Source organism: Salvia hispanica, chromosome 4, assembly GCF_029641045.1.
Source record: "Salvia hispanica isolate PSC_SH4W2 chromosome 4, Shi_PSC_v1, whole genome shotgun sequence".
In the NCBI taxonomy this organism is placed as follows: Eukaryota; Viridiplantae; Streptophyta; class Magnoliopsida; order Lamiales; family Lamiaceae; genus Salvia; species Salvia hispanica.
Window position 1 is genome coordinate 39,955,449 of NC_142695.1, and position 144,179 is coordinate 40,099,627.

Here is a 144,179-nt window from a genome sequence, read left to right on the forward strand (position 1 = left end):
TCTAGAGACACATAGTTTTTGGTTTTCATTAGTTAAACTAGACAGAAAATAAATAAACAAATAACAAAAAGCATAAAAACAATGATACAAAGCAGGCGTAAGAAAGTAGAATTTTAGGATTCAAAACACAATTGACTTCCTTGAATTACGGTCTCTAGAGTTATTAAGTCGGTCACTTAACTAGATTAAACCCCCTCCCGAGGTGAAAAATCCGTAGATTAGGTGTAATAATTGAAGTCCCCTTCTAATTCTTAGACCTAACTCCTAAAAGATCGTTAAGACCAATGACCTCACGTGAAACCTCAACTCTCCCGAGTTCTATTGAATTAAAGTGTGAATTATCCCTCGTCCAAGTCAACTATTTCGTCTCCCGAGTACTCTAATAAACTCTAACATGTATTCAAAAGGTAGCTAATCAATTGAATATAGAAGACACAAGGATAAATCAAATAACTGCAAGAGCTACCAAGGAAAACCAATTGAATATTTCACCAAAAATTCCACAATTGATGTTCTACTCATAGACAAGTAAAAACTACAAATAAAGTACGAGACATGAAAGAAATAGATAAAACCCAATGTTGAATCTTCAATCTTCAGTCTTCTCTTGCCTGGATCTGCAGAGCTCCGCTCCAATGGAAGATGGATGATTATGTGTGGTATATGAGATGGATGAATGTGTAGAGAGGGAGAAGGATTGGAGGCTCTGAGATGGAGAATGATGAATTAGGTTAAGAGGTATTTATAGGTAGAAAAAAAACTTAGACATGGTAAAAATTCTCCTCCAAGTAATAGAAAATATAATAATTTCGATTCCCCAATTAATTGGAGATATTTGGGCAATAATTTCTTCATTCCTTGATTTTCCGCCAGCTTTGACTGCACTGCGCAATGTTCGTAAAATGATCATAACTTTCTCCATAGAACTCCGATTGAGACGTAAAAGATATCCACGCGAAGCTCTTTCGAAGACGAAGAGAATGGCATGTAGTAAGCACTGATTGGACTTTCAAACATGCTGGCAGAATGGGCTCGAACAGAGGCTGCTGCACCTTGACCTTTTTGCACCTTTTTTCAATCTTTTTCTATCATTTACCAACAAACACATCAAAAATACCAAATGTATAACATATGCAATTTAAGAATATAATTTGCATGATTGACATTTAAAATGAGTCAAATTTAGCCCTTAAAAACATGCAAAATCTGTGTTTGTCAGTAATATAGACAAAGAATGATGTGAGATCTATCATATAGTTATAAATAATGACTTTTATCGCACATTGAAAGAAAGAGTAACACATCCAAGAATGTGTAACTATAAAAAAGAATAATCCAATACACTCTCTTCGAATTGAAGTATTGATATTTTAAAAATCAAAAGGTTTAACTTTAAGTATGAGCAATTTATTTTATTTTATTTTTGTCTTTTTTAGTCTTTATTATGTATACAATAAAATTTGCATAAATAAAATTCAAACAATAAGGTGAAAATTGCAATTTTATTGATAATAAATTTTAACAAGACTAAAAGTTACAACTTATAATGATTATAATTTACTTATTTATTTGTAAAAATTGTTTTTTTATATATAAAAATCAATTTATATATATAAAATTTTTTTAATTGAACTACCGATTTAACCATTGAACCGGCGGTTCCGGTTTCACATGAACCTGAACCGGCCCGCTAGAACCGCCTACCGGTTTGAACGGCCGCTGCTGATTCCGGTTCCGAACCGCCGGTTAATCAACAGTTCGATTTGGTTTGTGCATGCCTAGAACCAGACAAGAAACTTGGATCCGGAGGGAGAGAATGTACCAGCAAAAATGCTCAACAATAAATAAAAGAACTATAAAAATACAAAACATAAGACATCAAAACATAAAACATAAACATTACAAAATCATTTCCCGTAAGACTTAAGTAAAGCTCGAAGGTGTAGTGTTTTCTCTATAAATTTACGAGATGAAATGAAGTGTAGCACGCAAGTGGCGTGAGAAAGTTGTTACTTCATTTTCTATTTAATAATTTTACTTTTATTGTACTCTCTCTGTCCTCCAAAATTTAATCCAATTTACTATTTTTATCGATCCCACAAAATTTGCTTCAGTTGAAATTTTACTAAAAATAGACATTAAATACATTCTAAATTTCATCAATATGGGACCCTTTTCACTGCACGAAGTTTGCTTCAGTTGAAATTTTACCAACAACATTAAATACATTCTCAATTTCATCAATACGGAATATTTATTTCACTACACACTTTTAGTTAATATAAAATAAAGAGTGATGCTAAATGGCCATAATGTGGCTGGCCATGAAACTTAAAATATTAGTAAATATAGTACATTAAATGCTAATTTACTTGAAATTAATTCATCTTAAAAGTATCAATTTTTTCCGAGACTAATATACCCCTGTGCACAAATAACAAATTAAGTCATTAAATATCTTGGAGAAATTGAACTTTGAATGCTCCATGTAATTCCTTTTCGTTTCTTTTATGTTTGCTTTCTTTTTCTATTTTTTTTATACTTTTGTTTATTATTTTAATTGCTTAGTATGTATAGATACGTTTCAAATCAATATATAAATACATTTCTTTTATGTTTGCTTTCTTTTTTATTTTTCTTTTTTTATAGTTATTTGTTTTCTAATATATATTATTATTTAATTATTAAATATGTTAATTTACTTTTTGAAATCAGAATATAAAAATCTTCTTGATATTAAATAAGACCATTCGTATATACTGATTAGTATATACATCACGGATCATGTTAAAATACATATAGTATCTAATCCACAACTAAGACCAATTGCATTTTAGTTATAGACAGATTCCACAAATTCCCGGTGTCACAAAAGTATACTTCAAAGGAACATCAATTGAATCTTCAATAAAATTTAAGTTTGATTGAATATTTACTTGTTCAGTTCATTAATTGTATAGAATGATAGAAGATGAAGTGAATCCAAATTAAATTTTATAAATTTTTAAATTATTCAAGTGAATCAAATATCTATTGAATCTAAAATCAATTGAGAACTTTCGATATTAGATCAGTTATTAGTTATTTAATAATAATAATAAATTGCTACACCACATAACATAACTAGTACTATAGTTTAGCTAAAACCTATAATTATCGGATAATTGCGACAATAACAATAATAACTCACAATATTACATGGCTCCATGTTGTAATAATATATTAGCAACTATATACAAATATGAAGTTGCATTTATAATTTTTAATATTTGATATTATTATTAGTATTGTCAATATAACCTATAGTATGTTCTTGTAACTAAATTTTAAATGGTATCATAATCTATATAATAATGATATAAAGCTACTAATATACCATTACGGCCAAATTCCTATAAGTAGTTTAGTACAATGACCTTTAAATGCATTTTGTATTTAAAATTTATCCATGTTATCTATATAAGTCAATATTATTACTATTATATGTTATTATTAGTATTATTAGCAAGTTTAGTTATTGGTGTGTAAGTTGTATTATGTCATATAATAGTTATTTTTGCAATAATATGATAATTATATAATATAGTTATTTTTGCAATGTAACTAATTAAATTATTTGTACATAATACAGTAGTATCTAAAATACGCAATAAGCATAATATTAATATGTAACTTATATTTACAGTTTATAAGACATGATACAGTTCTAATACACTACATAAGTACACTTTATATGATATGCAATACAATTAACTATTATATTTAAGATTAGTTGATCTTATTATACTTGATCATAAAATATATTAACTATATGCAAGTATACATACTAGTTATTACCACAATTTATTTATGATATATTGTGATGTCTCTTAGTCGATAGGTATTATATGATTATTTCCAATACAACATACATCTAATTTAAATTTAACGTAAATTGTGCATAAATTATTTCATAAATTGTGCATAAATTATTATGGAGAGAGAATATTGTAAATTTAAATTTGAAGTAAAAAATTGAGAAAAGGATAGTTAAGTAAAATTATCTTAGCACTAATTATTGCTATTAATTTATTGCATTAACTTTTATAATTATTTACAAAAATGCTATTGTGTGGCTGACCACGTTATGACCGCATAGCATTACTCTAAAGTAAAATAATTTCATAAAAGTGAGACGAACTTTGAGTGTTGGAGGGAGCGGTAACTAAATGGAAAATCGTACTCCCCGTTAAAATCTGTGGCAGAGTGAAGAGTGAAGACGCAGTGTTTTAAACAGACGGAGGAAGTTAAAAAATTAATTGATCTCACTCGTTTGCTTGATACACGTGGAAGATAGAGTGGACTGTAATGTGGGGATAGGAGAATAATTGGTTTTTAATATAAAACCTTAATTTAATTAGCAATTAGTAATTAAGTTGGGCGGTGCCGTGCAAATTCAACCAATATTATCCCAAATCTTTATCAAAACAAGTTAATAACACACTAGTCAATGATATGATTATTCTAACAAATCACCTTGTAAATAACAATTCCTAATTTCCTCCAAATACTTATCTAGAAAAAAAGTAGTCTTGGAAATCAAGAAATGGAAGACGATGATCGCGTAAAAGAACTAAAAGCCTTCGAGGCCACAAACGCCGGCGTGAAGGGCCTCACCGACGCCGGCATCGAGAAAGTTCCGAGAATCTTCATCCGGCCCGCCGACGAGCTGGTGGAGGAGCTCAACTACGGCCAATCTTCCGTGCAAGTCCCGGTGATAGAGCTGGGCGATGATCACGAGAAGGTCGTGAGGGAGCTGGGAAGGGCGTCGAGGGAGCTCGGAATATTCCAGATCGTGAATCACGGGGTGGATGCGGAGGTCATGGATGCTATGCTTGATGGTGTGAGGAGGTTTCACGAGCAAGATGCTGAGCTGAAGAAGCAGTTTCACTCGCGCGATGCGATGCAGAAGGTCAAGTATGCCAGCAACGTCGATCTGTATCGCTCACGCGCCGCCAATTGGAGGGACTCCTTGACTATCTCTCTCATGGGCTCTCCTCGTCTTGACCCCGATGATTTGCCCCTCATTTGCAGGTTCATTTCTTTCTCATCTTGCTTTTCTATTTTATTTTATTTTTCAGTTTTTGACACCTTAATTAAACTTTGGAAACAAATACTTCTTTCTTATAATCTTAATTACCATTATTGATTATTACTAATTGCAGCTATTTTTTTAAGGGATTGAATTTATATGCCTTTCGTTGTCAATCAGTATTACTAGGGCTTGCTCTGCCTTTACAATGACACGATTTGATTGTAGTGTTTCGAGTACTAATTAATTATCGATCCCATCTTCATTTTCATTCATATGATTAGTTTAATCCTAGATAAATCCTATTGTAACTTATCACATATTATTTTATCTAACGAATCGAACACCACCTTAAGGATTGAGTTTATCTTTTGTTACCAATTAGAAATAGATTTTTTGTTGCCTATATACACCCTGTTAGTTTTAAATGACATATTTAATAAACGTATTGAAAGCTTAAAGTTTCTTTTCTTTTCACTCACATGTTTAGTCATTCTTGAGAGCAATTCAGTATCATCAAGTGTTAAATTACTGATTCACATGTACATTTGCTACTTGTTAGGGACTCAACAATCAAGTATGTTGAACAAGTAACTAGTCTGGGAGAAAATCTATTCGAGCTGCTCTCGGAAGCTCTTGGCCTAAAAAAAGATCACCTAGGAGCATTGAAATGTGGGCTCAGTCGCACTTTCATCGGCCACTACTATCCACCGTGCCCTGAGCCAGAGCTCACAATGGGCACCAGCAACCACACTGATCCCTCCTTCCTAACAATTCTTCTACAGGATCAAATTGGAGGCCTCCAAGCTTTGCACAACAATCAGTACATAAATGTGGACCCTCTGCCTGGTAGCTTGGTTGTCAATATTGGAGATATGTTGCAGGTCTATTTCTATTTCATCAAATAACTAGTATTCCCTCCGTCCACGAATAGGAGTCCAGTTCACTTTTTTACACTTATTTCGTAAAAATGATACTCCCTCCGTCCCACAAAAGATGACACACTTTCCTTTTTAGTTTGTCCCACAAAAGATGTCACATTTCCCTTTTTGGAAAAAGTTCTCTCTCACATGAATATAAAAATTATATTTTCTCTCTCCATTTAACACACAAAACAAAACCTCCTAAAATCCCGTGCCATTTTCAAAGTATGCCAACTTCTCTGGGACGGAGGGAGTAGTAAATAGTTAAAGTGGAGAAATGATAAAGTAAGATAGAGAATAATGTAGATAAGAGTCTTGTCTACATTATTCTCTCTTACTTCATCATTTCTCCACTTAAACTATTTATTACTCCCTCCGTCCCAAGGTATTAGACCAACTTTCCTTTTTGGGATGTCCCAACATATTAGACTCGTTTCCTTTTTTAGCAAAAAGCATCTATCTTATTTTATTCTCCACCTACTTTTTTCTCTCTTCTCTCCTCTACTTTTCACTCTCTCATACTTTACTCTCTCCACTTTAACTATTTAAATATTAATTCCTTAAATCATGTGCCCAAAAGAAGTGAGTCTAATACTCCGGGACGGAGGGAGTATCATTTTTACGAAACAAATGCAAAAAAGTGAACGAGACTCCTATTCGTGGACGGAGGGAGTAATTCACTATTCTTTATTAATGAGATGGTATATATAAATGTTTTGTAGATTGTGACAAATGATGAGTTCATAAGCCCGGATCACAGAGTTGTAGCCAACCAGGCTGGGCCAAGAATCTCGGTTGCGGGTTTCTTCACCGGTGATGGTATTTCTGGGACGGTATACAGCCCAATCGTATCAGAAAACAACCGCGCTCGATACAAGGACTTCACAGTTAGAGACTACATTTCCAAGTTTTTTGCGCGCCCAATTGATAAATCTGGTCTTGATGAATTCAGGTTACAAGATGAAGACAATCCTCAAATTTTATCTCTTTGTTATGACACTGTGTGATTTATTCTTAGTTTCACTTGGATTAAATCAATAATGATAATGTAATAATGACTTGCGTGAAAAAGTTTCAGTTTAGTGGAGGAACTGGTCTCCCATGTCACTCAATTCAAACTCATCTCTAGCTTGAAATGCTGTCAAAATTACTCCCTCTTTTACTTCTTACGTGTCTTATACCCACACACAGTATTCACTCTGTCCAAATTTAAGAGTCCTAATTAGTTAGGACAAGTTTTAAGAAATATAAAAAAATGAGTTGAATAAGTTAGTGGAATGTGAGTCTCACTTATATATATATATATTATTTTTATTTTTATAATAATATATATGAGTTAAATGAGTTGGTGAAATGTGAAGCCTACTTACCATTTATGGTAAAAGTGAAATATGACTCTTAAGTTGAAACAGAAGAAAATGACAAAACATGACTCTTAAGTTGGGACGGAGGGAGTATTAATTTAATACTCCCTCCATCATGTACTTGAGGCGTTTCTATTTAGCGCGTGATTTAAGAAAATTGTGTTTAGTAAGTTAAATAAAATAGATGAGATAATAAAGTAAGAGAAAGAAGAGAGAGTATAGTAAAAGAAATACTCCATCCGTCCCACTTTAGGAGTCTCATTTGGATTCGACACGGGTATTAAAAAATATAAGGAAAAGTTAGTGAAAAAAGATAGTGGAATCTATGTCCTACTTTTATATATTAGTTTTATAATAAAATGTGAGTAAAAAAAAATTAGTGAATTATGAGGCCTATTACCATTTATGGAATATTCCAACCAGGACTCCCAAAGTGGAACATCTAAAAAAGGTAAACCAGGACTATTAAAGTGGGACGGATGGAGTAATAAAGTAAGTGAAATTAGATGTTTTGTTTTCAGCCAAAAAAGGAAATGACTCAAGTAACTTGAGACAATTCAAATGGAATACGACTCAAGTAATGTGGAACGGATGGAGTATATCTCCTTTCAGTAGGTGTCGATGTTAACAAAATAAGAGGGAATCTAAATTTTTTAGAATATAATTGTGTAGAGAAATTAGTTTTAACTGATAAAGTATAAGTCGAGAGATATTGTGGGTCATAATTGGTCTATGGGGCAGTGATATAATGCAAACTCATATATTGTATAAACTCCAAACTATGATCTGGATTATTAAAAAATATCAACAAATGACAAAATAGTAGCAACAAAAAATTTCAACACAGTGTCAAACAACAAAAAATGTCAACACAGTGTCAACACAATATCAACACAGCATCAACCGTTGACATTGTGTTGACATTTTTTGTTGCTACTATTTTTCCATTTATTGACATTTTTTAATGATCTGGATCATAATTTGAAGTTTGTACAATATTTAGGATTTGCATTTGATCACATTCCTTTGTCTATGATTATTGAATTAGTCGCAGGTGATATAGAATAACTTAAGAGTGCCACAATACCGTATTGTAGATAGGTAGTTATATTGGGGTCATCAATTGTAACCCAACCTTTTATTGGTAACTATAATTAATTTAAATTATAAAATTTGTAGAGATTTAGTGTTTTATAAGTTGTCATGTGTATTTTTATTTTGGAAAATGTATTGGTGACATAATGTCTCCAAGCCATAATGCTTAAAATGGTAAGTATATATTATATTATATTTATAATTAAATTTATATTTTATATATGTACTTTATTACCCCTACATTAATTTATTTACTAAATACACCTATTTAAGGATATAAATTTTGATTATGCATAGATGATGCATGCATTTAATAACATGCTGCAATCATCTAATAGTTTAAAACATGATTGGATAACTTTTTTTATATATGCCCATTTTAATGCATTTACTTAAAGATATTTCTTTAAAATTTTAAATATTAATTTTATTAGCTTTATATATTTAGTGTACATTTTGTCTACAAATAAAATAAGATTTATTAGCAAACAAATAATTTCAGACTTCTTAATGAATTAGTCTTTATAAATGTGAATTTAAATAACTTTTAACAAATAATTAGTGCTATAAAATATAAATAATTAGTTATCTAATATTTTTGAACTGTAAATACTTAGAGTTACTATAACATGTGACAAAAAATAATTACTTTGTAATTATAATACTATACTCTTCAATATTGATAAACTTATTCTTTTAATCACTTTTTATTCACAATAATCTTTAAAAAATAATAAAGTTTTTAGCTCACTTTAATATAACACCCAACACATTAAAATTTGATAATACTATATTATATATTAATACTACTAATTAAGTGAGTATATGGTTTTGATTTTAAGAATTCTCTAGTTCTAATTTTTTATTTTTTTATTTTGATTTTTTTAAATTCTTAAATCTTGGACCATTACAGTTGAACCTCGATAAAATCATATGTTCTTATATCATTTATTTCATATTTTAAATATATTAAAATATTTAACTATAACATGCAATAAATTAAATTTGATACATGGTGTACGAATGCTAATTGAGTCTAGTGTTTATGATTTTAAGTTTAATTCTTTATTTTACAAAATTATAATTTCTTTAATTTATAATTTTTGAAAGATTATGTTTAACAGTGATCAATAAATAATCTCATACTAATAAGTCATAGCTCATCTAATTAATATTTTTAAAATATGTAATTAATATTAAAAATATGTCTGTATGAACCATTATCTTAGCTCAAATAACTGTAGCATGCTATAAATTAAAATTTAATATAGGATATAGTATTCATTAAGTTTACAGTTCTGATTTTAAGAAATTCATAATTTTAATTTTAATTTTTTATCCAAAATTTCAGTTTCTTAATTCTTAATTTTTGGAACGTTACGCATAATCTCAATTAAAAAAACTATATGTATGTTCTTAACTCAACTATATTTAATATTTAAATATATATAATTAATATTTTGTTTTTTATAGCTCGTTGCACAATTCTTTAATATTTTAATGTTATAGTTCATATTTTCTCTTTTTTTTAATAAAATATTAAAGTTTTTAACTAAATTCACTATATCATGAAACAAAGTAAAATTTTATCTATAACGTGTTAATACTAATTGAGTATGTGGTTTTGATTTTAAAATTTTCATAAGTTTGATAGTATAATTTTTTACGTTCCAAAATTTTATTTTTTTAAAAAAATATTACAATTCGATTAAAAATATAAACACATGTTCTTAACTTATATATTTAACATTTTAAAGCTACATATGTAATATTCCCTCTCTCTTTTTTTTGCAAATATTAGAATTCCTAACTCTAAACAAATAATACTCCGCACTATCTTATAATATTAGCAGAGTTTATGATTCTTATTACTTTTAATTATTAATCAATTAGTAGTAGTTGACATGTGGTATATTAAAATAATCTAAAATGAGAAAAGTAGATTCATCCAATTATTTTTGTATTAAATTAATAATTTCTTTGATTTTTAACATTTAAAACGATAGATTTGAATCTGAATAAAAATTAAAATTAATTGTATTTTCTTAACTCATCTATTTAATATTTTAAAACTATATAGTTATATTAAAATATTAGACGCCCTAGCTTAATTAAATAAAAATATTAAATTTAGTTAAAAGCAAAGAAAAATAACAAAAAAATTGAAAAGATAATGAAAAAATAGTATTTTATTTTATTATATAAACCAATCTGAATAAGATAAATGTTTAATTTTTTACATATTTTTTCATATACTATTAAATGAATGATTTCATTGTTACTACATTGACAAAATGTTTCAGAAAATTTAAGGAAAAAGATAAGTTATGAAAGAATAGCACAACGTAAAATCTATTTGAAAAAGCATATGATGCTATTTAAGTAATCAAATTATTTTACAATTAAATATAATAATTTAGTTATGTGGTGTGTTAATTAATACTGGTAATCTAAATTACTGATTTTTTAATTATTTGTTTTAAAAATTTACACGACAAGAATGGTTTTGATTGAAAATTTTTTAAATTCATTACTCTAGTTGCATGATTAAGTTTATCTCCAATTAACATATATGCATTTAGATAAGAATAATTAATTTGGTTAAATTTTCCTTAATTAGGTATATATCTATTTAATACTTTAATGTTAGGGTAAATTAGTCACAATGTTATTATGGCTTGGAGACATTATGTCTCTAAATCACTACTCTTTTACTTTATTATTATTTAAATTTAAGAAGATAAAAGAAGACTATCATGTTTAAAACTTTTAGTTCAAGGGGACAAATAGAATCTTTTCATCGTATGATTCAATGTAATATATCAATTTTTTTTATATCGATTGATTGAATATGTCAACACAATTTAGCATTGACATTATATATGTATTATATTGACATATTATGATACTACATTGATATTAAGCTACTTCTTAAAAAATACTATGAAAATTCAAGAATTTCAAAATTTGACATCAGATGATATTCAAATGAGATCTCGTTAGAATCCTTATAAAATTATCTTTAATTTGATATGTGTTGAGTAAAAAAATAATTTAAATTAAGATAGTTTTAACCATTTAAAGTTTTCACTTAATTTTTAAAAATTAGTTATAACTAACTTTTGGTCAATTGACATTAATACATCTAATTAACATTTTCTGTATTGATATTTATAGATGAAAGATCATGTGTCTTGATTTCATGATCCAATTTCTATTACTCCATTTAGTTGTAGTTAGAAATATAACACATCTTTAGTTATATTATTGTGTTTCTTATTTATTAAATTTTTATTTTAATAGAATACTTACTACTTTGTTGAATTGAACATCTTAAAAAGCAAATAAACTATTGAAACAAAATGAGATAATATGTACTAATATAATCATTTTTAGAGAAAATAGTTATTTAATTTATGAAGTATGATCAATGATTGTTTTATAAAATTTGAAAATAAAATAGTACTACAATAAATAAATAAGTTTCTAATTTTTACAATTGTCACATTGATGTACAAAATGACATTTTTAATTATAACCAAAACAATATTGTTTCATTAAGATGAAAAAGAAGAACGAAAAGGACTTAATGACACCCCAAAAGGGATAGAGGAAAAATTTGTACATATTAGATCATAACCTGAGTTCGACAAAATATATTAGAAGATTCTTGGTCAAGTTCTTCATCATCACGCGGAGAAGTTGCAAATAATTTTCAATTATTTGGAGAATCAGTTGGTAACTTCTAAACCATAGAATTCATGATTTAGATTTAATTTCTTGTGCATGAATTGTTTGCATTTTAATGTGCAATTATCTGTTTAGCATGTGAATTTGATCAACTGCATACTTCGTTTTGTTTTAATAATATTTTTTTTATTAAAACTGGCTAGATGATAAATAGATGGATGATTCGTCGCACGAACATAAGAATTTATTAAGACATAGTCAATAATAACAAATGATGTTTGGGAGTAAGTGTGAGAACCTTACGAGGTATAGGAGTTTTTAGGAGTTGTAAATTCTCATCACTTGTAATAGGGTCAAGAGTCAAGACTATAATCAATAAAAAAAATCTAACTGAGAGATAATGATTTATGATCGTTCTATCAATGTTAGCTGTTATAATTGATGTATTGAATTAATAATCCGAATTATATCAATATTAAAAAAATCTAACGAGTGATAATGATTTGCTTTAGTTTAACTAAAACCAACTCAAAACTATCTGGCCTAAATAATGTTTGAGGTTTTATTTCAGGAGTCAGAGTCTACATTTTAGTATAAGATGCACTATTTATATGTATATGTAGTTGTAATATAATTATATTGTACACTTGCGGTTGATTATTAGTTTTAAATAAATAAAGTGTGTATCAAATTTTTGGTATCGTTGTCGGCCCAGGGACTAATTGTCCTTTCATGTTGGCGAGACTAAATCTTATGATTAAATATGTATTATGTTTGGTTCATAAGATTGATCCCCTCAACTTAATCTTAGATGAATAGTCTCATGATAATTAGTCATAACCTCCCCCCTCCAATTAAAATAATACCACAACTTAATCCTAGATGGATATATAGTCTCATGATTATTAGTCATGACAACCGAACGCCACCTCAAAGTATTATTTTATTCTCTTATTTTTTTCCTTTCTTCACTAACTCTCTTAAATCTCGAATATAGAAAAAAATATTTTATTTATGACACGACAAAGAGAGTATTAATTAATATAAGCTGTGGTTATTTTTTGATATATCCTATGTATGTAACCACTCATGCATATAAAATTAAAATGACTAATTTTTCAACTTATCCGATCTGATCTGTCTCCCATATTTGCCGGTCTACAACTCATCGTCAGCTTAAATAAATCGAGATGTATAATTAAATTCAGTTTAGACACGTGATAAACTCCATATTTCCCAGAATCTTCAACAAAGTGTGATATAGTAAGATTTAAGAAAAAGTAAACCATGTAATTAATTAAATATAATCCCTGGCTGTCCCTACACCTCTCTATATACAATATGCAATTCGTAAAACTAAATAAGAAAAACCATAGATATCAGCAAAAAGCAAGAAAAAATGGCAGATTCATCAGCTATTGATGAGCGAATTGAAATGCTGAAAGCTTTCGACGACACAAAAGCGGGCGTGAAAGGCCTCAACGACGCAGGCCTCTTCAAACTTCCAGAAATCTTTGTGAGGCCACCGGAGGAGGTGGCTGCGGAGCTGAAACACGAAAAGGCTCAAGTTCAAGTTGAAGTTCCCGTGATCGATCTGAGCAGCGTGGACGATGCCGGAAGGCGAAAGCAGATCGTTGAACAAGTGAGAAGTGCTGCTGAGACATGGGGATTTTTCCAAGTGGTGAATCACGGGATCCCTCTCTCTGTTCTTGATGGAGTGATCGATGGCGTCCGCTCTTTCATCCATCAGGATGTCGACGAGAAGAAGAAGTATTATTCGCGCGATGTGACTAGAACCGTCCTATATAACAGCAGTTATGATCTGTTTGAGTCCAAAACTGCAAGCTGGAGGGATACGTTGAGCATTTCGGTTAATTCAGGCTCTCATCTTCTCCATCCTATGGACTTGCCCGCTGTTTGCAGGTATTGTTGTTTGTCTATGTAACTATGTAAGGGATTGTCGACTGTGCTCTTATATATTGTTTCCAACTTTCCTTGTTCTCCTATCCAATGTATATGTTTCATGATTTGTAGATATTCAACACTTGAATACTCCAAACATGTCGAAAAGTTGGGAAAGATTGTGTTGGGGATATTATCTGAGGCACTTGGACTACAAACTGACTTCTTGGAAAACATGGAATGTCTAAAAGGGCATCGTCTCCATTGCCACTACTATCCAGCATGCCCTGAGCCTGAGCTTGCGATCGGATTGACAAAACATTCAGATACTGGTTTCCTCACAATTCTTCTACAGAATCAACTTGTTAGCGGACTCCAGGTTCTGTATGACGGTCGGTGGATTGATATTCAACCAGTTGAAGGAGGTTTAGTCATAAACATTGGTGATCTTCTTCAGGTACATATATTTATAACTGATTTTAGAAAAGGATCTAAATGGGACTGATTTACATATTATGTTGGGATTAGTTGGCGTCAAATGGGAAATTCAGGAGCAGTGAGCACAGAGCGATAGCAAATCGCACCGGTCCAAGAATTTCTGTGGGGTGTTTTTTCTCTGGACCTGTAACTAACTCGAACAAGATCTATGGCCCTATCGACCAACTCATTACACAAGAAAACCCTGCAGTTTACAAAGAGATTGTGCTTTCTGAATATCTAAAGAAGTTCCTCTCTACTGGACTCGACAACTATTGTGCTCTTGATTATTACAAGCTCTGAGCATGCTTGCTAATGAATAAAGAAAGCATCAACCCCTCAACTTATATATATGTGGAGTACCTGTAAGATAGTACTATCATATTTTTAATATTTCAATAGTGTTGTCAATAAGAAATGAGGGTGCAATAGTGTAAAAAAGACGTTTAGTACTGTATTAATTCGGTGAATTTTCAGATTTTGAGCCATAAAGATGATGTAATTTTGTTTGATGAATAGATATTATAATGGAAATATAATAAACAGAGAAAACGAAATATGATAAAAACTATAACTACATAGAAGAATCTCACACTCAATAGAATAAACTTTATATACCCAACAGAAAATTTGTTAAATAGTCACGCACATATTGTTCCCTAGCAAAAATCTGAAAAAAGAGCATATCTCATTTCACCATAATATTCTTACATCACACCGAACAGGATGCCAACTGCAATATGCAACAAGAATCGAGACCCTTTTATTCTTCCCCCCCTCTTGGCTCTTGTTATATGTATGCTGCGTATGATACGATATGAGAAAATCTATTAGAGCTGCTCTCGGAAGCTCTTGGCCTAAAAAAGGATCACCTAGGAGCGTTGAAATGTGGGCTCGGTCGCACTTTCATCGGCCACTACTACCCACCGTGCCCTGAGCCAGAGCTCACAATGGGCACCAGCAACCACACTCATCCCTCCTTCCTAACAATTCTTCTACAAGATCAAATTGGAGGCCTCCAAGCTTTGCACAACAATTAGTACATAAATGTGGACCCTCTGCCTGGAAGCTTGGTTGTCAACATTGGAGATATGTTGCAGGTTTTGTATGTGAATGTTTTGTAGATTCTGACAAATGATGAGTTCATAAGCCCAGATCATAGAGTTGTAGCCAACCGGGCTGGGCCAAGAATCTCGGTTGCCGGTTTCTTCACCGGTGATGGTATTTCTGGGACGGTATACAGCCCAATCGTATCAGAAAACAACCGCGCTCGATACAAGGACTTCACAGTCAGGGACTACATTTCCAAGTTTTTTGCGCGCCCGATTGATAAATCTGGTCTTGATGAATTCAGGTTACAAGATGAAGACAATCCTCAAATTTTATCTCTTTGTAATGACACTGTGTGATTTATTCTTAGTTTCACATGGATTAAATCGATAATGATGATGTAATAATGACTTGCGTGGAAAAGTTTAACTTAAGCACTGGTTGGAACTCGATTTAAATTTAGGATTTATCTCTAATTAACTTCAAATCAACTATTCATGTGCTTCGCCTGTCCTCCTTATCTTATGGAATACTATACTCATGTTTCTCTTTATTTTTTACCGACACATGAGCATAAAATTCAATTTTATTAATTACTGTATCTCTTTTCAGTGGGTGTCGATATTAAGAAAATAAAAGGGAATCTAAATTTTAGTATGATTCTGTCGAAGTAGGTCAAAGATTGAAAATTTTGTTTTAATTAATAAAGTAGGAGCGGAGAGAAATCTATACAATCTATAAAAAGAAGAGTTTTGGGAGGTTTTGAATAATTATTTTATACTGAGGGATATAAATGCAATTAATATAAATTTCAAAAATTAATTCTAATAAATATTCTATAATCCTATGCTTCCCCGTTTCTTCTTATGAGTGAGTGGGAGGTTAGCAAAACTGTTTTTCACCACTAAACCACTATCTTGCTACCACTTTCATTCCATACTTAATCACCCCATCTTGAATTGCTTATGATGTTGCGGGATTTCATAGTTATTGCACTATGTCATGATGCTTTTGTTTGTAAGTGAAAAGTATAGTGAATAAGTAAAAAGTGTGGTTTCACTTTGGATTTTTGTAGGATAATGAGGAAGTAGGATTGGTTCAGGCAAGGTGGTCATTTGTGAACAGGGAAGAGAATCTGCTTACGCGGTTGCAGCTGATTAACTTGGCTTTTCACTTTGAGGTTGAGCAGCAGGTTAATGGGATTTTCTTGAATGTCTTCGGTTTCAATGGGACTGCTGGTATATGGAGGATAAAGGCGTTGGAGGAGTCGGGCAGGTGGTTGGAGAGGATCACTGTCGAGGATATGGATATTGTCGTTCGCGCTCATCTTCATGGATGGAAGTTCGTTTTCCTTAACAACGTTGAGGTAGTAGCTAATTCAATTGCTACGATGATGGTTTTAGGCCCTTTTCTTGCTTTCCTTATGTGTGTTAGTTATGTTGCTTTGTTGAATGTCCAGTGCCAGTGTGAACTGCCCGAGTCATACGAGGCTTACCGGAAGCAGCCAGCATAGGTGCCATTCCGGGCCAATGCAGCTCTTCTGAAGATTTTGCTATTGTGAATAGAGGTAATGATACCAAAAATCTCCATATTCCATACCAATATTATTCAAAAAACAAGAGCAACATTTTGCTACACATAAATTGCATTCAACATTTTGGCTAAGTTTATTCTTTTTAATTATGTTCTGATTCCTTTATTTTATTAATTACTCACTCCGTCCCCGATTAAAAGTCACACTTTTCCATTTCGGTCCGTCCCCAATTAAGAGTCACACTTCATTTTTACCATAAATAGTAGGTAGGTCTCACATTCCACTAACTTATTATAAAACCAATATAAAAAAATGGGTCCCACATTTCACTAATTTTTTCAACAACTTTTCTTTACATTTCTTAAAACTCGTGCCCGGTCAAAGTGTGACTCCTAATGGGGGACGGAGGGAGTATATTTTTCTTTTCTTAATATTTTCTTAATTATATTTCTTTATTTTCTTCATTCATTTTTATATATCAATTTTCATACAACATCGTATTTGTTTTTAATATTATATGACTTATTGGTACTTTTTTCTTTTCAGTTATATTTTTCATTTTTTTCCGTCCATTTTTATCCATTACTATGTTTTCTTTTTTAGATTGATGTTACCACCATTTTTTTTCTTTTTATTTTTAATATTTATAATTTTTTTTTTCAATAGTAATGATTAGATTTTTATTCCATCTATGTTAATGCAAGTGGTAATTACATAATTTATAATTCAATTGCATAAGTTCAAGAAAAAATTGATTTAACTGAATCTGCATCTACTCTGCTCAGATTATACTACCACTTTAACATCTTGCTAAATTTTCTCAAGATTTATTAAAATAATGGAAATGCTAATATTGCCCAACCATTTTACCGATTCACATGATCCTCGAACAAACCCAGCCAGATTCAAGATACATACATATCTAGAGATCCAATAATCATACTCCGTTTCCCATGCAAAAAAACATTAAATGAAAGATAAATCCAAAATAAAAAACATTAACTGTTTTTCACCCAGCCAGATTCAAGATACATACACTATCTTGCTCCCACGTTCTTGCTCCCACGTTCATCCCTTACTTAATCACCCCATACATTCCGATTCCAAAAAAATTCCATATTCCAAACCAATATTATCCAAAAAACAAGACTAACATTTTGCTACACATCAATGGCGTTCAACATTTTGGAAATGTTTTTTATTTTTACAGATATTGCAGGTCAATTTATCGCCATAAGAAGTTTCTTCTCTCTGTTTATTGTTGATCTAATGATCTCTTTTTGGTATATGTTGCAGCTGAATTCATCGGTATAAAAGATTCGCTTAATTTTCTGTTTATCTGTTTATTGTTGAAAGGTTGGCTTAATTTTCTTCTCTCTATAGTCTAAACCATTTTTCTGTTTATTGTTCATCTACTGTTCTTTTCTTTGTCATTATGCATTCATGAGCTTAACAGGTTAGTTTCCTTTCATGTTATTTTATGTTTTTAGTTTGATTATTATTTTTATTTACTTTTGCTTCTTAAGAATGATACTATATCGTATACTAACAATCTAATACTAACAATTTAATTGTATAATTATTCGTCATTTTTACAGGTAGTTTGTTCACATAGGGAATTATTTGGCATCATTCAGAAGAGCATCATCCACACAGTTGCCTTTTGAAAAGAAGAGAGGTGGAGAGAGATACTCTCAAAAAGACGTCGACGACCGGTTGAGACCTTCTGTTTCTAACGGAGCTTTGAATGATGGAAAAAGAGTTTTTTCTCTTTCACATAGTACTTTTTAAAATTAGGATATATGCCTTTGGCTAATAAAAGGAATATTGTGTTTTATTTTTCTTCAAGAGTGTCTTTTCCTTGATGTTGTAAATTTTTTATTGAAGTAGTTACATTTGTAATTTTAATTTATTGTACTTTAAGAGGAAATCTTAACTTTGTATTATGAAATCTATTACTAAAGTGATTTATAATTCATTATTGAAATATTTTATGTAGATAACAACCATTGATTGATATGTTGATGAAGTGTGATTTAAAATAAAGTTAGAGAGCAGAAATAAAACGAATTTATTTATTAAGAATTCTTTCTTAAAGTAAAGGAATTTATTAAAACAAGCAAACACATAAAAGCAATCACACATAGAACATTTAAATTTAAATTAATAGATAAACTTACTAAAATCGATATACTGTAGTATAGGAATACAATATTAAAGATCGTCGTTCGCGCAACGCGCATAGGTTGAACTAGTTGTGGATAATAGTTGGGGTATAATTATGGTGACATAGAATAACTTGAGTGCCACAATAACATATTGTAGATAGTAAGTTATTGTGCTTCTTATTTATTGAATTCTCATTTTAAATGAATTCTTTATTGAAATTGAACATCTTAGAAAGTAGACAGTCTATTTATTAAAATGAGAGAGGAGAAAATATGTAATGAATATAATTAGTTTTAAATACAATATCTGGACAGTTAGAAAATGTCAACAGATGATAAAATAATATTAACAGAAAATGTCAATACAGTTTTAACGGTTGATGCTGTGTTGACAATGTGTTATCATTTTCTGTTGATGATATTTTATCATATGTAGATATTTTATAATCAGATCATAATTTGGAGTTTGTACAGTATATAATATTTACATTTTATCACTACTCTAATAAAGTATGTATCAAATTTTTAGTATCATTGACCGGGACTAATTATCATTCCACTCTGATATGGCAACACAACTAAAAGTACCATTTTATTCTCTCTTCACTAACTTTCTAATCATTATTTTCTTAAATCTCATATTTAGGAAAAATATCTTTCTCATAGTGTGACGAAGAGGGTTATTTTTTTAATATATTCCGGTATATAGGGTTGTGATCAATTGAGATTTTTTAGCCTAATTGAGAATTGAGATGCATTAGCAGCCACTAATTTTTATTAAATGAGTGGTCCAGAATTTGCCACATGAAAAATATTTTTAGATTAATTAATTATGAAATGACAGAATGGTAATTTTATGGTACATTTTATTCAATAAATACTCTTTTTAAATTTTATTTTATTTTTATTTTTATTTTTTTAAATTTTTTTTTGCAACTACGTATAGTCATATACACTTCATATCAAATACACATATAATTCATATCAACTACACATATATAATGTCAACTACATATACAATTCATGTCAACTATACACATATAAATTATAATGTCAACTATAAGTTGTTGACATTGTGCATGCTATTGATGATAATACCCCCGAGTTAATATAATCTACTTGCGCGCAGTTGTCATTTTAAAAATGTGTGAATGAGTGGGTGAAAATACATCTCAATTCTCAATTAAGCTGAAAAATCTCGAACTTAACTAAAAACCCCAGCACATATATATATATATATATATATATATATAGAGGTGTATTCATATGCTTTTCCTATATTATATGCTTTTTGCTTTTTAATCCCAACTATTCATTCTTATCATCTAATGGACGAAATTAAGGCCTGATCATCTATTTTTTATTAATTAAATAAGTGGAAAAGGGTTTTTAAGGGAATGACAATGTTGGTGGTTATGGAAAGTCCAAGATTTTCTCCTCACACAATATTGCGTCGGTTTTTTAATTATTCTCCAGAATTTTTTCTTCTCATTCACCGTGAAAATAACCTCTCTTCTCTTTCATCTTTCAACGTTAGTTCTTCGTTACAAATCAAATCTTGCCTTGGTTGTAATTATCGTATATTTTTCGGAGTGTTCATGGAATATTATCGTTAATACAATGGAAGAAGGTGGTTCCTCAACAATGGACCAAGCTTATGATTCAAACATGACGAAGGTAATTAATTTCGAGAAGTCATCGTTTTTTGTATCTACGTTTCATTAATATCCAAATCACACATATTAGCGCAAACTTCTTTGACATTCTGTAGCTGTTAATTAAAGGGGATCGCCTAGGGTTTAGAATTGAGTTTGCATGGGCTAGGGTTTATGGACGGGCGGTTTGGATGTAAAGTTGTGAATAAATAATCCAACTATTAGTTTGTCTTGTTTATGGTTTAGAAACGTTGATTCATCTCGGGTGTTGTGGTACTAGCTACAAATAATGTAGATTTAGTACTATATAATTTACATTATTATATAGATAATACACGTTTTATGTTGTGTTAGACGCGTTAATTAAACTAGGGTGTTGTGTTATTAGATACATATAATGTAGATTTAGTTCTGGATAATGTACATTGGTAGATAGATAATGCAAGTTTTATGGTTCATAATGTTTGTGTTAGCTGAGTTTTGTTTTTTGTGATTCTGTGCAGTGGTTGTTGTACCTGAGTGTTCGAAAGAGTTGAAGCCTGTCTTTGGCCAGAAGTTCAAATCACTGGATTTTTGTTTTGCGTTCTACGATGTGTATGCCCGGGCTGTTGGTTTTGATACTCGCAAATCACAAACGAGAAAAACTGATGGTATAATTACTTGGTATAAGGTGGTATGCAACAGGGAAGGCAGCAAGAACTCGTGCGTGGATGACCAAGCAAATGCACGGTCTGGTTTTTCGTTGAAACGTCGACGTTTATCCAAGCGTTGTGGTTGTAAAGCCAGTATCTCATTCAAGTTCTTCTCCGACGGAGGAGTTTCAGGTTATACTGTCGAGGAGTTTAACGAAGTTCATAACCATTACATGGTTGGAACAGAGCATCAGCAGTTCATGTCAATCAATCGCAAGTTGGACGACGTACATCACCAATTTATCCTTGATTGTTCAAAGGCTAACATAGGTCCCACGCTCACGTTTAATGTGCTGAAGGAAATTCTAGGTGGTTTTCAGCTCGTTGGCTGCAATGTTGGGGATATAAGGAATGCTTCACGAGACATCAAAGCATACGCTCATGGTATTGACGTACAAATGGTTTTGGATGATATGGCTTAGGAAGAAAGAGATGTCCGAGGCATTCACATATGAGTACGAGGTTAATGCTAGCGACCAGCTGGTTGCTCTGTTCTGGTGTGATGGTTTGATGAAGAGGAATTACCACATGTTCGGTGATATTGTGGCTTTTGACACCACCTACAACACAAATAGGTATACCTGTCGTGCATTAAAACAGTTAATACCTACATTATTATATGCATTAATATATACTATATATGCATTATACATGTTCTTTGCTTGACTTATGCCGGCTTATGTTACACATGTATTGTATGATCTTCGCGCCCTTCACGGGAAAGGACAATCATGGGCGACCAGTAACTTTCGCTGCTGGTTTGGTAAGCAGCAAGAAGACCGGCGCTTTTGCATGGCTGTTTAGACATTTTGTCCAATGTATGGGTGTTGCTCCGAAGATGATTGTTACAGATCAAGATTTGGGGATGAGATCGGCTATTGAAGAGATTCTTGTTGGGACTCGCCACAGATGGTGTATGTGGCATATCATGCACAAGTTGGCCAATAAAGTTCCTGGTCGGTTGTTGCGGGACGAAGATTTCAAGAAAGAGTTCAATGCCTGCGTCTGGTCGGATCTGCTAGAACCCGATGAGTTCGAAGAAGAGTGGAATGGAATACTTGAACGTTATGACCTGGAAGACCATGGTTGGTTGAAGACATTGTACGACTACAGGCAATTATGGATACCTGCATACTTCAGAGATTTCCCAATGGGCTCGATGATTAGGACCACCTCTATTTCTGAGTCAGAGAATAGTTTCTATAAAAAATTTCTGAAGCCACGCAACAACATTGCCGAATTCTACTTGAATTTCAACCAAGCTGTGGATTTCCAGCGGAATAGTAGAACAAAGCTGGACTACCAAGACGCGACTGCCCTACCTATATTGGCCACTGCTCTTCCTTTCGAGAAACATGCTTCTACTCTGTACACAGATAGTATGTTCAAGAAAATACAAGAGGAGATTGTTGAGGGAAATGACAGATGCCGCGTTTTGGACTTCTTGTCTGCAGACATGGTGGACACCTACAAACTCGGAGACAGCCTTCGCAATTCGTACTTTGTGAGACATGATAAGAGTGACGAGTCATACTCATGCGATTGCAAACTTTTCGTTAGGCAGGGATATCTGTGCAGTCATATATTCTTTTTGTTTAGGAACAATGAAGTGAAAAAGATTTCGGATGACTACTGTGCAAGTAGATGGCTGAAGACCCCGCTAGCTAAGGCTGTCCATGGACATGTTGATGAGACTTTACCTACACAGTCCTTTGTTGATGAAAGGCAAAACGTTTCAAAGCAAGGGATCTCACTGTTCTATGGTTTTCTTCGTCGTTTTGAGACGGACATTGATGTGCTTCGTGCATTCGTAGGTGGACTAGAGGAACTGGGTAATTCACTTCAAGCTGGAACTCCTTTAACATCCGTTTCTGAGAAGAGGCGCATGATTGAACAGTTTTATGGAATGGAAAGGCCGGAAGTCGTCGAGGTCCACCCTCCGGATGTGGTAAAGACGAAGGGGCACGCGAGCAGCTCCGCTAGTCGTCTGATTTCCAAGAGAGAAAAGGCTATCAAGGATGCTACTAGGCCCCTTAGACGGTGTAAGGCGTGCGATGAGTTGTGCCATCATGACTCTAGAAATTGCCCAATGCTTAAAGAGCTTGAAATGGAGAATGAGCTGCGTAAGGGAAAGAGGAAATGTTGATTTATTATCATTCAAACAACAATATTTTTCTTTGTTTTGCGTTTTATGCGCAGTGTTTAAGTCTATTTCTTCCCACCTTGAACAAGGATTTTAAAATGATTGTTCATTATTAAAGTTTTTTTGTGCATTATTGTTATCTATTTTTTACATTATTTTAATTTACTACGTTCAACGTATTCTGATTTATTATAGGAGCCGGGTGTTTTGGAGTCATAGTATTTTGCATAATGTGAATCACCGTGCAATATATGGATATTTACAAACATTATCCATGCATAAGTATTACATTATTGTGTTATATGCAATGGTATGTAACCTCACAAAAATCACGGAAAAATGCATTACAAATCGAGTTATTTACATTATTTGTTTCCTTATATGCATTGTACTTTTCTAATACATTATTCCCTGAATTTTGTACATTATTAGGCAATAATTTGTAATTATTAAGTTTTAAGAAGCCATTACCAGTTTTGTGCAACAAGCATATAGTACCAACATTTCCAAAACATTCTAAATCACCTAGTTCAGGGGTATGCAAAACATTTAGTACCAACATAGCCAAAACAATCCACCATATCCAAAGCATTCGGACCCCTAACTTCAATGTTCACCCTTCCATCATAAAAAAAACATCTAGTTCATATCCAAATCAAAACCTATCTAGTTCACTCGATCCCATGATTCTCGACCCACCTTTCAAAGCTGAATTTAGCCGGCTTATCCATCCAATGCTTCGTGGCTTGTGTTTGGTTGGTCCCAGTCTTCGAGTTGTGTGGAGAAGTTAGCAGAGCAGTTGTAAACTTCATTCGCAACAACTCTAGGCTCTTCGTTCCTTTGCCAGTTAGACCACAGTCCCAATCCTTCTCCCTCTCTCCGAAGTACGTCTCCATATGCCTCATCACATACACCCCCGTGTCCATTGTGGCACTGTTGTTCCTCCACGGCATTGTCACAACATGTGCACTACATTTTCTGACCTGTGCCGCCATTTTTGAAACCTTGGACTTCGTAAGGGCTGCTGCAAAGAATTTTTTCTACACGGCAAAAAAAATAACAAATTAACACTGGAATATAATGTGCAATTTTGGATGTGTAATGCAGAAATTTTGTTGTATAATTCAAAAATGGAGAATGTGAAATTGGAATATAATGTGCAATTTTGGATGTGTAATGCAGAAATTGTGTTGTATAATTCAGAAATTATGTGGTGTAATCTATATTACCAGAAGAGAGGGTGTCTCCCCATATTTTTCTCCAAAGGTTCCGTGTGACTCCGCCAAGGTGTGATCAATGATGTTCATATTGGAATCTCAAAGATCAAAACAGACCACATACTGGTGGGATGCTCCCCAAACTGGGAAAAAGAACTGCACAACGGAAGGACCATTACAACACATTATTATCTCCATTACAGCTACGAAACAACTACATTATTTCACTATAACTCACCATTTCAAACTTGTCCCACTGATAGCTGCTCGTTCCAATTGTTTCCTCCAACACCCTGGTCCAGAACGTATCAAACTTGAATTCTTCGGTCCATTCGGGTAGTGCGTCCACCATTGACTGAATCTGTAGTTTGTTTGGGTTAGCCGTATCAAACTTGACAGAAACATGGAGAGAACGGTGTACACTCACGCATGGTTTTGTTGAGAAGAAAAGCCTGGAAACTGTCTCTGGTGCCTTGTTCCTTTCCATTGTATTCAGGTAAGAGCTCCATGTGTCGATAACATCGGGGCTCACTGGCTTGAATGGTGCTAATGACTGCATCTCGATCAGCACAGTACTCTTAAAGTTGTCGTAGTAGACAACTGAATCCCTATACATGTTTAGCCAGTTAAAACAAATTGACATGTCCCAAAAATGAGAATATCTAAAGTATAATTTTTACCTGTTCTTCTCCGCAGTGTTAAGAACCCAGTAGTAGATTTGCTTGTCCACTGTGTGTGGCTTTGCCGTCAGTCTAACCGCTCTCTCGTTGAATGGAGACCGGGCTGCCAGACTTGGCTTCTTCATTCGTCCTTTTCCCTTCTTGAAAAAAATAAAGACACATATAAAGCAATTAGTGGATCTATTACTTTAGTTTTTGAATTAACTACGCTATTTGATACCTCATCCGCATCCGACTCTTGTGCGATGTGTTTCCCTCTCGCTTTTTCTTGATCACCAACCTTTCGACCACCATGTTTAGGAACTACAGGTTGTAGTGGCTCATTTGTTCTCGCAACACCAATCTGTACGCCCTTAAGGGGTTCAGCAGTCTGTACCTGTAAACAAGAAAAAAGTGTTACAATTCAACAATGCATGACATCAACGTAATAATGCATAAAATTGTGTCTCCATTTAGATATTCAACCTCTTGCCGAATGTCCATCTGTTTGCCCTTTGCTGCCTTCGAAGTTCCCTCCCTAGCTGGCTGTTTTCTCTTGGCTGGCGGAACCTCAATGCGTCTCCCTTTGGTTGTCTGGGTTATTTGAAAAAATAGTTAAGCAAAATCAACTGATGAATGCAGTAATATATACATATAATGTACAGCTTGGGGCATATAATGAAAGTTTTTTATTACCCAATGCAAGTAATGCTCGGGGCATATATTTACCTTGACGGTGTCCTCCACGGCTGCACTCTTTGATTTGTCTTTATCTTTCCCGGCTTTACTCTTGGCCGCTGCATTCTCCCTATCCTTGCCATCATCTTCGACACTGCTTCTACGCACCTGCAAACAATGCAACACATATAAAAAATGTGTAATAATGATACTAACTAATAACACTTAATCATTTATTTTCTTGGAGCATACCTCAGTTGCTGCTCCTGACCTATGCAAGCGGGAAGGTTTCTCAACCCGTGCACCTCTAGCATCTTCTGCTGTGTTATCAGGGATATCACTGCCTATTTGATCTTGTATGGGCATGTCCCCTCCTTGGTCAGCAGCACCAACCGGGTCATCTTGGGCTGTATCATCATTGTTCGTTGTCCCTGAACCACCAGCCATGTCTGTCGGCTGTGTTTGCTGTGACGCAAACGGGTCAGGACATTCAAAACCCTCAAGCACAAAAGATGGCCTATCGAAGCCTCTTGCAATCTCCTTCTTCTTGTCATACGCCGACATCATTTTTTCCATCTCTTCAATCCACTCTGGACTGTACTCCTCTTCGTCTTGCCTTGCCTGAGTCAATTGCGTAACTATTTCTTCATCTTGAACTACAATCTCATCCTCTAATCCCAGCAACTTCTTCCCTATCTGACTCCCTACTCGGATGCCCTGATCCTCCAGCAGTTCAACGGGTATCATCTTGAAATCCTCTACCCACGTCGTGATGGCATGGCCCATCAGCACACTTGAAGCGATGAACTTATCTCGTATACGTTTAGCTCTGTTTGTGCTTGGTGCTGCACCATCTCCTCTGTTCACAGCCTGCAACCTCCTAGCTTCCTCATCCATCAAATACTTTTCCTTATCAACACAGTCCTCCAACCTTCCAGTACCGAACTGATCACGCTCGGCATCCTCTCTTTTTTTTTAAGTTTTCCATCGTCCAGCCTTTTAGTGTTGGCCAGGCCCGGCTGACTCGCCTCCGGATGTGAACCACGCGGTCCACATACGTCAACTGGTAAATACAGAGGTACTGAAGGTCAATAATCCATTTTCTGGTAAGCTTAATGCATGAACACACTATGTTTAATGCAAGAAATGACTGACAGTAATGCATAAGTAAAACAAAATATGAAATATGCTTCAATATGACCAAAATTCACTTTTCATGCTGAGAGGGTTTCACTTACCAATAAAAAGTGCATAGGCCCGGTGAAATATAGAGTGTCCCCTTTCTTCCATGTAGGATAAGTGGCCTCCAATACTGATAAGACGTAGCCGCACCAGTTGAGACTCCTAATCCCATCAACATCATCGATGAAGTGTAGAATCTTCGGCTTCAAGTTACCGTCCGCCGGTGTCTCAATTACTGCATTTTCTAGCATGAACATGAACATCCGTTTGAAATCAGGACCACCGTTCACCTCCTGCTTAATCACTTTCGCAACATCAGCCGCTGTCATTTTGTAACGACTCTTTCCACAACGTTCTGCAACGTAGTCGTTGAACTGGAATGCGGTTTGCTTATCAACTGGCCTTGAGATTGGTGTTGGCCCTTTTGGAAAACCTAACGTCAGATGGACATCGTCCTCATCGATCGTCAAGCCTCCACCGCCACATAACGGTATCTGGCAGCGTGTAAGATTCAATGAGTTGAGAACCCAGAAGGCGATGTACCCGGGGATCTCGCTGATGTTGTAGTGTAGCATGGCCCCGAATCCAAGTTCTTCCACTGCTTCCTTTTGCCGTGGGGTCAGCTCTTTCAAACAATTCACAAAGTCTGTGGTGCTCCTTGTGTATAAATGGTCAACCTTTTTCCCTCGAGTCTTCCTCTTGTCCGCATCTTCAGTTGAGGTACTAGCCTCTGCCATCTGCTGGTCCTTTAGTCTATCTCTAAACTTTTGTGCCACTGATAAAGGCAGTATATCATCCACAGCCTGATCTATATCCAATCTTGGGTGTTTGGAAGCTGCAAAAAGGAATAAGTGCACAATTACAATTGGATAAATGCATAATAATAACTAGTTAATGTTAATGAACCGTATCATAATGCATAAACTGTACTTAATAATGTAGCAACCACGATTACAATCAGCTATGGAATACAGTTGTAATGCAAAATAACATGACCACAATGCACAAAAAATGTTAAATAATGTTGAAATCTTGACTGCAATGCACCAAATAAGCACTAAAACTACAAATAATGCAGAAAAAGAACTGAATAATGTACAAAAAAAGGTAAACCACTTCTAGCAACATTAAAGCAGAGATGGAATACAGTTGTAATGCAAAAAAACAGGAACAAAATGCACCAAACACATTAAATCATGCAGTAAAATTTTCACTACCGACATTGTAGAGTAATAATGATGCAAACCAAACAAATAATTCAGAAAATTTAATGAATACTTTTTAAAAATTTGCAACCAACTTCTATAATGTTGATATCCAACCGAATAATGCATAAAAATAACTTGATAATGTACACAAAAGGTAAAGCACTTGTAGCAACATTATGTCTGCTATGGAATACAGTTTTACTGTAAAAAAACAGGACCAAAATGCACAAAAACTGTTCAATAATGTTGAAATATTGAGTGCAATGCACCAAATAAGCACTACAACTACACACCTTCATCAACAAAACTAACACAAACACAAAGAATGCAGGAAAAGAACTGAATAATGTAAAAAAAAGGTAAACCACTTCTACCAACATTAAAACAGAGCTGGAATACAGTTTTAATGCCAAAAAACAGGAATAAAATGCACCAAAATTTTTGAATAACGTATGAAACTTCTCCTTAGACGCACTGCAGAATAATAATGATGAAACCCAAACGAATAATTCAGAACATTCAAGGAATAATGTTTATAAATTTGAAATCACTAAGAAGAACAACTACCCAGCTATGTGAAAGAGTGGTAATGCAAACAAATAACCATAAAATGCACAACATTCTCACCTTCGGTCTGCGTGGGCTGGCTCTTGTAGGGGCGGCCTCTTTTCGACATCGCAAAACTAACACACACAACACCACCACCAGAAAGCGCGTTAGAAAATACACCAGAACCACAAAATTCGAACATTTAAATCAAGGTCGACAAGAATCCTCAAATTGAGGACGAATACATCCGAAAACCCTAAAATCAAACCAAATTCTACTCAGAAAACAACAAAAAACATCCAAATATTGATACCCCATTATCTAAGGCTCACTTTTTCACATTTTTCAAAGAAAATTTACTAAAAAGCGAGACTTAATACTCATACCTTACACGAGGAACGGAGATGTACACTTGACCGACGGCGCTCGCGCCCTAAACCCTGAACTTTGAGACCCTGAATCGTCGACCCAGTTGCTTTTCACTGTCAAATTCTGCTTCGAAGTCGCCGCCGGTTCAAAGCTATTTCAACGGCGGTGGCTAGGGTTCGGCTTGTTCTGAAAAATGAGAGAATTTTGGTTGATATAGTTCGATTTGATAGAATGAGAGAGAGAGAGAGTAAGAAGTTGGAAGGTGTATCAAAATCCCGCTTAATTATCGGAACTGCCGTTTTGAAACGTGCTCCAGACATTATGTTTTTACTATTATAACCTTATAATGCACAGAATGCTACTCATAATGCAACACGGGATTAATTTCATAAATCTAATCTTGACCGTCCACTACTATAATCTAATGGATGTGATTAAGAAGGAAATAGTACTCTAAGGGGTAAAAGTACCTTAATGCTCCCCTATATATATATATATATATATATATATAAAGGAATGATCAAAGTCTAACTAATTTTAAGTGTATAACTAGAGAATAAATCTCAACCACAATATATCAATCCAAAGGCTAAAAATAAAGGCAACAAACCTTTCCTATTTAATTATTAAAAATAGAATAAGGGTATTATTGGAAACCAAATTTTATGGTAGAATCGCTCAATCACACAGGAATTGCTCACACAAAATCAAACTCGGCGACACCCTCCTCCGCTCCGCCATCGCTCGCAGCACTAGTAGACCTCCATGCCCGTGCTCTCGCCTCCTCCTGCTCCACCTCCTGCAACTTCATATCCCTCTCATCCATCATCGCTAGCCACTAAGAGGTCTCCGACGCCGTCGACGTGGAGCGGCATCGCAACAACAGTAGAACCCCTCTCTTCCTCAACAAATTCCATCGCGTCAACAAGATGTAGCAACACTCATGCTGATTTGCTGCAATCTTCAACGTTACGCTCATGCTCAACAATCTCCATTGTTAATTGCAAAATCTTCATCACAAGAGCTGATTTCTCTATCTCACTTGTGGATTTCACGATCTACTATATCTGTATATCATCTCAAAAGATGATTTCTCCATCGTCAATTGTCGATTTCAGGATCTGCTTGTTCAATATTTCATTACAAGAGTTTAATTCACCATCTCATCAATTGAATTATGAGTTATTGAAGATGGTGCACTTTAAGATAAAATTAGTTCACTTTACTTCACTGAAAGATCAAACATTATATTTAATTCACTATAAATATTATATGCATCACTATATGCTCAATATACTTCACAGAAATATACATAATGTCTGGATGCTGCCTTGGAATATACTTCACTATAAGCCCTAAGCACAATATACTTCACTTTAAATCCAATATAATCCACTATGAACACAATACAGTTCACTATAAAGCAAATACACTTCACTGTAAACACATTATACCTCACTATGTATAGAACATATACAGTTCACTGTAAACATAATATACATCACTATAATCATATAAGCACTTCACTGTAATCATTTTATCACTATAGAGGTAAAATACTTCACTGTAAACATTAAATAGATCATTGTAACCACAATATACTTCACTATATGCTCAATATACTTCACTGTATGCTCAATATACTTCATTGAAATGAAAAAAACAGAACACTATAAGACATGCATTATATGTGTTTGTTTTACTGCTTACAAGTCTTTAGTTCACTTATTACATGTTTTGGTTTATTTATAGTGAATATATACTTACAATGAAATTTAAATACTTTATAGTGTAGGAACTCTTGTGTACAGTGATGTAAAACTGCTCTAAAGTGATAATTACGGTCCTCAAAAAAATATTGGTAAACATTTGAATATGCTCTATATAAAAGTAAATGTGTTTTATAGTGAAGTAAATATTGATTATAGTGTACTGTTTTCCATTTCAGTGAAGTATATTGAGCGTACTGTGATGTATATTGTGCATATAGTGAAGTATAATCTGCATGCCTATAGTTTATTGCATTTTCATTCCAGATGATTTCTTACATATATTTAGTTCACTTCTTACATGTATTTAGTTCACTTTCTAATGGTTTTAGTTCACTGTTAATAAGTTTTGTTTTGTTGAAATCTTTTTTTTTCGTTCAGCATACTTATTTCGTTACAAACTTATTTTTGAGTTCACTATAGGTGCGAATTATTTAACTGCTTTATATACCCCCTCCGTTTTATAGTAGTGAAGTCATTTTGCCATTTTTGTACGCTTCATAGTAGTGGAGTCATTTCCCTTTTTTGCAAAAGTCAACACATTTGTCGTTCTTACTTTTCCCTCTCTCTTACTTTATTATCTCTATTCTTTCATCTCTCCTACTTTATTATCTTTTTATTTAATACATTCCACACCTTTTTCTTAATCTCCGGGCTGAAAAGAAATGTCGTCCCGACTATGGAACAAAGGGAGTAGTTCATTTTGAACTGTATATTGTTTAAATACATAACAAGTATTTCATTTGTGAAAAATAGCTAGTAAAAATCATCTGAAACTAAATAGCAATGAACTAAATAGATAAAATGTTTATATAAAATATAAATGTTAGTTACAGACATACTACTGAATTTAAATGAACCGAATAGGGTTTACAATGAACTAAATGAAACATGTTATGAATATATCAAATTGGTATCATCTTCGCCTTCATAGACGCCAAGCTTCCAATTATCATCTTAGCATCTGCTTTCATTGCTCTAGATCTTTCTCTTCGTCTTTATTTAAGTATATCAACAGCTTTCAAAAGATTAACAATTGTCCTATCATTTATAGACACTATAAGCATGGATCACAGACACTTCACTCTAACCATGGAATACTTCACTCTAAACACGTTTTACTTCCCTGAAATGAAAAATTAGAGCAATATAAGCATGGATCACAAACACTTCACTCTAACCATGGAATACTTCACTCTAAGCATGTTTTACATCATTGAAATGAAAAAACAGAGCAATATAAGCATGGATCACAAACACTTCACTCTAACCATAGAATACTTCACTCTAAGCACTTTTCACTTCACTAAAATGAAAAAAAGAGCAGTATAAGCATGAATCACAAACACTTCACTCTAACCATAGAATACTTCACTTTAAGCACTTTTTACTTCACTGGGATAAAAAAAACAGAGCAATATAAGCATGGATCACAAACACTTCACTCTAAGCATGAAATACTTCACCCTAAGCACGTTTTACTTCACTGAAATGAAAAAAATTGAGCAGTATAAGCATGGATCACAAACACGTCACTCTAACCATATAATACTTCACTCTAAGCACTTTTTACTTCACTGAAATGAAAAAACATAGCAATATAAGCATGTATCACAAACACTTCACTCTAACCATGTAATACTTCACTCTAAGCACGTTTTACTTCACTGAAATGAAAAAATATTGCACTATAAGCATGGATCACAAACACTTCACTCTAACCATAGATTACTTCACTCTAAGCACTTTTTACTTCACTGAGATGGAAAAACATAGCAATATAAGCACAGATCACAAACACTTCACTCTAAGCATGCGATACTTCACTCTAAGCAAGTTTTACTTCACTGAAATGAAAAAATAGAGCAGTATAAGCATGGATCACAAACACTTCACTCTAACCATGGAATAATTCACTCTAAGCACGTTTTACTTCACTGAAATGAAAAAATAGTGGACTATAAGCATGGATCACAAACACTTCATTCTAAACAAAATATTCTATATGCATAATTTACATCACTCAACTGCAAAAACAATACACTAACGTGTGAATATCCTAGTTCACTATTAACATAATATACTTCACTCAAATCTCAAATAAGTACATTCGCATACTAATATACTAGTTCTATAACAGCCCGCCCTCCTAGGGTACAATAAATGCGGCGGCTGCTACCCGAAACCGACTCCCAAGAAGTAAACATAGGTTAGGGTTTCATTTAAAGAGTATTGACCAAAAGAATTGAAGGAGATATCAGAGTATTTAATGCAACAACTTAACCTAGAAGTTCAAAAGAAGATAGATATCATAAATGAGAATCAAAACCTTAAGAGAACGACAAGGTATCCAAGACAAAATCACAAGAAAAGACTAAGGCTTCAGACCGAAAGCAAGATGCAAATATTCCAAAAAGAAATTCTAAAGAGTATCAAAAATTTCAGCGGAAAACGACCAAGAGAAAGTATAGCTATGTATGAAGACACAACTACGCTTGAAGTTCAACATATCCTTTTTAATTTATTAATCTTCTCAACACCCGCCACCACTCGTCATCATTCAACCTGCACATAAAGAAAACACATGCAAGACTGAATATTTTGAAATACTCAGTGAGCTCGTTGCCAAAACATTTTATAAGTTATGCCACACTTACCAAGTGAACTCGAGTTTTCAGCAGTTATAAAAAAATATCACGAGTATCACAAAATTATATTTTCCATAGACTGGCCAGTCAAAATAACCTCCCATTTTCTCATAAATTAACAATCATTCCATGGTGCGACGAAAGTGTGGCCACACTTTTCGCCCACGAAACCGGCCGACTAGCAAGGACGACTCTCGATCCCATCGTGTACACAGCTTGGTAGGGCTTGCGGCCCATACTCAGACCCGAATTCGTATAAGCAGATCAGATATCACATTAAAACAAACATAGGTATGGCATAACAGTTAAACCACCCTTATATCTCCCAACAACATTTAGATAAAATAATAAAAGAGAGTTTTTAGAGTAAAGCCCACCTCGACTGCTTAGTTTTCAAGTAGTTTCGCTTTTCCGTTATCTGGCTTCGCAACCGAGGTTTCACCTTTAAATTCACATAGGCACATATTCACAAATTAGGTTCAATTATGACACTTAACTTATGCATGTCTCGTTACTTCCCTCTTTCCCATCGACTCATCCTAAACTTCATAACTTATATATTTCAAGTCACACTCATCATAATTTACTAATTTCAAGTCACGCTTATCATACGTACATATATTCCTTAGCATCTCAACCCTAGATCTATCATCATATGTCATGCAAAAGTATTTAGCCATCAAGCACACACTACACAACACACACTTCAATACACACACCCACACGCATAACACACACGCACGGCACACACACACCTCACACACTCTCGGCACACACACACACACACACACATGTTCCCATATCCCTTCTTATCCCTTTTTCACTCAATTAATATACATGAAGGTCCAAGAGTACCGATTAAATCGGTTGGAAGAAAAAGAAAAGAAGGGGTAGAAGAAGAATAAACATAACTCTTAAGCAAAAATACCTTTTTAGAGAAAATCAATCGGTAGAAACAAAGTAGAGACTTGGTTCTTCAATATCCTCGGATTAAACTTCGATTTCTTCTCAAAAGATGAAGGATTTATGGAGTAAAGTGGAAGAAAATTGAGAGAGTGTATGGGGAGGGAGTTTTCAAAAATATGGGGCTAGGGTTGGGGTTTTGGTTCTTATTTATAGAGTCCAATGAGATCTTTAGGTAATAAGAATAGAATATTTGGTAAGATCTCATTCTCCCAATTAAATAAATAAATGAAATAATATTGTGAAGTAGGGAAGAAGAATGAACAAAAATAGAAGATGGCAATATCTCCTAATTTTCGAAAATTAGGCTAGGTAATTAGCCATGGTTTTGTTTTTGGTATTTTTCCATATAGAATAAAATATCATGGAGCAAAATAAAAATAAGGAAAATCCTCCATGAAACAAGGTAGGGGCCGATTTCTATGCCCTTTAAATAAGGCATGGGTCTCTCGAATATTGACTAAAATAAAGTAAGGCAAGATCTCTTGAAGTATGGAAAGATTTGGTAGAATAATTAAATTCTAGGTATGGAAAGAAATCAAACAAGGGATTAACTAAAATAAAATAATTCTTTCCTTCCCATAATTAAGTGATTTTCGAAAATCACTAAGGTAACAAGGGGCTCGATTTTTCTCAAGAAGAATAAGGAATAATTGGGACTTGGATTTAATTGGATAAATATTCCAAGAATTAAATTAAATCCGAAAAAAAAATAGAATTCCCTCTTTACAAAACAAGGGGGTTCGAAAATATCAACAAGAATTAGGGTGACAAGTATTTATGGAAATTTTCTCCTAATAATCTCACTCACCCTTAGATAATTAATTTACCACATAATTTCACAAATAAATCACATGCTATATCATTAAATCAATAAGTTTGACTTTTCAAACTTTCAAGACAAAACCCTAGACTCAAATCAATCATATCACCTCGTGAAATAAAAACATTCTCGATTCCACGTCATCAACAATTAATTCTAGGGCTCAAAAATTAGGGTTCTAAAATCCGGGATGTTACAAGTTCACTATAAGTACAATATACATAACTCAAATGCCAAAATAGTACACACACATTTCAATATACAAATTCACTATAAACAAAATATACTTCACTACAAACGTGATATACATCGCTCAAATGAAAAAAAACAGTAAACTCACATAGCAATATACTAGTTCACCATACATACAATATATTCACTATAATGACAATATATATTACTCAAATTTCAATGCAAATAAAATATACAAAACCAAAAATAAATTTCACTGTAAATCCGTATAAGTTTACAGATATCTCACACAAATTCCTTGAATTGCAACATTTGCACACCTTTTTCTTCTTCTCCAATGTAAATCATGTTCCTGTTGGGACTACCGCAGCGGAAGACACGGAAACCAAACAGGTCCTAGAACGGATCTATTTAGGTGATTATGCATTCGACTCCAATTTCATGCAATATTCATAGATCTATAGATATAACATCAAATAAACACATAATCATGCAATTTGATGTAGATTCGATTGTTACCTCATTTTGATCCATCATAGGATCGAAGTTGCTAGCTGCACCACCCGGAGATCCTTGGTTTATCGACTGTGAATCTTCCAACCTATTCCCTAGTCCTTGGCTATTCATCCGTGTGGGCGGATCTTGAACAACCAAAATAGTCTTGATGAGATCTAGGAGGAACACTACACCAATCTATCTATCTCGATTCAATTCTATGGATTAGAATGAACAAGACAAGAACATACCAAAAACCCTAGCTCCCTATTACTTGGAGGCTCGAAAATCGAGCCAAATGAGGGAGAGAGAAGCCACGCTAGTGGCGGCTAGGGTTAGGGTTGAGAGGTGTGACTTGTGGTGTGCTAGAGTTTCCACATCTCATCACTATTTATAATGGACTTGTTGGGCTAGGTTGGGGATCCATGGAATGACTTAAGTGTTGGGCTCACCCATTAGATAAATTACTAATTAAATCAATTGACCCATGATTTAATATATTATCAATGGAATATTATTTTATTCCACTAAAGAATAATATTGCACTCCCACTTAAATCACCAAATTACAAATAACTTGGGTCCATTTTATTTTATAATATTTCCCGCGTTTAAGATTATCTTGATCCGTCAATTTAATTCTTTTGTCTGCTATGTAACTAGAATTAAATTAATTCTCCAAAGAGTTTTTCTAGTTTGAAACTTTATTTATTATTCGTGGAATAAATTCCAACTGTGCAGTTTTCTGAATAATAAATTCCTCTTTCAAACACCTCTTGGGGATCACCCCTTAGGGATCATACCACACCGGGCACGCGAATTCTATGAAATAATATTCCAATACCTTCATGTTATTCAATTACTACCACCCAAGATATCATGAACTTGAGTTACCTACAAACTCTCACATATTGATAAGTCGAAGTGGCGTTTGATTGAATAAACAATATTGATATTAATATCATAGACTAGAAAATACTAAACTTTCTTGAAATATATTCTTTCAGTAGATAGCAATAAAGAATACATTTTGGATTAGATCCTTTCAGTGCTTTACCACACCGGTGTTACTAATCTCATCTTAGGTAAGAGAGAATTATCACAAACACCGCAACCGTTCCAATAGGTAGCCAAAGCCTATCTAGGTTGTGAATACGTTTTTCTTCTTACTAGATCTGGCCAAGTCCCCTACTGGAAAACTCATGAGGAGATTCATCGAATTTCCCTACTTGACCTTCTTAGTAAGAAGCCTTAGACTTGTTTATTATATTTCAATAATAAACCATTTATATTATATTATTTATTCTCATAAATAGGTAAACAAGTGGATGTGGCGTTTCTCGTATACATGCACAAGCTGACTGTACAAAGGCATGTACGCTCGAAGCATATTTTAGTATACAAACCCCAACAATCTCCCACTTATACTCAAAGAATGCTTTCGAGTATACCAACCGCTTTATTGGCCTTGTTATACACATTCACACACATTTTCTCCCACTTATACTCAAAGCAGGCTTTGGCCACTATTTACTCAAAACTATAATTCTTTAAAAGAATCTACCAACATAGTTTTCTAGAGTACATAAAACGAAAATATACTTGTAATTTATAACCTTAATTCTTGCTAAGGAGCACGATTATTTGATCAAAATATTTCTAGGCCATTTGATCCAGTGGAATAATTTTATGTGCCTTTCTCAAGTGCACTTATACATATTCCTCTATCAAAATCCACTATTTTGATCCTTCTGAATTTCTACTAATTAAAGTAGATTACTTATAGCAAATATAAAGTTTTAATCATGTCGAATATGATTCCCAAAACTTTAATTATATAATAACAACCTAATTTGGTATTATCCTTGCTATATAATTTGTGATGTAAATTTATGCATGAACATAATTACCTCATCACAATGACTAATTGGAAATTAGTCCTTATGACAAAATAAAACCGAATGATTGCATTCTTTGTTTTATAGTCATAAATTCCAAGAGTTCATTTATTTAACCATTTGTTGTGATCTTTAGAAATACTTTCTTTGGAAATCCAAAAGCAATTCTAATTTTAATAGCTAACTTGGAAATGTCTTTTAATGTTATTAGAGTCTTAGAAAGTGTGCAATTCATCACTTCTTTCATTCTAGGGTGTGAACCCTTTTAACTCTATCAAACATTACCTTAATTCCATTTATGAATATTCTATGAGACAAAATTTAGCTCCCACTTTTAAAAGTAGAAAAATACTAGTCTCAATATTCTTTAAGGCTAATAAAACAATTTAAATAGTGCTTGAAGTTAAATTCATCCTAGTTTAATAAAATGAGCTATGAAGCTCTTATTAAACACTTAGAATTTAATCATTCATTTAAAAAAAGCTCCCACTATTTTAATTATCATTTTCACAACAAAATAAATAAATATCAACTATTTAAATAGTTAACTCTTGGCTTGGAACATTAAAATAATTTTAATGTGCACACTATGTTTACTATACAAGAATTTCTAGTATTTATAATAAATACTTATCTTGTTTCTAGTTGAATTTAATTTACTTGTCTTGTAATCAATTATTGTGATTATTTTTCTTACACCTTTATTTGAACAAACGTGATCATTAGATCATTTTATTTTGTATTGAATCCATGTCGAACATTAATGTTCTATTGACTCATCAACAAAATAATGGTTCAAAAGACTTAAGGATTAAAGAAACTTAATAATCAATATTTCTAGAAGAAAACTTCATAATAATTGAATCAACAAATTTAATCACAAGTAAACATTTTGATATGAACCATGTTACATTTGATGTCATAAATTATTGGATGATCAAAACTTCATTTATCTAATAATGCAAGCATTATAAAATGACATCGATAATCCAAAAACACAATTGATAAACTAGGAATAAATTTCCATATCAATAATCCATATGATATCAAAACCAAACAATATAAAAAACTCTTAGAATTCAACAATGTAAATAAAGCAAAATAAGACTTTCATTGTTCAAAAACATAAATGTCATGGCTAGATCAAGATCATGTCTTCCTCCTAATCACATTGGGTTGGCTCGAACTCTCTGCCATGTCAGACTTACGTCTTAGGTCAGTGGAGTTATTGACCATCCCACCCTCCATCTTCCTTATCTGGACTTGTGCCTCAATGAGCTTGCTTGAGAGTACTAGAAGAGATGTTGGCCAAAGCTTGTCCATTATCTCTTTCTTTACATTCTCATAGCTCTTTGGAAGTCCGTCGAGAATCATGAGTAGTTGGGTTTCTGGGCCTATTTTCCCACCCAACTCCTCGAGCCTATCAAAACCATCAACCATTTCCACGACATAGTCGTTAATGTTTTGGTTCTCCTTCAAGACCGTTCTCCTCAAAATGTTCACCACCGATCTCATGAGACACTTGGTGGACATTTCATCAAACCATTTAGGTTCTTCAATCAATGACCTGTCGGGCTTGTCAACCTTGCCAAGAGCATTGCCGACCGAGGCCAACAAAAACTTCTTGACATGACCGCTCGCGGTATCCCATCGATCACAAGCATCCTTTTCCTTGTTTGATATGTAATAAGCAGAGGGGCGATCCTTAGTGAAGACCAACCTCAAATCACTAGCCAATTGATCAATGTCAAGTCTCCTTTTCCAATCCAAATAAGAATCAGAATCACGTTCCTTCGATTTAAGGATCGCACTATAAACTTCCCAAGTAGTAAACATCTTTCGTTCAAGCTGAGAATAAAAACCAACAATATAAACATGTAAAATTTCAAGGAATTGCAAATAACCACAAAACAATTCATCAATTTTACATCCACAAAAATCAAGCACAAACGTTCTTCTACTAGGAAGCCGAGTCTTATTCATGCAAGAAATTCATTATTTTTACTGGCCACAATGTCGACAGATAGTCCAGAGACCATAAGAATGGCATGGCTGACTAACAATGCTAAAGCGTATAACCATAAAAATAAGCACTAAGGATTCTTTACTTGTGCGTGAACTCCTCTAAAGAAAGGTCGAACCGGACAAGCACCTCCTCCTATAGCTCCCTCTAAGCATTATTAAAATACAATCCTTATAATTTCGCAGCAATATTGCTCCGGTAAAGACCAGTCGCGATATTACTGAAAAACTAATTTTACGATTTTAATAACCTTTATCTAGAGAAGTCCAAACTTACGAACTGGTAATGTTCCTCCCGTAAAGACAGGCCGGTCACTACTTCTCACTAAGACCAATTTTATGGAGGCCATATACAAACGTGTTGTAATTATCGCTTCATATTTTCTTGTTGGTGGTTTTAATAGTTTAATTATCACTTAAGCAGATAAGGCAGGTATCCACATTCAAAGAATAATTAAACATGTGCTAGCTATGCATGCAAGGCAATAAGTACATAGCCGATGCACGAGTTAAACTAGATTTTAACAAATAAAATCATAACTCAAATTAAATATCCATCTTTCATCAATAAAACATGTAAACACATTTACAAAAGGTTCACATAAACATAATGACGAAACTTGATCATTTAATTAAGCATCTAAAATAAATAGATAGAATAAAATTCTATCTTCGCACAAACAAGATTATCTAGACATTAAGTCCAATCTTAAACAATCATACATTATTAGTTAAAATAACGTATCTTGATTATTAGAGTTACCTTTTAATACTATTAGGATTTACTTAGATAGAATTAATCCATCCTTATCCTAAAATTAATGTCTAGGTATATATCATAAAAGATTAGCTAAGTCTTAATTTAAAATGCCCACTTGGATATATAAATCCGCATTTATCCAATTAAGACTAAATCCATTTAAAACACACCAATTAAATTTGAGAACTAAATTTCTCATAGCTTTCATAAAATCACATGACAAGAAGAATCTTATTACATCTTTAATTCAAAATGATGTTTTCTAGATGAAATAAAAATTCACCTTCATAAAAATTAAAGACAAAATTCAACTTAAATAAATAATTAAGGATTTTAATAGCAAAATTAATGCTCTATGAATTTTCATACCTTTAAATCACATTTGATGTTATCTAGATGAAACAAATTCACCTTCATCAAAATTAAAGATAAAAATTCAAAATTTAAACTAGGAATTGAATTCCAATTAAAATCCAATTAATCATTTAAAACTTTAATAATTTAGGATTTAAGTAGCATGTTAATGCCAAATGAATCTTTCACTTCTTTAATTAAACCGATGTTATCTAGATGAAATAAAATTCACCTACATCATATTAAAGACAAAATTCAAACTAGGAATAAGATTCCAATTAAAATCCATCCAATTATTACTCATGTAATTTTTGAAATTTTCAAGGTTTAAAACAATTGAAAAACTCATGTCTTTTCTTTAGGTATATTTCTAGGAAATAATTCCATAACACACCAAATTTAAAATATAGACAATTTTTCAATTAAACCTTAAAATTAAAAACATGAAAGCATATTAAGAATATTTTCTTTAAAATTCTATCCAATTAAGGAAAAGCCAAAAAAATAGATCAAACAAATATTGAATTTCCTTATGTTAATTATCATGATATTATCTAGATGGAAATAATCCACCAAAATCAACTAATTAACAAATTTAATCAATTATTTGACTAATTAGCAATTTTAAAGAAGGTAAATATTCTCTTTTTAAATTAGAATCTTGATTTAATGACAAAATCATTCTAATTGACGCAAGATATTTTAATTATTCTAGGTTTAGGATTTTAAACCACAACTATAAATAACTTGTGCCTTACGAAACGAAAACACGAAAACGAAAAACAAAGACGAGACGACGATGCAACCCAAAACCCTAATTAGGGTTTGGGCCGCCACGGGCCTCGCAGCAGCCGCTGCTGCCGCGCCCGACCTCCGCCACCTCTCGCGGCTGCTCCCACTGCAGTAGCCGCCGCTGCCGCTGCCTGCCGCAGCCCGAAGGCGGCGCCGCTGCTGCTGCTGCCCGCCGGCGCCCGAAGACGACGCCGCTGCTGCTGCTGCCCCTTGGAGACGCCGCGACCAGCCACACGGCTGTGCAGCCGCTGTCCGGCTTGCTGCCGGAGCTCCTGTGACTGCAGCGTCGCTGCTGCCTGCCCGGAAAGCAAGCTGCCACTGTCCGAAGACCATGGCTGCTGCCCGGTGAAGACGGCGATGTCCCCAGCCACTCCGATCAGCCGTGACTGCCCAGAGACGACGTCTCTGCCGCTGACTTCCTGAAGACGTCGCTGCCATGGCTGGATCAACAAGGATCCATGGCTGCGGCCTTCGTCGGCGCCGCTGCTGCTGCCCGCCGCCGCCCGAAGACGACGCCGCTGCTGCCATGGTCGCCTGAAGACGACCTCTCGGCTGCTGACCTGGTGAAGACGCTGACCGTCGACGAGGCAGACCGCCATTGCCCCTTCTCACCGGATCTGGATCGGCGATCCCCGATGAAGGCAACCCGGTTATAGAACACATCTAGGGTTTAATCCCTTGCGTTTATTTATTCGTTTTCAATTAATTAACTTGATTCATCGCGGTCGCTACGCTTGACCGCGATCTTAAATCTCAATTAATTGTTTCTTAATTTGTAACAATCTTTTATGTTCATATCAAATATGCATATTTAAACATCTAGCTTTTTAGCAATTTAAATAGATCTAGCATATTAAGAACATAAAACTATAGATCTATGAACACTTGCTTAGATCTAGAATATTCTTGTGAAAAACTCAAATAAAATTCGAGATTCATAATATTCTTTCATCGATCCAAGTATTCAATCATGGACCACTTTATTTCTTGATTCAAAAACATATATTCACTTAAACACATACATATATGTAATTACAAACATATAATCTAGTATATATTACTTAGAATATATAGATCTAATGATGTTCATCATAGATCTAGAATATTTTTGTGAAAAACTTGAATAAAATTCAAGATTCATAATATTCTTTCATCGATCTAAAACATCATATCATAGATCCAAAAATAAAATCAAGAAAAAACATAGATCCAACACATATTGCATTATTTTCGAAAATCCAAAGTTTTAACACTATAATTTTTGAAAAATTCAATTAATCAAATACATAATCAGAGCCTAAAAATTGGCTCTGATACCAGTTGTTGGGACTACCGCAGCGGAAGACACGGAAACCAAACAGGTCCTAGAACGGATCTATTTAGGTGATTATGCATTCAACTCCAATTTCATGCAATATTCATAGATCTATAGATATAACATCAAATAAACACATAATCATGCAATTTGATGTAGATTCGATTGTTACCTCATTTTGATCCATCATAGGATCGAAGTTGCTAGCTGCACCACCCGGAGATCCTTGGTTTATCGACCGTGAATCTTCCAACCTATTCCCTAGTCCTTGGCTATTCATCCGTGTGGGCGGATCTTGAACAACCAAAATAGTCTTGATGAGATCTAGGAGGAACACTACACCAATCTATCTATCTCGATTCAATTCTATGGATTAGAATGAACAAGACAAGAACAAACCAAAAACCCTAGCTCCCTATTACTTGGAGGCTCGAAAATCGAGCCAAATGAGGGAGAGAGAAGCCACGCTAGTGGCGGCTAGGGTTAGGGTTGAGAGGTGTGACTTGTGGTGTGCTAGGGTTTCCACATCTCATCACTATTTATAATGGACTTGTTGGGCTAGGTTGGGGATCTATGGAATGACTTAAGTGTTGGGCTCACCTATTAGATAAATTACTAATTAAATCAATTGACCCATGATTTAATATATTATCAATGGAATGTTATTTTATTCCACTAAAGAATAATATTGCACTCCCACTTAAATCACCAAATTACAAATAACTTGGGTCCATTTTATTTTATAATATTTCCCGCGTTTAAGATTATCTTGATCCGTCAATTTAATTCTTTTGTCTGCTATGTGACTAGAATTAAATTAATTCTCCAAAGAGTTTTTCTAGTTTGAAACTTTATTTATTATTCGTGGAATAAATTCCAACTGCGCAGTTTTCTGAATAATAAATTCCTCTTTCAAACACCTCTTGGGGATCACCCCTTAGGGATTTAATCATACCACACTGGGCACGCGAATTCTATGAAATAATATTCCAATACCTTCATGTTATTCAATTACTATCACCCAAGATATCATGAACTTGAGTTACGTACAAACTCTCACATATTGATAAGTCAAAGTGGCGTTTGATTGAATAAACAATATTGATATTAATATCATAGACTAGAAAATACTAAACTTTCTTGAAATATATTCTTTCAGTAGATAGCAATAAAGAATACATTTCGGATTAGATCCTTTCAGTGCTTTACCACACCGGTGTTACTAATCTCATCTTAGGTAAGAGAGAATTATCACAAACACCGCAACCGTTCCAATAGGTAGCCAAAGCCTATCTAGGTTGTGAATACGTTTTTCTTCTTACTAGATCTGGCCAAGTTCCCTACTGGAAAACTCATGAGGAGATTCATCGAATTTCCCTACTTGACCTTCTTAGTAAGAAGCCTTAGACTTGTTTATTATATTTCAATAATAAACCATTTATATTATATTATTTATTCTCATAAATAGGTAAACAAGTGGATGTGGAGTTTCTCGTATACATGCACAAGCTGACTGTACAAAGGCATGTACGCTCGAAGCATCTTATAGTATACAAACCCCAACAGTTCCGACAACAAAATTCCGCATCTCCAACTTCATTTTCCCTCAGCCGTCGGATGGAGCAGCTGAGCGACGCGATCATCGCCTTTTCTCCTCTGTCGCTCTCCGCTTTCCTAGTTTGAAGCCATTGTCGGAGGAAACGAATGAAGAAAACACGGCGAGAAATGGAGGACGTAGCGCCAGAAATTGATGGAGGAAAGCACAGTGATGAGCCCTAACTATGCGACGACGAGGAATGGAGGAAATGGCAGCTGGAATGGAGGAAATATGACGAAGAATGGAGGTCACGGTGGCGGGACCCTATGTATTCGACGGAGAGAGAAGGAGATTTAGAGAAGAAATAGACGGAAATGTTCAAATGAGGGAAATAGAAGACCCACCTCATTTAAATTTAGCAAAATGACCACTATACCCCCGAGTGAACTAAATTATTCATATAGTGAATCAAAACCTAAATATAATGCTAGAATTCTAAAAGGAATCTTGGCCCTTAATGTCTTGATCTTGTGGCTGAGATATGTTCTCTGGTTATATACTTAAGAGGTACTTGTCCTATATCACTACTCTCTCTCTATATATATATATATATATATATATATAGAGTTGTAATCAATGTCGAACCCTTCTTAAAGACCGAACTAGAGAACAAATCTGAGCCATAAGATCTAGTTTTTTGATGAGATATGTTGCTGTGTAAATTTTTTTCGCTCTTCATTACAAGCCAATTTTACCTCATTATATAGGTTTATTACTTCATTCTGTACGTAATACATTGAAACTACAATATGTTTTTACTTGCTTCAAGTAGGATTTGAAATGATTCAACATATGTTTCGTTCGAATTCATTGACATGAGTTTTTACTTTATTCACATTAAAAAAATGCAATTTATTCAAGTGAATTTATTACTTCATTCAGAAACGTTATTACTTCATTGTATAAGGTTTTTACTTCATTCCATAGGACTTCAAATGCTTCTACACATACTTCATTCATATAATGTATAATATAATATTCCATGTGTTTATTACACCATATCAGCGTCGTAGCGGTGGTGATAGATATTGTAGAGAGAAAGAACGGCACGCGACGGTGAAACTTCATTTACGTACTAGAATGAAGTAATAATCCTATTAGAATGAAGTAAAAACCTACCGGAATGAAGTAATATATTCTGGAATGAAGTTAAATATTCGTAACGTGTTAGTATGACTTATTTACCTTCGGATGAATAAAAATTGACTGGTGATGAAGGAGAAAATAATTTATAAATTTGTGAATCTCATCCATAAAAAACTAGATCTAAAAACCCTAATTTGGTATGGTTCGGTGGTTCGGTCTTTAAGAGTGGGTTTGTGGATAATGGGACTCTCTCTCTCTATATATATATAGAGTTGTAATCAATGTCGAACCCTTCTTAAAGACCGAACTAGAGAACAAATCTGGGCCATAAGATCTAGTTTTTTGATGAGATATGTTGTTGTGTAAATTTTTTTCCCTCTTCATTACAAGTCAATTTTACTTCATTGTATAGGTTTATTACTTCATTCTGTACGTAATACATTGAAAAACATGTTTTTACTTGCTTCAAGTAGGTTTTAAAATGATTCATCATATGTTTCGTTCGAATTCATTGACATGAGTTTTTACTTTATTCACATTAAAAAATGCAATTTATTCAAGTGAATTTATTACTTCATTCAGAAACGTTATTACTTCATTAGATAAGGTTTTTACTTCATTCCAATAGGACTTCAAATGCTTCTACACATACTTCATTCATATAATTTATTATATTATTCCATGTGTTTATTACACCATATCAGCGTCGTAGCGGTGGTGATAGATATTGTAGAGAGAAAGAACGACACGCGACGGCGAAACTGCATTTACGTACTAGAATGAAGTAATAATCCTATTAGAATGAAGTAAAAACCTACCGGAATGAAGTAATATATTCTTGAATGAAGTTAAATATTCGTAACGTGTTAGTATGACTTATTTACCTTCGGATGAATAATAAAAGACTGGTGATGAAGGAGAAAATAATTTATAAATTTTTGAATCTCATCCATAAAAAACTAGATCTAAAAACCCTAATTTGGTATGGTTCGCTGGTTCGGTCTTTAAGAGTGGATTTGTGGATAATGGGACTCTATAGAAATATATATATATATATATATATATATATATATATATGTATGTATTCAGGTCAGAACGCTAAGTATAAGTAAAACTCAAAACACTTGCAGTCCATTGGATCATATGATCTAATGGTTAGATTAATGCCACGTGTCATCTAATAATGTAGAATTTTAGACTAATAATGTAGCTCGGATAATAATGTAGCATTTTAGTTTAATAATGTAGCATTTTAGTTTAGAAATGTACAGTTTTAGTCTTACAATGTACATTTCTAGTCTAATAATGTACCTCGCCTAATAATGTAGATTTTTAGTATCATAATGTAACAAATCACAGCCATCCAATCTAATGATCCAAGGGCTGTGATTTGTGCTGTGCTTTATGCTAAGATGCTGTAAGGACCCTAACACACCCCTATATATATATATATATATATATATATGGATCATAAGAAACTCATGCATCACTTTCATATAAAATTAAAAGGATAATATTTCAACTGATCTGATCCGATATGCCTCCCATAATCGCCGGTCAACAACTTATATTCAGCTTAAATAAATCGAGATGTATTATTAAATACAATTTAGACATGTGATAAACTCGTACTAGCCAAAATAAAAATATATATGCCAAGTTAGTTGTTGCATCAATTAAGTCCATATTTCCCTGAATCTTCAACCAAGTGTGATGTATCATATAAGATTTATGAAAAAGTAAACCATGTAATTAATTAAATATAATCCCTGGCTGTCCCCACACCTCAGGCCATCTTCTATTCTTCTATATTACTACTAGTACTTAAAACTAAATAGCAAAAAGCAAGAAAAAAATGGCAGATTCATCAGCTATAGATGAGCGAATTGAAATGCTGAAAGCTTTCGACGACACAAAAGCCGGCGTGAAAGGCCTCAACAATGCAGGCCTCTTCAAACTTCCAGAAATCTTTGTGAGGCCACCGGAGGAGGTGGCTGCGGAGCTGAAACACGAAAAGGCTCAAGTTCAAGTTGAAGTTCCCGTGATCGATCTGAGCAGCGTGGACGATGCCGGAAGGCGTAAGCAGATCGTTGAACAAGTAAGAAGTTCTGCTGAGACATGGGGATTTTTCCAAGTGGTGAATCACGGGATCCCTCTCCCTGTTCTTGATGGAATGATCGATGGCGTCCGCGCTTTCATCGATCAGGATGTCGACGAGAAGAAGAAGTACTATTCGCGGGATATAACCAGAAGCGTCCGATATAACAGCAACTATGATCTGTTTCAGTCCAAAACTGCAAGCTGGAGAGATACGTTGAGCATTTCGGTTAACTCTGCCTCTCATCTCCTCAATCCTATGGACTTGCCCCCTGTTTGTAGGTATCATTGTCGATCGGATATTAGTTTGATATTGTTTGCTTTGGGCCAAAACCACATGAATTTATTTTCGAGCCACAACACCACTTTTATACTCCTAGTATTGTATATTGCTTCCAGCTTTCCACTAGCCCAACAATATGTTTAAACATATTAAAACTGTGATATGTTTTATGATTTTGTAGATATTCAACAGTTGAATACTCAAAACATGTGGAAAAGTTGGGAAATATTGTGCTGGGGCTATTATCTGAGGCACTTGGACTAAAAACTGAATTCTTAGGAGACATGGAATGTTTAAAAGGGCATCGTCTCCATTGCCACTACTATCCAGCATGCCCTGAGCCTGAGCTTGCGATCGGATTGATGAAACATTCGGATAGTGGATTCCTCACAATTCTTCTACAAAATCAACTGGTTAGCGGACTCCAGGTTCTGTATGAAGGTCGGTGGATTGATATACAACCGGTTCAAGGAGCTTTAGTCATAAACATTGGTGATCTTCTTCAGGTATTTATATTAGTGGAGTAGTAATAACTTTTACATTGCAATTTTCACCCATTTATTTACTACTACTAAATTATGTTTGAATTAGTTGGTGTCGAATGGGAAATTCAGAAGCAATGAGCATAGAGCGATAGCAAATCGCACCGGTCCAAGAATTTCTGTGGGGTGTTTTTTCTCTGGACCTATAACTAACTCGAACAAGATCTATGGCCCTATCGACCAACTCATTACACAAGAAAATCCTGCACTTTACAAAGAGATTGTGCTTTCTGAATACCTAATGAAGTTCCTCTCTACTGGACTCGACAACTATCGTGCTCTTGATTATTACAAGCTCTGAACATGCTTGCTAATGGATAAAGAAAGCATCAACCCCTCAACTTATATATGTATATATGGAGTACCTGTAATATAGTACTCTGATCTTTTCAATATTTCAATAATGTTGTCAATAAGAAATGAGGGTGCAATAGTGTAAAAAAGACGTTTAATACTGTATTAATTCGCTCAATTTCAGATTTTGAGCCATAAATATGTTGTAATTTTGTTTGATGAATAGATATTATATGTTGTAATTTTGTTTAGTACTGTATTAATTCGCTCAATTTCAGATTTTGAGCCATAAATATGTTGTAATTTTGTTTGATGAATGGATATTATATGTTGTAATTTTGTTTAGTACTGTATTAATTCGCTCAATTTCAGATTTTGAGCCATAAATATGTTGTAATTTTGTTTGATGAATGGATATTATATGTTGTAATTTTGTTTAGTACTGTATTAATTCGCTCAATTTCAGATTTTGAGCCATAAATATGTTGTAATTTTGTTTGATGAATGAATATTATATGTTGTAATTTTGTTTAGTACTGTATTAATTCGCTCAATTTCAGATTTTGAGCCATAAATATGTTGTAATTTTATTTGATGAATAGATATTATATTGGAAATATAATAAACAGAGAAAACGAAATATGATAAAAACTATAATTACATAGAAGAATCCCACACTCAATTGAATAAACTTTATATACCCAACAGAAAATTTGTTAAATAGTCACGCACATATTGTTCCCTAGCAAAAATCTGAAAAAAAAGCATATCTCATTTCACCATAATATTCTTACATCACACGGAACAGGATGCCAACTGCAATATGCAACAAGAATCGAGACCCTTTTATTCTTTCCCCCTCTTGGCTCTTGTTATATGTATGCTGCGTATGATACGATATGAGGCAAGTAAAACACAAGACGAGCCATGGCCACCTTGGTCTCTTTCAAGCCTCACATGCTCATGGTTCTATCTCAGATAGGCTATACTGTGATGTATATCATCACTGAAGCTTCCTTCAACCATGGGATGGATCCCTCCGTCTATGTCACTTACAGGCACATCGTAGCCACTCTTGTTATGCTGCCTTTCGCCTATTTTATGGAGAGGTACGGAACTCTATTCATGCATTCGCAATTCTCAGATGGATGATATTTTTTTGGTTTTGTTGTGCAGAAAAACTAGGCCAAAGCTGACAAAGGCTATATTCGTTGAGATTTTCGTCCTTTCTCTACTCGGGTGAGGATCAAAATGTCTGATTAATCCATTCAAGAACATATAATAACCATAACTAAGTTGTTCGCCGTGGTTGCTGCAGGGTGAGTTTAACTCTAAACATGTATTTCACAAGTTTGAAGTACACATCTCCAACACTGCTGGCATGTATGGTTAATACCATAGCTTCCTTGACATTCGTACTAGCAATTATACTCAGGTAAATACTTTTAACATACTTATATACATGTGTAATTTAGAAATTAATATGGCCTAACGCGGATTGATTTATGGGCAGATTGGAGGTTGTAAATATCCGTAGCCCCCGTGGGATTGCAAAAATCCTAGGTACAGGGGTGTCGTTGGCAGGTGTGATGACGATGACATTGTATAAAGGAGGTTCACTCAGAAAAATAGGAGATGCACTCATTCATATAAATGGAAGCACATCAGTCGTTCACGAGAATTGGTTGAAAGGATCACTTCTTGTAGTTGCAAGCTGCATAACATGGTCCATTTGGTACATCATGCAGGTTACTATCTAAATATTTTGACAATTCATAAGCTAGAATGAATATTCTTATTCTGTGTAAGTTGGTTATGAATTATGATTGTGCTGTAGGCATATACTTTGAAACGGTATCCAGCGCAGTTGTCTCTAACAACATGGATGAATGCTGTTGGAGCAGCACAGTCTGCTGTATACACGGCGGTCGTACAACATGAACGATCTGCATGGACTATTGGCTTCAATATTGATATCTGGTCTACCTTATATGGTGTAAGGCTCTATTATTTTGCCAGTTATTCTCCGACGATTATAGTAAGTAACAGTTTCTAGTGTAATGGAGCAGGGAGTAGTCATTTCGGGTGTGGTGACCTATGTGCAGCTGTGGTGCATGGAAGCTAAGGGACCGGTCTTCGTCACTCTCTTTAATCCCCTTTCCACACTGCTAGTTGCGCTTCTCTCCTATTTTGTTCTTGGTGAAAACCTATATATTGGAAGGTCAGATCTCAAAATTTTAATCTAATCTTGTCTAGGTTTAAAACAAGGGAAAAAGTTATAGTAGTACTAAGTGATTAGCTCTGTTTTTGCAGCATAATCGGTGGTGGTGTTGTAGTAATTGGACTATATTTGCTTTTATGGGGTAAACAACATGATGAATCACAAAGGAAAGAGACTGAAGATTCCAAGGCACCAATCTTCTCCCAAGAGGAAAATAATTTCAAAGGAGAAGCATAGATGTGAGGTGGATCCAAAGAATACTTCAGCATCAAGATTGACACAAATTCTAATATCATATTGAAAAGTAGCATAGATGTTTTGCTAGGCATGTTACGCTTGTTTAATTCAAGGAAGTGTCTTAAGAATGAACTTCGAATAGTGTACATAATTTGTAAAATGAACCGGAATTATTAGTCACAGACATACTAATTAATACGGTAAATTGGGACTCCTAATAGCGGAAATATAAAATATCTTTTTTCTTGTTCTTTTGATTTTGTCAAGATTAAACAAATTACTTTTTTAACAACCGGTATCACAACCACATCGTAGGTTTCGGTTCGGCAGGATCGTGAACGGCTGATTTTAAATCGTGAACGAGCTATGTATGAAATCTACACCTTTATCAATATCTCTCTTGAGTTTTTTTATATCCTTATGCCTTAGAATTAGTATTGATTTTTTTGATCGAATTCCTCCATAACCAAAAATCATCAAAAATGCATATATGTTTTGTAGGACCAAAATATTTTTTGAGACAAATTTATAAGAGCATCCACAATGGCTCCTGGACTAGAACGGGACACCTCTTGCCACATTATCTTGACTAGAAATTGCCTACCATATTACTAGGACACCCAACTACACAACAGCGGACTAGGAACTGGACTAGCACTGGAACTAGCCACAATAAATAAAATTAAAACAAACTCATATTATAAAATACATTCAAGCAAATACGGAATTAAATTTACGACACAAATACGAAAAAATGCAATCATTTTATTTAATTAAATAAAATTCCGCTGGCCGGTGGCTTGCCGATTTCGAGCCTGCAACGGCGGCTAGCCGGCCGGCTAGCAGATCTACGAGCGAGCCACCATTGCGGATGCTCTAAGACTACTTTTGGAAACTCCACGAAGTCGTAAAAATAAAAAATATAAACCTTTAGCCCACCCTCTTTCCAAAGTACTTCTTCTTAAGCCGCTTCGTCTTCATCTTCCTCCTTGCAGCAAGTTGTTTTCTTCGTGGTAAGTTTTTCTTTTTCAATTCTTCTTGTTTCACTTTCTCAATTTCGAAATACAAAACAATTATGGCCTTCTGTGCAATTTTGAAAAGTTTTTGGGTTTGTGAAGAGTGCACATACCCAAAGGTGCGTTTGGTTTGTATTATTGAAAAAATGCAAAATGCGTTTTGCGTCATTTGAAGCTTCTATGAAATATCATGAATCTCATACCCCACTCTCATTCTTTGATGATTCCAACCTATATACCTCGTTTCCATTGTCTGTGTGTTAAATTCCCTTTCCTCGATTTCGCTGTAGACGCTTTAAACCCTCAAACCAGGGTTTAAACTTTCCATTTTAGCACACTATCTCTCCAGCACATGGCCGAATGGATTTGCAGGACGCTGCGAGACGGCGGCTTAGAAGGGGAGCATGCCCCCGCTCTCACCATCAACGACTCAATCACCTGCTCCTTAGGTTCCTTTGTCTTCGATCACATCCTCTCTCAGCTTTCCTCCTTCATTCACTCCCAAAAATCTCAATCAAGGTAACTCCAAACCTAAAAATGATCTCTTTGATTCATTGTTAATCCTATGTATATGCGTGTCATTTGCAATTTTTCCTCGTCCTGAGATTGTGCAATTGCTTGATTTCCTGTTTCGGCAGTGGCATTGTGTTGGTTGCATTTTCGCGGAGTCCTTTGTACTATGAACAATTGCTGAAGAGCAAAGGATACAATGTCTCTGCAAGTACATGGTTTGAAATTGGATACATTTTTCAATGTATTTATCTATAATTTGGTAATTAGATGAATTATTGATAAGGTTTTGCTGTCCTTGTTTGGAACTGTAATAGGTTTATGATTTTGGACTGTTATACGGATCCTTTGGGTTGGAAGAGTAAGCTCGCGAATAGTGGGAGAATTGCCAACGACTCTCTTGGATCTTCCGTGACAGTTAAATTGTGTAAAAATGTTAAGGACTTGGATGAGTTATTGTCATTGGTTCTAAATCGAGGAAAAGGTAATCATACTGCTCGACGATTTTTTTGCTGTTTCTGTAAGGTGTAATATAAGTAGTTGGTTCATGCTATAACACAATGTTGTTGGATTTGGTGTGGCAGAATTGTCGTTAGATGGGAAAGGAAGGTTCATGGTTGCCATAGATTCGGTAATATGGTTCTTTGTTCAATATTGTTATTGTTCAAAATTTGGGAAACAATTTGTAAATATGGATAATGGAATTGAATAGCTTTGTAATGCTGAAATTGCATGCATATACCACAACTTTTTGACATGTATCAGTGGACAGAAAAATGCAATATTTTGGTTCTTTAATGTATTGCAGCCATTATGTCAGAGTAACATTTTGAAATCAAATTCCTTTTCAACATTGAGATCTCTTACTCAACCAACTGTAAAAGAGTTTCACATATATAGTGGAGCATTTTCTTGATTTCATTCATTTGGAATTGTTTGCCTTAAGATGAGGTGCAGAAACAAGTTGGGTGGGAGCCCAGGAGGGTTTCCTCTCATGTAAATTTAAGAATATCAGTTAATCAACATGATATTGCCCGCTAAACTTATGCTTGAATTTTGGACTTGCTTGTGATTTTGTTATCAGGTTAGTGAGATGCTAAGACATGCATCAGTTTCGTCAGTTGCGTCACTCTTAAGCGAACTTAGGAGTCATGGTATGTAATTTTCTCCCTTGTAACCAGCTAGAACAATCAATTTGATCTACACTGATGTTTCTGTGTCCTACCTGAATCATTTGTATTTATAGCACACGTTAATTTAGTTTTCATGTTGGAGCAAATTTACAGTCATAAAGCATAGGTTCGAAAAAAACTTACTTTTGTATATGAGTTTAATCACATATCCATAAAATCTCTATAATAACCTTTGCTTGTGATTAGTAAACTTCATCTCAAGATCTTCTTTATTTGTTATTTTGTTTCACAAATTTCAGAATTTGTCTCTGTGAAATATGCTGAGCCGCATTATTGTCTCTATTCTATGATGCAATGGCAACTAAGACAGCAGGTTGCAAATGTGGTGATCAAACAAACCTAAAATACTATCAGTACTAATTCCATGCTAACTTATTTATACTTTAAACTTCTACACTATAACAGCATATTTGAACTATTAAATGTAACCCTGTAACTCCAGGAAAACCAAAATTCACTAGAATTAGAAGGCTTAATTTGTCAGGTGGGGGTTAGGTGAGTGTGTAAGGCAGTTGGTGGTGTGATGCAAGTGAAAGGTGGTCTTACCTCTATTTTGGAGTGCAAGTACTCACCCTACATGAGTTGTAACATCATCATTTGGTTGCATTGGCTCATAAATGCAAAGGTGATCCTTTGTGTTATTCATGATAGAATGATGGTATGTTGTAGTTTTGTTTTCACTAACAGATTCAGTGTGACAGCTAACAAGGGAGAAATGTGTTGGGGTTTTTTTTTTTGAGACAAGCTATTGGCACTTGGATAAATTGACTCCTGTGTTGCATGGCCTTATTTTCATTCTTTGTTGCTTGATCATAAATCCAACAAAAATACCTTCTAAATTTTTTATTTTTTATTAGAAGGCCAAGTTTCTAGCTTATTCTGGTTAATACATTCGGATCTTCATGAGACCCGGGCTACTGCTGCTCTTGAGTATATATCGTCTATGAAGGCTACTGTAGCGGTTCAACCAATGGATGGACTGAGGGGAAATTCTGCGAGCCTCTCCTTGATGGAAAATAACTTGAAAAGAGGAAAATTCAGTGTGCACGTTAAACGTCGAAATGGGCGTGTTAAAACTATGGTACCTCTCCCCCCCCCATCATGTATCAGCATGTGTTTTGTTTTAGATATTTGAGCACTTCCAATCTCCAATATCTATGGTACTTAAACTACAAAGAACTATTTTCTGTTAGGTTGAAGAGCTCTATGTTGAGAATTCAACTGTCAATTTTACACCCTTTTCTACAGAAGGCGAAGTAATTTCTCAAAGCCTTGTGCCTAAGGTAAGTCGATTTTTTTCGCTTAGAAATTATTATACAGTTCCCTAGGCACAATGTTCATGAAGTTGCCTTTACTAATTAGCTAGTAGGAGTACTTAATAAAGTACTCATACAGATTGAGATGACAAATGCAGGCCAGCATATAACTAAGGAATAATACAAGTGATTTGTAGATGTTCATATGAAAAATAAAGGGTTTCTCTTTTCAGGTCCAGTTCAATTTACAGTTGTCTGAAAAGGAGCGAAATGACCGAGCAAAAGTGGTCCTTCCATTTGAGCACCAAGGTACTGATTAATCTTGAATTTGTAAATGATTCGTAATGTCATTCCTATAGACTTAGCTTCATAAAACTAGGGGAAGGTGAATCTGTTAAGCCTTCAATTTATATTTATTTTTACAGTCACCATAATGTTTTGCTTCACAGGCGATGGCAAAAACATTCAAATATATGATGGTAGGAAATCTCTCAATGAGAGCAAAGGTGACAGTGAACAAACTTGTTTTGAGAAGGAAGATTCTGGCAGGGGGGAGATAATCTATTTTCGTGATTCAGACGACGAGATGCCTGATTCAGATGAGGACCCTGATGATGATTTGGATATATAATTCAGACTAGGATAACTAGAGCCTTAAATTCATGATTTGGATATATAATTCAGATTAGGATAAACTAGAGCCTTAAATTGTGTGTTTTCTTCTTATGGTGATATTTGAAATCGTACTGGTTGCAGATGCTGTATTAGTCTATCCACTCTTGACATTGAATAATACTCCTATATTTAAGATTCGAATGCTTCTCTGTTTCGAAAAATCCAATCTGGAAATAATATTATGTTTGTTCCATCTTTTTGTGAGTTGGAATTCCTATTTGTTTTATGCATTTTTTTGGTTTGTGAGTAGGTACTATCCCTATGTGAACTTAAAGTCAATCCTTCCCATACGACAGGGCAAAGTTGAAGACTTTCTTTGGGGATACAAGATTCTGACACTTTTGCCATGAAGGATCTGTCTCTCACTAAAGTCGGTATAAATTGCCATTGACTGTTGAAACTGAATCAGTGTTACTCCAATCTTGCCTTTGATGATTTTGCTGAAGTGTAGAATGAAAATGAAAGAGTGGTGGGGTTATGACTACTGGGGATATGTGTGGATGAATTTCCTTCCAATCTGATTTCATTTTAAAATTACTCATGTCGTGCCGTTGATTTAGCTGTTGAACATTTCCTTACATCCTCACCATCGCGAGCTCTGGATACCAGTTGATATGACTCAAATTTGAATGTAGAGGATTGGAAGGAAATTATATTGATATGAACGAATAGTAACCAATACAAGAAAAGAATATATACACACACACAATCAAGAAAAATAATGAAAAACGAAAAAGGAAGTCACACCCAAATGATTATGTATAGTGCAGATATATACATGATTTGGAATCATAACTTATATAAGTTCAAATGAGTGATACAATTATCAAATCAATTAGACAGCTAAGTGCAAAAAAACTTTTTTGCAAAAAATTTTCTAATCTAGTTTGGTAGCTGATTTATAGAGAGTGTTTTTTTTTCAACACCCAGTAGTTATTCTCCAGGCTGGAAAACCTTGAAATAAGTAAATGCATCCTTTAGTTTGTCTAGTTAGGTAATCTGTCATTTTTCCTCTACTCGATTTTGGGTAAGTAGGGGTCCTCTACAAACAGACTCAATCTCAAATAAACTAAATAATTTCATTAGTGTATGATAAATTTGTAATATAATATACTCACTTTCTTTAATTAAGAATGGACAACAGTCACTATAAAGAGTATGCTTCAAAATTGTGCAAATTTTTCTGATAAAAAGTCACTCATTTCTTATATTATAATTTCACATATCTCTATATTTACAATAAATTTTAACATAACCTTTCTTCCATTACAAAATACGCCCTTTATCCCATTTTGATATCTTTCTTCAATAATACTCCCTCCGTCCCACTTAAAATGCAACATTTGAAAATCGGCACGGGATTTTATGTAATGTTGTTTTGTGAGTAAATGAAGAGAGAGTAAAGTAAGAGAGATGAAAAAGTAGAGATAGAGTTGTTTCCATTTTAGGAAACATTTCATTTTTAATGGGACAACCAAAAAAGGAAAACGTTGCATTTTTAATGGGACAGAGGGAGTACAATATTTTAGATGAAATGAATGAGAAGAGAAAAGAGAAAATGTTTATTCTGAATACTTAATAGTACTACTACTACTATAACATCTTGATTGCAACAAATTGAAAAGGTAAAAATGCACATTTTTATTGTGACCGAGATAATATATACTTCACATTTTATAAAACAGTTTATCGAACAATCGAACAAAAACGTTTTAGTTAATAAAGTATCATCAAAATGCATTGAATTGCTTCTTATTGGAATTACAGTATCAGAATAAGTTTGATCCACAAACATTCTAAAAATATCCACCTGAGTTTCCTAACTAAAAATATTTTATCTAATACCGAGAAAGGAAAAATTAAATAGACAGATATGAGAATTTTAAATATTCAAAATAAAATAATAACAGCAGAACAAGAGCCCCTGATTCCAAATATATATGAATCATATAAAATCAACAGGATAAGAAATCCCAGTAGAGAAATTAATTGTCGCTCCATAGTACACAAGGTACGGGACCTACTCCTGAATTTTGAGTCTGTTATGGTCCGTTATGTGCACATAGAAGGTAATTTTGCACCTGATTTTTTGTCGCATTATGCATATAGCTTCTATAGAGGAGTTCATGTTTTAGAAAATCCACCGATGGATATTAGCAGTTGGTTGCTTCATGATAGATTATGTGTTTCTTATATTCGTTAGTTTCTCTTTTCGGCCGTTGCCCGCCGTTATGTACCCAAAAAAATAATGTATATAGTAGTACTCCATCAGATTAGACTTGACTAGTATTTAAATTTAAAAATAAAATCTTACTCCGTATTTAATTTGAATAGATAGTGATAGATTGTAATTTGTAAGAATGTCTAAATATAAAATACTCCTACTATTATAAATTTGATAATTAATAAAAATAAAATAAGTGGAAACAGCCGTTGTCATGGATATACAAATACCCCTAATAATATGTTTAGCTTAAGTAGTCTGGAAATTTGTTAATTATTTCTTTTTTTTCATTCCTAAAAATTTATCACTTTTCACTTTTATTATTTTTCATAGTGAATTTATATTCCACTAACTCATTCTCACTCACATTTATTATAAAATTAGGACACACGTGCCATTAATTTTTCAATCCAATTTCTACGACATTTCTTAAAATAACACAAATTATTAGAGACAACGGGTACATATTAACAATATTTTTGTCACAAATTGTTACTATTAGACATAATTGTTAAACATTGGAAACTCAAAACCGGAAGATTTAAGATTTAACAATGATGAAGCACAAAACAATTTTCATATTAGGAGGGACATTAAAATAGGAGATTTTCAAGGTGGGAAATTAAAATAGGAGGGACATCATTAAGTAATGAATCATCTCTATAATTGAAGATTAAAAAGGAAGAAAAGTGAGGGAAAGCAAAAGGGAACTTCATATAGCAATGATTATTACAATAATGGCTTAAAGTCAAAATTAGATATTGGTGGTCCATCCATCATCATTAAGCCATCCAATTTGTAATGCCACCAAATAATCCAAAATCGCAAAAGCCATCTCTTTCGTTCATCTATCTATGCAAATCTTGAATACTTTTTCACTGCTATATGACAACAACCATTCTGTACCTCCCTAAAATATCTAATTAATCTCTACACTTCTATTGCCTAAAATAACCATCAAACCAAAAAAAAAAAAAACACAAACTCAAATAATTAAAAAAAAAAGAACTAGCCTCTTGGCTCCAAGGTAACTGGCTGAACTGCACTTCTGGAGAATCTTCCCTGACCAAATGAAAAAAATGATTTTTTAAGTCTGGTGTTGCTGCAACCTTCATGTTGATTTATTTCATTACTAACGTGGCCGTGGCGTTGAATAATTTCTTGAACAGCTAAATAAAGCTGGCTGTCAGCTGCCGAATCCATTGAGAAAGACCGCCGCATCGGCTGCACCACCTCCCTCCGCCGCCTACTGTCGATACACTCATCTCCCATGCTCGATACATGGCTCATTTTCTTCACCTTTTTCCTTGGGCCAAGCTCGTCCGAGCTTGCCCTCTGGTGGGTCCCCGGCAGAGACGAGGATGTGCCTATCTCGATAACCACGTAATCCTCGTCTCTGCTGGTGAAGGGATCCGCGCTGATGCGAGGATCCTGGTCCGGCCCGAGAGGTCTTTCCATGGGGAGGAGAATCTCGGGCCGGGCCGAAATGCTAGTGCGGCAGAGCGGGCAGTTGGCGTTGTTTTGAAGCCAGATGTCGATGCAATCGATGTGGAACACGTGGCAGCAGTTGGGAATCTGACGCAGCTTCTCTCCTTGCTGAAATTCGTTCAAACAAACGGCGCACTCGTATGATTTGGCGTCGTTTTGGATGAAATTGAGGATCGGGATTGATCGGATGGCGGCGGCGTTGAGGCCGCGGTTGTCGGCGGGGGAGGAGAGGGCGAGGAGGGGATTGTCCTGGGAGGGGCGGCGGCGGGAGAAGGAGAAGCGGTGGAGGAGATCGATGCGGTGCCAGGTGAGGCAGCATTTGATGACGAATATGTAGTAGCTGACGAGGAGGATAGCGGTGGCGAGGATTCCAATGACGGCGACGGCGATGATGGGGAAGCTGGTGTGGGAGTGGGAGGAGGAGCCGAAGAGAGAGAGAGGTGGTGGTGGGCTCTTGGTGGGAGAGAGATCCATTCAGATGAGGAGCTGCTATTATATTTATATAAGTGGGATGGGTTTTGGTTCATCGGAAATAATATTGAACATGTTCATCGTAATCGGTCATAATTACTCCACTACAATACAAGTGCAATTAAGGCAGCCCCGCCGCTTGAATTTATGAAGATTTGGGGGTCGAAAGGGAAGGTTCGGTGAGAAAGAAAGAGACAGAGTTTGGAGAAGTAGGACCCAACTCGGAAAATTTAGGTTGGATTAAATGCTTGTATTATTGGAGAAGAAAGGAGAAAGATTTTGGATGTGAATGTCATACGCCTATTTAACTCTCCCCCTCTTTAAGGAAATAGATACAGATAATTAATACTATTTCAATTTTAAGTGTTTATTAAAAGCAATTACCATATTATTAGAATTTAAATTTTCTAATCATAGTTTGCCTTGTATATATCCACCCTATAATGACATGTATATCGATCTCCCTTTTTATAAAACATTATTTTATCGACCTATTTATCATGATATTAGAGTGAGTCATTGACCGTAGACTAAATTTAACAAATTCAACAGTATAAATAAGCTTTAAACTTAGAGCCGTTTGATAAATGATTGATCCAATCTGATGGAGTACAACAAAGCTCAATTACTCCGAGATTCAAAATTGAAAGATTTAAGGGAGAGTGTTTACAAATGAAACAAATATAAATACTACTTTATAATAATTAGTGTTAGCCCACGCGCTATGCGCGATATAAAATATTTTTGGTTTATTAATTAGACATGGTGAATAATTCAAATAAAAAAAATTAACATCATTACATAAAATTAAAAAATAAAATATACTTCCTCCGTCCTGGATAATTCGTCCCACTTTGACCGGACACATGTTTTAAGAAATGTAATGAAAAATTAGTTGAAAAAGATAGTGGAATGTGGGTCCTACTTTTATATATTAGTTCTATAATTAAATGTGAGTGATAATGAGTTAGTGGAATATGTGGTCTACTAAAAATGGTAAAAAGTGAAATGAGACAAATTATGTGGGACGGACTGAAACGGAAAAACGGAATAAATTATCCGGGACGGAGGGAGTAATATGTTATATTCACAATATGTATAAATATAAAATTAAATAAGTTTTAAATGAAATCAGCATGAAAATATTTGTTAATTACAACACTTATATCGGTCTTTACAATAAAGAAAATTACCATCCTTAACACATACACACTTTAATATTAAAATACTATCAGTATTCAATTGATATAAATATTTAATATACAACTAAAAAATATAATTAGGACAATGATATCGCTATAAAAAAATAAAATAATGAACAATAAAAAACACACATATATAAACATTAGAACAATAAAATAAAAGTTAGTAAGTCATGAAAAATAGAGAAGAGATATAGTGAAACACAAACCACATCTACCGCTGCCTTATTTTTCTCCTTAATCTCTAAATTGATGATCTATGTTTGTATGAATATGCACAAATACAAATGTGATATTTTATGGTTTTTGTCTTTTTTGCTTCCTATCGTCATTTCATTGACTTTAGGTGTTTTTCTTGCATGAAAATTATGAAAGCGACGAAGTTGACGACGAATGTGTAACGCTGTAGGTTCAAAATATTATAGATAGTCAACTACTTATGTGATTTCTTTATTTGTAAAAAACAAAATATTGTAGCCTAGACAGTAAAATAAAACAAATTAACATGAAGAAAAAATTTAGATATGAACTAATATCACTAGATTAGACAGATCCCTTAAAGACACAACTTTTAAATCATTTAACTAATTTCTTAATCTTACTATTGGTTGAAATATTTAACTTCGTTTGAGTAACATGAGTTTAGAGTTGAGATTTAGACATATTAGTCCAATATGGAAACTCAAAATTAAACAGGGCTTGTTAAAGCCTATTGTTTAAATTGCTCGTCCTTGTTTTCGTCAGATGTTTGCTAAGTAATCGAGCCACGAATTGGTAAAATGGAATTCGACTAATTGATTGTGCAGTTTGAAATTTCGATCATCTGGTCACAAATTTGGCATCAAGCGACAATAACTAGGTAATAGGTTTCAAAGTTCTCAATCAATTTGAATTTTGATATTAGAAAAGTTAGGATAGAAGTCTAAATCTTATGTCTACTAAAGGGCGATTTTTCAACAAACTATAGAATTAAAATGGATATAATTTCAAATCATAAATATGGAGCAACTTTTATTTTGTTTTGAGCTATTTTAAGAGTGACGATGTATCTCACTATTGGTTAGTTTGTCATGGAAGTATGTACATAGTGTATAGTGGCCAATTAAGTCCACCGCCCACTATATGGTTGATGTCAAGTCAACAGATATGGGCACAGATGAATGTGATTTATGTTTGTTGAAATTTCACATTATGGTCAAACTAAAAATATTAATCTTCTGTTTATATATAAAAAGGTGTTCCCTCCTAAGTTTTGATTAGGAAGTTATTCATCCATTACATGAACATAAACATATAAGGCCATTGGCAGAGGTGAATTCCTTAGCCAAAATGAGTTTAGGAGGCTCATAGCACCAACAAATTCAGATAAAATTGAATGTTAGGTGTCACGTGACAACACGAGGTTGAAAGTATATTTCAGTATAATTTGCTACCCTAAATAACATTATATGTTATTACGAAAGGATATTATACAAATTTTAATTAAGACATTAACAAATAACAATATCGAATATCTAAATACTACTTGGACATCGTCACACCCAAATATATTTTGTAAATGTATTTCGTTACATTATTTTCTTATGTATCAAAGAATTATTATAATAACATTTTCGCAAATATATCTAAAGTTAAATGATAAGACAATATGTGATTTTTTTGGCAAACAAATAAATGAAAAATGTATCTATATATGTATCAGCTCGGGATTCTACATAGCTTCAACTGTCTCCTTCCTCGCCTGGATAGGTTTGTCACTAGTTTCTGCCAACGGGTTTGATCCATTTCTCGATTCAGCTTGTACGAAAGGTTAAAATTTGCTAAAGGCTATATTTACGAAATAATTCGTATTCATCCTATTCCTCCATTTGCCACATGACAATTTAGTAAATTTTGCATTTGACACAGTGATGTTGCTTCAGTGCTGCTGTTTTCGAGGGATTCACAAGGGAATGGTCTCAGTTCACCCTTCGCCTCGTTGAAGGAGCTCATTTTTGGACCTTGATCGTCCTTGTTGTGACATCTACTGGGGGCCGTTGATGAGATAGTCAAACTACTTTCGCGACTTTCAGATACGCCAAGATTGAAAGTACACCCTCGACAAACAAAAGCTCCCGAGTATTTGATGGACCGACCAATTTTATGGATGAAATTTAGAAAGTAAATTATTAACCAAATCCTCCAAATTGCCCAGATTCAAAGGATCCAAATAGCAGAAATTAATAGAGAGCATTACAGATAACTTGAAACTGACTAAAACAAATTAGAAAGCTAAAACATGATTGAAATTGGCCTAAACATATCAGTTCTTCTTCTTCTCGTTCTTCTCCTTCTCGTACTTCTACTTCATCTCATTCTCTTTGGCTTCCTTTTCTTCGTAGTATAGTTGCTTCAATCTTTCTAAGACATGCTCTTTCGTCTGCTTCTCCTTCTTTGGACATGGGTCGAGGAAGTTGCATGGATCATCTCCATGCTTGTAGTTGCCACAGTAGTTGCAAAACTCCTTGTCGCTGTTGCTCTCGACGCCGCGAGTCTTCTTCCAGTGAGTTTTGATCGGCTGTGCACTATTGCATTTGAGTTTGAGTGGGCAATCCAGTTTTTTGCACTTGTATCTCCCTTGTTTGAACTTTTTCTCCATGGATCTCCTTGGCAGCAGTCACAGAGAAGGTGGAAGAAGGAAATTTTGCCGCTGAGGTACCTAGAGCATCCATTTCTCTCAATTCTGAAATTTGGAAATTTTGATTCTAATGAAATGTGGGGGTTGGCGGTGGGTGTATGTAAACACAATATTATGATAGTTGGCATGTTTCCCTCGGGAATGCCCAAGTCATGCTTGTATTTTACTTCATAAAAAAAAATTAAAAAGATTTATAAATTATATAGGGGCATGTTAGGGTGCCACCACTCCTTAAAATAACATCATACCACCATTCCTAGCCAATCATTTGTACACGTGGACGAATAATAAGCTGCCATGTGGCAAAAAAAAATATATATGAAAAAGACGGCCAGCAATTCGTTGTTCTTTATCCAGCAATTTTTCTTGTCCAGCAATATCCGACACACTATACAGATTGTTGTGTAGTATTTTTAATATTGCTGTGTAGTGTTTATAATATTAATGTATAAGTGGTGTCACGGTGTCATTTTAAGAGGGATTGCATTTTAACACAAACCTTATAGTACTATCTTAAATAAAAGAATAATTTTTAAAATGTGTATAAATATAGACAACAATATATTAGATGTTCTAATTAAAACCTAATTATGACATGATATAGCCTGACATATAGAACTCAATGAAAATTCTAACTAAATAAAAAAATACAATTCTATATTTTTATATGATTAAAAGACCAAATTCTAAAATTTAATAAACGCCCAAACTAAAATCTTAAAGTGACGCTTCCACAAATATAATCCAGCGCACTGAAGAAGAGAAAGTAACAAATTTGACTTAGAAAATGGCGGTTGCTTGTGTGTCCCTTCCACTTTTACACCTTGAACAAGGTACCCTATTGTGTGTCTCCCTTCTAGTTTTACGCCTTGAACAAGGTACCCTATTGTCATTTTCTATATAGTTTTGCTTTTTAATTCGATTCTATAATATGATTGTGCTTGTATATTTATATTACTAATATAATAGCATATCACCTAATGCAATACAACATGATAAGGAATTGGATTTAATAAGAATACAAATAGCTTCGATAGCTAGTATAGCCGCTGCTTATTGCAATACAAAATGATTAGGCAATACAACATGATTAGACATTAGCTGCTTATTGCCATTTTCTATTAGTTTTGCTTTTAATTGCCATGATTGTATATTTATGTTATAACATGATTAGACATTAGATTTAATAAGAATACAGATAGCTAGTATATAATTAACATTTATAAATTTATGTCAGGTGACATTAATTTTATATAATTACTTGTTTACTTGTGAAATATGACAAATATAAGCAAACATGATGTGAGTTACTAAATGCAAGTGAAGAGGCCCCCCTAATAAGAGAGTTAATTTTGATGGAACACATTTTCTAATCTTAAATCATAATACATTTTCTTATTTTAAATCTCACCATTTCATTACATGCTTTGTATCAGAAACATGTTAAGGGGAAGTATCGTTCCTACTATGCCACCAAGCCACACCCATGCATTCTTGATGTGCCGTCCACACCCATTATCAGTCTCCGCCAAGAAGAAGGCGGAGAAACCCCTTAAGCAAAAACTGTACCAAAAGAAACACATATGTAAACACAATATTATGATAGTTGGCATATTTCCTTCGGGAATGCCCAAGTCATGCTTGTATTTTACTTTATGTTTTTTTAAATTCCATTCATTGATTCATAATTTTTTTTTAAAAAGATTTATAAATTATAGTACTATCTTAAATAAAAGAATAATTTTAAAAATGTATATAAATATAGACAACAATATATTAGATGTCCTAATTAAAACCTAATTAAGACATGATATAGCCTGACTTATAAAACTCAATGAAAATTCTAACTAAATAAAAAGAAATACAATTCTATATTTCTATATGATTAACCTAGGTAGCGAAAATAACCTAGGTAGCGAATTATACCGAAATGTACTTCCAACCCCATGCTGTCACGTGACACGTAACATGCAATATTATAAACACAAACATACATTAGGTCATTTCGGTATAATTCACATGAAACGTTCACCCTGCAATCTGCATTTCATTTTCATTTGAATTTGAGAATATGAGAAGCAAATGAATGCTCTAGGGAGAAGAAGTATTTTAACGACTTCTCCTTGCCCTATATGGAAATCGAGAAGGCTCCATTTCCACCACCAACTTTAAGCAAACCTAAAAAAAAAGTAACCACAGTCAGTTGTTTAATTTTGTTAAAAGTAGACTTCATCTACTCAGAGAATTGATCATCTTCTTCTTCAATTTCAAGTTAGAAATAAAAAATAAAATGCAGAGAACACGTTTTATACTACACATAATAGTTATTACCTTACCCTAATATACATTGCGAATCAAAGAAATAACAAAAAAGAATATATGTTTCAAACATACTTTTTATTTTCTTTGATTCGCAATGTATATTTTGGGTAAGGTAATAACTATTGTGTGTAGTATAAAACATGTTCTATACATTTCATTTTTTTATTTCTAACTTGAATTGGAGAAGAAAATGATTAATTCATCTTTTTAAAACTTCATCTTTCGTCTCTTTCTTCTGCAGTGGACATGGATTCAGGAAATTGCAAGGATCGTCTGAATCCTTGTAATTTCCACAGTGCGGGCAAAAGTCAGAGTCGTTGTTGCTCATGACCCCATGAAATTTCTTCCAGTGGATTTTTATCGGACGGGCGCTGTGGCATCGGAGGTAGAGTGAACACTCCAAGTTCTTGCACTTGTATCTCCCATGGTTGATCTTTTTTTTCCATATGTTTCTCGTCGGCAGCCTTGACGGAGAAAGAGGAGGTGGAAGAAGAAGGAAGTCGTTTTTTATAAAAAAATTAAACAACTAACTATGGTTATTTTTTTTAGGTTTGCTTAAAGTTGGTGGTGGAAATGGAGATCCATTTCCATACAGGTCAAGGAGAAGCTATTGTAATGGATTCATCTGCTTCTCCTATTCTCAAGTTCAAATGAAAATGAAATCCAGATTGCAGGGTGAACGTTTTATAATACAGAATAGTTATTACCATTACCCCTAAATATTCATTTGCGAATTATACCGAAATGACCTAATGTATGTTTGTGTTTATAATATTGCATGTTACATATCACGTGGCAGCACGAGGTTGGAAGTATATTTCGGTATAATTCGTTACCTAGGTCATTTCGGTATAATTCCTCACCACTATCTTCGCCTTTGTTCAATACAGAAGAACTATAAAACATTGTCAAAATTTCCAAATGGTGTCATTTATTATCACATATTTATGTAAAGTATAGAACGTGTTCTCTGCATTTCATTTTTTATTTCTAACAAATTGGAGAAGAAGATGATCAATTCTCTAGGTAGAAGAAGTCCCTTCTTCTTTTTTTACAAAATTAAACAGCTAACTATGGTTACTTTTTTTTAAGGTTTGCTTAAAATCGGTGGTGGAAATTGAGCCTTCTCCATTTCCATACAGGCCAAAGAGAAGCCGTTGAAATACTTCTTCTACCCAGAGCATTCATTTGCTTCTCCTATTCTCAAGTTCAAATGAAAATATCCTTAGTTTGGAGAACTTAGTTATTTCTTTTAAATTCCTATTAATTTATCTGTAAAAAAAATCAAATTATTATAATAAAATCTCCTGTGGGTGTGTGTTTATATTTTTGTGAATTACTATAATTTTCATTTAAATTATAATTTTTGATTAATTTTAATAACTTTTGAATAATGCGAATTACTAGATCATAATTTTAGTACTACGTACAATTTACAATTATTCTGATGTGGGATAGGTTTGTACTCAATAATAACATACATTATTCTTAAGTATTACTCCACTAACAATTATCATAAATTTGTACTACGATGGTTTAATTTTGAATCAACTACTCCTTCTGTTCCTTGTTAATAAAAATATTTCTTTTCGGTATGAAGTTTAAGAATAATATTCCACATAAATGACTTGGCTACAGTAGAATAACACAAAAAGGAATACGATTCTGCTACATATGGACTGAGGGAATAATATTTTTTTAATAATAATTTTTCGTCTCTCTAGATGTGAACTCACAATTATATATTCTTAATCTTATCTGGCATCATAATAAGTTGGGTTTTATATGACCAGTATGAAATCTAGTAGGAATCGCATCATAAGAACTTGGGGTTTTATTAGACTAGTATGAAATCTAGGAAGAAGTGAAACCAATATCTATTAATAATGTGGGTTTGAATATTTTCTGTGCAGGCGCGTGTCATGAAATTGAAATTTGTTGAAATTGGTCGGTTATATAGTACTTCAATTCTTTGTTACTCCCTCCGTCTCAATTCTTATGCTTGTAAAAAATTGTTTTATTTTATTATTGTTTATCCTTTTTATTCCTTTTACTATTTTCTTTGTTACTATTTGTTGGTCTACTAGACTACTAGTGATTTCGGATACGGAAGAACTTGACTTGTGACAAACAAAATTAAAATAAAAACATAGGGGATCTATATTGAAGATCTATCTACTTTCGACCAGTATAATACTCCTAGATTGGTTAAAAATTACAAATCAAATTATTATTTTTATATAAATTGATTAATTTTAAACATGTTATCATTTTTTATTTTAAATATTCAATTCCTTTTATTAATCTACATTAAGGTTAAAAACTCAAATTAAATTTTCCTTGTACGTGTGATTTTTTCCTACCTACTGGAAATTGGGCAATCGCGAAAAGGAGTACTACTTTTCAACTTTCCAGTATAAAAGCAACCTTCAACTCATATCAGTCAAATCTTTTGAGTGACTAACTTATAGTATGATATCACTTAATTCATATCACGTTCATATAGGTCAAACTAAGTGTAGAAAGAATCCCAAAAGTTCAATAGCGATTACACGCACTGTCTCTCTCTCGAAACATTATGGGACTTGTATTCTTTAATAAAAAGAGAGTGAAGCTTCCTTTGAACATTTAAGGTCGACGATTTTTAAATGATATTCCAGACAGAAAACGTTTTTGTTAAGATTTTCATATTTAAGTTCGTCCTAAACTTAATACTCCTACATAGGAGTTGGTTGAAAATTTCTCATCCAACCCAAACTAATTCAACTTTTTAATAAAACACTAATTTTTTCTATCTCATCCATTACCATCAATATAATCTCAATCCAACTTACTAAAATATAAATGAACTTGTATTATTTTTACATACAAATGAATATAAATTTTAAAAGTCGTATCATGGTGGACTCAAACTCAAGACCTTTGGGCTCAAGCATTTACCATTTACCACTATGTCCACTCACACACACACTGTAAACAACCTTTTTGTTTGTCATATTGTCGTTTGAAACACATTCCACTCATTTGGATTCTACTCCGATCCTGTCGCGAACAACCATGACAAAAAAAATGTATTCATATTTATTTTTGGAGGAATTGTAGACTATATATGCTAACATGATAAGTTATGTTTCGCACGAACACATAAGTTTTTATTATCGGAAACGAACCTACTGTGCGTGAGCGTGTGAGTGTACGTTTACCAAAATAGGCCAAATATACTTTTATACGCTATAGGGTAAAATGAGAAGAGGGAATATTATTTCATAGTAGTGACTAAAGTTTGTATGTGTGAGGATTTAACATTTGCAATCGGATCCTTAACAGTATAGTAATCGGGCCTTTTGATGACCCAAGTAGGTTGCCAAGTTTAGTCTAAATGATTTTATTGGGCCGCCTTGTTGAGCACTAAATTCGGCCCACACGCAAATTTCACGATACACTTTAATGATTAAAATAATAATTGCACAATACGTAGCACATAATAGCACATTGAGCTTGCTCATGCAAATGTATGAAAGCTAAATCGATTTTTAAATGGTCTTCGTATTATTAAAATCCTCATTTTCTTAAATGAATTAAAACAAAGAAAAATTTATCTAAAAATGACGATTCTGCATATGATCATAATTCTCCAAATATAAAAAAATCTGAATTTAATTTTGTAATAACAGCCCTTAGTGAGGAAGCTTTGAAAGGCTGATGGTGTGAAAAAAGCCAATATTAATTATGGAAAAAAGTAAAGGCTCTGAAGTCGCCCATCATACTCCATCACGACTTAGAGAGTAACCAACTAAGAAAAACATGAATTTTGCGAATGAACCCCCTTTTACTCCTATAAATATTTCAAAATAACAATCCTACCTTCTGCAAAGAAAATGTCAGAATGAATCTAAACACCATATTTCCCCTATTCCTACTATACATCTTCCCTTTCATTCTACATCTTCAACCAACACAAGGAAAAAGCCTACTTCTTCAAACTCTTGAAAGAAACAATGCCATAAACTCATCATCCCCATGGCTTGCAAGACTGAATAACCCGCGGCCGCCGTCCGGGTGCTGGCGGCAGCCGTGGGTGTGCGGGCAGGGGCAGCCCCCGGGAGTCCGGGTTCTGTGCTGCCAGAACAGATGCGTGGACGTGACGTATGACATCAACAACTGCGGGCAATGCGGGAGACGGTGCCGTTTCACAAGTCAATGCTGCAGGGGACGATGCGTCAACACAAACAGAAACCGCAACCACTGTGGGAAGTGCGACAACAGATGCGGGTTTCGGAGGCGCTGCTTGTATGGAATGTGTGGTTATGCTCAGCCTGATCCTCCCCACCGGCCGCCTCGCCCTCGCCCTCCTCACCGGCCGCCTCGCCCTCGCCCTCCTCACCGGCCGCCTCGCCCTCATGACCCTCGTAGCGGTGGGAAGCATCGCCCTCCGTCTGCAGCCGCGGGTTGAAGATAAGCTTCTCGTTGCCTTTGAGAATTCGTCTGGTTTCAGTATCCATTCTGCTTGTTTGAATTTATGTTCATACTCAAAACTTAATGGTGTGCTTCTGTATTTTCTGCCTTTGCAATTTGGTGGTATCAAATTATGTTATTGAACTTAATGGTATTGTTGATTAGTAAATTAAATGTGTGGTAGCTCAAGTTGAGATGTTATCTGGGTAGTGATTAAAATGTTATTGCTGATAATATGTTGTATATTCTCTCCATCCCATAAAAATAGAGAATTATAGGATGATATGAGTTTTAATACGAAATTACTAGTATAGTATGAAAGAGAAAGATCAAAGAATTTAAGTTGCGTTAGTGGAAAGTAAGACCGATCTTATTAGTAGTATAATGTGTGATAAGAAAAAGTATTCAAAACAGAAAATTGACTAATTTTATGGGGCGGACTAAAATGACAAAATGAGACAAATTTTTGAGGACAAATGGATCGGAGTATTTGCGCGCAATAACATCTAAAAGTCTAACCAAATTAAGTCTTTTTCGTTTCCACAAGCCGTTGTTATATTAGACCAGACCACGCACATGCCAGTGATGCCACACCCCTAGCCCCTAAGTTGATCCATATGGTTCATATCCATAGACAACTCACTATCGCTTGAACCTTCAATAAGACTGTTTCATGTAGTAATTCTGATAAGTCGTTAATATTTTTAAAATTTAACTGAGAGTTGGAGAAGGATTCGCAATACCAAACTTATTGAAATATCACATTATAATTCAATCGATATGGGATGTCACTTTATGCTTGCGCAATTTTCATGCAGGCCGGCAGTATGTATGTACAATTACATAGTAACAAATTAAATGATCCTCAATCAATGCGTATCTGAAGGGTGTTAACACTTTTCTGATCACCCTTTAACATACACTTATTAGCCACCACACAACAATAAATTTTGATAGTAACACTTTCTCTCAGCCTTTTTAACAAAACAATACCCCCCACCTCTTACCTCTACTCATTGAAGGAGCTCTTCTAGCAAATTGTCGTCATAGTACTCGAACTCGATAACTTGTCTCCCACGATCATCTTTCCTCGTCGAATCCGAGGAGGAGGCGAAATGCGAGGAGCTGCTGGGCAAGTTATACTCATGGGGGAAATTGAGGATCGCCAAGTGACCTCTCATGGAATAGGCGGTGGTGTCGTAGGCTCTGGCAGCCTCCTCCGCGGTGTTGAATGTCCCTAGCCATACTCTGGCGCCTTGATTGGCAGAGTCTCGTATCTCGGCGGCGTACTTTCCTGACGGCCGCTTCCTAACGCCTCTATACTTGATTTCTTTGCTGTGACTGTCCATGATGGTTAGTTACGTTATATTTGGTCTGTGTTTGTGTGCACTAAACCTGAAGTGATGTGGCAATTTATATGTGTTGGAATGTTCTACTTGGACAATCGTGTGGCCGAGATGTAATGCCACGTGGATAGAAGCTTCCATTTTGGAACAATTGACTTGGTATGCAATGCATCTGGGCTGGTCATTGTGGTGGCTTTGGATAAATCAGACTTGACTCTTTTCTATGCCAAACAAAATTGTGAGATAGAGGCGCACGTGATGAATTATTCCAAAAAATGGTCCAAATTGGTGAGCAGTAAGTTTAGTGACGTCTTATTTTAATTGTGCCAAATTAATATTAGTGACACTAAGAGCATTCCCAATGGAGGTGGCGAATTCTCGGCGATAAATCGCCGGTTATCGCCGAATTATCGCCGGCCATTGTGGCGAAGTCGGCGATAATTCGGCGATAATGTTGCCGTTGCTTCGCCGAGTGGCGTTCTAACGCCGGATTATCGCCGAGCGATCGCCGGCCACTGTGGCGACGCTCGGCGATAATCGGCGATAATTAAAATTTTTTTTTTTTTTTTTTGAACCCAACGGCTATTTTACATTCCACCCCTATAAATATTTCCTCCACTTCCTCCATTCATCACCCACAATCTTCATTCTCTCCATTTTCAATCTCTTCTCCCAATCTTCAATTTTCATCAAAATTATGAGCTTTTGGAAGAAAAGTTCCCGATCGGGTAAGGATAAGGGTAAGGGGAAAGAGTCGAGTTCACAAATTCCCAACACGGATGAAGCAAACGAGCAGTGGATGCAGTCGTTGTTGGCGATGGGTTCTCCTCCCGGCCAACTTCCATACGGGGGTCCGTCTCCTTTGCAGACTCCTCCGGCGCGGAGACTTTCTCCGTACTTCAACTCTGCCGGCAGAATGCCCTTTCCAGCCGACGATGTGTATCGGCCCCAGTTCGACACCCCCGGATCAACCCCAGGCGACCAAGAATCTCAGGCCGCGACACTGAGCGCGGAGGACTTCGAGGTGGAAGAAACGCCCACCGAGCCGCCTTCTAGGAGCGGGAGGGGGAAGGCGCCGGCGTCGTCGGCTGCGACTGATACGGGTTCCGATGAGAGGCCGAAGCGGGTAAGGACTACTTACACTCTGCAAGAGTCCGAGCTGATAGCCGACTGCTGGGCGGACACGTCACAGGACGCGGAGCGCAGCAACTACCAGACTGAGATCATATTCTGGGAGCGGATTGCCGCGAAGTACAGGAGCCACAAGACTGCCTCAATGAAGGACCATGGCAGCGAGGCGATCCGTCGGCATTGGGAGCGCCTCATGAGGGACTGCGGGCACTTCAACGGTATTTATTCTAACTTGATGACTCACATGACGAGTGGCCAGAACGAGCACATGGTCCGAGATGAGGCCATCCGGATGTATAGTAGCCAGTACTTGTCGACGAAGGGCTTCAAGTATTGGAACATCTACGATAAGCTGAAGGATCTCCCCAAATTCCGGACGGGAATGCACGACGCGCTGCACGGGAAATCGGTGCGCTCGCGACTTAGCGTTTCGGAGAGCGAGGGGAGCGCGGCCCACATCGACTTGAGTGGGGATGGTCCGCACGAGCGCCCGGAGGGAGTGAAGAAGGCGAAGGGGAGGCGGAAGGGGAAGGGCGCAACGTCGGAAGTCGCGTCGGAATCCGTCATCGACTTAGAAAAAGCCACTTATTCGAGCAATGTCGCCAATCTGACCCAGATGTACACGCTGTACTTCACCGGCGGCGGGACCCCTGAAGAAAAGGCGGCCCTCTGGAAATGCATCCAACACCTGCAGAGTACGCTGGGGCTCGATCCCGACGCCCCTCCGGCCCCTCCGTCTTAGATTTTTTTTTTTTAAATCTTTGTTTATTTGCGTTTTTTATTTGTAGTTTTTTTTTTCTCGTTGTATTATATTTTCCAATGATTAATACAACGATGAATTGTTCATTATTAGTCTATTTATTAAATACATTTGTAGGGAAAATTAAATAATATAAAAAATAATGATGTAAAAATGAAATGTTGAGTTAGGGAGAAATAAGGGAGAAATAAGGGAGAAACCAATGTAGCACTTGGCTAAAAACTGGGGATAAATTTTGGTGCTGATGTGGCGCTGATGTGGCAGGAGTTAGGGAGAAATAAGGGAGTTTTTAGGGAACTCCATTGGGAGTGCTCTAAGTACTGAAACGAGGACTTGTCTTTTTAAAAAACTACTAGTATGAAACTATAATACCCTCTGTTAGACTGTTCTAGTTCTATAGTAATTTATAGGGCTAATATACAAAACTATAAGTTATTAAAAGTCTTTAACTTCAATTTTGAATGTGCTCAATACATGATTTTTTTGTATGTAGCCAATTTTCACCAAACTGAATTTTCATCGAATTGAATTCAAGGTGACATGTAGAAATCTCCAAAATGATATCATCTTAATTAATCTAAGTGACATGCCATAATATCATAATATAATTAATATCTAATAGTAATGGAGGCATAATAATGAAGACAAAACTTTTCGGCACGGAGATTAAGAAAAATTGTGTTAGGTGAGTTAAGTAAAGAGAGAATAAAGTGGAAAATTAAAAAGGTAGAGGGATGAAGATAGAAAAAAGTAAGAGAGAGTAAAGTAGGTGTGGAAAAATGTGTTGACTTTTACTAAAAAGGGAAATGACTCTATTACTATGGAACGAACGGAAATGGAAAAACACCTCTATTACTATGGAACGGAAGGAGTAGATCGAAATGATGTTGCTTCGTTATAGACATCTTATTCTCTCTTACTTTTACACATTATTTTTAAACTCTGTGCTGAAAAGTAATATTTTAGTTAAAAAAAATGGTGAAAATAGTTTTGAACTTGGGCCTACCTACTCTTTTTTTCAAAGAGTAGTCAAACTATTCAAAATACTATTGGTCAATTCGGGATCCATCTTTTGACCAAAGCCATGAGAATTGTGTTAGAGACTCCCAAATTGGCAAATTTAATCAGAAATTGGCAAATGAGCATTTTTCCTGATAAAAAACTTTTACAAGCAATTTTTTTCAAACCTGGGGTTTCTAATTTGAATTTGGTTATTGAAAACGGATGGTTGATTCTTGATTGTTGTCATGATAACCATAAAGACCCTATAAATTCCCTATAAATTTATTAATTATTACCTCTGTACTCAAAAAATAGAAACTTTTAAAACACGAGTTTTAATGCATAATTGGTAAAGTGAGAAAAAAATGATTGATAAAATAAGAGAGATGAAAAGAAAAAAAAGGTAATATAAGAGAGAAGAGGAGAAAAAATAATGAAAGTAGTGTCAGCAAATTGTTGAATCCACGTCCTAGAATAAAATTATTCTAGAGTTTCTATATTTTTGTGCGACGACTCAAAATGAAATAGTTTCTATTTTTAAGGACCGGAAGTAATACATACGGTATTGTTGTGATTGGAGCTGGCTTCGAATGTGAAACAAGATCACAGAGAAGAATTGGAGTGCGAAGAATCGAGAGAGATTTCTTATTGATTGAATCGGAGCTCAAAGAGAGAGATTACAAATTGGGGAAATTCTGTTTTCAACTAACTAAAATATCAACGGCTACTTGATCTAACGGCTCAGATTAAAACGCCAAACTAAAGAGCCTTGAATGGCGACATGCCAATGCTCACGTTGACGCTACAATTCATGGCGAGCTCTGCCCATGGCAAATAATCAAACCACTTTTTTGGCTGTTCGAATGTGAATGCTCTGAGGTACTGCTCGAGGGCGCGGTTGGTCACCTCCGTCTGCCCGTCCGTTTGCGGGTGATAAGCCGTTGTAAACTGCAGCTTAGTCCCACTCAGTGACAGCAGCTCCGTCCCAAAATCACTCATAAAAATGGCATCGCGATCCGAGAGCAACCTCTCCGGGAAGCCGTGTAACTTGACCACGGTATTGACGAACAACTTAGCTACCTTGGCAGCATCGAAACCTGGTCGTAAAGGCCCAAAGTGGGCATATTTGGAAAGACGGTCCACGACCACCATAATTGCGGTGTACCCATAAGATGAAGGCAAGCCCACAATAAAATCCATGGAGGCAGCCGACCACACCGTGTCGGGGATTGGAAGTGGTTGTAGAAGGCCGAACGGTTTATCTGTGATATATTTCGTCGCCTGGCAGACGGCGCAAGCCGCGACGAAGCGACGGACGTCAGCCCTCATCCCAGGCCAATAGAAAGAGGCGGCCACCCTCGCAAAGGTGCGTTTTTCTCCCGGGTGGACAGCGGTTTTCGCGCTGTGAGATTCCTCCAAAATATCGGTGCGGACGGATGAATCGCGACTGAGATAGAGTCGGTGCTTAAAAAATAGGATTCCATCCGCCACCGAGACATGTATAGGGGCTGTACCAGCAGTCACAGCTTGGTGCAGGCGCATCAGATCAGGAAGTTTTTCATTCTCGACCTTGATCGTTGCCATAATAGCAGGCAGTGGTCGTGCGTACATAGTGACCAACGCAGCCTCATCCGCTTGGGGATCGGGGTCACGGCAGGAGAGCGCGTCAGCGACCCGGTTGGATGCCCCTGATTTATATTCGATCTGAAACTTGAATCCCATGAGTTTCCAGATGTAAAATTGTTGGTCCGGTGTCTGCACAATCTGAGACAAAAGGTCCTTCAAACTTCGTTGATCGCTTCGGATAATGAACTCGCGCCCCAACAAATATTGGCGCCACTTTTGTACGGATTCCACGATCGCGACATTTGGAAACTACCTCTTTGTGGTAGGTTGACGCTATGCGACATTTGGGCCCCAATTTTTTGCTAAAGAAAGCCAATGGGTGACCGTGTTGGAGCAGCACCGCTCCGATGCCGAAGTCGGAAGCATCCGTTTCAATAGTAAATGGAGCTTCGAAGTCGGGTAGGCGCAACACTGGTGCCTCGGTCATGGCCCGCTTGAGGGCGGCGAAACTCTCCTCCGCTGCCGGAGTCTACTGAAAACCTTCCTTACGCAGCAAATCAGTGAGGGGGGCAGCGATGAGTGAATAGTGCTTGACGAAACGGCGGTAGTAGCCGGTCAAACCAAGGAACCCTCTCAACTGCTTGACCGTGGTGGGCGTTGGCCAAGCCGTCATTGCCTCAATCTTTGCTTGATCGGCCCTAAGTTCCCCTACTGATATGATATGACCGAGGTAGTCGATCGTTCCCACGCCGAATGCACATTTCGAGCCTTTGATGTAGAATGAATTGAGCTGCAAAATACCAAGGACCTGCTCCAAATGGGTAGCGTGCTCGACCATCGTGGAGCTATAGACGAGTATATCATCGAAGAATACGATCACGAATCGTCACAGAAAAGGCTTGAAAATACTGTTCATCGCAGCTTGGAAGGTTGACGGAGCATTCGTCAGCCCGAACGGCATGACGAGGAACTCGAAATGCCCGTCGTGTGTGCGGAACGCCGTCTTATGCACATCCGCCATATTCATACGGATTTAATGATATCCTGAGCGCAGGTCAAGTTTAGAAAATACCCGCGCCTTGTTGAGCTCGTCAAACAGCTCATCCGACTTCGGAATAGGGAAGCGGTCCGGGGTTGTAGCTGCATTTAATGCCCTATAGTCGACACAAAATCGGAAGGACCCATCCTTTTTTCGCACCAAGAGGACAGGTGAGGAAAACGGACTGGTACTCGGTTGGATGACGTCTTGAGAAAGCATCTCTTGCACCTGCTTTTCGATCTCTGTTTTCTGAAAATAAGGGTATCTGTACGGCTTCACATTGATTGGACGTGTACCCTCCGGTAAGTGAATTCTGTGATCCCACTGCCTCGGTAGGGGAAGAGTAGTCGGGATAGAAAAAACAGAGTCGAATGCGTCGAGGACAGCCGCAATACAGGGGTCAGGAGTGGGTTCCCCTTGAATGGCCTCAGAGGGCCTAGACGGAGTGGGCGCCGGGATGATTTCAAAGACCGCACAGTCAGGTTCCTGTCCAATGAGCGAAAATAGATTATTGTATGAGATCTGCCGTGGGGTTGTACTCTCTGCCTTCAAGAAGACCTGTTGGTTTCCCCATTCAAACTGCATGGTCAGATTGTGATAATTTTTGGTAACATCGCCCAATTCCTGCAGCCACTGGACGCCCAGGATGACGTCCGGCCCTTCCACCTGTAGTATAAATAGGTCGATGTCGAACGCATGACCTTGCAGTAAAATAGGAGTTCTTAGGCAGGCAAAATTACAGCGTAAAGACGCTCCATTACTAACAAAAACACGAAAAGGAGTTACAGGGTGGATAGGAAGACTTAGCTGTTCCGCGATGGTGGGCTTGATGAAGTTATGGGTACTGCCACCATCAATCAGTACAGACACTTGCGAATCATTGATATTGCCAAGGAGGCGAATAGACCGCGGTTTCAGTTTCGGCCCAATCACTTGAACACTGGAAACATCACCTGTAATCACCATGTTTTCTCCCTCCACGTCCGTCTCTGCTTCAGGATCTGACAGCGGGGTTTCATCCTCTTCATCTGCTCCTATCAGAGCGTAAAATTTCTTGCTGCAGACATGTTCCCGAGAGTACTTTTCTGGGCAATAATAGCACAACCCCTGTCGGGCGCGCTCACTCCGTTCCGATGCAGAGACGCGGACCACCGGAATGTTCGAATGCTGCTGGGCATCCGGTGTTGAGCGCTGAAACCCAGCCGTCGGCAAGGCTGATGACTGCTGTTGTCGGGGTCGGGCCTCCTTTTCTGACCAATGTTGCCGCTGGGGCAGTTTATGGAGGGACGATAGCTTATGGCAGGCAGCTGATCGTTGAGCAAGGGCGAAGGTCTCAGCCAGAGACGATGGTCGCTTGGTGAGGAGTTCGTGTTTCATCGGGTCCTGAAGACCCGCGACGAAGAGCGAAATCAGTGTCTCCTCGCCCACGTCTGATGCCTTCTGCATGATATCCTCAAAGGCAGACTGATACGCCTCAACAGTGGATGTCTGTTTCAGCCCCGCGAGAGAGCCCACATGGTCTACGTAGAGATCCGGGTCAAAGCGGTGTTTAATCGCCATTAGGAACTGATCCCAGGATTTGTTCTTGCAGTTATCTTCCCAGTAAGTCAGCCAACTGGAGGCCTGATACGCCCGGATTTTGCACTGTTTTAAGGCCATTATTTGGTCCGTTTTTGTTATAAAGATCACTCTACATGTCCATTATTTGCATATTCTATACATTTTGGTATTTTGACGTGTTTTGTGAGAAATGTGCATATTTGAGCCGAAAAGGGGAGTAAAAACGCATAGTCTGGAAATCTGGAGTCAGACGGCGACCAGCGACCGCCGCGAAGTTGTACGGCGACCGCCGGCGCCCGGCGTGCAGAGCTATGTGGCGGCCCGCCTCGGAAATTTACGCTAGGAGAAGAGTCTCGCCCGACGACCGCCGGAGGACATGTGGCGGTCCGCCACCGAAAGGTCAGAGTCTCTGGACTCCAACGCAGCGACCGCCGGCCAAGGTGCGGCGGCCCGCCGGAGAAAGGCGGCGAATCCGACCAGCCCTAGATTTGCTCCAAGATTTACCAAATTTTGAAGATCTTTTCCTTCTATGATGAGGAATAATCTTCCCCTATAAATAGGACCTCAAGCTTCATCAAAAAAAGAGTTTTTTTTCCGACACACAACAAGAACACATTCATAGAGATCAAAAGCTAGAGTACTTCAATTGTGCAAGGAGTTGAAGAAGGATTTCAAGAACATCAAGAACGACAAGGATTCAACCTACGGGTTTTATTTGCTTTAGTTTTATGTTCAGATTGCTTTCCCTTCAATCTATGTTTTTAGTTTATTCAGTCATGTGTAACTAAACTCATAGGATTCTAGGGATGTGTTAGTAGCAACTTTGGTTATACAATTCCGTTTTCTATTTAATATCCGTTTTGTTTTTACTTTGTTTCTTCTCTAAGTTAATCATGATGCTTCATAATTGAGTGACACAATTATGTATGATTCAATACAACTTGCTTCATAACTGTGACAAAGTTCTAGCGAGTTAGATCCACTTAGTAGACACTACAGTTAGCTTCCTTTAAAACGGCACTGCTAATTGAGAGTGAAGACTTTTCAAGGGTCTTAAGAGCTTTTTGGAGTTACGTGTTAGGATTGACAACCCTAATGTTAGTAATCAACGTTTGTATCGCATGAGCATAAACTAGGTGACTCGTCCTTTCAAAGTATTAACTGTGCTAGGGTATTGTAGTTTGGAATTTGTATAACCATAAAAGTGAAAGCACATCCCTGGAATTCCCCTTATCTCTATACTTTTCTCTCCGTGATTTGCTTGTTTTAGTTGTTTACTGTTTTTAATATTTACTGTTTTCAAAAAGTTTCCAATAATTCTTGTTTCTCCAGATAGTAATTGAGTTCTAGTAGAAGATAGACACTTTGTGTACATCTTCCCCGTGTTCGATACCCGGTACTAACCTTTTGCTATACTATACCTACTCTGTATACTTGCAGGTATTTATAGTGCAAATAAAAAGTGCATCAAGTTTTTGGCGCCGTTGCCGGGGAAGACAATTCACTTTGGAGTGATATCTTCAAACGGATAATTTTACTACTTTGGATATTAATCGCTTTCATTTTATTTTTATTGCTTTCTGTTTTAATTTTTTTAGTTTAATTTGTTTTTGTTTTCGAGTCTTGCAGGTTTTGTATGCGAACGCGTTCTGGGAAGTACACCTTAGAGCCGCTTGATTTAGAACTTGAAAGAACTCGTAGAATAATAAGAAGTGAAAAAGGATCAGGAAAAATGGGTGACCGAACAGATATTGAGAAGCTGCAGGAGATGGTGAAGTTGCTGATGGATGAGAGAGATGCGGAGAGAGCAGCCCGAGAAGCCATGGAAAAGAAGAACAGAGAAACATTACCTGTGATGAACATGTTCAATCATGGGAATATGATCACTTTTCCTAACGGCCCTCGTATAGATGCTAACAATTTTGAGTTACGCATGCCCCTTATCCAAAGGGTCGAGCAAACTCCTTTTGCAGGTAGGGCGACTGAAGATGCTAACCGCCATCTCTCCAAATTCGTGGAAATCGCAAACACTCTGAAATTAAATGGTGTCGACGACGATGCCATACGGGTAAGACTTTTTCCATTCTCATTGATTGATTCTGCTAAAGAGTGGTTTGAGTGTATGCCACCAGAAAAGGTCTCCACATTGAAGGACATCGTAGCTACCTTCCTCGACAAATACTACCCGCCAGGCATTATTATGAAGCTCAAAAGTGAGATCTTTCAATTCACACAAGGCCATGACGAGCCCCTCTATGAGGCATTTGCTCGTTTCAAAGCTCTTCTTCGAAAGTGCCCAAACCATGGTTTTTCCATAGACCATCAGGTAGGAATCCTCTATAATGGATTTAACGAGAAAATATGTGCTATGCTTGATTCAGGGGCAAATGGAGGATTTCTAAGAAAGACAGGAGAGGATGCCATGGCGGTGATCGAGGAGTTCGCCACCAACAGTCGGGGGTGGTCTAAGGAAAGGCATGCCACGAGAAGAGTAGCAGCCATAGAAGAGGCCGAAGAAAGTTCTTTTGCTAAGGAGTTAGCAGAACTTAGAGTCAGGATTGATCAAATGGACATCTCGAGGAAGGAAGATCCAATTCCAGCAACTTCCATAGTGGCGGTCAATGCACCCGAAACTGCCATATCAACTGTGGAAGAAATCAACTACGTGCAAGGAGGCGGTCCCAGAAACTACACTAACAATTATCGCCCTAATCAGGGGGGCGGTAATTTCAATAATTATAATGGGAACCGTCCGCACCCAAATCTTTCTTATTCTAACAATAATTACTTGCAACCCCCTGCAGGATTTAATGTTAGCAAAGGAGGAGTGGTTGAGCCGATGAAGAAGGAAGATAAGTATGAGCAAGGAATCACGAAGATGTTGGAAGTAATTACGCAAGATAGGAAGATTAATGACACCAAGATCAGAGTGGTCGAAGCAAGGATAAACAACCTCGAGCAAGGAATGAACACAATCTCGGCAGCTGTAACCAATATTACCACTCAAATGGAGCAAATTCAGAAGAAGTTAGATGAGGATAGAGCAAAGGCAGCAGCAAGAGTGGATGATATTAACAAGAAATGGGTGGCAAAGCAGAAATCTGGGGACTGCCCAGATGCCGGCGGACCGCCACAGACCCCGCAGCGGCCCGCCACTGAGACGGCAGAGTCAACCACACAGGACTGCCCAGTCGCCGGCGGACCGCCGCACACCCCGCAGCGGCCCGCCACAGACAAGGCAGAATCGTCCACTAAGCAGGAGCTTGTGCGGCACAACGGGATTGTACTCCCTTTTCAGTCAAAGAGGAAGTTCAAGCTTGAAGAGCAGTTCAAGCATTTCCTTAACATGTTTTGCAAGGTCCATACTAACATTCCTCTTGTTGAATCGTTGCAGGAGATACCAAAGTATGCAAAGCTACTAAGGGAGGCGGTAATGAGGAAGAAAAAGCCGACTAAAGCCGACCTTAAGCTACCGCATCATTGCAGCGAGATCATCCAAAAGGAAAGGGCAGTGAAGCAAAGAGATCCGGGCCAGTTCATCATTAGATGCCGAATTGGAGAAGGGAAAGTTGACAAAGCACTGTGCGATTTAGGATCGTCCATCAATCTCATGCCACTGAAGTACTACGAAAAGCTCAGCATTGGGCCACTCAAATCTTCAGACGTAACACTCAGGTTGGCAGATAACTCGTCTATCAAGACTGTAGGTATGATTGAGGATGTCCTAGTTAAGGTTGATGATTTTATTTTTCCCGCCGACTTTATTGTGCTTGACATGAAAGTAGACAAGAACGTCCCTCTAATCTTAGGGCGAGATTTTCTTGCCACTTGCAAAGCTTTGATTGATGTAGGTCGTGGCGAGATTACAATCAGTGATAATCATAGTCAATCCACTTATAAGATCGAGCGCGAGATGCTAAAATTTGAGGAGGCAAAGCGGGCAAAAATGGAACAACAGTGCAGAGCAGTCATGACTACCGACTTGACTAAGCCCAAAGATCCCTTTGAAGCGGAGGATCCTTCTACCTCCACTATCTACATTGTCAAAGAGGTAAGACACTCTTCTAAAAAGGGTGATGCTAATTCTTCTACATCTGCTCCACAGAAGAAGAAACAGAAGAGAAAGAAAACACCCAAAGAGGACCCCGAGATATACGTCATCAAAACCAAAGAGGGGAAGTACAAGTGGTGGAAGAAGCTAGGGACCAAGTTGCTCCCTATGCCAATTTTCAACACTCGAGTTATTGATCCGCCCAACTAGTGGGCCACTTCAAGTCGAGCTAACGACTTTAACAAAAGCGCTTATTGGGAGGCAACCCAATTTTCTTTTATTTTTTTTTATCTTCTCGTTTTTTTTTATGTTCTGTTTAAAAAATAAATAAATAAATAAATAAATTTTTTTTTGGTGGCGGTCGCCGCACTTAAAGCACGACGGTCGCCACACGTGTGTTAACATGTGCAGGAAGGATCGGGCTTAGGGCGGGCCAGAGTAACCGCTGCACGGGCCGCGGCGGCCCGCCAGGATTGCTGTTTACGAAGGCCCGTGTGGCGGCCCTGTCACAACCGCACTTTGCTAAGGATAGCGAAAGCGGGTAAATCGCGACTAATGGGGGATTAAAGAAACGGGGAAAGAAAAAGGGGGAAAGAACTTGTGAATATACTCGAAGGACAAATCGAACACTTCATTGAATAGAAGCCAAATGTACCATTTCATGGTCTTAGAACTAGAATGAATATTACATCAATAAATCAGAGTTCGAAGGTGAGATTCTAAGATGTCTCACTTCACAAAAGAGCAGCGGAATAAGTCCATACTAGACGACTTCGTGTATGAAGACACGAATCGTGAAAGATCCACTTGATTATTTAGTAGCATCGACTCCGATCATTTCTCCAACCTCACGTTCAACCTGCACATTTATAAATACATGTAGGGCTGAGTACAAGAGTACTCAGTGGACACATGCCGAAAACAAAACATACAATATATAGTTGTCATCCATCCACAGTATCGCACGGGGTTTTTCGTAAAAGGCCCGAGCATACTAAATTCTCTGTGAGCTAAAAGTCCAACTGCAGTCTAAGTTCTTTAAACTCGGGCTGGCATCGCCAAAACCCACGGGCTACAACCCCAACAGATAGGCCTCAAAACAAACATTTTATGGCATGACAACAACTTTAAAATAATCACTGCTTCATTTTGGAAAAATGATTTTTCATTACTTCAAAAGTATTTGCTTTATATCCACACTATAGTGCTGGATATTAAAAGAAAGCCCACCTGATATGCTTATGTCTCAACTCAATTACTCGCTTTGGCCTCACTCGCCCTCGAGCAATTTATCCCTTGAAAATAAATAGCGTAGCACGCTAATTAATACTTGAATTATTCCTCTTTAGAAAGAATGCATGTATCCTATTGGATAGCACCTATATCTCAGTCTCGGCTTATAGGATTTTTCTTAATCCTACCTCGGCTTCACTACTCTGCAGAGTTTATTTATTCTCTTTATTAACTTGGAGAAATTCTGTTTTCTCTAACTTAAATATTCGGGCACTTATTAACAAGAATAGGAATTCTTGGAAAGTCTCTTCAAAAATCCTTCTCTTCGGATTTTTCTTAAGGCCGCCCATGGCGTCGCGGGGCGATGCCGGTCGGCTTTCGCGTCTCCCACTTTACTACTTTATTTTTCCGGAATCTAAATAAATTATTTGGAAATTAACTTATCAACTTTCGGGCTCCAACTCGAGTCCTTAAATTAAATTCCATCTTCTCATAATTAAGTCCTTGGCCCAATCTACTAATTAAAAAGACTTAGCCTCACTACTAAATTTGGTCCAGCAACTTCATTTGCCTTAGGCCCAAGTTTCTTTTTGAAATAAAGTGGAATAGGCCCAAAGTAATATTTGATTAGCCCAAATATACTCCTATCGGTCAACTCCCTCTAACATCATTCTTTTACTTCTTCCCCAAAATTTCCAATTAGAGTTTTCCCACTGAGAAAGCAGCGGCGAGTTCTCCTCTTCTCACGCCTCTTCTCCGGCGAAATCGCCGCTAGCTCACGGCCTCTCCGGCGGTTTCGCGCCCGGGGTGACTCCAATCCCCCCCTCAAATCGGACTTCTCTCTCATTCACTTCTCCATTCACCAATTAAGTTTTTCAAATCCCTAAAATTAGAGAACACGGCAGCGCGCCTTTCCTCTCCGGTGAAATCGCCGCTAGCTCGACGGATTTCAGAGTCCCGTCGGCGCGTACTCCTTCCTCCATCGAGTTCTCCTTCTCCAGCGAACGCTCTCCGGCGAGTTCTCTTCCCTCTCGGCGACGTCAGCAGTGGAGAGGAGGCGTCGCCTCAACTCCGTGCCTCCGTAACTCGCCGCCTCGCCGGGTGCTGCTCTGTGTCGGCGCCTCCTCTGCGTCGCCGGCGAATTCGCCTCGGCGTTCTCCGACGAGCGCTCTTCGTCCAGCGCCGGCGTCCTCGGCGAACCTAGCGGCAAAGAGGAGGCATCGCCTCCTTCTCCCTCTCTCAGCCGCGACCTGCAGCTTCTTCGCAGGAGCTTCCGGACTGCGTCGACGCTCGCCCGTCGCCGGGTCGCCTCGCCCCTGCTGCCGCCGTGATCCGCAGCTTCTCCGCGGAAGTTCTTCGGCTCCGTCGACGCTCGCCGTCGCCCGGTCGCCCCTCCGCCTAAGCTAAGTCCTCTCCTCCCCTACCCCTTACTCCTTTTTCGAGTTATGGCAGTAGCTTATTTTTGGAAAAGAAATTCTCCATTGGAGTCTTGTGTGGCTTATGGTGGTATATTGCTCAAATTGAAATCTTGCTAAGTTCTTGCTTATGATACTATGCCACTGAATTCTTAGGGAGGGGGTATCATGCGGCTATCTCTAATTTTGCATAGCTCTAAGCTCTTGAGCTTCAACTTAGTGTTACATGATTGCTATTGTTTTCATCCTTGCTGTGAGGATCCTATGAAAATTCTAAGTTCTTGTTTCTAGCTATTCGTTGTTCTACATGATGCGAGAGGGTGTTGAGGAATTTACCTCACTTGGTGAATCCTTGAATCTTGGCTGCCACTTCCTTCTCTCTGCCACCGCCTCTCCTTCGATACTTCTTACAAAATTCAAACTTTGGGGTGCTTGAGAGGTATGGGAGAGAAGTGGCGTTGGGTGGTTTATATAGCCACTTTGCTTGGCTGTTTGTGATTGGAATCTTGGAGGCAAAGGCTCCTATTTTGGGGTTGCTAGCTCTTTCTCTTTCGAGCTTGATGATTGTGAGATTCTTGCCAAATTGATGCAATTTTTGGATGACATCCTTGGCTGTATTTTCAGCCTTGTTCTTGGTGTAAGGAGGGGTCTTGTTTACTCCCTTTTAGGCCTAGATGATGACTTCATCCCTTGTCTACTATTGTCTCTATTGCTCTATGTGGAGAATTGGGGATGTCTCAGTTCTTGAGCATATTTTTTTTGATTCCATGGCAGCAATGTGATGTCTTGATCATCACTTACCTTATTGGTGAAAGCCAAAATCCTTGCTCTTTTATTGTAATTTTTCTAACCTCTTTGGTGGCTATTTCTTTGTAGGTTTCTTTGGTGTAGCTTGGCTATCAAGGTGGTGTAGAAGTCGAGAGAGAGGAAGAGATGATCTTCCTCAAGATCCTCATGATCCTCTTCTTGGAAAGATCCAAATGTTGGTTTGGAAACCATAGTCATACTTTCCATTTTCATGTAATTAGAGTCCCTTGAGAAGAGTTGTAATATAAGAGTGTATTGTCACTTTCACTTATGTAAGCACTATGTGAATAAATGTATGTCCAACATTCTTGTACAACTTTTTCTTCAATTATTTATCTAATAAAAGCATAGCTTTACTTTTATCCTTGAACCCAAAATTTCCTTGCACTTTATTCCTTCCACGAAACATACTTAAATTACTCCAAAGTCGAATACAACGAGGAAAAGTACGATTACACAACTTCTAAGAGAAAATTAATTAAGCTACTAAATCCGATTTATCTCAAAAGAAAGGATCGAAATTTCCGGGGCGTCACATTCCACCCTCCTTATCAGAAATTTCGTCCCGTAATTTGTGCATCTCTACTCGAAAAGTTCGGGGTAACGTTCCTTCATCTTATCCTCCAACTCCCACGTGGCTTCTTCTTGCCCGTGGTGCTCCCACAGTACTTTCACTGAAGTGATCGCCTTATTCCTCAACTGTTGTACTTTTCTATCCAAAATTTTCTTTGGCTTTTCCTCATAGCTCAGATCCGGATTTATTATCATCTCTTCTTGGTGAATCACGTGCTTTGGATCAAAAACATACTTTCTAAGCTGAGATATATGGAACACGTTGTGAATGTTTCCAAAGCTTGGCGGTAGCGCCAATCGATAAGCTACTGGTCCGACCGCTTCCAAAATCTCATACGGTCCTATATAGCGGGGTCGGAGTTTTCCCTTGACTCCAAATCTGGTGATCCCTTTCGAGGGTGATACTTTCAAGAAAACTTTATCTCCTACAGTAAACTGCAATTCCGTCCGCCGAAGATCTGCATAGGACTTCTGTCTGTCCTGAGCCTCCTTGATCCTCTCTCGGATCTTTCTGACAACTTCTATCATCTCTTCGACCGCATCTGGGCCCAGAATTTTCCTCTCACCAACCTCATCCCAATAGAGGGGTGATCTACACTTTCTTCCGTACAGAGCTTCGTACGGAGCCATATCAATCGTTGCCTGGTAGCTATTGTTATAGGCAAACTCTATTAGCGGCAGTACTTGTTCCCAATTGCTCCTCTATCGAGCACTACTGCCCTTAGCATGTCCTCTAGTGTTTGAATTGTCCTCTCCGACTGCCCGTCGGTCTGTGGATGAAAACCAGTGCTAAAATTCAGCTGCGTCCCTAGCTCTTTCAGTAGGCTCTTCCAAAATCTGGACGTGAATTTAGCATCTCTGTCTGACGTAATCGTCACTGGTATGCCGTGCAGGCGAATGATCTCCTTCACATACAACTGGGCTAGCTTCTCTGACCCGTATGTGATAGGTATTGGTACAAAATGGGCGCTCTTAGTGAGACGATCCACTATCACCCAGATTGCAGTATTTCCTTTTTGAGATTTCGGCAATCCCGTAACGAAATCCATAGCTACGTGTTCCCATTTCCACTCGGGAATCTCCAATGGTTGCAACTTTCCATAAGGTCGCTGGTGTAGTGCCTTCACTTGTTGACAGGCAAGACACCTCTCAACGAAGGATGCTATATCTCTCTTCATACCGTCCCACCAGAACTTCTTCTTCAAGTCCTGATACATCTTTGTACTCCCTGGGTGGGCGGTGTATGGAGTATCGTGCGCCTCGCTCATTATCTCGTTCCTGAGCTCTTCCTGGTTCGGCACACATAATCTCCCTTCGAATGTGAAGGCGTTATCTGCCTCCTCCTGGTAGTTCTTTTGTTCGCCCGTTCTCACTTTTAGGCGCAACTTCTCTAGAGTTTCGTCCCGTCTCTGGGCCTCGATGATTCTGCCTCTCAAATCGGGAATAACTACTAGAGTGGAAACTATGCCTTCTACAGTTTCGGGTGCTCGCACCATTTCTAAATTCATTCTATCGAATTCTCGTAGCAATTCCTCTTCCTGAGTGAACAGGACTGCCACTTGGTGTTGAGTCTTCCGGCTCAACGCGTCTGCCACAACGTTGGCCTTGCCTAGGTGGTAATTTATGCCGCAGTCATAGTCTTTTACTAATTCGAGCCATCTCCTCTGTCGCATATTCAAGTCCTTCTGCTCGAAGAAGTATTTGAGACTCTTGTGGTCCGTGAAAATTTCACACCTAACTCCATATAGGTGGTGTCTCCAAATTTTCAAGGCGTGGACCACTGCCGCCAGTTCTAGGTCGTGTGTTGGGTAGTTGAGCTCGTGTGGCCTGAGTTGCCGTGATGCATAAGCAATCACCTTCCCGTTCTGCATCAACACACATCCAAGTCCGCTCTTGGAGGCATCCGTATACACAACGTAGTTCGTCCCTGGCTCTGGGACTGCTAGTACGGGTGCGCTGGTCAACTTCTCCTTTAACAGCTGAAAACTCGCCTCGCACTCAGGAGACCATGAGACTTTGGTTCCCTTCTTGAGTTGCTGAGTCATCGGCCGTGCAATCTTCGAGAATCTTTCAATGAATCTTCTATAGTAGCCAGCCAGTCCTAAGAAACTTCGGATCTCGTTGGGCGTAGTTGGTACCTTCCAATTTCGTACCGTCTCTACTTTTGTAGGGTCTACTCGGATCCCTTCCGCTGTCACAATATGTCCAAAATTCACCTCACTGAGCCAGAATTCGCACTTGCTGAATTTGGCGTACAATTTCTCCGCCCGAAGCGTCTCTAGAGCAGTCCTTAAATGCTCCTCATGTTCCTTCCTATTCTTAGAGTATATCAGCACATCGTCGATAAAGACTAGGACAAACTTGTCGAGGTAAGGGTGAAAAATGTGGTTCATCAGGTCCATGAACACCGCCGGTGCATTCGTTAGTCCAAACGGCACCACCGTAAACTCATAGTGACCATATCTGGTTCGGAAGGCAGTCTTGGGCACATCCGCTGGTTTAATCTTCAGCTGGTGGTATCCCGACTTCAGATCCATCTTAGAAAATACGCTAGCTCCTTTGAGCTGGTCAAACAAATCGCCGATCCTGGGTAAGGGATACTTGTTCCTGAGAGTCAGCTTATTAAGCTCTCGGTAGTGCACACACATCCTCATGGTCCCGTCTTTCTTCTTGACGAACAGTACAGGTGCTCCCCATGGCGAGACGCTGGGTCTGATGAATCCCAGGTCTAGGAGTTCTTGCAGCTGTACCTTCAGTTCATCTAGTTCCTTTGGGGCCATTCGGTATGGTGCCTTTGATACTGGAGCAGATCCTGGTTCTAGATCGATAGTGAACTCCACTTGCCTGTCTGGCGGCAAACCCGGTAGTGTGTCAGGAAACACATCCGGAAATTCGTGAGCGATGTCGACCTCTTCCAATTTCCTTTCATCTTTCTCCTCTTTGTTCAAGTAGACAAGGTATGTGGGGCATCCTTTCCCCATCAGCTTGTTGGCTTGTAACATCGAGATCACAGATTTTCGCGTTCCTAAAGAAATTCCGTGGAAGCGGGTAGCTTCACATTCGGGGTTTCCAAAAGAAATTTGCCTCTCTTTGCAAAGGATCGTGGTATGGTTTTCAGCCAGCCAGTCCATTCCTAGTATTATGTCCACATCCCACATGATCATAACACTCAAGTTGTTCGCTACAAACTTAAGTTCGCCCAGAGTGATCTCTAAGTTCGAGCAAGTACGAGAAATCTCTATACATCCTCCTACTGGGGAAACTACTTCCATTCTATGTTCTGACTCCTTAGTAGCGAGTTTCAAAGTAGTCACGCAATTTGCAGAAATAACCGAATGTGAAGCACCAGTATCAAACAGAAGCATAACAGGGGTATTGAAGATCTTACCCATGCCTGCCAAGTTTCCCTGGTTCACCTCTGGCTGCTTCTGCCTCATTGCATAAGCTCGAGCCTGTGATGGGAGTTTTGGCCTCTGCTGTTGATTCTTTGGCGCCTGTTGTGGATTTGCTCCAGGTTGAACATTCATTGCGCGCAGTTGAGGGCGCTGAGCTGACGGGTGAGATTTTGCTCCCGTCCCTGAAGTCTTGTTTGGGCAGTATTTGGCAAAGTGCCCAGTCTTCCCGCAGTTGAAGCAACCATCAGTCCCTGACTTGCAAATGCCGCTGTGCAGTCTGTTGCATTTGGGGCATAAGTTGGACTTTGGGGTATTCCCCTTGAATGATCCAGGGGTAGTTTGGTATCCGCCACCTTGTGGCTTGCTTGGTCCATATCCTCCCCGCTTAGGCTCAGATTGGGCCTGCGGTCCTTCCCATTTCCTCTTGTCCCTGAATGCTTGGGACTGAGCTGGGGGTGGAGCATGATTCACAGCTGACCCAGTTTTCTCTCCCGGCATAGCTGCCTCAATGTCCAATGCTCGTCCTAGAGCTTCAGTGTAGGACAGTCCTTCATGACTGGCCAGAGTCATCCTTATCTCGTACCTCAGACCGGTACAGAATTTCTCGGCCATCTTTTGGTCGGTGTCCACCTGATCTGGTGCGTACCGAGCCATCTCACAGAACATACGATCATAATCAGTCACTGACATCCGTCCTTGTTTCAGATGGTAGAATTCTACCTCCTTCTTCTTCCGGTAGCTCTTAGGGATGTACTTTCCATAGACCTCACAAATTCCTCCCAAGTCATCTCCCTGAGTTGCTCCGGAGTCATGGTCTTCTTCCTTGCTTCCCACCAGAAGTCAGCAGGTCCAATCAGTTGAAAGGTCACGCAAGATAGACGCTCTCGGTCTGTGCAGTGCAGAAAGTTGAATATGCGCTCTAGTGCGCGTATCCAAGTTTCAGCAACAGTTGGGTCTCCTAACCCATTGAACACTGGTGGATTCTGCCTCAGAAACATCTCTTCGACCCTACGGTCCTGTGGCTGGGGTGGTGGTGGAGGTGGTGAAGGCGGCGGAACAGGTGATGGGGGTGGTGTCACTTCATACCAATCTCCTTGAACTTCTTCCTCCAAGATAGGGAGTTCCCTTCGGCCTCGACCTCAGCCTCTCCCACGTCCTCGGCCTCGTGGCCCATCAGCTCTCCTTGGAGGCATCCTAATTGTTCGCGCAATTACTCGTTAAGTACTATCAAAATTTGAGGACAAAACATAACAGCTGAATCATAGAGGCGAACACAACTTTTCCAAGATAACGAATTTTCCACAAAAACCATCAGATCAGTACATCCTCAAAGGAATAAAAGAGTCTGCCTCGAAAGGACTTTTTACAAAAGATGAATCCTAAAACGTACACCCAAGTACGTATTGTGAAGCCCCGATACTGCGGAACATCACTAAAGTACTTAGCCATTGCCCTCCTAACATCCCGGGTCTTATGTGCTAACAAAACGTGATCTACTGAAAGTCCTAAAAAGAAAAGGACAACTACATCAGAACGCCATCATACTAGGACGTTTCTAATGGTACAACCTCTCTGCTGCTCATCGTCTGATCCCTCCGAGCTCACTCCCGAGCTCCCCTCAAAGTCATCATCACTGTCCTCGACCAGAATGGGATCATCTGCCACTGCTCCCGGTAGATCCTCGTGTGCAGGCTGGGGCACCTCTGGGAACAGAGCCTCATCTAGGTCCATCTCAACTCGGAGGGCTTGCAGCCAAGCCTCCCACTCCTCTGACTGTCGCCGCAGCTCGGCGTGAAAGTCCTCATCCCAGACGTGGGCCCGTAGTGGCACGTGCACCTCTAGCATCTGCCCCTCCCTCTCGGGGGCTCTCTCCTGTGCTACCACCGCACGGTCCATCCATGGCTCCCCTAGGTCCTCCTCCTCATCCATAGCAACCATCGGGGCCTTGCCCCGCCCCTCGGGGTCGTACCCTGCACCATCGAGCCGACGCATCACTGGCTCTCGGCTGGTACCTGGGGGTAGATCTGTAACAGTCTGCCGGGACGACCCTGCCTTGTGGTCGTGAACTCCCCGTGTGCCGTCCTCGGGACGGATCGACGAGCGCCACTGAAGTGGGGGTGGCGGTAAGTCACCTTCCGCAATAGGCGGAACCTCTAGGTAGTGTGCGGAATGTAGGAAAATGAAAGACACGAAGCCACGAAAATCCCCCACCTCCTCCTGGGTGTCGATCCTCCTATAGATATAGCTGCTGGACAGCCACTCGGCCCATGCTCCCCACTCCTCGGGGAGTACGGAGATCAGCTGGTGGATGCCATCGAGCTCAGTAGCGCCGCCGTACTGGTGGGTCCTCTCCCACAGCTGGTAAAACCTGCTCACGATCGGTACTATGCTCTCCCCTACATTACGGTCGATAAGCTCTGAACTCGCGGAGCGCGTACTCTGCGCAACTCTCATAAATACTCAACGGGGTCTAGTGGGGTCACGTCCCTCCATCTACACAAAGGGTACGGCTCGAGTCAGAAGGAGTTACTCAAAGAAAAACGTAGCGTAAGAGCGATGCATGAGAGTCTAAGGCAAAGGAATCCTCAACTAGAGCCACTATACTGTGTGATCTAACGTCAACAACTAAGTTCACACCTCAAATCTAACGTTTCTAAAGGTTCTCGCGAAACGTGATGGAATCGATACTCTCTTTCGGATCAAATCGAGTGGCATAGCCACCGCGAGGATCTATCTTGTGCTATTCCCTTATAGCATCGTTCCTCATTTTCCTTTTCAGCATTTGCCCCTCTTGTGCTCTCGTGCACTGGGCGTCGGCTCTTCTCGCGCAAAAAGTCGTGTCACCGCAGATTCACGCTTTCGTGCCTAACTCTGTCTAGCATTGTCTCAAAATTGTTGCTTAGGAAAACAATTTTAGGATTTATAGTTCATCCTTTGTAGTCTCATTTTGAGCTACGTTCTTCAAGGAAACTCTTTTTCACACTATGTTCTTTCAGTCTTGACTGGGTATATCTTTTGTCAAACTTGCCTCGGTTATCTCAAAATTTCACTTCTTTGCTTCCAACTTGGTTGAACGTCATGGAGATGATCGAGTCGATTACATGGAATGATCTAGTGAACAAGTCTAGACCTTGACTGAAGAAAGTTTGGATCTCAGAGCAAGAAAGAAACTGAGGGCTCTGATACCACTCTGTCACGACCGCACTTTGCTAAGGATAGCGAAAGCGGGTAAATCGCGACTAATGGGGGATTAAAGAAACGGGGAAAGAAAAAGGGGGAAAGAACTTGTGAATATACTCGAAGGCCAAATCGAACACTTCATAGAATAGAAGCCAAATGTACCATTTCATGGTCTTAGAACTAGAATGAATATTACATCAATAAATCAGAGTTCGAAGGTGAGATTCTAAGATGTCTCACTTCACAAAAGAGCAGCGGAATAAGTCCATACTAGACGACTTCGTGTATGAAGACACAAATCGTGAAAGATCCACTTGATTATTTAGTAGCATCGACACCGATCATTTCTCCAACCTCACGTTCAACCTGCACATTTATAAATACATGCAGGGCTGAGTACAGGAGTACTCAGTGGACACATGCCGAAAACAAAACATACAATATATAGTTGTCATCCATCCACAGTATCGCACGGGGTTTTTCTTAAAAGGCCCGAGCATACTAAATTCTCTGTGAGCTAAAAGTCCAACTGCAGTCTAAGTTCTTTTGGATCCTCGCCTTATCTGATAATCGTGTACCGTGAAGGTGGCCACCTTCAGCGGACACATCGCCGGCCAACAGCTGATGGCTCACGGCTCTCGTGCACATTATTCCGAACAGGATTTGCGGTCCTATTGGGAACCGAATTCTTTAAACTCGGGCTGGCATCGCCAAAACCCACGGGCTACAACCCCAACAGATAGGCCTCAAAACAAACATTTTATGGCATGACAACAACTTTAAAATAATCACTGCTTCATTTTGGAAAAATAATTTTTCATTACTTCAAAAGTATTTGCTTTATATCCACACTATAGTGCTGGATATTAAAAGAAAGCCCACCTGATATGCTTACCAACTCAATTACTCGCTTTGGCCTCACTCGCCCTCGAGCAATTTATCCCTTGAAAATAAATAGCGTAGCACGCTAATTAATACTTGAATTATTCCTCTTTAGAAAGAATGCATGCATCCTATTGGATAGCACCTATATCTCAGTCTCGGCTTATAGGATTTTTCTTAATCCTACCTCGGCTTCACTACTTTGCAGAGTTTATTTATTCTCTTTATTAACTTGGAGAAATTCTGTTTTCTCTAACTTAAATATTCGGGCACTTATTAACAAGAATAGGAATTCTTGGAAAGTCTCTTCAAAAATCCTTCTCTTCGGATTTTTCTTAAGGCCGCCCATGGCGTCGCGGGGCGATGCCGGTCGGCTTTCGCGTCTCCCACTTTACTACTTTATTTTTCCGGAATCTAAATAAATTATTTGGAAATTAACTTATCAACTTTCGGGCTCCAACTCGAGTCCTTAAATTAAATTCCATCTTCTCATAATTAAGTCCTTGGCCCAATCTACTAATTAAAAAGACTTAGCCTCACTACTAAATTTGGTCCAGCAACTTCATTTGCCTTAGGCCCAAGTTTCTTTTTGAAATAAAGTGGAATAGGCCCAAAGTAATATTTGATTAGCCCAAATATACTCCTATCGGTCAACTCCCTCTAACATCATTCTTTTACTTCTTCCCCAAAATTTCCAATTAGAGTTTTCCCACTGAGAAAGCAGCGGCGAGTTCTCCTCTTCTCACGCCTCTTCTCCGGCGAAATCGCCGCTAGCTCACGGCCTCTCCGGCGGTTTCGCGCCCGGGGTGACTCCAATCCCCCCCTCAAATCGGACTTCTCTCTCATTCACTTCTCCATTCACCAATTAAGTTTTTCAAATCCCTAAAATTAGAGAACACGGCAGCGCGCCTTTCCTCTCCGGTGAAATCGCCGCTAGCTCGACGGATTTCAGAGTCCCGTCGGCGCGTACTCCTTCCTCCATCGAGTTCTCCTTCTCCAGCGAACGCTCTCCGGCGAGTTCTCTTCCCTCTCGGCGACGTCAGCAGTGGAGAGGAGGCGTCGCCTCAACTCCGTGCCTCCGTAACTCGCCGCCTCGCCGGGTGCTGCTCTGTGTCGGCGCCTCCTCTGCGTCGCCGGCGAATTCGCCTCGGCGTTCTCCGACGAGCGCTCTTCGTCCAGCGCCGGCGTCCTCGGCGAACCTAGCGGCAAAGAGGAGGCATCGCCTCCTTCTCCCTCTCTCAGCCGCGACCTGCAGCTTCTTCGCAGGAGCTTCCGGACTGCGTCGACGCTCGCCCGTCGCCGGGTCGCCTCGCCCCTGCTGCCGCCGTGATCCGCAGCTTCTCCGCGGAAGTTCTTCGGCTCCGTCGACGCTCGCCGTCGCCCGGTCGCCCCTCCGCCTAAGCTAAGTCCTCTCCTCCCCTACCCCTTACTCCTTTTTCGAGTTATGGCAGTAGCTTATTTTTGGAAAAGAAATTCTCCATTGGAGTCTTGTGTGGCTTATGGTGGTATATTGCTCAAATTGAAATCTTGCTAAGTTCTTGCTTATGATACTATGCCACTGAATTCTTAGGGAGGGGGTATCATGCGGCTATCTCTAATTTTGCATAGCTCTAAGCTCTTGAGCTTCAACTTAGTGTTACATGATTGCTATTGTTTTCATCCTTGCTGTGAGGATCCTATGAAAATTCTAAGTTCTTGTTTCTAGCTATTCGTTGTTCTACATGATGCGAGAGGGTGTTGAGGAATTTACCTCACTTGGTGAATCCTTGAATCTTGGCTGCCACTTCCTTCTCTCTGCCACCGCCTCTCCTTCGATACTTCTTACAAAATTCAAACTTTGGGGTGCTTGAGAGGTATGGGAGAGAAGTGGCGTTGGGTGGTTTATATAGCCACTTTGCTTGGCTGTTTGTGATTGGAATCTTGGAGGCAAAGGCTCCTATTTTGGGGTTGCTAGCTCTTTCTCTTTCGAGCTTGATGATTGTGAGATTCTTGCCAAATTGATGCAATTTTTGGATGACATCCTTGGCTGTATTTTCAGCCTTGTTCTTGGTGTAAGGAGGGGTCTTGTTTACTCCCTTTTAGGCCTAGATGATGACTTCATCCCTTGTCTACTATTGTCTCTATTGCTCTATGTGGAGAATTGGGGATGTCTCAGTTCTTGAGCATATTTTTTTTGATTCCATGGCAGCAATGTGATGTCTTGATCATCACTTACCTTATTGGTGAAAGCCAAAATCCTTGCTCTTTTATTGTAATTTTTCTAACCTCTTTGGTGGCTATTTTTTTGTAGGTTTCTTTGGTGTAGCTTGGCTATCAAGGTGGTGTAGAAGTCGAGAGAGAGGAAGAGATGATCTTCCTCAAGATCCTCATGATCCTCTTCTTGGAAAGATCCAAATGTTGGTTTGGAAACCATAGTCATACTTTCCATTTTCATGTAATTAGAGTCCCTTGAGAAGAGTTGTAATATAAGAGTGTATTGTCACTTTCACTTATGTAAGTACTATGTGAATAAATGTATCTCCAACATTCTTGTACAACTTTTTCTTCAATTATTTATCTAATAAAAGCATAGCTTTACTTTTATCCTTGAACCCAAAATTTCCTTGCACTTTATTCCTTCCACGAAACATACTTAAATTACTCCAAAGTCGAATACAACGAGGAAAAGTACGATTACACAACTTCTAAGAGAAAATTAATTAAGCTACTAAATCCGATTTATCTCAAAAGAAAGGATCGAAATTTCCGGGGCGTCACAGGCCCGCCACGAGAGACGCGGCGGTCGCCACACGCAGTCCAGAGACGGGAGTGAGCCATAAAAGGTATGTTTTTCATTCCTTTTCCCATTCCTTCTCAAATTCTTTCCTTGCACACCACCCCCACTTATATAAATCACCAAATTCACACACCCACACTATCATTCTCTCAATTCTCTCCAAGTTTAGAGCTCTTCTTCTACAAATTCTCTCCACAAAATGGTATGAATCCTAACTCAATTTCTGAGTTTTGCTTTACTTCTTCCATGGATTGTGCTTTATTTTGGGTGAATTGTTCGGTAGAATCTCTTAATTCATGATGGGGGATGACTATGTGTATGAATTTTTGAATTCTATGGTTTAAATTTTGCTTGATTGGTGATTATTAAGTTGTGAATGATGATTCTCTCTTGGTTTATAGTGTTTAAAAGTTGCAATCATGTTCATAGCATTGTGAGGCTATTATTACTTCCATGAATTGCAATATTTGTGATTTTGTAGAGATTGTTGGTTCTTATGGATATTTGGTTGATACGTCTCTGCATGGGGGATGAATTCACGTTGGGGGATGATTTTTTGTGTTCTAATTTTGTTGATTTTGCTTAACATGTTATTATGCTAGAAATTAGGATGCTATTCTACCCAAGCGTGCATATAAGTTCTTATCTCTTGATTTCTACTTGGTTGAATGCAAGTTTGGGGGAACTTTTGATCTCCTACTTGTTGGTACTCTTCTAAGAGTGTAATTTCTTTTGTAGGATAATGGGATCAAAAGGGAAACCGGAGAATGCGAAGAACTATGGCATTAGCCTTGCCACGGAAGAGCAAAAGGCTATGTGGAAGAAAGTGTCGGCCCGAGAGACGGCACCTTCTAGATATCCCCACGATTTCCCTCTCCAAACTTTGGGGATCATGGAGGATTTTTGGAAGTTGTGCGACGTGGGTGATGAGAATGGCCTCGTCTACATGTTCCAAAGGAAGTGGCCATCGTTTCGAAAGTATACTCTCGAGTTCCTAAGCTCGCTAAAGGTCACTAAGGATCGCCGCCAAAATTTTCCACTTAGCATCGATTTTCGCTTAGGGAACCGTTGGCACTCGCTCACCATGGAAGAGCTTAGTGGGATCTTCCATTGCTTCGACCCCAACCCCGAAGAGGACAATGAATATGAATTTTCAGAGGTTTGGGGGGCGATGACAAATGAGCAAGAGCATGCAGCGGGCTATGCCAAGTCTTCATCAATTCGCAACCCCGTCTTGAGGTACCTCCATCGTGCTATGACTCAGCTTATGTTTGCTCGTATCGATGGGGGAAGTGTCTCCCAAATGGAGCTCAACGTGATGTGGTGCCTACTCAACAAGAAGGGAATCGATTATGGGACCCTCTTTACTTACTATGTGGATAGGATCACGAAGAAAGACGGGGGCGTCATTTGTTGTGGGGGATTGATTACGGCAATTGGTGAGCATTTGGGGGTCTCTTTTGCCGGTATGACGGAGGATGGTGGAGAAAAGTTTATCACTTATGAGGTGCTATTTTCGGTGGGGCTTTTGAAGACCGATGGTTGGGGTCAAGGGTATTTTATGCAAGTAGCGGGGGATCACTTTCCCGTTCCACTCCCGCAATTGACCAAGGTCGATGTTTGGGCAAACCAAGCCAATTGGAAGCTCGACACACCCGCCCACCGGAGAGCTATCGAGGCTAACCCCGTCAATGGGGAGTTTAGAAAGAGGAACATTCCCTCTCGCATTCCTCAATTTGAGCCCGATGAGGATTCCGCGTTTGATGCCATTGATAACTATGAAGAGGGCGCGGAGCATTCACAAGCTCAAGGGAATGAAGCACCGCCACCACCGCAATCCCAACCACGACGAGAAGAGGAAGAAGAAGAAGAGGAAGTGGAAGGACATCGCCGTCGGACAAGAGCGAACCGCCGCCGCGGGAGGCCAAATCCGGAAGAGGAGTTTCAAGTCAACACCTCCGCCCAATTAGGAGAAATTTTCTCCTACATGCAAAACATGTCCAACACTTGGGACAATCGATGGGCGGAGCAACAAGCGGAGAATGCCTACAACCGCCAAGGGTGGACGGCTCAAGGCGATTGGCGCACGGCGGAACAAGAATTTTGGGAGCAACAACGTTTGGAAGACGCTCATCGGCATCAACAATATGAAGAGCTCCAAAGGATGGCCGCCGAAGCTAGAGAGGAACGAGAGACAATGAGGAGTGATATCACGTACCTCGTTGGAGCTTTCGAGGATCTTAGCGCCCGTTTCCCTCCACCTCCTCAAGATTGAAGAAGTCAAGCTCGATGACTTTAAATGAGCATTTGTACCATATTTTTGGATGTTTTTGAGACGTTTTATTTCCTTGATTTAACAATTTTTGCTTTATTTTTAAGTATTTTTGGTTTTGGTTTAATTTTGTGCTTTGCAAAAATTTTCGCAGGTTCTGACCTCTCCGTAGCTTGCGGCGGTCCGCCACCTGAATGCTGGAAATCATCTTTGACGTGCGGCGACCGCCGAACAGCTGCGGCGGACCGCCACCTGGGCACAATTTTCCAGCGCGATTTTTCGAAATTCTTCGAAATTTCGCCCCGCTCAACCTCTACGCGAAATTTTTCAGGGTACGTTTTTGTTTTCAGTAGTTTACTCACGTCCCTACCGACTCTACAAACTTATTTTACACTTTGTTGTAAATAAGTTTGGGGGGATGAAGTGGTGGACCGTGAGTTTAGGGTTTTCTTTTTGTTTTTTGTTTGTTTTTGCTTTAATTTTCCAAAAACCCGTAGGAGATTTTTGTGTTCTAAAAATGTTTTCTTGAATCCATGTCATGAACATAACATGAAGAACTTAGAAACACGCATGCTTAGGGACACATTAGACCGAGTTTCCAATGATATTATATTCCATCTATGTTTAAGTGTGGCTTAACGTTTTGATATGATGGTTGGGTGAAAAGGTGCATAATTAGTGAATTGCTTGTTCGCCTTGAATCGTGCTTCTACCTTGTGAGATTTGAGCCTTAAATTCTTTCTTGTGTGATTTATCTGTATGCATGTATATGTTTCTAGAACTTGCTCCTAGTCTGCGTAAGTTTACATAGTGTTTAAGTTGATTTAGGAGGATGTTAGGCCGTCTTTTCTTAGCTACTTTTATATCCAAAATTTTCGACCCTCTCAAATTTTTCCTTTGGAGCCAATTTTGAGCCTTTAAACCTTTTCTTTGGAAGCCAAAATAAATGGGGGAACAATTCCTTGGGTTAGTATAGTTTTTGTTATCTTCTTTTGTAAAGGAATTGGAGAGATAAGGAGGAAAGTATAAAAAGTAGTGTGCTTAATATTAAGAAAGTACAAGTTGTGAAATTTTGAGAAAAATTCCAAATATGTGCTTGATCTTAGGAAAAAAAGAAAGGATGTGTAAAAGAAAAAAAAAAGAAAGAAAAGAAGAAGAAAGAAAGAAAAAATGTGTGAAAGGTTGTGAAAAGAAAATAAAATCAAAGGATTGAAAGTAAATTGAAGGAGAAAAATAAAGTGTTAGAAGTGCCTTAAGTTTTAGAAAAGTGGAGTCATCTTAACTCTACTTGGGATATTTTTATATTTGAGTCACTTTTTAGCCAAATATTCCTCACCTACCAAAGAGCCTACGTTACAACCGAAAAGAAAGACCTTTCGGACTTTTGATGCTTAATCACATTGAGTAGATGATGGATTAGACTTTGAGCAAGCCTATGGTAAACTTTGCATGATGCATGATTTGAGTGATTTACACTTTACCCTTATACACTTTGAGAGTGAGAGAAAGAACACTTCCCATCTTTGGAAGTTTGCCACATGTGAGTGCTTGAATTCAAGGTGTTCCACGAGTTAGTAATGAAAGTGCACTATTAAGCCTTGCTTGATTTGATTGTGTTAATACATGCTTAATCTATTCTTTCATCTTTTGAGGCAATTATGACGTCTAGTCTTTGTGCATTCCGTGCGTCTATTCTTGTGTCTTTAGTGTTTTGTTCGAGGACAAACAAAAATGTATGTTTGGGGGAGTTGATACACCCGGATTTTGCACTGTTTTAAGGCCATTATTTGGTCCGTTTTTGTTATAAAGATCACTCTACATGTCCATTATTTGCATATTCTATACATTTTGGTATTTTGACGTGTTTTGTGAGAAATGTGCATATTTGAGCCGAAAAGGGGAGTAAAAACGCATAGTCTGGAAATCTGGAGTCAGACGGCGACCAGCGACCGCCGCGAAGTTGTACGGCGACCGCCGGCGCCCGGCGGGCAGAGCTATGTGGCGGCCCGCCTCGGAAATTTACGCTAGGAGAAGAGTCTCGCCCGGCGACCGCCGGAGGACATGTGGCGGTCCGCCACCGAAAGGTCAGAGTCTCTGGACTCCAATGCGGCGACCGCCGGCCAAGGTGCGGCGGCCCGCCGGAGAAAGGCGGCGAATCCGACCAGCCCTAGATTTGCTCCAAGATTTACCAAATTTTGAAGATCTTTTCCTTCTATGATGAGGAATAATCTTCCCCTATAAATAGGACCTCAAGCTTCATCAAAAAAAGTGTTTTTTTTCCGACACACAACAAGAACACATTCATAGAGATCAAAAGCTAGAGTACTTCAATTGTGCAAGGAGTTGAAGAAGGATTTCAAGAACATCAAGAACGACAAGGATTCAACCTACGGGTTTTATTTGCTTTAGTTTTATGTTCAGATTGCTTTCCCTTCAATCTATGTTTTTAGTTTATTCAGTCATGTGTAACTAAACTCATAGGATTCTAGGGATGTGTTAGTAGCAACTTTGGTTATACAATTCCGTTTTCTATTTAATATCCATTTTGTTTTTACTTTGTTTCTTCCCTAAGTTAATCATGATGCTTCATAATTGAGTGACACAATTATGTATGATTCAATACAACTTGCTTCATAACTGTGACAGAGTTCTAGCGAGTTAGATCCACTTAGTAGACACTACAGTTAGCTTCCTTTAAAACGGCACTGTTAATTGAGAGTGAGGACTTTTCAAGGGTCTTAGGAGCTTTTTGGAGTTACGTGTTAGGATTGACAACCCTAATGTTAGTAATCAACGTTTGTATCGCATGAGCATAAGCTAGGTGACTCGTCCTTTCAAAGTATTAACTGTGCTAGGGTATTGTAGTTTGGAATTTGTATAACCATAAAAGTGAAAGCACATCCCTGGAATTCCCCTTATCTCTATACTTTTCTCTCCGTGATTTGCTTGTTTTAGTTGTTTACTGTTTTTAATATTTACTGTTTTCAAAAAGTTTCCAATAATTCTTGTTTCTCCAGATAGTAATTGAGTTCTAGTAGAAGATAGACACTTTGTGTACATCTTCCCCGTGTTCGATACCCGGTACTAACCTTTTTCTATACTATACCTACTCTGTATACTTGCAGGTATTTATAGTGCAAATAAAAAGTGCATCAAGGCCGGGTGATCAAATAGATACGCCGACAAGTAGATGCGATCCTGCAGTGGGGTGAAGTGGTGATTGAAGTAGCGCTGTATCTTACGGATCCAATCAGCGGCGTTATCTCCGTTGAAGCGAGGAGCTTCAGGTTTGACCCGAGGTAGGGGTTCAGTCTCCGCGCCCGTTGGTGGCTGGGTGAGTGACGGAGGCAATTTCCAACCCCTAGTGGCAGACGACGCAGTGGCTGCGTCAGGGAGGCGAGGCTTCAGACTCGCGTCGATGAGGATAGAGAGACTCTCCTCGATCTTGCGATTCGTTGCTTCCTGCCGGCGAGAGAAAGCCTCGAGGTCGAACTGATTCGACATCAGTTTCTTATCCTGGCTGGCGTAGCGGATTTTCATGTCGATCAGCATCTGGGTAAGTTCTTCGTTGGAGTAGGGGGTCGGTGGTGGAACATTGTTGGTGTCGGTTGAACCCGAACCGGAAGCCATGGTAGGATAGTGTATGGGTGAGAAGGATATTGTATGGGTGATGGGAGAAGAGGACTCAATGTAAAGCACCAATTGATAGGTTTGAGTAACTTATCGGTGGAACAGAGCACCTGTTTTGCAACTGAAAAAAAGAAGGCGGCGGAAATAAGAACAATGGTTTCGAGAATAAGCTTTTTATTTCTTCTTCTCGATGTTTTGACTCTCTAATGAACTCTATTATATAGAGTTCGGACCCTGCTTGATTCGACTTACGATTCGGGAAAGAATCAAGAAGAAAACCCGAAAAGATTTAATAATAAAAATAAAAGATCTACCCTAGTGCAATCTTCGTAATAAAGGAAAGCAAATAAAAATACAATAAGGTCTTATTCTAGTGAGATATGAAATCTTTGAATTTAGCAGGTCTCGGTGCCTCTCTTCTTGGTCTGACCTTCTGGGCTTGGGCTGGTTCTTTCCTCCTTCCTTCTCGTCCCCTCGATGTTCTTCCCTCATGCACGTCTGCATGGCGCCCCTGGGTCGTTGGGTCCCTATCATTCACCAAGATACTCGCCGCAGTCTTTTCCTTTGCTACTTCACGAAGTACCTTATCACTGAGACATAGAACGATCGCACTATGTGCCTTCGCCTCAATTTCAGCTTTCTTGGCAATCGCCTTCTCATCAAGGACCTCCTTCCCCTTGTCGTCCTTATCTTCAACTGATAACGCCGACGCCAAGCCTTGCTGAATCAAAATCGCTCTCATCTTCATTCTCCATAGGGCAAAATCGTTCTTGCCCGTGAATTTTTCCGCCTCAAATCTAGAGGCCATCGTCTTCGTGGATCCGCTTCCAAAATGATAAATCAGAGTAAATCAATCACCTCTTGTTCCCACAGACGGCGCCAATTTGTTGTGATTGGAGCTGGCTTCGAACGTGAAACAAGATTAGAGAGAAGAATTGGAGTGCGAAGAATCGAGAGAGATTTCTTATTGATTGAATCGGAGCTCAAAGAGAGAGATTACAAATTGGGGAAATTCTGTTTTCAACTAACTAAACAAATTCTATTTTAAACCCCTAAAAGATCAACGGCTACTTGATCTAACGGCTCAGATTAAAACGTCAAACTAAGAGCTAATCCAACGGCTGCTGAAGACTCAGAAGCTTGATCGAGCTTCTTCCTTTTATTCCTCGCTTCACGGCTGAGCTATCAACATTACAAGTATAAATATGATATGTATTTAACCATGAAATAACTTTTGTAGCACTGTCCGGCCGAAACCCTTTCATTGTGTTTTGGATCAAAATAAACTTTTGTAGCATTGTCCGGCCGAAACCCTTACATTGTGTTTTGGATCAAAATAAACTTTTGTAGCACTGTTCCGATTTGGCTTGATACTGAATTTACATTGTGTTTTGGATCAAAATAAGTTATATGACCTTATAAATTAGATTTTCAAGTGTGTCGGGTTCCTGGCATGGACTGGCCTCAGACTGGGTCGACAAAAACGATACATGCTTGGACTCTAGCAACTCAATTTAAGAGGACTTCAATAAGGTATTTTTCATTAAAAGTTGGGCACGCAAATTTCAAGTCTAACTAGGCTGATCCTACTTTATTTTTGTAAGCCCACCCACCAACCAACCAGACCAAAACGAACTACTCCACTCGTTCCATAATAGTGGAGTCATTTTATTATTTTGGTATGTTATATAATAGTTGAGTCATTTATCTTTTTAGTAAAAGTCAACGTATTTATTTTTACTTACTTTACTCTCTCTTGCTTTATTCCCTCTTCATCTCTCTATCTTTTTTCATTTACTACTTTATTATTCGTTTAATTTACACATTTAACACAATTTTTCTTAAATCACATACCCAAAAGAAACAACTCCACTACCACGGAACAAAGAGAGTACTATTTTAACACAATACTCCCTCTGTCTGCCATAAGGAGTCCCGCTCACTTTTGCGCACTCGTTTTATAAAAATGATAATAAATAGTTAAAGTGGAGAAATAGTAAATTAAGAGAGAGAACTCTCTTTAGAAGAATCTTCTCAATATTATTATCACTTACTTTACTATTTTTTCATTTTTAACTATTTATTACTACCTCTGTCCCTGAAAATTTGATACAATTTACTATTTCGGTCCGTCCCTGAAAATTTGATACACTTCACTTTTACCATTTTTGGTAGTGGACCCCATATTCCACTAACTCATTCCTACTCATATGTTATTATAAAAAAAATACTTTAAAAGTAGGACCCACATCCCACCAACTTTTTCAATTCACTTTTCATTACATTTCTTAAAACCCGTGTCGGGTCAAAGTGTAGCAAATTTTAGGGGACGGAGGTAGTATCATTTTTATAAAACGAAGATGCAAAAGTGACCGGGATTCCTAATAGCGGACGGAGGGAGTAATAGCCTCCTAAAAAACAGGGGATTCAAAATAACAATATTTCAGCCGCAAGTTCATTTTTTAGGTGTCACGTCTCATTTCACCCATAAACGGTAAAAATTAGATCAGTCTCATTTTTAAAGCCAACTCAAAATTTTAAAATCTATCATTATTTTTAATTACATTAAATATTTATTGAAAGTTTCGTAAATTAAACTTCAATAGGTAATCTAATTTTCGCGAACAATTTTTTTCGAACTAACATGAACTATGGAAGTAAAATAGAAAACGAAAATTTTAGTGTAATTGAATCCATGTTCATTTTTAATAGATTACGTTTTAATAGATTACGTGATCTGACTTAATCAGTTATATCTCATAATGAGATTATTAAATTATAAATCAAATTGGAAGTTTACATAAGAGTGCACTTTTACATTTTTTTTCAATTAGTTAAAATGAATGAGATGGAAGGTTTCATCTAATTCTGCAAAATAATGTCACGTGAGAATAAATCCCTTGGGTGACAATCGACATGTTATTGTACTTTGCATTGCAATTCATTCTACAAGTATATAAATGTTTAACGTTTAATTAATAGTATGCATTTGGAGTGTTTTAATAATAAAGGAATCATAATATTTTTACCTTACAGTAAAAGCAACACGAATTATTCTATGTTAATATATATTGACGACAAGTAATATCGGTGGATGCAATATATACTTTACGCATTTGAAAATTCTATCCCATTTTTGACCAAATGAATAATGCACGATTCCTACGAGCATAACCATCTTGAGATCGACATCTTGAGCACTAATTTGCTTTGCTTTTCTCTAGATACTTTTGGTCTTGATCTTAACAGAAGATTCAGAATATCTAATATTCGACAAATCTGATCACGATGCATATATCTCTTTATGTGGATGTGAGTAATTCACCTTCACAATAATTTTTTTATCTAACAACTTTATAAAAAGGCTCTATTGCATATATTTAAGAATGTATTTACGAATATGCTGTTAGTTAAAATATTCTTTCAGTCTTTTACTCTTGCAGTTCTGGTCTTGCACTACTTTTTTATAATTTAGAGATTGCCCATGCTTTGAAAAAATGGAAAGTGAACCGCTTAACTTTGTTTTATATTTTTCTTTCTAATCGGATAAGTCAATATACATGGCAATTATATGATTCTTTAGGTCTCGCAGTGTGCAATAACAATGAGGTTCAGAATTCAAACACAAGATTGGGTTGATAAGGTATTATCATCTCGAAAATTCAGTACGAGTAAAAACCATATGTTTATATAATTGAAAGTTTCAGTATACCAATTTTCGATACGAGTAAAAACCATATGTTTATATAATTGAAAGTTTCAGTATACCAATTTTCGATATGACTAGTTTTACCATTATTCTTTTCAATATATGAAAAAATTACGATATACTGGATTTCGGTAACATATAAACACGGGAAACGTGCTAAGCAATCGTTACGAAAGAATTTCATACCGTTACCGTACCGAAAGTTTATGTATGGGCAATATCACTACCGTTACCGTATCGATAATTCGATATACCGAACTTTAGTACACTATACCATTATACCGTACAGTTTCGTATAACTTTATACCGAAAAAATTATAAATAAATTTATAAATTATTAATGGATATATATATGGTTTTAATCTAAAATATTAATCCATTCGTTCCATGTTAATAGAGTCATTTTTTTATTTTTGGGAAGTTCCAAGTTAATTGAGTCATTTCTATTTTTAGCAAAAAGTAATTCTCTCTTTTACTTGTCTCTTTATCTCTCTTACTTTATTCAATTTTACTTTATCATTATCCATTTAATACACTATTCTTAAACTCCATGTCGAAAAGAAATGCCTTTATTAATAAGAAACGGAGGGAGTAAATTATATTACTCTCTCTACCCACCATTTAAAGAACCATTTCCATTTTGCCTTTTTGAGTTGTCTACGATTTATAGAACCATTTACTTTATTCCACTTTTAGTATGTAGACCTACATTCTACCAACTTTTTGCACTCACAATCCAATATAAAACTAACACTTTAAATGAGTTTCACATTCCACTCACTTTCTCCCTTTACTTCTCTTCACAAAGTCAAACAATATCTTAAAACCCGTGTCGAGTCAAAAGACTATTTAAATGGTGGACATAGTATATTTTTATCGGTAAAATAGGTATATCGTTAATTTGATACGTATTGATTTCGATATATATTTCTGAGTTTTGGTATGCCGGTAATATCGGTACATACCATATTTTCGGTATACCACTGTAGCGGTATAAGAAAATTCATACCGTCCGTATCAAAAACTTATGGTACAGTATCGTACTGTACTGAAAAATACGGTATATTGAAAACTCAGAAGTTTTCGATAATTTTCAGTATAGTACGATCAGTACACTGTTCTTTGGGTATTTTTGCCCACGCCTACATTTGATGGTGCGAATCGGGCGAAGAAATCAAACACGGTCACATACACGTATTATTAGAAATATACGTATAGTAATATAGGGGAGTGTTATATTGTTAACTCAATGCTTAATTGCTAACTACAACTCAATAATAGCCATTAGATATTCAAATTAAAGTCCTAGATCATCAACCACGAAATGTCAATACGATGAACAAAAAGGTCAATAAGCTATAGGATTAATTCCAATAAAAATCAATAGGGGTATTAATGTCAAGTTAGTTATAACTAACTTTTAAAACAAATCTCAAAACTTTAAATTCATATAACATATATCAAGTTAAAGATAATTTTATAAGGATTCCAACGATATACTACATGCATATGTTCCGACGTCAAAATTTGAAAAAAAATTGAATATTTTTTTTTGAATTTTCGTATTTTTGACGAACAGATTTATGTCAATACATCTTACATAATATGTCAATATTATGCTTGTAAAATGTCAATATGAAATTGTTTTGACATTATTATGTCTTCGTGTTGATATATTTCATACACTGTATTGACATTGTATTTCTAAACCCTAAATTTGATAGTTGTTATTATCTTTTTAATATTAAAAAATAAAAAACGAAATTACACATGACAAATTGTAGACCACAAGATTTCTAAAATCGTATGGTCTTAAATTAGTTGTAGTTAGCAACTAAGAGATAAGTTAGCAATTAATCACTACCCGGTAATATAAATGGTGATGGGTGTCCGGTGCGTCTTAGTTCTTGTTTACAGAATGTTGCATCTACAAAAAGGTGCCTATTTCAGTCCTTGCAGTTTTTTCTGGGTTAATGTTAAATCAGGCTATACTATAGTCAAGTAAATACATAAATAAATACATCAAGTTCTTAAGGAAATTTAAAAATTAGGTGAATTAATTCAAATATGAAATGTCCCGAATATTTTGCCAATTTTGACCCGTTTTGTTATTAAATCAAATAGATAAATACGCCAAGTTCTTATCAAACTAATTATTAACAGGTGAATTAAGTAAAATAAATTCACCGATTTTGACCCGTTTTGCTTGTGCCAAATATCGCCAATTTTGACCCGTTTTGTCACAGCAACACAACTTAATTTTTAAAGTGCGAAATTAAATACAAAATTAAAACGTCCATAAAAATTTATAAACCCTTTTCAAAAACATTAAGAAGCCTATAGCAATGATGTAAAGCTTCATCTTTTCTATGAGTGAACTTATAAAACATAAATGACTCATTCCCTTTTGATTTCTCCCAACTCTAATAATCCATAAAAATAAAAATACATTTATCTCTATATTTATTGGATAGTAATAAAATACAAACTTGTACAAACTTCAAACTATGATCTGGACCGTTAGAAAATGTCAACAGGTGACAAAATAATAGCAACAAAAAATGTCAACACAGCATCAACAGTTGATACTGTGTTGACATTTGTTGTTGCTACTATTTTGTCATTTGTTGATATTTTCTAATGGTTCAGATCATAGTTTGGAATTTGTACAATATTTAGAGTTTGCATTTGATCAGATTCCATATTTATATATCTTCTCTTACATTATTTGCTCTTCACTTCTCAAATGAGACTAATTTTTTTTTAGTGAATGCATGCTGCCCATTTGTGTAACGCCCCGAACTCTTTAAAACGGGTGACGCTACCAATTTACTAAAATACGAATTTCTTCTATTTTGAAAATTCAGATATTTAAATGGAAATAAGAAAAACGGAAACGATTTTATAAACTTAAAAGAAAAACATCATAGACATTATTTTTTTTTATAAAAAAAACAATTTGAAGAACACTAATAAGAATATTTTTCCCAACATCAGAAATATGTGTGTATAGGTATCTATGCCAAAATGTATCACTATGTTAAAAAATATAGATGCTTCATCCAGCAACCAAAATAAAATATCCCGCTTAATCGGATTGAAACCTACATCATTCAAAATATAATAGCATAAAAGTTATCAAGTTTACTCTCCAACCAATTCACTTTTACCCAAATACCAAAGGGTCTACTAGTCAAACATAGCGGCTGGGAGACCGTGGACCACGTTGACTGCTGCCCCATCACCGACTCCTTAACCTGAAAAACATTAAATAACGGGGTGTGAGTATGCAAGCACACTCAGTGGGGAATACGCTGCAAGTAGTTATAACCAATTGTGTAATGAATCATAACATAATGAACCATCTCAACTTTGCTGACATCTATATGAGACTAGTCTCGGTCCCTCGTGGACCTGACCCCTCGTGGGCTATTGGTGGGCTGTCAGCGACCCATATGATCCCTCATGGATCTGACCCCTCGTGGGCCCATAAGCTCATACGAATGACGCACGACACAACAATGATTATAACCATGTAACCACTACGCTTACAGATAAAGTAAACCCCACCTCGAAAGCTGAAATTCAAAATAACCTCCTCAAGCTTGGTTTAGGTTGTCCATCCTCGAGCCTTGGATGCGCCACCCCTAGCACTTAAGCATTTTAACTTAGTCTTTAAACTCTCAAACTTAAACTTGACAAATTAAACTCATTTTAAACTTGGAACAACTTAATCTTCTATTTTAAAACACATAACCAAACAAGCATAGCAAAATAACTTCCAAATAAAACAACAAAGAATCATAATCCACTTTTAAGCAATTCTTTTATCCAACATAAAATTAACATAAGCTTTAACACCTATACAATTTCATTCAACTCACAACACACTCCATTTTAATCAACTACAACAACAAATCCAAACAAACCATCAAGTATAAAAGCTGTCAAACTACTCATACGATCAACTGAAATAATTCACAAAACAATACAAAACGGTATTAGACAATTCCAAGAAAAATCACACATCCTCCCTACATCATTATTTAAAGCATATCTCAAGTTCATAATCATCTCACACCAATAGGTTACTCAAATAAAATCAACAAGAGCACTTTCACTACTACTATTCACAGCAGAAAGCACTAACTTTGGAAAATCATTCCGCTCGACTCATAAGTCGAAAACCAACGAAACCAAAAGCAAAAGAAACATATGAAAGTCAGGTTTATGAGGATTAATTTTGAGCTTGAAATTCCTTTTCGTTTAGGATATATGATTACTTTTCAAGAACCTGCCAGAAACAGGGCAGTCCTTTTAGAAAAATCATAATAAATCGATTTGAACTTGGTTTAAGCTGAATTTTGTGACAATGCAGAAGACATCTAAGGATAACTTCTGGTAAAATATGAGCCGAAAATGAATTCATTTGGTCTGTCAAATAAACCCCGAAACCCACTGTTTAAACAGTGTACTCATTGGCTATCAAAGACATTGCTCCAAAGTTAATTTTCTTGATTCTAAAATAAAAGTATAGTTTCAAAAGCATCAACACAAATCAAAATCAAGCATCCCTTTGCATCTAGGGTTTCAATAATCCTACTAACTAAATGAAAATTGATTCAAACCATCACCTCATACAACTTCATCCCCAACTACCAAGTAAAAGAAACTAAAACAATCAACATAACTAAAATCCCCAATTCTAGACAAAACATAAAAATTCTCACTTTTAGACATTGACAACTAAAAAGCATAAAGCTTGAAATCAAAACCACAAACATCAACTTAGGAAGTGAGATAATCCAAAGAGGAATTCAATTTCTACCTTAATTCGCAAGAAACTTGAGTTTGGGGAAACAAAGCTTCAACCTTGAAATCCATTAATGGAGGTTAGAGAAGATGGAGAGGGAGAGGCTGCGGGCAAGGAGGGGAGGGCCGATTGCCGGCGGCCACGGCAATACCGGCGGGTGGCAGCCGGTGATTTCCGGTGGCTGCAATTCCATCAAGCCGGAGGAGAGTGATGGGTGCAAGTGTTTAGCCGTGGGTAAAATGATGTTCGGTGTGTTTGATGTCTAGTGTGTATTAGGGTGTAGTGTGTGTGTTCTTAAATTATGGTGTGTCGTGTAGAGTGTTCTAGATTAGTGTCGATTTTTATTTTTATCAATTCCTTTTTCTGTTTTCTTTTTTTTTTATTGTAACTATCAAATGGACATAAAAATCAACACAATTAATTTTATTGTTCAAACATGTAGAAATTTTAAAATCTCAGTCACTCTATTAAGTGCAAAACTAACACACAAAAAGAGCACAAAATGAAATATGAATGATATTAACCAAATTCTCTATATTCTAATTTCAAAATTTCAAGTCTCTAAAACCACTAATTTCACCCAATAAATCAAACACGAACACTTAAACCTTATTTATTTTGCTAAGGCGCATCTTCGGTCAAGTAGGACAACCTGTAAAACATTTGGAAAATCAAACTCATTAGTTCAAAATGTTTATACCAAAAATCAATTGACAGTTAAAATAATCCCAAAAAAATACTTTTGAATATACCCAAAACATATAATAGCTTCTTTTATAAATTAAAAAGATGCGGGGTATTACAATTTGAATTGTTGATTTATAGCTACGATTCATATTAGCTACTAAGTACTGTAGTATTTATGCAGAGTTGTTGATTAATGTTCTTACGCTATAGTTATATACAACGAGTAACAATATGGGTGGTGAATTAGTAATTATATTCTTTTGCTATAATACACAATTCTGTTGATCCTCAGGTTGTAAATTAGTGTTTTTTTCATAAATTTTCTATTCTTAGTGTTTGGCCATAATTTGTTCTCAAATTACTCTTAATTGTTACTCCTAGGAGTATTAATTTTTATATGACTCACAATTCCAAATATTATCAATTGTGAATTTATCGATATTTTTGTTCAAATACATTCAGTTGTAGATGAGTTGCGCAATTACAATAGTTGTCAAATTAAGACCGTTAACAAAATAAACAAAAACAAATCACAGCAACTCATTGTTGTTTATCAAAATAAATAAGACCAACACCTCTGATGCGCGCATCTTCTCAATAAATAATCTTATTCTTCTTAAATCACAATCGTGCTTTTGATTTCACTCTCGTCTCCTTTGCAAAACTTACCCTGATCACCATCACACGAGGCTGAATTTGAAACTCTCTTTTCCCTGCGACGGTTTTGTGTTGACAAAGAAATGATTGAGAGTGAAAATTTTAGCATATACTATAAGCTTGAAAAAACTAGGGATATAATTATGCAATTTCTTGCAAATTGCAATAGTTAGGTTTTGTTTTTTTTTTACTTTTACTAAATCAATTTGAATAGTTTTTTTTTTTTTTTTTTTTTTTACTTTCTGTTTTTGAGATAGTAATAAGTGAATAAGTAAACCATACAAAAGCCGAGCATCCAGTGTAACGAAATGAGATAACATTACTCTTACAATAGAGAATCTAACTGTATCTATACTGTGGGAACTTTCTTGGTTTGAATAAGCATTCACTTTCTCAGTCAAAAAAAGTCAAAAGAACATATGCAGATTCGCATACTTTCACTCACCACGCCTTCCATTTTGTATTGAAAAGTTTTACTTCAATACAGAATCTAAAAGCAATATAATAAAAGCTTTTTTACTTCATGAGTATAGTACTAGTATTTATATATATCGTTGAACTTAAATAACACGATCGATGGTGATCTAGTCGTTCACATACAAGAGTAACAACCAATTAAAACAGATGTAGATTAGATTCAGTGGCGACAATCATCAATTCTTCTTCTTCTTCTTGTCGGACGATTCAAGAAGCTCCTCCAACAAACTATCATCATAGTACTCCAGTTCAATCTTGTCGTGTGAGGAATTACGACGCGAAGAAAGAGTAAAATTAGGGTTATAAGGCGGAATAACAAGTTGAGAGTAATACTCATTGGGGAAATTCAAGATCGCCAGATGCCCTCTGAATTTAAACGCTGATTTATCATAGGCCCTCGCGGCCTCCTCCGCGGTGTCAAATGTCCCCAGCCACAGCCGCGCTCCCTGGCGAGTCGGGTCGCGAATCTCAGCTGCAAACTTCCCCCACGGCCGCCGCCTCACGCCGCGGTATTTAACTTCCTCCTTCTCTTGCATGGCTTTGCCTGATGAACTCGAACCACCTTCCATCTCCAACTATTTTGTTTATCCTTTTGTGGAGTTGAGATTGTTTTTTCTGCTAATATGATTGTTGGTATATATAGAAGGTTGATGACGATTGTGATCACCTTAGATATGATATGCTTAAATGACAAATATGAAAATAGTTGTTGTCTATTGTGAAATCGCTAGAAATATGGTTCAAAGATGTGAGAGATAAAAATGATTCTAGGGGAAACTGTTGGTCTTTGGTAAGCAACAGGTCCATACAGTGTCCAAATTAAAATAATTTTTGGGGAACATGGATATTCTATGTCAAACACACTCGGTCCTAAATAATGGTTTATTTTATAAGTAATTTGTAATGTTTCACAATTATTATACTTTATAGCATACAACTCTCTTAAAAAATCATCATTGAAATATCAATAGTGCATATCTTCTTTCAGTGTAGAATCTCTCTCTCCAGTTATGTATAGTACTCCATCTGTACCAAAAGAATAAACTTTTTGAGTTCGGCGCGAGTTTTAATACAAAATTGATAAGTAAAAGAGAGATAGAGATAAAAGGTAAATAAAATATTATTAGTGGAGAATGGATCTCACCTCATTAAAGAGATACTCCCTCCATCCCCGATTAGGAGTAGCACTTTGACCGAGCACGAGTTTTAAGAAATGTAAAGAAAAGTTGGTTGAAAAGTTAGTGGAATGTGGGACCCATTTTTTTATATTAGTTTTATAATAAAATGTGAGTGAAGTGAGTTAGTGGAATGTAGAACCTACTTACCATTTATGATAAAAATGAAGTGCTACTCTTAATCGGGGACGGACCGAAATGGAAAAGTGTTACTCTTATTCGGGGACGGAGGGAGTAATAATTTCCAAAATTAGAAAGTATATATTCTTATGCGACGGACTAAAAAAGAAAAGAATGCGTATTCTTGTGGAACGGATGGAGTACTACTATATAATATGCTATTGTCATACTAATAAAATGTGTTATAAATATACTACTACTATATTTATAACCATAGATGTACTTAGGTGGGGTCGGGCAGGGTTGACCGACCCCCTCGTTGGCCCATTAGTAAAAAATGGTCTAGAAACTCCATTAATTGGCCTCCAATCTTACAACAAATCTGCTTTTGCCACAACCCTTATTTTACTACCGTGCGATTTCAAGGTCTCATTATATTATATGATCAGAATATACATGGTTCAAATAGCTATTGAATCATCTTTCACAAAATTTGTGCAACTTTTTGCACTTACCTTACTACTGTTTTCCATCTTTATCCTTAGAATGAATTGCCTTAAAAGTCCCTAACTTTTCGGATTGTGACACTGCAGGTCCCTAACTTTTCGGGTCGTTTCAGTTATTTAAACAATTCTACTATCATTCAAATGGAGACTCATATTGAATCTATATTAACTTCATATTCGTTTTCAATAAGATATGTTATATGGAGACAAATAGTATAATTTTAAATGTAAGAAAATAGAACTCATTGCTAGTTTAAGCTGGGAGTTTCAGTAATTTATTGCCCAGACTTCTTTTATATTTCTACATACCTTTTTCTTTAAAAAGATAATGTTCTTAGTGAGAGCTTTTAAACAAGACGGAAAATCACATAGAGGTAGGAGTGACAACTTCAAAAAAGAGAAAATACGCCTCCTCAATTACGAAGTTCGTTTCTTGGATTCGTTAATTACGAAGTTCGTTTCTTGGATTTGTTAATGATACAACCCCGGAAAATTTTCTACACATTTTCAGAGGATCAAGACGTTTTTACGTCTTTAATTTCATCTAATGTGTGTATCATTCTAAAAGTGATCCCACGAGTTCACTGTATGCCTTTTTCTATAATGGTACGTATGCATTTCTGTGTTTAACATAAGAAAGGAATTTGTAAATGTTTTTTGAATGAATATATTTAAAGGACTTCATAAGTGTGTGGGTCAACTCGGGATTTTAGGGAATTTTAAAGGGTAAAAATATGAGTGTGTGGAAGTAGTGGAATGATGTACTACCAAAAATAGAAATTGGTAGTATATATTAGTGGATTGAAGTATATTTTTTTTCAATAAGTAATATGCAGTTTTTGTAATTTAATGATATAATTTCTGTGTTCAGTAATATGCATTATGCGTCAAGAATACATTTTTACCGCTCTAACATTAAAATCTCTTTTAATACTTAAATTAAAAAAATGTACAATATTATTAATGCCTTGTCATCACCTTATTAATTCGAAAAACGAAAGATTGATGACACATGGAGTGTTATATTGCGAACTCAATACCTAATTGTTAACTACAATTAAATGATAGCCGTTAGATATTTAAATCAATGGCCTAGATCATCAGCCTAAAAATGTCAATACGGATATTAAGATCATGAATTTACAGCAAATTAGTTGTAACTAACTTTTGAAAAATATCACATAATTTTAAAACATATATAACTTAGCCATAATCGGGATTCATTTTACCATTATTTATGCTAATGTTTATCATTAAATAATCTGTTAATAGTTTATTGTATATTTGTATAATGAGATGAAATGACCATTCGAAAGTGTAATGCTTGGAAAAGGAAATATTATATCCTCAAAAGATAAGATAAGAAAAATGCTGTCTTGTTGATCTATATTCCGCAAAATCATTGTAATTTCAATCTAGAATCACATAATAATCTGAACTTACCGTCGATTTTCGTGGTCAATAACTTTTTGTTGATTCAATAGAAAAACTACGTAAATTATTCTTATATAAACTAAATTAATAATACAATAAATTAATAGAAAAAGTAGATCAACTTAACACTACAATAAAGCAGAGTTTACCGACTTTATTCTTTGTTAATTACCAATACATCTCCGATGGAATACTGCTAGCGAACACGTAACATCCCCGACGGACTTTCTAACTGACCGACAAAAATGTCATTTTTGTTCATAAATTACCATCCCTAGATAAGTTATCACCCCTATCAAACATGGCCTAAAATTGACTGATTGCGGACAGAAACAAACCGTGGGCATAAAAGAACTTACCCAAGTCGGATGGGAGGGGTTGATTGCCCCTGGGACATCTAGAACCCGGAAATAGAGGGGGTGATTCAAATATCTTGATGGTTTCGAATATCATGGTGGTCTCAGCTATCAAGATAATAAAGTGTAGTAAGAGAGAAGAAAAGTTGTTGCTACAGTAGGACAATCCAAAAATAATATGACTCAGCTACAAACGTACGGAAGAAGTATCATTTATTGTGTTTTTTATAAATTTTATTATGTAATGATAAAATATTTCAAATAATAATATTACTATCAAATAATAATATAAATAAATAAATAATGATATGGTTGAGTGGTTATTGATAAATTAATAAAAAATAGATGATTGAATTGAATGAATAATGTATTGGAGATAGAAATTAATTGAATATTAAAAAGTGACTGATTGAATTGGAAGGTGTGGTTACTAATAAATATAGTCTAAATTGTATTGGGTTATAAAAATTTATGCCTTAGGATAACATTAGACTAACCAGTGGCTATTTTGCATAGTTTAATCATACCAAAACGAAAAAGCAAAAACTTCAGCATTTTCATAATTTTTAAAATTTATAGCATGTATAGTCTAATTTAGCACTATATCTATAACTTTTTGTGTTAGAACAGTATACTTTTGTTTGGACCACTATCATACAACTATAACTAATTTTCGAAATTAACTCAATATACTTATTGGCTTTTTAACGTTTTGTGCTAAAGTAATACTGGTTGTTTGGACCACTATCTTACAGCTATATAAAACTAGTTTTAGAAAATATGAACTTAAATATACCTGTTGGCTAAATATATACTCCCTCCGTCCCGGAGTATTAGAGCATCCACAGCGGTGTCTCTTATCCGTCTCATCTCTTCACTATTCATGGGCCCCACTGTACTTTTCACTCCATCTCTTAACTCAAAGATAGCACCCACATCAATTCTTAATCATCTCATCTCTTAACTATTCATTCAATTTCATTTTTCATTTTTATTTTCAACAAATCCAATTAATAAAAAACACACTTCATTAAATAAAATAAAATTACAATTTAAAATCCTAAAAATAAAAAAAAAATACATAATTAAAATCCTAAAAAAATAAAAACAGACATAATTAAAATCCTAAAAAAATAAAAACACACGTAATTTAAAATACTAGAAATTAAAAACACTTAAAAAACTACTCCGCCGGCGAATCATCCCCCGAAGCCGGTGGCAGTGCACCCGGCTGAAGACCAAGTTGCCTTGCCATCGCCTGCATTCCGAGAACATGATGTTCGTATTGGGTAGGCGTCATCTTGGAAGTGTCAGCCATCGTGGAGAGCATGTATACGGACCACAGGGAAGTGTTCGAGCCCATGCCCGCGCCCGCGCCCGCCTGGCTCGATTCGCCCCGGCTCTTCCCCTTCCCCTTCCCTCTCCCTCTAGCTGCCTTCGCCACCTTGGTCCCTTGCGGCCGACGTCGTGAACCGGAGGAGAAGCCACCGGCTTCAGTGGGCGTGTCCCCAACCTCATGTGAGGCGTTTCCTGATCCGCCACCCTCACTAGACGAATAGCCACCCCCCGTGTGCTTCGTACGTTTCGAGCTCGAGGACTGGACACCGCCAGCCCACCGATCTTCGTTTCTGACCAGCTGCCAAACATCGATATGTTTGAAATCTTTTTTGACGTCGTCTCTAAAGACGCGCATCGCCGCTCGCAGAATGTCGGCTTCGCTGGCTCCGCTTTGGTAATGCTTCGCTTCACCCCTGTAGACCGCGCAAAACTTTTTGACATCTCTGTCAACCTGGTCCCAATGAGCGCGGAGCATCTTCACGGTGCAGGGGCGACTCCCCCTCGGCTTTGAATCTGTGTTGTAAAGCTCGGTGACCTTCTGCCAAAAGCACAATTTGTTTTGTTGATTCCCGGCGATGGGATCGTACGAGACGGTGAGCCAAGAGCTGTATAGAGCCATCATCTCCTTGGAGCTGTATGGATGACGGCCTAGATCCTCATCCACCTCCTCCTCCACCGGGGTCTCTTCGTCCTCGGTATCACGGCTGGCGGAGCCTCTACCGCTGCTAAACGGAACCTATTCCGGAATGTGTTCTTCCTGAAAATTCTCCCTAATTTGGGACAATCCCTGCGTTGACCTCGGAAGGGGGGAGGGACGATAGTATGCATCCAGATCGAAATGTGGAGCTTGGTACGGCGCCGGCGTCGTCGAGCCTTCGGTGCCCGGTGTTGACGAACGAGCCAGCGAGTTGTACATGCCCCCCAGTCGCCAAACGCGTTTAAATCGAAGCCGCCGGAGCCGCTGGAGTTTCCATCACCGGACATTTTTAAAGAAATTGGAGAGGGAAAGAGAAGTGAATTGAGAGAAGAATAGATGTGGTGTTTGTAGTGTTTGTGTGTGGAATGGAGAATGAAAGAGAGTAGTGTGTATTTTATAGAATAAGAAAAAAGAAACAAAAAAAAAATTATTACCGTTGAAAAAAACGGTAATATTACCGTTAATTAAAAAAAAAAATTAAATCGATTTTTTTTAAAAAAATAAAATAAAATTAAAATCAGATATTCGACGCCCACTCGTGGGGTCAGCGAGTGGGCGTCACGCACCAACAGCGACGTGCCACGTCGCCCAGCGCGTGGCGAGACCGTCTCGCCAGCTGCCTCGGCGAGGCGGGACGCGGGACGGGCTCGGGACGAGATGGACGCCACAGCGGCGTCTCGTCTCTCCGAGACAAGACCGGGCTGAATTTGTCAGCCGCTGTGGATGCTCTTAGACTCGCTTCTTTTGGGCACATGATTTAAGGAATTGATATTTAAATAGTTAAAGTGGAGAGAGTAAAGTATGAGAGAGGGAAAAAGTAGGGGAGAGAAGAGAGAAAAAAGTAGGTGGAGAATAAAATAAGATAAATGCTTTTTGCTAAAAAAGGAAATGAGTCTAATATGTTGGGACATCCCAAAAAGGAAAGTTGGTCTAATACCTTGGAACGGAGGGAGTACGTTTATTCAATAGCATGTGGACAATATGCTAAAGGAAAATTTACCACTATACAGCTAAGAATTTGTTGGCTATGAACACTAATGATCCACTATTAATCAATAGGCAAAACTCATAGTACTATAAATCCATACCTACTGAGGAGTAATTTTACTAATAACATACTTCCTTTGTTCCACTCAAAATGTCCACCTTTCCTTTTCAATTTGTTTCAATCAAGATATCCACATTCAATATTTAGAAATAAACCCTCTCTTCTCCCTTCTTATTAAAATATTCAACTACTTTTTAAATCTCGTGTCACTCAAGAATGTTGACATCTTGAATGGGACGAGGTACAACAAATTATTAAAATTAAACCTGCATTGTGATACAAATATAGACATTTGTATTTCAACAAATAAGATAGACAATGCAATTCTCTCTCCGTCCTTTAAATCTCCTCTGCGTCTGTTATTAGTTTAATATTTTAGTAAATTGTGAAAAACGAAGAAGTAAAATGGCGGAGAAACCGCCGAAGAAGAACCTTGTGCAGAAGAGGAGAAACCATTGACGAAGAAAAGAGAGAAACTTGGAATTCATTAATGGCTACGTTAATTGGGGAAAATATTAATTACACAAATTACAATAAAAGCCATATAAATATGCTGGTAAAAATAACAAAATATGTACAAATTTATTTTCCTATTGTAACATAAATGAGTATAATCATATGCGTAGGATGCAACTTTCCTACTTAATTTCTTGAATATTTGACATGTTAAATTAAATCAATTTTTGCAAATGCATGCATGTCTAGTTGATTTTCATGTGGGCAGTCATCAACGCTAATATATTGAACTGAACATATAAACCATATTTAATTAGGCGATTCCAGAATCAACAATTCAAAATAACCAAATATTATTGCTTAATTTGATGCATATATGGTGGCAGTACATAGGAGGTGCAATTACTAGTACTACATCAACATTATTTCTTATTACTCGTGTTTATTCCCACTAGCTTAGTGTTATAAATCACGACTCAGTCGAAGGGCTAATGGCTGGGCTTGGGCCCACCTTCGATGTCTAGGCTCAGATCGTGCAGCTCTTTGGGTGAGGGAGGCGCCTGATAGAGCCCAGTGGCATATCGAGCTTCATATGGTGAAGTGGCTGGCTCCTCGCCTTGAACGACTGGACCAGCCTTCTCCCCAGTGGCATAACGAGCTTCATGTGGTGAAGTGGCTGGCTCTTCGCCTTGGACGACTGGACCAGCCTTCTCGTGGCGGGCGAGAGAGGAGGTTGCCATCAGTACCATTACCAAAAGGGAGAAGAGAGGAATGAATGAATGAGACTTGTAATTAGCACCCATTTTCTTTACTCTGTGTTTGAAAATCCTTCTCCAATTCACCTCATTTATAATGAGTTGCGACCAATGAAGGAAAGCCACGTGGTGTGAAAACGATGTGAATTCATCGACTGAATTTGGCTCGACAAGACTATTTCTATGTTTTATGATTCCTGCAGAAAAATATGTTTTAGGGTAATAAGAATTTTGTCTATTGTACTAATTGAGAGCCATGACAGCTGGTGATTTTCTGTTTAGCCTGAAGAACAGTTTTTTTCTATAAGATCGATTGTTGAAATCTAAACGTAACATTAAAACGTACCTAGTCTTGGAAAATCGGCTCCAAAATTAATTTGTACATAGAAGCAGTGGGGAATATTATGCTTTTTTTACTAAAAACACACATAATATAAATGTAATAAAAGGGTTATATTACTCCCTCCGTCCGCCAACAGATGTCTCATTTTTTATCAGCTTGGGTTTTAAAAAATTATTTCACTTTGTAAGAAAAAGTGATAGAAAAAAATAGTGAAAGGTGGGTCCAATTTTTCTATATTAATTTTATAATAAAATGTGAGTAGATTGAGCTAGCGGAATGTGGGACCATATGCCAAAAGTGGTAAAAGTGAAATGAAATATTTATTTGCAGAATGGATGAAAAAGGGAAAATATGACATTTAATGGTGGACTGAGGGACTATGTACTTAGTGTTGTTTTTGTAAGAAGATAATATTAATTCTCTCTTATATTTATTTGCATAATATTACTTTCTTATAAAATGTACTCCTTCCGTCCACCACAAGGGGAGTTTTGACCCGGCATAGGTTTTAAGAAATGTAATAGGAGTAGAAAGTTAGTTTAAAAAGTTAGTGGGAATGTGTATGTGTCCCACTTTTATATACTCCTTACTAGTTTTATAATAAAATTAGTTTTATAATAAAATGTGAATGAAATAAAGTTAGTGGAATAAGAGTTCAAAAGCAAATAAAAAATTTATTGGTGAACAACTTAAAATAACAAAATAAAAAGTTTATTGATGGACGGATGGAGTATATAATAACTTATCCCGGACGATTGCTATCTTTCTTAAGTTGCTAACTTGTTAACTCATCAACGCAGTGTATTAAAAATGTCAACACGATGACATTAAAATGTCAACACATAATTTTGTTGAACTTTAATATAATGTGTTGATATTATTTATTGACATTTTGATGTCACCGTATTGACATTTTTAATACACTATATTGATAAGTTAGCAGAGTTAGCAATTTAAATAGTTAGTAATATAACGCATCCCAACTTATCCATGCATAAACGAAGCTCAAGTTTAATGCAATTTATTTCATGAAGACATTAAAAAAAAAAATCTTTACTGCTTTAGAAAAATCTTTTTGTTTAATACTATTGCAAATGTTATCTGAGACCCACCTGTCCACGATTAATGATGTGCTCCCTCTGTTTCATTTTTTATTCTTTTTTATTTTATTGATTACATATTCATCATGTCATTACCAATTAATCTATTTTATAAAACGGAACGAGTATTATTCCGCAAAGTGAAGTAGTATATATACCTGTGAAAGGGTCTCCGAAGATTATAATCTATATAATCAATTATTTCATGTAAAAAATTCAAATTATGTATTTACTTGGCGTAATCTAAAACATTATGCTAATTTAGTTAGTGAAATACTAGTAGTATAAACTTATTAAAGTCTAGCTATGCATTTAAACTAGTATCACACCCGTGATCGCACGACTCGATCTAATTTCATCACTGTGAATTCATATTTTGAATTAATTACTTAAAATCAGATATTATTACATTATTTAAGGATTAAAAATCACAAATATATAAACCAATTTAAATGTACAATTTCTAAAACCGAATAACGCAACTTTAGAAATCAACTAAGCAAAATTTAAATTCAATTCCAAAAACATAAATAAAGTAACTTTAGAAATCTATACACATATTTAATTAAGATGTCAAAAAGTTCGAACCGTTTATGATAAATTATTGCTGAATGAAAAATTGTATAAAAAATGTATTACTTCTTCTGTCTCACAAGAATATACACTTTTTAATTTTAAATGTCTTCTAATAAGATGAGACACATTCTCCACTAATAATACTTTATTTACTTTTTCATTTTATCTCTCTCTTACTTGATCAATTATTGATTAAAACTCAATATCTAACAAAAAGTGCATATTTTTGTTGATCGGATGGAGTAGTAAATATTAACTTTATGACACATTTGAATTTCTTGACTATTAATTTAATAATAAATAAAGCATCACCAATATTCTAAAATAGGATCCTAACAAATATGAGTAATCTCGAAATCAGTCTAAAGATCTTATGATACCTAACTCAAAGAGTGTGTACAATTTTCAAATTAAAATAGGTATGAACAACAAATTCAATCACGCATAAAATATTCTACTAAAAACGTTTTAAGTTCCATGGTTTCTCCTATATACGCTGGCAACATCCCGACAATATTGAACTTCTCAATATCCTGCGTTATAGCAAGATCCATTAAAATCATATAAAAGCAATGAAATACACTGTTATATAGCAAAACAAAGTTAGAAACTGATAAGATAAGAAATGACATAACACCTACCATGCGGTCTTGGAAAATTGTCACGACCGCACTTTGCTAAGGATAGCAAACACGGTTTATCGCGACTAGGGGAGGATTAAAGAAGCGGGGAAGAAAAAGGGGAAACCTTCGCACAACTGAAATGAACAAAATCAAATTGGAATGACTGAAAAATATATCAGAGTACATAATACAAAAGAACATAAGTTCAACTTTTACATTGCAGCGGAAGAGTCAAGAGAGAATGACACTGTATATGGAGACACGATTCATCCGAGCATTATAATGCTGAAACACATTTGTCATCTTTGCTCAACACCGCCCTTCGTCATCACCGCTTAACCTGCACATTTTTAAAACATATGCATGGCTGAGTACTTGATGTACTCAGTGAACACAATGCCGAAATATATTTTCATAAAAGCTGGTTTTGTCAAGCCATAACTAGGTGAACACGGGGTTTTACTGAAAATGCCCGAGAACACTAAAAACATTTTCTCTTTAAAACTGTGACTGCGCAGTCAATTTTTCCTGGAACATATACCATATCTGAACTTCATTCTTGTGCCGGGAATGTGGCCACATTCCACGGTCACAATGACCAGCCAACTCGAAGGATGGCTCCCGGTCCCTGGTGTACACTAGCCTGAGCAGGGAATCACTCCCACACTCAGACCCGAATTCGATTCACAACATAACTGGTCTAGTAGGGTCGCTCCCCTTTCTAGACGAACAGATAGGTAATGCTCAAAACAAAAAACATGGCAAGACAAAACATACTTTGAATTTAAATAACTGAAATCAATTTTCCCACATAATAATGTAGGAAAGAAAGCCCACAATAAAAGTTTAGTTCGAAAGCCCACCTCGTTCGTTTAATTTTCCTTAACTTGAATTTCTTTCTCCAACCTTAACTTGCGAAGATAACCTTTTTAAAAACATCACAATATAATATAATACACAAATCAGACTTCAAGAAATTCTTAAACTTTAATAGGAATGCATGCCTCGTAATTAATTTCCTTTTCTTATTTCACTTATCATTAAGAAATTTCTAAAACTCGCTTGCATACTATTTAATGCTTCTTCTTTCACTATTCTCGACTTTGATTGAATTGAACTTTATACTTTAACTTCAAAATTTACTTTTATGCAAAACTCTAAAATAAAACAAAAGAAGAATTATTTTATCTTAGTTACCCCATTAGAAGAAACCATATAAAAATATTAATTGAATCTTAACTGAAAACTTAGGCTAAAAAAATTAAATATCTAAATTTCTCCCAGCTAGTTCTTGGCCAACTTTTTAAATAAATTTACTGCAGCCCAACTTATTAAAAGGAGTTGGGCTCGGATTTTAATTCTCTCATCCTCTTAGCCCAAGTAAATAACATGCAGCCCAATCATCAATTAAAATGCTAGCCCAAAAGATATAATTATACCCACATATATATACTAAGTCATCATCTTCCTTGCAATAATTCTAAAACCAAATTGACGTGAGAGAAGCTCCTCCTTCTCACTTCCGTCTTCCCCTCTTCTCTTCTCCGTCTCCCCCTCCTCTCTCTCTCTTTCTCCCCCTCTAATCTCTCCCTCTCTCTGACCTATTCACGCCGCCGCCACTGTGCATGCACAGGCGGCGGCTTCGGCCTCCTCTGTGCCTCGTACTGCTCGGCGCCACGCCAGCCCCGGCCGCTGCCTCCTCACCGAACTCCTGGAAGGTAATGTTAATATTTAAATTTCTTTCTCTTTTATTCCATTTTCCAAGAACTTAAAATCTTAAATCTGAGGTTTTTTTTGGAATTTAATTTGTGAAGGTTTGTGAAATTAGTGAAGAAGCGGGGTGTGGGGCTGTCACCGTTAGCAACGGCGTGCCGAGACTCAGTCGCCGGAATTCCGGCAGAATCCCATTTTGGAGATAAATTTCTTTAACTATCTAGTTCTAGCCATTGTAGGATTTTAATCTCTCTATTCCATGTGTTTTGTGAATTGTGAGTATTTTTTTCTAGCTACTTAAAAGAAGACTAGATGGTAAAACTATTTGTTGAACTTGCTGTGTATTGTTAAATCCAAATTTGGGCAAATTCTAGCTTCAATTTATAAATATGCATGCTTGTACATATATGAAAGAAAGGAAGGGTTTGGGGTTTACCTTTATGACGGTGAAAAAGTGTTGTTGGGTCGTAGGGCTTGACTCTACAATTGTGAAAATCTCCCCCTTGGTACTCTTCTATTCTATGTTGTGTTGGTGTGTGTGAGAAGAGAATTTTAGGAAATTTGATAGTGATGTGTGGCTGATTTTGGAAAGGTTTGAGGTATATATATAGGCTTTTCATCTTGGCAAGTGGCTCAGGTGATTAATGATTCATATCTTATTAGATCTTTACATGATCTTAGTCAAAGATTTGTTGGATTTGGGGATGATCTAAGCCGTTGGTGTAGATTTGATGTATCATTGCACACCTATCTCTAATTGTAAAAGATTAGGATTTGGTTGTGTTGTATACTTTTATCGGACTTCTCGTCATGTACTATTATTCGAACTTTTTAAATTAATCATGGTAAAACAACCAACTTCTTCTGTATATTTCGTCTTGATTTCTTTATAACTCAAAAGATCGATCTTAAAAATTCAAACGGGCAGTTTATAAATACTACATTGATCACTTATTTAGAATATATAGTTAAGATCATAATAATAATACTAAGGTTCAAAAGTTGGGGATGTTACAAAAATGCATTCCAAGCTGACGACATTTGACTTGTCTCCGAGTTTGGTCATTTCAAAACAAAAACACATAGAACTTTGATGATTGATGAAGTTATGCTAGATTGCAGATGACAAATTACAAATTCTATTGAGAAGTTTAACGGGAAAAGCAATGAGAAAGTGAATAATAAGCTTACGAATGACACATATTTATAGTCAAAATATATAAAGAATCCATTTCAATAATTTTTAGTACGTTTCTAATGATGCGGCGGTTACAAATTAGTGTAACGCTAATTCCATTAATTATGTAATACTAACAATTTGTGGACTAAACAATGCTTGACTTTATCCATTAATAATAATTAATAAAATATACTATTACTATTGTAACATCCCGACTTTTCCTTTTTCTTTTTAATTGAACTCGAAAGGACGTCTAATGGGTAGCCGAAATTTTTTATTTAATCTTCATTTCTTTTCACTGATTAAAAGAGTATTGAACGCTTAAGATCGATCAAGAGGAATTATAAAATATGTTTAGTTTTGGCATAACACCTGAGTGTTGATTGTCAAATTTTATGAAATGAATTTGTATTCAAAAAAAAAAAAGAGAGAGAGAGCACAGTAGAAATAAATGATTTATTTCTAGTGGCCCTAATTTAAAAAGAAAGTTTCATAGCCCATTCTCTCAAAAAAAACCCAAATCACTAAAATAAATTGTTCTTGGAGCCCAAAGGTCCAACACCAAATCTCTCTGCATAACTTGTGATAAATCTCCTCCACCTCCTCCTTGATTATGCTCTTCCCATTCAAGTCACGTATCTATTCTCCTCCACCTCAAGTTCTTTTTGATTATGCTCTTCCCATTCAAGTCACGTATCTATTCTCCTCCAACTCCTGCTTGAACTGCTGTCTTTTGTCCCAATAGGATACAAGCCAAGGTAATTTCTATTTCACAAATTCATAGCACAAACTCCTCAATTCCATTCTAGTTTCAAGCATATGCAACATGCAGTTGACAGAAACCAATTTGATCAAGTCAAAGGAGCTCTCTGTTTCTTTTCAACAAGAAATTCGAAGAAGCTTTCCATCCCTTCCACCCACCATTTTGTTCGAGGAAGGTATAAACTTTTGCCCTCTTCAATTCATCAATTTCACAAGCATGCTCATCATACAAATATAATCGAAACTCGAAACCAAATTAAAACAATCAACACCGATCGAACATCACAATTGAAACCCCTTGCTGCGAATTGAAAACTGAAAACGAAAGAACATAGCTTTGTAAAAGAACTTATCTTTCAGGTTGTTTTGAATGATTCGGGGGCTGCCGGCGAGGTTGTTTCGAGCTCAGTTGGGGCTGCTGGATACCGATTCGGGGCGTGCAAAGGCGGCGGCAGATTTGGAGAGAGAGGCGGCGGCGGTGACCAGAAAGAAGCCGAGAGAGAGAGACCGATAGGAGAGAAGGGGCGACGAAGCTATTTCGGAAATTGGGGAAAATTAGGAGAAAGAGAGAACAGAGGGAGAGACGGGAGAGATAGGGAGATTAGGAGGGGGAGAGAACACCGACGGAGGAGGAGGCGGTGGCGGCGCTGGAGGGAGGTTGGCCGACGGTCAGCACCAGGCAGGAAGGGGAGAGAAAACTCTTCTTTGATAGCCACGGTGGAGTGAGGAAGGAGAAGCATTTAGGTATTAGTATTAGTAATGAGTTTATTTAATTGGGCTAATGAATTAATGGTTTGGGCTAGCATTTTATTTTGTCTGGACTAAGGAGTGGAGTAAATAATTTGAGCCCAACTTTAATTTGAATATTTGTGGCTGCAGTGAATATATCAAAGAGCCCAATTCCGAAATTTAATTACTTGAGCTAAAATTACAGGGAAGTCCTTGTCGAGTTTCGAAATTAGAATTTAGTTGGAAGAAATCTAGTATTAAATTTCGGTAGTCTAACATGAGCCAAATTAATTGTGGAATTCGAGATTAATAGAAGAAGGAGGATCAAATAGTATATGGGTTCTAACAATTTTTTAAGGATAAGTGAAGAATAAAACGCTTAATTAGGAGGCATGCATTCCTATTAAAGTTTAAGAATTTCTTGAAGATTGATTAGTGTTTTATTTTTTTATTGTGATGTCTTAAAAAGGGTTATCTCCGCAAGTTAAAGTCGGAGCGAGAAATTCAAGTTAAGGAAATTAAACGAACGAGGTGAACTTTCCTATCCTACATACTAACATGGATAAAATGTCAAATAATTTTGAGATATTTAGTTATGCAAATGATATTGTCTTGCCATAAATGATTGTTTTATGCCTATCTGTTTGGTTGGAACGTAAGAATCGAATTCGGGTTCAAGTGAGGGTGGTGTCCCTACTCGGACTAGTGTACACAGGTGACCGTGGGAAGGTGGCCACCTTCCACGGCACAAAGATGATATAGTGGAGGCCGTTGGGAGGTGGCCACCTCCCCGGCTGGAGAAAGATGTAGGTGACCGTGGGAGAGTACCATCTCCACGGCACTTGGTGTTCAGATATGACAAAGTATGAAAGAACTTAGACTGCGCAGTCGAACAAAGATTTTAGTAAGCTCGGGCCTTTTAAGAGAAAACTCTCAAGTGTTACTGTGATGGCATGATAACATTTTCAATTTATGTATGTATATTTCGGCAATGTGTTCACTGAGTATTTTTATACTCAGCCCTGCATATATTTCTAAATGTGCAGGTTGAGCAGTGACGGTGGGGAATGCTGAGCAGAGTTTGTGATTTTCTTTATATTTTAAGTAGAGGCTCTCAGAGGTGCATGTCTCCATACATGTGACCATGTTCATTCCGCTGCGTATTGTTCTTCTATACTCTGATAAATATTAATTGAAAAGATCTCCATTCGAGTTCTGGTGATTAAAAGTTAATTTGAAGTTGTTTCCCTTTATATTTCCAAGTGGATATTCAGATATTGTTTACCCCATTTCTGTTCCCCTCTTCTTATCTCCCACTCCTAGTCACGGGTTCCCGGCTTTGCTATCCTTAGCAAAGTGCAGTCGTGACAACTATACTATACAATTCTTCTAATGAGCTAACAATAACGGGTAATTTGTGGAGTATATATATATTATATTATTTAATATTAATTGCAACCGTTCAACGGTGTTTATTGTGATGAAATTATATAGCACTTATTATATTACTCCTTAATTAGTGTAACAATTTATACATTGCTTATAATGATAATAAAAATAAATATAAGTATAAAAATATAAATATAAATATGATAATGATAATAAATATTATATTACTCCTTAATTAGTGTAACCATTTATAAATTGCTTATAATGATAATAAATATAAATATAAATATGATAATGATAATAAAATTTATATTACTCCTTAATTAGTGTAACCATTTATACATTTCTTATAATGATAATAAATATAAATATAATATAAATGATAATAAAGTCAAACATATGAAGAAACCATATTGCGTATAACATTCACAAATTTATTTAAAAAATAATTATGCCAGTTACAAATTTTAGGCTGAATTTATTTTAAAACTCCCACACTATATTGTTTAGCCAAAATCATTTAAGAAATACCTAAAAATAGTGACAGTTACATAAATTAAATGGTTCAAAATTAAAGGGTATTTAATAATTTTTCTTAATTACATTTACATCCTTTGTGTAAAATAATTATTCAAAACATTTCAAAACTCGCCTTTTATATATACTAGTATCACAATCGTGCATTGCACGATCCATTCGATTTTCCTCGTACTTATTTTACACCGTGAAATAATTTTCGAAATGATAAACATACCATCATACAAATCTATAAGCATAAAATATATACTAAAAAATCATTACATAAATATATAAAATCAAAATTTGAAATTAACAAATTTGTAAGAATATATTGCTTAATAAATTCGGCAATAATTTCTCAATAAAATAAAATGACCAACTGATTGGAATCAATAAAAAAGTTTATACTACTAATTAAGAATTAATCTGCATCGATCTTCTCTCCTATTCCAATATGCATTCATCTTACTTCTAATCTCTCCTAACCTTTTTTATCCGCTTGTCTCTATCTCCAATAGCCTCCTTTTCCATTCATCATCTCCAGCAATTTCATCACCCTATGCCGATGTCATCTTCTCCATAATGTCGGATTGCCTCCAGCTATATAAGAACTTCAAACAAAAAATAACAAAACTTGCCTTTTATAACCCTACCATTTTGTCATGGAACACACCACAATGACAATTGATTTGTCATCGGGCGTGGCTATCTCAAAAACGCGTACATATCTCACTTTGACTACCGATGGAGTATTGCTAGGCTATAAAATTCATTAAGGAATGTGATATTCATATGGAAAACAATGTCTTGTTGGAGAAAATCCAATAATGGAAAGGGAAAAGCCAATGAAAAAGTGAGTAAGAAGGTAGCAAATTAGAGATATTTATAGAGGGTTTAGGTTACATATTAAGTTACACACTCTCAACCAAATTAGCCTAATGAATTTATTTGGATTTCACCAATAATTAGTTACGTTACAAAGTCTTGATAGGAATTAAATTTTCATGATTTGAATTATTATGTAACGGCTTATACATTGATACATACTACTATAATTTGTACAGTAATTATAATAATTTCACTTAATTTAAATCAGTTCCTAAAACCATACAACCTCCCATTACTAAGGCAAAGTTAGTCAAACTATGACTATAAGGTCATAACTTTGGATTTAATTGATAAGAAATTAATTATAAAACCATACAAATTCAGTTTTTTTTTAATTAATTATTCCATAAATAAGCAAATTGGTCCATAATTTATAAATATTTCAAAATAAGGACAAAACTTATAGATATTTCAAAAGACGGCCAAAACTCGCCTTTTATATATGTATAGACTAGTATAACACCTGTGCTAATAGTACTATATTTTTAAAATATTAATTTTTAATTTTAAATTAATTAAACAAAATTAGAATTAATATTAACAATGAACAATAGGAGTAAAATTTTTTGTTATATATGAGAATAAAAAAATCTATATAAATCAACATTGAAGCATAATAAATTTGAAACATATCACATGGAGTAATATAATGTTTAAACAATAAATCATGGAGTAGGAAGATAAAAATCTATTACAATAAAGAATTAAACACAATGGATAATTACTCATCATTTTTAAAACTTCTTAATATACTACATTAACTTTAAAATTAAAATCAACCTCATCATTGTAAAATAAAATCTTCAATTCTTCACAATTCGTCACTCTTCAACATAACTCATATGTAAAATAACTTGTTCGTCATCTTTAAAGCTGTCCGTCTCACCTAAAACTACAATACAATAAGGAACAAAATCAATTTGCAAGGAACAAAATCAATAAGCAATATTGTAACATCCCGGATTTTAGAACCCTAATTTTAGAGCCCTAGAATTAATTGTTGATGACGTGGAATCGAGAATGCATTTATTTCATGAGATGATATGGTCAAAATTGAATCTAGGGTTGTGTTAAAGGTTTGAAAAGTCAAACTTATTGATTTAATGATGTGGCATGTGATTTATTTATTTGTGAGATTATGTGGTAAATTAATTATCTAAGGGTGAGTGAGAATATTAGAGAAAATTTCCATAGATACTTGTCACCCAATTCTTGAAATTTTCGAACCCTAGACTCCTTGGAGAGGGAATTCTTATTTTTTTCGGATTTAATTTAATTTTTGGGATATCTATCCAAATTAAATCCAAGACCCAATTATTTCCTCATTCTAAAAGAGGAAAATCGAGCCCCTTTGTTTCTTGGTGATTTTCGAAAATCACCTATTGTGGGAAGGAAGGAATTATTTTATTTTAGTTAATCCCTTACTTGATTCCCTTCCATACCTAGAATCTAATCATTCTACCAAATCTTTCCATACTTCAAGAGATCTTGCCATACCCTATTTTAGTTAATATTTCAAAAATTCATGCCTTATTTAAAAGGGCTAGAAATCGCCCCTTACCTTGCTTCATGGAGGATTTTCCTTATTTTTATTTTGCTCCATGATACTTTATTCTATATGGAAAAATACCAAAACAAAATCTTGGCTTTTTGGAAGGCCATATTTTCGAAAATCTCATGCCTAGTACCCTAATCTATTTTTGTTAATTCTTCTTCCCTACTTCACAATATTTATTTAATTAATTGTGGAGAATGAGATCTTACCAAATATTCTATTTGTTTACCAAAGATTTCATTTGGACTCTATAAATAAGAACCAAAACCCCTAACCCTAGCCCCATATTTTCGGCCCCCACCCTCCCATACACTCTCTCAAATTTTCTTCTTCTACTCTCCAATATTTTGCTATCTTTTGGAGAAGAATTGAAGTTTAATCCAAGAACTTTGAAGAATCAAGGCTAATACTTGTTTTCTACCGATCGTTTTTCTCAAAAAAGGTATTTTTGTTTAAGAGTTATGCTTGATCTTCTTCTATTTCTTCTTTTTCTTCTTCTAACCGATTAATCGGTCTTCTTGAACCCTCATGCATCTTGGTTGAGTGAAAGAGGGATAAAAAGGGATGTGGGAACATGTATATATGTGTGTGGCGTGTGTGTGTGGCGTGTGTATGTGTGTGCCGCGTGTGTGTGTGTGTGTTGTTGTGTTGTGTAGTGTGTGTTTGATGGCTAAATAATCTTGTGTGATAAACATGATCTTGATTTATTAGTAATGATAAGATAAATCGTTGGGATGAGGGAAAAGTAATGAAACATGCATGAGTAAGAGTAGTATTGAACCTAATTTGTGATATGTGCCTATGTGATTAAAAGGTGAAACTTTGGTTGCGAAGCCGGATAACGGAAAAGCGAAACTACTTGAAAACTAAGCAATCTAGGTGGGCTTTACTCTAAAAATTTTATCAAAATGTTGTTAGGCGTTATAAGGGTGGTTTAACTGTTATGTCATATCTATGCTTGTTTTTAATGTGATACTTGATATGCTTATACGAATTCGGGTCTGAGTATGGGCCGCAAGCTCTACCAGGCTGTGTACACGATGGGATCGGGAGCCGTCCTTGCTAGTCGGCCGGTCTCGTGGGCAAAAAGTGTGGCCACACTTTCGTCGCACCATGGAATGATTGTTATTTGATGAGAAAATGGGGGATTATTTTGACTGGCCAGTCCATGAAAATATATTTTGTGATACTCGTGATATATCTTTTATAACTGCTTAAAACTCGAGTTCACTTGGTAAGGGTGGCATAACTTATAAAATGTTTTGGCAACGAGCTCACTGAGTATTTCAAAATACTCAGCCCTGCATGTGTTTTTCCTTATGTGCAGGTTGAATGATGACGAGCGGTGGCGGGTGTTGAGCAGCTTAATTAATTAATATGGATATGTAGAACTTCAAGTGTAGTTGTGTCTCCATACATAGCTATGCTTTTCTCTTGGTCGTTTTCCGCTGAATTTTGATACTCTTTAGAATTTCTTTTGGAATATTTGCAGCTTGCTTTCGGTTGAGGCCTTAGCCTTTTTCTTGCGACTTTGTCTTGGATGCTATGTCGTACTCTTAAGGTTTCGATCATCATTTATGATATCTATCATCCTTTAAACTTCTAGGTTAAGTTGTTGCATTAAATACTCTGATATTTCTTCCAATTCTTTGGGTCAGTGCTCTTTAAATGAAACCCTAGCCTATTGTTTACTTCTTTGGAGTCGGTTTTGGGTAGCAGCCGCCGCATTTATTGTACCCTAGGAGGGCGGGCTGTTACAAATATATACCTACTTTCACCTAACAATTTGTATAGTTTTCAATAAAAGTTAAAAAAAATTAAATTATATATTAAATTTACCAACAGAATAATCATTTCATATGAATCAACCTACTTATAGATATATATAAAATAAATTGGTCAATTATAATTTCAACATAAATTTTTTAACATGGATCAACTATAAAGTAACATAGATGGACTAAAAATCTAATCATTATTATAGAAAATTTTTTATAATTATTAAAAACAAAAAAATAGATTATGTGGTAACATGAATCTAAAAAAGAAAACATAGTAATGAATAAAACTGGACGGAAAGAAATGAAAATTATAACTTAAAAGGAAAATATACCAATAAATTCATATAATATTAAATACAAATATGTTATATCAAAATTAATACTATAAAAATGAATGGATAAAACAAAAAATATAATTAAGAAAATGTTAAGAAAAGAAAAATATAATTAATAAAATGAAAATGCACGGAAACATAATTAAAAAGAACAAAATTAGCCAACCAAAGAAATTGAGGAAGCCTCGAGCTCACTGAGCATGATGTGGAATGGTTCCATGACGTCAAGCTTTCCTCCTATGGTAAGAGCAAAATGGTATGCTTGAGTTCAATAAGGTAAGTAGGTACGTATGGATATCCAGCATTTAAATGACATATAAGCTAAAATATTATGCACGTAATCCTTGACGTAACTGCAAACCAGGAGGCAACCGCTCTACACCTTTCGGATTTGATAGAACCGAGATCTGAATCAGAACATTATTAGAGGGCTGATAAAACATACTGACATTAGAGATAAAGAGATAAGAAGATGCATTTTGTAAGGATGTACACATATAGACATTAGAAACAGAGAGATGAGGAAAGCTTGTAGCTAGGATCAATTTCAGCGTAATTATACCGTGTTCAAAAGAGCTTTTCAAAAGTAATCTTGACTAAATACAATGAACTTCCCCATGCTCCTTCTCCATTCATGGAAGCCATATTAAGATTCATAATTTCATGGACTCGGATTCTCTGCTGTGCCTCAAGGCACAGCATGAGATGTTGTGCTCAAAACGCAGAGGTTTCTATATGAAACGCAGATGTTTGGTTTCAATGCACTTTTTCATTCTTTTCAATAGTTTAAACATTAAATGCGCATGCATTGTTGTCTAATTTTAGCCTTTCATTTTATATTCTTTGACATACTTAAAACCTTTATAAAATTCAATTTTTTATAATACAAGTATTTTCGTCACATTAGATTTATATTTTATTTTATTATTTAATATCCATTTTAAATTATCACTGAATTATTTTAATTTCATTTCTAAATATTGTAATATTATTACTGTGTGTTTGATTATTTAATACTCCCTCCGTCTCATGTTCTTGCACTATTACATTTCAGCCCGTCTCAAACTACTTATATTTTTCTAGTTTAAGTTAGAATTAATGTATTTAATTAATATACTCCCTTCGTCCCATGTTACTCGCACTTTTAATTTTAGGCTGCAAATTTGGGATTGAATTTTTAGTCTAAGTAAATTAGAATTTTAAGTGTGATGAGACATCACATAACAAAGGGGCTTTTAACTTAATCTAACATATTAATTAAAAACATTAATTCTAACTTAAACTATAAATATTGTAAGTAGTTTGTGACGAGCCGAAATGGAAGAGTGCAAGTAACATCGGACGGAGAGATTATTAGATTAAGTTAAGAGCCCCTTTATTAAGTTATGTCTCATTACACTTAAAATTTTAATTTAATTATACTAAAAAATCAATCTCAAATTTACGGCCTAAAATGAAAAGTACGAGTAACATGAGAGAAGGGAGTATCTATTTAATTCCCTAATTATAATTATCATTCGTTAAGTAAAATAATAATCAGCTAAAACAAAATAAAATAAAATAAATAATAATAATCAGCTAAAAGCTGAAATCATCAGAATATAAAATGATCAACTAAGAATGTGCATGTAAAAGGTTGGATAACATAATATGAATTGTGAAATAATGAATACTTACACGTACTACTAGTGTTTTTCAAAAACATAGAACTACAGTAAAAAGGATAGGTGCATTTAATGTTTAAAATATTGAAAAGAATGAGAAAGTGCATTGAAACCAAACATCTGCGTTTCATATAGAAACCTCTGCGTTTGGAGCACAGCATCTCATGTTGTGCCTTGAGGCACAACAGAGGATCCGAGTCCTAATTTCATATAGAATGAAATGATATTGGATGGTTATTAAGAATAGCGGAATTTTTGCAAATATCTTCATTTATAAATTATTGTAAAACCTCCCACGTCTACATTTTTAATTTAATAGTGTAATTTTTTAAACTAAAAACTTCCCCAAAACTCCCCTAATTATTTAAATTAAAAAACTTCCCCAAAACTCCCCTTTTATAGATTGTATAGATGTATAGAAAGCAAAGAAGATAGAATATCATAAAGTATCACATTTATTTTCGTGCGTATACATAAATCATTAATTTGGAGATTAAGGATGAAAATAAGGCGGAAGAAGAGTTAGCCGGATATTGGAGTCACTAGGGTCCATGTCCTAAAATAGAAAGATTCTAAAAGTTTTTATTTTTAAGGAATGACCCAAAATAGAAATAGTTGCTATTTTTAAAAACGGAGGGAGTAAGTTTTTTCATTTCTTATAAAATACTACCTCCGTCGTGTAAAAATAGAAACTATTTTTATTTTGGGTCATCCCTTAAAAGTAGAAACTTTCTATAATTTATTTGTGTGTGTGTTTTTATTTGTTTTGTACATCATTTTATCTTTTATGGTGATATCATAGTTCTCATTATGCTTTTAAGTTGTATATTATTATTGATAGTATTTTAGTATTGAAGTATATGTTTTTTATGGTGATATCATAGTTCTCATTATGCTTTTAAGTTGTATATTATTATTGATAGTATTTTGGTATTGAAGTATGCATTGTAATGATGATATTTTGTAATGAACAAATATTTTCATTTTAGTTTAATTTAAAATTTATTTAGTTATGTATCTCTAATTATATAATATATTATTAATATATAGTATTATAATAATATGATAATAAAGTCAAACATATGAAGAAACCATATTGCATATAACATTCATAAATTTATTTTAAAAATAATTATGCAAGTTACAAATTTTAGGCTGAATTTATTTTAAAACTCTCACACCATATCGTTTAGCCAAAATTATTTAAGAAATACCTAAAAATAGTGACAATTACATAATTTAAATGGGTTCAAAATGAAAGGCCATTTAATAATTTTTCTTAATCGCATTTACATCCTTCATATAAAATAATTATTTAAAACGTCCCAAAATTCGTCTTTTCAATATATGTATAGATTAATACATTTATAAAGCTTAAGACTTCAGCCCACTTACGAAATTAACATAAACCCGCCTAAATAAATCTCCCAGCCCAGCATTATTTATCTTATAAGCCCAGAACTAATCAAATCAAACACAATCATAAATTAATAACTGGCCCATTTTTCATATATTAAAATTTGGCTAGACTCAGTTTTTTCTTTCTTTAATCTCTCAAGTCTCGACCTCTGTCCGCATCACAAAAAGAAGGTCCGAGTTTATACTTTTATCTATTCTCTGTTGAGATTAAGGAAGAGCTACTTTCGTAGAATAAACAATAGCGGCTGAGGAATTGGCGATAAAATGAAAGTATTAATCTCAATTTATTACTACTACATAAATATCAATTGGTTTGATAACGTATGTATGCAATCAATTGTATATGTACTCCATTTGATAACTGCTGCTTCAACTGCTCTTTCTAAAAAAAGAAAGTAAACCAAGCGCCGTTTCCTACTTTGATTGTGAAGGCACTTATGCTATGATGAAGTCGCCATTGCCCATTTGACATTTAAATGGAGTACTAATATACTTGGGTATATTCTCAATCTAATTGACTTTTCATTAGTATAATATACGGAGTACTATTAGAAATGAGCCACTCACCCCTTAAAAGGCATCATAAGGGGGAGGGTTATCCACACTTATATAGATTAGATTGGATCATCACAAAGTCGATGTGGGACATAATTGAGAGAATTTAACACGCCTCCTCACGTGTGGGCCGGAGAGGACATCGGTCTTCCGTCACGTGGGTAGGCAATGCTAGAGAACCATCATCGATGTGGGCCGGAAAGGACATCGGTCTTCCACTCGTGAGGTAGATAAGAGATAAAGAGAAAACCATCATCGACTTGGGCCCGCTCTGATACCATATTAGAAATGGGCCACTCACCCCTTAAAAGGCCTTATAAGTGGGAGGGTTATCCACACTTATATATAGATTAGATTGGATCATCACCAAGTCGATGTGGGACAGAATTGAGAGAATTTAACAATTACTTCACTTTTATTTCAAAACTTAGAAGGAAAAAAACGAATAACCCAAATTTGAGTTATCAACCATATTATTATTGATGTCGCTATTCTGAAAACGATGAGATTAAACATTTCATATAATCTGTTGTATTATCTATTGTTGATAATTCGACAGAAAGTCAAAGTTTAACCGTTGACAAATTTAGTAAAACATAAATTATTATCCGGTTGCACATTATAATTGGTTATTTTAATACTAGTTGACAAATTTGGCAAAACATATATTTTTATCCGGTTGCACAGTATAATTAGTTATTTTAATCGTTGACAAATTTGACAAAACATAAATTACACTCGTGTTGCACATTCATTCTTTTGAATTTTTTAGTAATACGAGACTACTCATTCATCAAATACGCTTTCACGAGTTTCATCTCTATTAATCATAGTACTAAATTACACTTAAGTAGACCCAAATTTTTGAAGCTCATTGGATCTTTGGTGATTTGACTTTTCTGATATTTTTTAAAATCTAAAAAATTGTACACAAAAATTTTGAATGGTAACGTCTATTTGTAATTCGATAAATGCCACTTTTGGTAAATTTTTCCATTACCATAAATATTGTTTGTAAATATTCGGAACCAGTTTTTATTAACACTACTGTTTTGGTTATTTGGTAGATGTAAATACCAGCACAATATATAGCTGCCAACTACTCCCCTTTCCCAACTAATGAGTCTTGATTTGCTATTTCCATCCACCGTCCCACCTTAAGAGTCCTATTTCACTTTTATCATGAATGGTAAGTAGATCCCACATTCCACTTGCATTTTATTATAAAATAATATATATAAGTAGGACACATATTCCACTAACTTATTCAAACTGTTTTTTACATTTCTTAAAACTCGTACTCTAACTAATTAGAACTCTTAAGTTGGGACGGAGGGAGTACTTTACTTTAAACTCAAATCTCTTATTCCTTTTAAAAAATACTCCATCCATCCAGTGGCGGAGCCAGAAATTTCATCATGGGGGGTCCAAAATTAAACTTAAAAAAAATTACATAAATTAAATTATAAGGTTCAAAATGTAAAGTTAAATGCAATCACATCATAACATTTGTCTTCTATTCTTCATTTTCTGAAATTGCTGCATAATAGTTTCATTGGTAACTTTAACCAACACATCCTTTTTCCATATAAGGAACTAAGCAATCATTCAACTGATGAAGAATCAACAGAAGAAAATTTCTTGAAATAACGATTCATATACCTACAAAAATAGTCAACACTGATTAAGTTTGCAAAATATAAATCATACACAAAAAAGGATAAAGTTCATCTTATGCTTCACAACTAAAAGAATAAAGAGAACAAATATACAATATGCTCAAATCTAAAATGTTGTTGTCACAAATCAAATAGTGTAAAACTATTAATACATACACAAGAATAGAGGTTAAAGAATTCCAACACAGAACCACCATAGCCATTGAATTACATAAGCTATCTTCTTTCTCCCCATTTGAATTTTAGGTGTACCAATTTAGAGCTTGAATATGATTATTTAGGTCTCAATTTACATAACTATTGCAGTCAAACAAAAAAACAACATATGTAGAAAAATCAATTGAATTATATTTGAGTTTTAAAATATAACTGGATTTCAGATTACACGGCAGAAGTAGTAGAACGGCGGCTGAAGGAGAAAACTAATTAAGAGGAAACGATTTATGGAGTATTCCCCCCGTCCGCCATTATGAGTCTCATTTATGGGCGGTTCGGGTTTTAAGAAATGTTAAGAAAAGTGGGCGGTTCGGGTTTTTTTGTATGGTTTGATTTTATCTTGTCTTGGTTTCCTTATTGTACAATTTCTGGAGCAATCCACTTTTGGGATTGTTGAATGTAATAATGTTTTGAGAAGATGATATATATGGGATGAGGGTCTTACTTAACCCTCCGCCGTGAAGGCGTTAAAAAAATAAAAAAAAAAGTGGTCGGAAAAAAGTTAGTGGAATATTGGTCTCACTTGTATATATTAGTTTTAAATGAATGTGAATGAAATGAGTTAGTGGAAGGTGAGACCCTATTACCATTTATGGTAAAAGTGAACCGGGACTCCTATTCGCGGACGGACTAAAATAGAAAAACAGGACTCCTATTCGTGGACGGAGGGAGTATAATTGTCACGACCGCACTTTGCTAAGGATAGCGAAAGCGGGTAAATCGCGACTAATGGGGGATTAAAGAAACGGGGAAAGAAAAAGGGGGAAAGAACTTGTGAATATACTCGAAGGCCAAATCGAACACTTCATAGAATAGAAGCCAAATGTACCATTTCATGGTCTTAGAACTAGAATGAATATTACATCAATCAATCAGAGTTCGAAGGTGAGATTCTAAGATGTCTCACTTCACAAAAGAGCAGCGGAATAAGTCCATACTAGACGACTTCGTGTATGAAGACACGAATCGTGAAAGATCCACTTGATTATTTAGTAGCATCGACTCCGATCATTTCTCCCTCCTCTTGACGTTCAACCTGCACATTTATAAATACATGCAGGGCTGAGTACAGGAGTACTCAGTGGACACATGCCGAAAACAAAACATACAATATATAGTTGTCATCCATCTACAGTATCGCACGGGGGTTTTTCTTAAAAGGCCCGAGCATACTAAATTCTCCGTGATCTTAAAAGTTCGATTGATCAATCTATGTTCTTTGAAACACTCGCCAAATCTGTGTATCGTGTACCGTGAAGGTGGCCACCTTCAGCGGCCACATCGCCGGCCAACAGCTGATGGCTCACGGCTCTCGTGCACATTATTCCGAACAGGATTTGCGGTCCTATTGGGAACCGAATTCTTTAAACTCGGGCTGGCATCGCCAAAACCCACGGGCTACAACCCCAACAGATAGGCCTCAAAACAAACATTTTATGGCATGACAACAACTTTAAAGTAATCACTACTTCATTTTGAGAAAATGATTTTTCATAACTTCAAAAGTATTTGCTTTATATCCACACTATAGTGCTGGATATTAAAAGAAAGCCCACCTGATATGCTTATGTCTCAACTCAATTACTCGCTTTGGCCTCACTCGCCCTCGAGCAATTTATCCCTTGAAAAATAAATAGTGTAGCACGCTAATTAATACTTGAATTATTTCTCTTTAGAAAGAATGCATGCATCCTATTGGATAGCACCTATATCTCAGTCTCGGCCTATAGGATTTTTCTTAATCCTACCTCGGCTTTACTACTCTGCAGAGTTTATTTATTCTCTTTATTAACTTGGAGAAATTAAATATTCGGGCACTTATTAACAAGAATAGGAAATTCTTGGAAAGTCTCTTCTTAAATCCTTTTCTTCGGATTTTTCTTGAGGCCGCCCATGGCGTCGCGGGGCGACGCCGGTCGGCTTTCGCGTCTCCCACTTTACTACTTTATTTTTCCGGAATCTAAATAAATTATTTGGAAATTAACTTATCAACTTTCGGGCTCCAACTCGAGTCCTTAAATTAAATTCCAACTTCTCATAATTAAGTCCTTGGCCCAATCTACTAATTAAAAAGACTTAGCCTCACTACTAAATTTGGTCCAGCAACTTCATTTGCCTTAGGCCCAAGTTTCTTTTTGAAATAAAGTGGAATAGGCCCAAAGTAATATTTGATTAGCCCAAATATACTCCTATCGGTCAACTCCCTCTAACATCATTCTTTTACTTCTTCCCCAAAATTTCCAATTAGAGTTTTCCCACTGAGAAAGCAGCGGCGAGTTCTCCTCTTCTCACGCCTCTTCTCCGGCGAAATCGCCGCTAGCTCATGGCCTCTCCGGCGGTTTCGCGCCCGGGGTGACTCCAATCCCCCCCTCAAATCGGACTTCTCTCTCATTCACTTCTCCATTCACCAATTAAGTTTTTCAAATCCCTAAAATTAGAGAACACGGCAGCGCGCCTTTCCTCTCCGGTGAAATCGCCGCTAGCTCGACGGATTTCAGAGTCCCGTCGGCGCGTACTCCTTCCTCCATCGAGTTCTCCTTCTCCAGCGAACGCTCTCCGGCGAGTTCTCTTCCCTCTCGGCGACGTCAGCAGTGGAGAGGAGGCGTCGCCTCAACTCCGTGCCTCCGTAACTCGCCGCCTCGCCGGGTGCTGCTCTGTGTCGGCGCCTCCTCTGCGTCGCCGGCGAATTCGCCTCGGCGTTCTCCGACGAGCGCTCTTCGTCCAGCGCCGGCGTCCTCGGCGAACCTAGCGGCAGAGAGGAGGCATCGCCTCCTTCTCCCTCTCTCAGCCGCGACCTGCAGCTTC

General features: G+C 36.5%; 10 protein-coding genes, 5 long non-coding RNA genes, 1 other non-coding gene and 3 pseudogenes across 23 annotated transcripts in view; 11 read left to right on the top strand and 8 right to left on the bottom strand.

The window, feature by feature from the left end:
• Nucleotides 1–4,487: 4,487 nt before the first annotated feature.
• LOC125195847 (deacetoxyvindoline 4-hydroxylase-like) lies at nucleotides 4,488–7,106 on the top strand. Its single transcript, XM_048094104.2, has 3 exons — nucleotides 4,488–5,073; nucleotides 5,634–5,955; nucleotides 6,717–7,106. The coding sequence occupies exons 1-3, from the start codon at nucleotides 4,586–4,588 to the stop codon at nucleotides 6,999–7,001; spliced, it is 1,095 nt and encodes a 364-aa protein (XP_047950061.1). The 5' UTR covers nucleotides 4,488–4,585; the 3' UTR covers nucleotides 7,002–7,106.
• Nucleotides 7,107–13,522: 6,416 nt separating this feature from the next.
• Nucleotides 13,523–15,018, top strand: LOC125195846 (1-aminocyclopropane-1-carboxylate oxidase homolog 1-like). Its single transcript, XM_048094103.2, has 3 exons — nucleotides 13,523–14,066; nucleotides 14,178–14,502; nucleotides 14,574–15,018. Exons 1-3 carry the CDS (start codon nucleotides 13,543–13,545, stop codon nucleotides 14,823–14,825), a joined length of 1,101 nt encoding a protein of 366 aa, XP_047950060.1. The 5' UTR covers nucleotides 13,523–13,542; the 3' UTR covers nucleotides 14,826–15,018.
• Nucleotides 14,875–16,009, top strand: LOC125195133 (1-aminocyclopropane-1-carboxylate oxidase homolog 11 pseudogene; annotated as a pseudogene).
• Nucleotides 16,010–16,654: 645 nt separating this feature from the next.
• On the top strand, nucleotides 16,655–17,678 carry LOC148928630 (uncharacterized). Its single transcript, XR_016137571.1, has 2 exons — nucleotides 16,655–16,938; nucleotides 17,032–17,678. It is a non-coding gene; the product is annotated as an uncharacterized LOC148928630 (long non-coding RNA).
• A 3,216-nt stretch (nucleotides 17,679–20,894) lies between these two features.
• Nucleotides 20,895–22,043, top strand: LOC148928631 (protein FAR1-RELATED SEQUENCE 5-like). The gene is made up of 3 exons (XM_089056728.1): nucleotides 20,895–20,951; nucleotides 21,362–21,374; nucleotides 21,433–22,043. Exons 1-3 carry the CDS (start codon nucleotides 20,895–20,897, stop codon nucleotides 22,041–22,043), a joined length of 681 nt encoding a protein of 226 aa, XP_088912854.1.
• Nucleotides 22,044–22,053: 10 nt separating this feature from the next.
• Nucleotides 22,054–23,767, top strand: LOC148928632 (protein FAR1-RELATED SEQUENCE 5-like). The gene is made up of 2 exons (XM_089056729.1): nucleotides 22,054–22,196; nucleotides 22,393–23,767. Exons 1-2 carry the CDS (start codon nucleotides 22,054–22,056, stop codon nucleotides 23,765–23,767), a joined length of 1,518 nt encoding a protein of 505 aa, XP_088912855.1.
• A 668-nt stretch (nucleotides 23,768–24,435) lies between these two features.
• Nucleotides 24,436–25,071, bottom strand: LOC148928633 (uncharacterized). Its single transcript, XM_089070213.1, has 2 exons — nucleotides 24,994–25,071; nucleotides 24,436–24,804 (listed from the first exon to the last, which is right to left on the bottom strand). The coding sequence occupies exons 1-2, from the start codon at nucleotides 25,069–25,071 to the stop codon at nucleotides 24,436–24,438; spliced, it is 447 nt and encodes a 148-aa protein (XP_088926339.1).
• A 23,123-nt stretch (nucleotides 25,072–48,194) lies between these two features.
• Nucleotides 48,195–49,883, top strand: LOC125196891 (1-aminocyclopropane-1-carboxylate oxidase homolog 1-like). The gene is made up of 3 exons (XM_048095550.2): nucleotides 48,195–48,718; nucleotides 48,901–49,225; nucleotides 49,311–49,883. The coding sequence occupies exons 1-3, from the start codon at nucleotides 48,195–48,197 to the stop codon at nucleotides 49,560–49,562; spliced, it is 1,101 nt and encodes a 366-aa protein (XP_047951507.1). The 3' UTR covers nucleotides 49,563–49,883.
• A 566-nt stretch (nucleotides 49,884–50,449) lies between these two features.
• LOC125194343 (WAT1-related protein At4g08300-like) lies at nucleotides 50,450–52,265 on the top strand. The gene is made up of 7 exons (XM_048092513.2): nucleotides 50,450–50,664; nucleotides 50,732–50,794; nucleotides 50,874–50,990; nucleotides 51,069–51,303; nucleotides 51,393–51,551; nucleotides 51,625–51,776; nucleotides 51,869–52,265. The coding sequence occupies exons 1-7, from the start codon at nucleotides 50,483–50,485 to the stop codon at nucleotides 52,011–52,013; spliced, it is 1,053 nt and encodes a 350-aa protein (XP_047948470.1). The 5' UTR covers nucleotides 50,450–50,482; the 3' UTR covers nucleotides 52,014–52,265.
• Nucleotides 52,266–52,934: 669 nt separating this feature from the next.
• Nucleotides 52,935–56,856, top strand: LOC125194342 (elongator complex protein). 3 transcript variants are annotated; one of them, XM_048092511.1, is made up of 10 exons: nucleotides 52,935–53,026; nucleotides 53,320–53,548; nucleotides 53,668–53,757; nucleotides 53,857–54,023; nucleotides 54,124–54,170; nucleotides 54,624–54,693; nucleotides 55,590–55,813; nucleotides 55,926–56,015; nucleotides 56,222–56,297; nucleotides 56,438–56,856. In XM_048092511.1, exons 2-10 carry the CDS (start codon nucleotides 53,382–53,384, stop codon nucleotides 56,617–56,619), a joined length of 1,113 nt encoding a protein of 370 aa, XP_047948468.1. In that variant the 5' UTR covers nucleotides 52,935–53,026; nucleotides 53,320–53,381; the 3' UTR covers nucleotides 56,620–56,856. The 3 variants fall into 3 exon arrangements, with proteins under 3 accessions (XP_047948468.1, XP_047948469.1, XP_088925845.1); XM_048092512.2 differs by lacking the exon at nucleotides 52,935–53,026 and having other exon boundaries at nucleotides 53,167–53,548; nucleotides 55,593–55,813; XM_089069719.1 differs by lacking the exon at nucleotides 52,935–53,026 and having other exon boundaries at nucleotides 53,169–53,548.
• A 2,721-nt stretch (nucleotides 56,857–59,577) lies between these two features.
• Nucleotides 59,578–61,106, bottom strand: LOC125194344 (RING-H2 finger protein ATL16-like). The gene has a single exon (XM_048092514.2). The coding sequence runs from the start codon at nucleotides 60,847–60,849 to the stop codon at nucleotides 59,896–59,898; it is 954 nt and encodes a 317-aa protein (XP_047948471.1). The 5' UTR covers nucleotides 60,850–61,106; the 3' UTR covers nucleotides 59,578–59,895.
• Nucleotides 61,107–72,295: 11,189 nt separating this feature from the next.
• On the bottom strand, nucleotides 72,296–72,867 carry LOC125197558 (ethylene-responsive transcription factor ERF095 pseudogene; annotated as a pseudogene).
• Nucleotides 72,868–77,836: 4,969 nt separating this feature from the next.
• LOC148928634 (uncharacterized) lies at nucleotides 77,837–104,120 on the bottom strand. Its single transcript, XM_089056730.1, has 3 exons — nucleotides 103,650–104,120; nucleotides 78,380–79,969; nucleotides 77,837–78,115 (listed from the first exon to the last, which is right to left on the bottom strand). Exons 1-3 carry the CDS (start codon nucleotides 104,118–104,120, stop codon nucleotides 77,837–77,839), a joined length of 2,340 nt encoding a protein of 779 aa, XP_088912856.1.
• Nucleotides 82,110–82,216, bottom strand: LOC148928635 (small nucleolar RNA R71). Its single transcript, XR_016129711.1, has one exon. It is a non-coding gene; the product is annotated as a small nucleolar RNA R71 (small nucleolar RNA).
• Nucleotides 104,121–110,869: 6,749 nt separating the features above from the next.
• Nucleotides 110,870–112,955, bottom strand: LOC125197890 (uncharacterized). 2 transcript variants are annotated; one of them, XR_016128842.1, is made up of 3 exons: nucleotides 112,658–112,955; nucleotides 111,400–111,476; nucleotides 110,870–111,086 (listed from the first exon to the last, which is right to left on the bottom strand). It is a non-coding gene; the product is annotated as an uncharacterized LOC125197890 (long non-coding RNA). The 2 variants fall into 2 exon arrangements; XR_016128843.1 differs by having other exon boundaries at nucleotides 111,400–111,482.
• A 1,563-nt stretch (nucleotides 112,956–114,518) lies between these two features.
• LOC125197247 (ethylene-responsive transcription factor ERF098 pseudogene) lies at nucleotides 114,519–115,047 on the bottom strand (annotated as a pseudogene).
• A 9,706-nt stretch (nucleotides 115,048–124,753) lies between these two features.
• Nucleotides 124,754–127,238, bottom strand: LOC148928636 (uncharacterized). Its single transcript, XR_016137575.1, has 5 exons — nucleotides 127,140–127,238; nucleotides 125,854–126,701; nucleotides 125,207–125,330; nucleotides 125,009–125,124; nucleotides 124,754–124,900 (listed from the first exon to the last, which is right to left on the bottom strand). It is a non-coding gene; the product is annotated as an uncharacterized LOC148928636 (long non-coding RNA).
• A 1,084-nt stretch (nucleotides 127,239–128,322) lies between these two features.
• LOC125192493 (uncharacterized) lies at nucleotides 128,323–130,607 on the top strand. Of its 5 annotated transcripts, XR_007171410.2 has the most exons (4): nucleotides 128,325–128,821; nucleotides 129,006–129,389; nucleotides 129,844–129,905; nucleotides 130,421–130,607. It is a non-coding gene; the product is annotated as an uncharacterized LOC125192493 (long non-coding RNA). The 5 variants fall into 5 exon arrangements; XR_007171409.2 differs by having other exon boundaries at nucleotides 128,325–129,389; XR_007171411.2 differs by lacking the exon at nucleotides 129,006–129,389.
• A 13,102-nt stretch (nucleotides 130,608–143,709) lies between these two features.
• The window catches only part of LOC148928637 (uncharacterized), a 1,791-nt gene continuing 1,321 nt past the window's right edge, over nucleotides 143,710–144,179 (top strand). Inside the window, exon 1 of the long non-coding RNA XR_016128750.1 lies at nucleotides 143,710–144,179. This exon is cut by the window's right edge and continues 931 nt beyond it. This is a non-coding gene — a long non-coding RNA (uncharacterized LOC148928637).

Coding starts and splice junctions, on each gene's coding strand:
- LOC125195847 (XM_048094104.2), top strand. CDS start 4,586: ATGGAAGACGATGATCGCGTAAAAGAACTAAAAGCCTTCGAGGCCACA. Junction 5,074..5,633: donor GATTTGCCCCTCATTTGCAG/GTTCATTTCTTT, acceptor GCTACTTGTTAG/GGACTCAACAATCAAGTATG. Junction 5,956..6,716: donor ATATTGGAGATATGTTGCAG/GTCTATTTCTAT, acceptor AATGTTTTGTAG/ATTGTGACAAATGATGAGTT.
- LOC125195846 (XM_048094103.2), top strand. CDS start 13,543: ATGGCAGATTCATCAGCTATTGATGAGCGAATTGAAATGCTGAAAGCT. Junction 14,067..14,177: donor GACTTGCCCGCTGTTTGCAG/GTATTGTTGTTT, acceptor CATGATTTGTAG/ATATTCAACACTTGAATACT. Junction 14,503..14,573: donor ACATTGGTGATCTTCTTCAG/GTACATATATTT, acceptor TGTTGGGATTAG/TTGGCGTCAAATGGGAAATT.
- LOC148928631 (XM_089056728.1), top strand. CDS start 20,895: ATGGAAGAAGGTGGTTCCTCAACAATGGACCAAGCTTATGATTCAAAC.
- LOC148928632 (XM_089056729.1), top strand. CDS start 22,054: ATGTCCGAGGCATTCACATATGAGTACGAGGTTAATGCTAGCGACCAG. Junction 22,197..22,392: donor ACCACCTACAACACAAATAG/GTATACCTGTCG, acceptor TTTGGTAAGCAG/CAAGAAGACCGGCGCTTTTG.
- LOC148928633 (XM_089070213.1), bottom strand. CDS start 25,071: ATGAACATCATTGATCACACCTTGGCGGAGTCACACGGAACCTTTGGA. Junction 24,805..24,993: donor GGGAGACACCCTCTCTTCTG/GTAATATAGATT, acceptor TTTGCCGTGTAG/AAAAAATTCTTTGCAGCAGC.
- LOC125196891 (XM_048095550.2), top strand. CDS start 48,195: ATGGCAGATTCATCAGCTATAGATGAGCGAATTGAAATGCTGAAAGCT. Junction 48,719..48,900: donor GACTTGCCCCCTGTTTGTAG/GTATCATTGTCG, acceptor ATGATTTTGTAG/ATATTCAACAGTTGAATACT. Junction 49,226..49,310: donor ACATTGGTGATCTTCTTCAG/GTATTTATATTA, acceptor TGTTTGAATTAG/TTGGTGTCGAATGGGAAATT.
- LOC125194343 (XM_048092513.2), top strand. CDS start 50,483: ATGGCCACCTTGGTCTCTTTCAAGCCTCACATGCTCATGGTTCTATCT. Junction 50,665..50,731: donor TTCGCCTATTTTATGGAGAG/GTACGGAACTCT, acceptor TTTGTTGTGCAG/AAAAACTAGGCCAAAGCTGA. Junction 51,304..51,392: donor CCATTTGGTACATCATGCAG/GTTACTATCTAA, acceptor ATTGTGCTGTAG/GCATATACTTTGAAACGGTA.
- LOC125194342 (XM_048092511.1), top strand. CDS start 53,382: ATGGCCGAATGGATTTGCAGGACGCTGCGAGACGGCGGCTTAGAAGGG. Junction 56,016..56,221: donor CTCAAAGCCTTGTGCCTAAG/GTAAGTCGATTT, acceptor TTCTCTTTTCAG/GTCCAGTTCAATTTACAGTT. Junction 56,298..56,437: donor CCTTCCATTTGAGCACCAAG/GTACTGATTAAT, acceptor TTTGCTTCACAG/GCGATGGCAAAAACATTCAA.
- LOC125194344 (XM_048092514.2), bottom strand. CDS start 60,849: ATGGATCTCTCTCCCACCAAGAGCCCACCACCACCTCTCTCTCTCTTC.
- LOC148928634 (XM_089056730.1), bottom strand. CDS start 104,120: ATGGCTTCCGGTTCGGGTTCAACCGACACCAACAATGTTCCACCACCG. Junction 79,970..103,649: donor CGTATCTATTTGATCACCCG/GCCTTGATGCAC, acceptor CGGGCGTATCAG/GCCTCCAGTTGGCTGACTTA. Junction 78,116..78,379: donor ACGAGCTCAACAAGGCGCGG/GTATTTTCTAAA, acceptor CATTTGGAGCAG/GTCCTTGGTATTTTGCAGCT.